Source organism: Ixodes scapularis, unplaced genomic scaffold, assembly GCF_016920785.2.
Source record: "Ixodes scapularis isolate PalLabHiFi unplaced genomic scaffold, ASM1692078v2 PGA_scaffold3__209_contigs__length_174095766, whole genome shotgun sequence".
Taxonomy (NCBI): Eukaryota; Metazoa; Arthropoda; class Arachnida; order Ixodida; family Ixodidae; genus Ixodes; species Ixodes scapularis.
The window spans coordinates 25,179,074-25,323,252 of record NW_024609868.1 but is presented as its reverse complement, the minus strand read 5'-3'; the positions used below and the strand labels follow the sequence as shown (position 1 = coordinate 25,323,252).

Here is a 144,179-nt window from a genome sequence, read left to right as displayed (position 1 = left end):
ATAGTTCGGCCTCGCTGAGCATCTATCTGGTCCTGGGTGGTCTTGGTTCCGGGCCAGAGCCACAGCAGATGGCGAGCATCCGCCGTAGCCACAAGGGCCGGGCGTTTGGAGCAAGTTCCCGGGTCGGTAGGTATGGGTTAAAATAGATATATATACCGCGTCTAAAGTAAGTGCGAGCGCAATATCTTGTGGCATTGTTGAAGAGGTGAAAAGTGCGGTTGCCTAGCTTTAAACGGGGCACAGGATGTGCGAGCACACTGCGCTTTCACCACATCGACCGTGTGTATGGCAGGCAAGCTCGAAGTGTCGGGCTCACTCTATTTTTCTTCATAGTAGTTTCTGCATCGATTGCGCTCATGGTTAGGCGGAGCAGGGCAACCGCCTATTGACGCTTTACACACGCGCCAGATTACAGCCGCCATGGCTGACCTTCTTTTGTCTTATGGAGATACCGAGCCACTGAAACGGGTGTTGACGAGCCTCCGGAAAGGCCAATGCTGGGTAGTAGGACGCGATAGAATTTAAGATGGCAATAACCTGGCCTGCTATGGTAATGATGAAGTAAAGAAAATTCAATAAGAGCAAACAAAAACTGAAGGTCAGTTATGGCGGCGCCCATGCACAACTGCTGCAAAGCGTCTATAGTACCAACATACTGACTACTACAAAAATCACTCGGTGAGCTTTTTGGTCAGAGGAAGTTTGACACAAGTTCGACCAATATTATCATCTTTTATTGTATATGAGGTGTAAAGATGAAAACTGCATCGTCCTGAAGAGTCCTCCTCACATCTAAACTGTTGTGTAAAAAAAATTAATTAAAAACATTCCAAGAGTTATTTTAGATTTGTGGCAACCGATCAGTTTAAATCAAAAAGGTTGAAAGTAATCTCCATTGTACTTTTAAAATGGCTCTGTTCACATTAGAGAGCTGAAGTCGTAATAACAAAGACGAAAAACAAAAGAAACCTGTCCACAAATAAGTTGAGTGCCGTACACGGTAGCGAATTGCTGCAGCCAGCTTGATAGTGCGAATCTACTTCGAACGTCGAATTTCACCCGGAGGCGTTCTGACTGCGTGCGTTGCCTAAAAAGTGTCTGTTTACAACGGCGGCGAAACGAAGGTGCCGCCGGGTTAATTTTAGTTAGCTGTTCGCCGCATATTCACACCATTAAATATACGCGGCATAAAAAAAAATGTTCCGCGCTTGGGTTGTCCCGCCCTAGAGAGTTCGTGCCCCAAGGGCATTCAGGCACAGCTCTCCCAAAAAGACCTCCCTTCCCGTCTCCACGTTTTTGCCCCGAAAACACTGCAAACAGGGCTGGGTTTGTGGCCCAGCGACACGAGACACCGCTACTGACTAATGGTGAATTCCGCTCGTAGATTTGGAGCGCTCCAAAAGCACCCCTTTTGGAGCGAGCATCGTCCGCTGGCAGATCCGGCTCCAGGGGTGCTATTCTGGTCGCAAACGGGTACCTTTCGAGTTGTGACGTATCGAGAAAGAAGGGGCGGAGCCTCAAACTAGAATGATTCTTGTTTGAGGCTCCGCCCCAACGTTCGGGTTCACGCACGCGGTCAGCTGGAATCTGACGATGCCCCACGTCGCGATGACGTGTCCACGCAGTTGGGGCGAAGAAATCCCCGCATTTCCCCCTGTTCTTTTTGTTCTCTTCTTTTTTTCCTCCGGGAATTAGAACGAGCGAATAACGGAGGAAAGGCTACCTTCCGGAAAATGGAAGGAAACAGAAAAAACTAACGTTATCCTTTTATAAAATACAAAAGATTATTTCAATAATTATGATGTAAAGTAAATTTAGCTAAGATATCTCAGCTTGTTTTCTCGAAGTCCTTTGCTACGGTCTTTGAAAACAAACATGGCGAAAACTGCGATAACGACCTTGTGGTGTTTGTGTCTCGTCTGCGTCGTTGCTTTCCCTGCCTCTGCACGATACGGATGGCATTACGAGAAAAAAAAATATTACGTGAAGCTGCGCTGCGACACCGATCATCCTTTGTGAAGCCGCCGTGAACATAAGCTGCAAATGAAATTTCCTGTTTGCCTGTGGAGGAGACTTCAAATGGATACAGAGCTGACGACGACTCTGTGGTAGTATATGACAAGTCATGAGATCGACGCAGAGTGCAACGGTTGTGAGCATTCTGTGGATGATGCAGGAAAGTTTCTTCGGGCAGTTTTAATAATGCTTTGCTCCTTTGCTCACTGCAGTGATTATGCCTGTATAGTCTCCATAAGCCATGCTCTTCTCTTTCGGCGCTGAAGAAATGCACGCGACGGCATAATCTCGGGCAGTCCTTTTTATTTATTTTTATTTGCAAAATAGCTCGTGCAAAAAAAAAAAAACGGCTTTTACGTTTTTGCACGTCCCTACATAGGTACCTCGCTTTCCCATTGGCTTCATTGCGCGTGACGATTCAACGCCTTTTGCCATGGAAACGTTCGTGAAACTAGAAAGCCTCTGTTTGCTGCTAACAGTCATTCTTCGAGTTCGGGTTGTGACGACAAAGTGACGTAAGAACAAGAATGCACGGGACTATTTGCATTGTTTTAACTCGACAACCGTACCCTTGGCGAGTTAAACTCGAAAGAACATGGCCGCGATGCTCGTCGGATCGACCGCGGCTGGGGTCTGACATGCGATCGGTCACTTGATCAACGCGCACACGAATACTTTCGTGCTGTTGGATGAGCCCATTCGGCGGCAGGACCGGGTCGAAGAGCACAGTGAGCTGGCGTTTAACGTCTCCAATATAACACTTGGCGAGATGCAAGACTTGGCTTCTATTTGTGCCGGTGTTATTAAGCATGAAAGTGGTGGTGTTGTTGTGGCTCGTACGCTAGCCTTGCTGAGATTATGAAAACGGTAATAGACCTTTATTCACCGTTGCCGTGCATTAAGATTCACAACCTCACCTTGACACAAAGGGAACCACGTTTCCGCGAGCACGGAGGCAGCAGCCAACGGTCTGAGAAAGAATTGTGCCGCCGCCACGACCGCCAGCGATCGCCCCAACGGCAAGAAAACAAACGACAAGCTCATTGAGGTTTGTGTAGTGCTGACTACTGATTCATCGGACGACAAAGGTGACTGATGTAAAACGCAACGTAAGTTTGCCAGCGTTTTGCAAAACCAATTCGTTTCGTTGAAAATTTAATTTATGGAATTCGTTAACGCCTTGAAAGTTTGACGGGGACCGCATTGTGAACGCAGGCTTCACACAAGTTTTTTCTACAGTGTGTGCTTTGGCTGCATGCATATAAAGACAAAAACACTGCCTATATGGTGCATAAAATAAAAGAAATTTCGTTTATCTTGATAATGTTGACTATCTATTGAGTGCTGTTGATAGTAGTGGCGTAGCTAGGAACTTCTAAGGGGGTAGGGATGGAGGGGGGTTGAGGTGGCTGGGATGTTCATGACTTGGGGTGCGGGGGGGATGGTGTCAGAATTTCTGTGTATATTCTAGGGCCCGCCGGATTTGGGGAGGGAAAGAGCGAAGCCCTATAAAGCCCCCCCCCCCCCCTCGCCTCCCCCCCCCCCCCCCCCCCCCCCTGGCTTTGCCACATAAGGGCAGCATCCTACATTCACAGGCTGCTATAAGCATGTGCATAGCCACTGAGGTCGTACCACAATGGCAAGATAGTTGCTGACATTCTTCACGTTACGTAGCAGTTCTTTCTTTAGTGCATATGCTCGCTTTTCCTTCACACATCTGCTCTGCCTCCGCTTGTCGTTTATGCTTGATGGTGATAAGCCAACAGTGCGTATTTGCTCTGCATCACAGACACATTTCAAAAATCCAGCTCACACTACTCTTTAATTTCAATGAATTACTGTCACTTTTGAAACGACAATCTATTTAATTGCTATAATAACCTTTACATTAAACACACTTGTGCTGAATGTAGGACAATTCTATTTTTATTGTTTTTCTTGGTCACGAAGATGACAACCATCCACAAGACACTGGCTAAATTTCTCGTCTACAGTGGGTAACAATGTTACCATACTCTGTCAGACTAAACTGCTGCTGTCTAGACAAGTAACGATTCATTTTAGGACAGACGTGTTCGTAGATTACTGCAGGGCATCGGAAAAGTGTTCATATGACTTTCCGATGACTAACTTGCAATTCCAGCAGCTTGGCGTGAAAAGGTAAAATATCTAATTGATACAACAACATGCCATCAGCAACCCATCCAGATTTTATTGCGTGATTGACAGTAGCTACAGACCGCAACAAATTGTCAACTGAAGACATAGGTTTTAAGCGTGCATCTTCGAAGCGGTAGAAACCCTGAAGTTTGAACGTCAACTTACCACCATGTTGGTAATGGCAAAATGGTGTTTGCGGCAAAGTGTTGGAGTCCTTCAGAATGGTGACGGTCTCCTTCAGACCGATGATGACGGTGACGAAGGTTTAGTTAGAGTCTAAGTTTAGTCAACGCACCCTACGACGTCGGTGTGCTTGTCATGGTGGCGACGAAAGCCTTCTCTCGCACATGCCTCAGCTGCCTCGGTCCGGGGTTTTGTCGACCTAACCGTCTCTTCCCAGCCGGTTGACAGCGATACTCACGACGGCCGTCACGGCTCTGATCACCATCCACTGGGCATTAGCTATGTGATCGTCGGGGGCAACCTCGCCCTTGTAGTTCCCCGTTGCGAAAAATCTCAGTGCGATTCACTTAGTAGCTGCTGCTCGACGGTCATCATCTCTCATCGTCGCCGTCTCTCGTTGTCACACTGCGATCACACGGTGCTTTTCGACAAGCGGTATTGTCGTCAGAAACAGTCGCCGTGCATCGCGAAGGCTACCGGGTGCTCGCGGAAAACCCGTCATTGTACGCGTTAATCGAGCCATCGTTCCGCAACAAGCATCGCCGCCATTTTCTACGCTCTAGAATCCTGCCCAAAGCTTGTTCCCCTTCGTGGAATAGAAACAGAAGTTAAAAGCACGAGCACATCACCCGAAACGATGCTTGCACGAACGTTGGCTTGCACTGCGCAAGCGCGCCTGCTCGACAGGGACGTTGAAAGTACGGAGCACGTTCTTGTAGCTCCTACACCCGCACTAGCTCGCACTCATAGTGAAACAGAGAGTAGGGTGTGTCGAGTAATACCGCAGTTAATCTAGTTACGCGACTTCCGCTATGTGCTACGTACGTCGGACGTAGTCATACGTCACTTTGTCGTCACGGTCCGAACTCGAAGAGCGACAGTTACGGCAAACGGTTGCTTTCGTGTTTCGCGAACGTTCCCATGGGAACCGCGTGGAATTATCCCGCGGGCTGTGGCCAATAGGAGCGCGCGGTTCGTAGGGGGGAGGAGTTTTCGAGAAACACGAACGTGACCGTTTGTGACCAGAATAGCAACCCAGTTTGTCATCTTCCATTCGTAGATTTGTGGCAGTGCTTGCTACGTGGACTGCCTCCAACTCGCCGAACTTGAACCGTGGGATTTCAGGAAGCTTGGCGGAAGTTGACAAAAGCGCGCTGCGCCTTTCCCTTTAAACTCGGCGGTGCGCTTGCGCGGCGAGGTTGCCGGACCGGCCGGCCCGTCGAGTTGCATGCATCTCTTGGGACGGGGACGTCTTTTTTGCAAGTTGTGAGGGCGCAGTCACGTGAAAACTGGGATCACGTGACCATCTACGTGCCATGCCCTCCCCCCCCCCCCCCCCCCCCTCCTTCCCCCCTCCGGTCGAAACTTTTCGTTTTTGTTTTGATCGTGTTCGTCCTCCTCTACGACGTTTCTCCCTCCCGGCTTCGCCTCCGTCAAACTTCAAAGCGTCAAAGCAGCCGTCGCAGTGGTAGCCGTTTCGTGGTATTGTTGTTTCTTCGTTTCGTTCTGTTCAGTTTCTGATAATAGTATCGGTATCGTGTTGACGTTTTGACGGAATCATCTGTTGCGTGCCTAAGAAGTTTTAGTCGTAGCTGGCAGTGGAAATGTCTCATTCAGCGTGTGTGTGATACTGGCCTGACAGTTGATACTTTAGGACGTGACACAGCCGGCGACGATGTTTTCAGCTCTTATACATAATTTCGGCACGCATCTCGCTAAAAATTTTGAATTTGCAACGAAGGAAAGTTGGATATCCCTCTGGCTTGCCTACACGTAACAAACGTAACTGCGTACACTACGTAACACAAACATGTTGGCACGCTTTTTGTGCCTCCATATCGTGCAAGCGCGTCTTCGTATGGTTGCAGTCTCGCTTTGCATCTGGCTACCGCCCTGTTTTTAACCGGGTTTCGCGAGTTCATTGTTTAGATTTTCTCTTCAGTTTGTGTATAACAAGCGAATTAACTGCGAAACGATCAGGATGTTAAATAAAAGGTTGTGAATGCAAACATAGTCTCCTTCATGTTTCTTGACCGGTGCGAATGAACGAAGGTTATACATATAATTAAACAGCGCTTGCCTGTTCTGTCTTCCTTTTCTGTCCCTCTCCTTGTGCGCTGTTTAATTATGTATAGCAACCACCAACTAGCCCAAGTATCCACCATTTTGAACGAAGGTTCTGGCGCGGTACTACGAGATACACGCATTTTCCGATCAACTGTGAATTCTATGACACAAGATTCAGCTAATTTGTCTACATAAAAACGTGAAATAAATCATGAAAAGCAACGGTGCCGCATTCTGCGATTTCGGGCACAACCAAGCAATACGTGCGGTCCGATAGCTGTGATGGTGCTTTTTTGGGGGCATTCTACATTACTTAAAATGTCATGAAAACTGTAGTCGAACTGCACATTTGTTTGCGGAAAGTGCGTGTTGAACCATAACGCCGCCAGCAAAATGCCGGAGAGGAGGACGAACACGATCAAAGCAAAAACAGGAACATTGGGCCATGGTGCGGGGTTGTGAGCTTGAACGCTTCTACCTCGCGTAGATCAGGGATGCAAAGCCGCGACTGGATCGTGGAAGATCGTAAGCGCTAATATAAGTGATCGTAATAAGAAAAAAAGTGAAAGCCGTTTACAAATCCCTGTAACGCCGAATTGGAGCGCAGCTCTTGAGGAGGAGGAGTGAAGGGTACTGAGGGGAGGGTAGACCCCTCCTCCTCCCCTCATTCTTTAATATGCTCCGGGGGGGCGGTCACGTGACCTCGGGGGGGGGGGGGTGTGTCACGTGACTTCGGGGAGGGGGGTCACGTGACCTCGGGGGGTCACGTGACCTCAGAGGGGTCACGTGGGGGTCACCTTGGGGTCACGTGACCTTGAGATGACCTTGGGGAGGAGACCACGTGACCTCGGCGGTCACGTGACCTCAGAGGGGTCACGTGACGGGGGTCACGTGACCCCTCTGAGGTCACGTGACGGGGGTCACGTGACCTTCAAAGGGTCACGTGGGGTCTTGGGGTCACGTGACCTTGAGATGACCTTGGGAGGGGTCACGTGACCTCGAGGGGTCACGTGACCTTGGCAGACGTGGGTCACGTGACCTTGAGATGACCTTGGGAGGGGTCACGTGACCTGGAGGGGTCACGTGACCTTGGGATGACCTTGGTTACGCCGACGGCGACGGCGACGGCGACGCCGCTCAAGCCGGGAACGGGCCCCTAAGAGCTGCGCTCTAAAAAGTGAAAGCCGTTTACAACATTCCAGTAACGCCGAATTAGAGCGCAGCTCTTGAGGAGGAGGAGGGAAGGGAACTGAGGGGAAGGTATACCCCTCCTCCCTCCTCTTCACGTCCTCATCCTGCCTGCTACTCCTTTCTCCGAGCGGAGTCGCCGTCGGCGTAACTGTGAGGTCACGTGACCCTCGTGACATCACGTGACGCTCGTGCCCTCACGGGGGTCACGTGACCTCACGGTTATGCCGACGGCAACGGCGACGGTGACGCCGCTCAAGCCGGAAACGGGAGCCCAAGGGCTGCGCTCTAAAACGAGGAAAGGAACGACAAGAAATCCGAAGGAGGCGGAGGCAAGGTCAGGCCTGTTCATTTTGCCGCCACTGATCATTTACCTTTTTACACTGCATGCCGCCGGCGTTTTCTCGTTCTATAAAGCAAGAACAGATTAGGCAACGATGGTTTGTTGCCTCTTTGTGTTTATTAAAGTCTTACCAGCAATCTGAACTCCACCGATGGCGATCGCTGGAGGCGGCCGAAGGGTGTGTGACGGAGACAAACGCGGACGCCTTTCTCGTTATTTGTGACGTAGGCTCCGTGGTACAGATACTTTCGTCCAGCTTGCGTCTCGTGTTATTTCTACTGCTAAACAGTATAAGAGTTGTGACTCGTCGTCGGAAAGCTCAGTCGGGTGTGGCGTTGGTCGGCTTGTCAATTTCTAGCAGCGGCCTTTTTGAACGGACGACCGTCTCGTGCGGATCGCTCCAAAAATGCGAGTCCGCCTTCCGCCCTTCGATTTGGAGCGGGTCCCACGAAGCGGAATTTTGCCTCCCTCGTGGATTTTGGAAAACGCTCCGGATCTACCAGTGGAATTCACCCTAAGCTCAACAGCGGAGCTCTGACCCGCGAACATAAGCGTGTACCCGGAAATTTACACGCTTCCGCCGAGCTTTGGACTCCCTCCCTTTCACACTTTCGCAAGATCCGGAAGCTTGAATTGAACCGATTTCACTGTAAGGTAGCGATAAATAAATTATAATTAGTTGCAGAAGAAAGTTGGAGAGGCGCCAATGTGTAATTATATATATATTTTTTTTTTCTGATAACAAAGACATGTCGCGATTATAGGTAAGTGAAAAGTCATGTTCTTACCTTCTTTGAAAGCGAGAACATTGCTTGACAGATGGCTAGAGTCACGCCCGCCTGTATATGTGTTGTATAATGCTAACGTGAATTTGTGCAAAAAAAAAAAAAAAAAAAAAGTTTGATTTTGATTTTGTGATAACCTCTGAACCATAAACGCGCAGAAGGCACGTGTACTTTTTTTAGCTCTGCATATTTCTTCGTAAATATTTGCAATGCTGGAGTTCTCTCAGAAAGCGGGCTTATCCCGGCTTACCAGGATGATCCAGACAAGACTTTATCAAGCTGTTTTAAACCAGATAGCCAACACTGCCGGCTATGCTGAGCTTGTTCATTGACGAAAACGGAACAAAATGCTTTAGTTAGAAAACTTTTTAGACTATGGTAAACCGAGCATGGGGTTTTTGGATAATCACGCAGCTCTGTAAAGAAATCTCCGTGCGTCAACTTCCTCGCATTACGTAAAGAGCTTCGCGAAGGAGACGAAGCCTAAAAAAAACATTTCTACCTAAATATGTAGTCTTTGTTGTGTGACAGAGCACAACTTGAGCACTTAGCAACGTCATGCTCAGTTTGAAAATGCATATAACAAATTTTTCTGATACAAAAACTGTTTACGGTCTTCCTTTGCCAGGATTTTTTTTTTTCAGCAAATTACAGGAAAAGTTTTTTTTTGTTTTTTTTTCTGAGAGCAGGATAGAAGATTTACAGACGCTCTTAAGGTAAGAAAGATAGAAAAATGAACAGAGAGAGAGAGATTTTGGTTATGGAGGTAATCCTGAAGGTGATAATTTTTTGTTAGCCAATGCCTGTCCTGACTTTGCAAACTTTATTTCTAGATAGATACGTCCTTTCGGCGGTGTCTTTCGCTTAGCCGCGTTCATGGATAACCGTTACTAACAATTCGCGTGCTCTACAGTAAATTAGTTGCACAGGCAATGCTGGGACGCAACCACGAGCGTACCCCGTACATCAACGCCCCTTTATCTCCATTATCGCGCGCGTGCGAAGGTGATACATCAGTGCCCAAGTCCTCCTTCATTAGGACCGGCGGGCGGTGCCGCACGCGCTCAGTCGCAGCGCACAAAGGAGCCTGCCCGATATCTCGCCGAGACACAACAGCGACACTGATTCTAAAGGATCGGCCCGGCGTCTCGTACCAGACAAAGAAGACATGCATACCTCCTCCGGATCCTCCTTCCCGGCCAAAGAAAGGAAAAGCGTGTCCCGATCCAAGGACCTCGTGGATTATGTAGCTCGCGCGCGGGGCGTCGGAGCGATCCATTAATAGCGAATCATTAGGGCCTAATCAGTCCTGTCTTTGCGCAGAGCCGGCCCCGGCTAAGCGCGGCCGGGCGCGCACGGCCCGCCTGTTTGCCCGACCGGCAGCGAACTCCTCTGAGGAAGCAGTCACCCGCGACGTTGGCCGGCCTGCAGCCCTTGCTCCCGGCTCAGACGCGCCGTTTATCGCACGCGATGGGCCGCTCCGAACGCTACGATTCAGCGTAGCCAATCCGGCCGAGCGAGCAGATGACGTGGCTGCACTCCTCCCGAAAGCCACGCGCCGTTCATAAAGCTTTCAACTGGCTCTGATGACCCGTACCGTTCGCTGCGGTCTACGATGTTGCAAAACGAAGCGTATGGAGCTTTGCGGGCAGGCCGGCGCGCTGGGCCGAGGCTCCCGTGGCCGGGAAAAAAGACCGCTTCTCCGTGCGCGCGCCTTTTTTTTTTTTTTTTTTTTTTTTTGTCGGAAGGAAGTGACGTCAAGCGTGTCGCTTCCGGTTACTTCAAATTTTTGTGTGTGTTTTAGGTTTGGGAGGAAAGCTTTTCGGGGGTTTCTCTATCCGCTTGTGGCTTGTGACGAAGAGGTCGCGGGACTGTAATTTCACGGAGAAGAGGCAGATTCACGAATGTCTATAAAAAGGACTTAAAAGATATTGCTATCAACAACTTTTGTATTTTTATTGGTATTGTATGACAATGCCTAAAAATATATATATATATGGATTTTTGCGCCCACGCCTCTAACAGAACACTGGTGCAAAACAACTCCGAGTAAACATTTGGAGATGGCGACTCACTGCAATTTAATATCGTGAACGTTTTGGCGGCCCAGTTTGCGAGAAATTAACTTTAAATGGATAATTTCTGGTGTGTTGTAATTAGCGTGCTTTACGATAGCGTCGAGAGAACAAAGCTAGGGGTATTCCTATTACTTTCTTGGAGTGTGCCTGTTTGTCAAAAAGGCGCTTTAGGAGTCCAAAATACCGAGAGCAAGAAAATGTTTATATTGTTTAATTTTACATCGCTCGTAGAGCGATTTGGCAACAGTCACCTGACTGTGAAGACACAATCAAGAGATTGTATTCAGACGGAGGGCTAAGGACCTCTAAAACTGCATACCGCAACTTTTCTTCTTTTTTTTTTTTATGACTGTGAAGGAAAATAACCAATGTCACTATTAGTATTTTAATATGCTGCAGAACGATTCTCCGGTAGCGGAGAGCGCGGTATAGCACAAGCTTTCAACATGGCATTACGAGCAGCCAAATCACTTTCCAAAACTGCAAGCTCGTCACTGTACGTTCATCCGAATGGCGGCTCGAGTCACGACTCGAGCTATCCGGATTTCCCCTCATCTTTCTCAAGTTGACGGCAATTCGCGGCAGTTTGCGGCGAATTTTTGTTTTTTGTTGTTCCACTTATTGCTTTGGCATTATTGACGAACATGTGTAATATGACTGCACACTTGTACGCGGTCCTCGAAAAATACTAATCGAAAACAAATAAAATTTACTCTTGGTTTAAAAAATATCCAATTAAATTACTCCATCACTTGAGAGGAAAAGTAATTGTCGTTACTTGAAAAAGTAACCGTTTCTTTTTCAATTACTTCAGATTTTTTCTCCTGGTATGAAGACGGCCCTTTCGTACTGTTTATTATTGGATTAAAATCACCGAATTACGCTACTTTTCTTCTTAATCCACCAATTTCGGTAAGCCATCCTTCCGTCAGAGACATGGTTCGAGGATTCCCTAGTAGGAAACTTGGAAAAACAAAGGGCGTCATTGGGGAAGCGGTTGAACAAATAGTGACGGCCACAGGTAATTCTTGTGCTTCCAAAAAGTAATAATATTAATCTCGTTATTACTCCCTAATACATGTATTCAACTGACTACGAAATTATTCGAAAAAGTTATAAATTAATAATAATTTGATTACCTGTAATGTCGTACAAGTCTATGTGCGCGACACAGTCAGTGCGAACACGACGTCGGCAAGAGCAAATTCAATTACACTCTATGTCACTGACAGGGTTAGAATGGCAGAGAAGTCACTCAGTTGTCCTCCCCGCCTCTAGCGCGAGCTCCCTACATTCGATGACACTTCGGCGTCTCGTCGCCGACTTCGAGCGAGCACGCGCAGCCAAAGCACGACGGAAGGCAAAGAGCGTGTGGCGTAAGTCGGACATCCGAAAGAGGCGCTCGGCCGTTTTTATCCTGTTATTAACTCACAAAGCCTGGCAGTTCGACGACGGAGCCATTGAGTGCCTGGTCACAGATTTGGAGCGCGAGCATCTGGTATCACAGAGCATCAAAGAGCCGTTTCTCGGGGAACCTGGACATCAGCGCACAGCTTTTGTAGCGGCGAGGACCTGAAACACACTAGTTCGCTCGGGAGACGAGGGTCTCGGCGTCTCGCCGCAGCGGGGCGTCAGTCACGTGGATATTCTCTCATTCGTTGTCTGTCGCTCCACTTTTTTTTCATTTCGGCGGTCGCTTCTTCTGGCTATCTGCCAGGGTCTGTCAGTATATAGTAGGCTGTGTAACTACGGTATCTTTTATCACATTTTTCTAGCTCGAGAAAAATATGGGACAGGCGCCGGTCTTTTGTTTGTGCCAACTTAGTCCCGCTCTGTATAAGCGTCTTTCTTACGTTCTCCTCTTCGGGTCACGGCCCTTGCCGTTTGATATGGACGAGTGCTGTGCCCTGCTACTTAAGGGGGCTTACTGTTGCGTTGTGGACTTTATGAACCGTGCATTAGCAATATTCCACCTCGCTGCCTAAAATGTCAGTTTGCAGTTGTAAGCTGATATGATACATCACAAAGCGCACGAGCCCAGAAATATTACCACCAAATTAAGGCGGTTGTTAAAAGCTGCGCTATTATACGCCTACAAATACTTTTTTTTTTGCGGGAGATTATTTATGATTGCGTTTAGGTTATATTTTCTAAGTAATCTGAAAACTAACAATAAATACTGCAAAGTTAATACATATAGCCTACAACGCCAAACTCGCACGAACCAACCGTATTTTCGTGAAAGCGGTGTACTTGATAAATGAGCCAGTGGAGGCGCATTCTGTAAGTTTCTTTTACGCAATGCTCCTCTGCATGAGGTGAAAGCGAAACAAAGTTAGAATACCCCATCAGAGTTCAAGCTATATCCCTAGGAGAATTACGACACACCGCCTACAGCATAACGGAATCGCCCACGCCACAGACTTTCACCCCAAATAACCCTAGGAGAAATTAACCCTAAGATAATTACGACATACCGCTTACTGCATAACGGAATCTCCAACGAAACAAACTTTGTTCCCGAATAAAAGAATGAATAACCCACTTGTCGGCCCGCACAAAGAGCAACAAACGTTCAAACGCTCCAGTAATTCGACTAAAGGCAGAAGAGGCGTCTACCGGTCCCAGTGGGACTTGGGGGAGCAACGCCGGTGATGCATTGATTTCTACCGAAGAGCTCCGCTCGACCGCCGAAACCACGCAGAGCGCAGACCCTAGGCCCGGGCAAACGCTAATGCGACTCCGGATGGGACGCATCGCAAGAGCGAACAATAAGAACGCACCGCGTATCGTCGGTGACACGTCGAAGACCTCGTGGGAAAAAGAGGCCCCTTGGGGAGAAGCGTTCTCGTCGTCGCTGTCAGGAACCAGCGAAGAGGCGAGATGCTTCAGCGCCTGCGTGCACGTGCCTGATTAGCTCAGCTTCCTTGTGATCGCACGCAGCCTCAAGACCCGTTCACACACTTGCGATTCCTTAAAATCGTGTGCCTTGAAAACTCTCAAAATCTCTTACCAGAAGAGAAAACACTGGCGCCACCTTTCGGAGAGCAGGTGAACACTTGACGGTTCTGTATATTGTCTTTTTCTTTCGCGCATCATTTTTTTTCTTTTCTTTTTTTTTTTTTTTTGGGGGGGGGGGGGGGGCTTGAAAAATATTTGTTTATGTTTTAAGCTTTTCAAACATGTTTAAATGTAAAAAACTTTATGTTTAAAAGCATGTTTTAAAGTTGATTAAGACTTTTCTCGAGGGCAGAACTTTCTCGGTACGTAGCGGGGCCCACGGCAGTAAAGCGAAGGCGAACCTCGTTGGTGTCCCACGATTCTACGCCCTCTCGTCGATGCTCTTCAACATCGCGATGGAGGCCCTATGTCACAAACTCGGGAAAAATTTCTAGGCTAGGCTTCACGATATACGCCCACGACGCATCAATCTGGATCAAAGGCGAAGACATTGAGAGGCAACAAGTCACACTCCAAGCAGGCCTTGACACGATCGAAGCTCATCTCCTCAAGGTCGGCCTCCAAGCATCCCCGGAGAAGACAAACTATGTCGTCGTAGCACCCAAACGACAGCGAGAAACGAAGATTGGTAACCAACTCAATCTCCTGGTCGCAGGCAAGATAATCCAACCCTCTACGACTGTCAGGATATCAAGCTTACCTTGGAGGAGACAGGAAAGGGGAACATATTGCCGCGCGCGCAGCTGGCCAAGTAGGCGGCGCGCGCGTGGCCTCAAGGCACACTACAGCACTGTGACTCTGCCCTCAATGCCATTAGAGAACCTGTAGCGCCAAAGGCTGTGCAACGGACGAGATTGCCACCCGAACGGTAAAGACACTAGTAGTCTCTCGAGTCTGCTACGGAGCCCGACCTGGTTCACCAAGGCACAGTATCAGAAACCGTAGTCGCTGAACAACCAAGCCATGAGGATTCCCACGGGCTTTCCTATGTTCACACCGCTCGGGAAAATGAGGGAGCACGCACAGATCAACTCACTTTATGATACCGTTGTTGCCGGCACAGTCGCACATGGCGAACGCCTCAAGCACTCCAAGCAAAGCCTTCCCGGCGTTCCCGATCGACTCCCTCCTTGGGAGGATCACATGGACATTACCGAAAATAAGCCGACTGCCCGAAAAGGTGACTTTCAGCAGCAGGCACGCATCGCAAAAAAGCACTCTAGAATGGTTGAAACCTGGACCGATGCCACTCACATCATAGCCGCATACACAGACACAGCCGCACAAGACTCCACGGTACCCCTGATAAGCGCGGCAATCTCCTTTCCGGCGTTCAACTCCTCGACCACGGCTGCACTAACAGCACAAACATCCACCGAAGCGGACGAACTAATCGCGATTTAACTAGCAATCAGAATTGCCCAGCTCAGAGATATCACTACCTCGCGAGCTCCGAGTCTTCTCGGACTCGCAGGACGCAGTCGCGGAGTGCAGAAAAGCAAGAAGCCCGATCCGCATAGTCCGAGCAATAAAAAAGTTAGCTCCTGCGAAAGGGATCGACCATAAAGTTTGCTGGATCCCGGCGCATGCAGGCATTCAGGGCAATGAAGAGGCACATCTGTTAGCCCTCGCGGGTCCTTTTCCTCTCTCCGAGAAGCTGCTGACATCCCTCCACACACACACGACCTTGGCTACGCCCCCGCCTGTGATCAGGATCAAGGCTGCCACAACTTTCAGGGATACGACCCGGAAGGAGAACGGGCCCAGATCGAGGACAAGTACCGAATTACACTATGGGATAAACTTCTCCCGAACGCTGACTTCCTTCTCCGGGGTTTTGGCAGACGAGCCAAGGTTCTCATTGCCATATTCGAACGAACACCACTCTCACGCCCGCTCGCATGGCGACATAGAGCAAAAGAACCAAGCCTGGAACCTGCTCAAGATATAACATGGGCAAAAATGCCGACACTCACCACATTTTGTGGGAGTGGCCCAAATCAAGTGATGCCAGCACCAAGCACCGACCCCCATATATCGGCTCCCTGGAAGGTTTTACTCACCCACCTGGGTCCGAGAACGGCCATACAGGAGCACTAAGCAGCCTCCTCGATTTTATATACGAAGCCAAGTTAGATATCTTCATTTGACCCTCCCCCCTTCGTTTGCGCCAGCGTCCAGACCGCGTAGTCACCAACGCTCTCCTTCTTCCCTTCCCCTGTACTATGGCCAATAAACGATTTCTGAACTGAACGGATGGATGGATGGATGTTGGATGGACGTTAATGGCTGTACCTCTTGTTATGGGCGGCAGCTTGCGCCACCTAGCCTATGTCTAAAAAGACAAACATTTCATTCCTCCCGCCCTTCTAAGCCAATTTTCTCCCCTATCTCCAGACAGTGTGAGACATCACCAGGATGACCTTTGGGGGATTGGAGAAAAGAAAACATCCCATCTGGATTCTTTCCCCCGGCGAGGGAGTCGCCAATTTTCCTCTGGTCAAACCTTGCCGGCGTTACCCCATCACCGGACCCACTGGGAGACAGGGTTGAGACTTTGCGCCGGAGCGAAGCTCGAGGGCGTCCCAATTTGTCTCTGTCCCGCCTTTCCCCAGCGATGCTAGTTAGTTGTGCAGCATTCAACTTCCCCTAGATAATTTAAACCAATCTCCTAATCGTCTCTTTGAGACTGTCCTCCTTTTCTCTCCCGTACCTCTATCGTCGCCAGCAAAACCCAAGGCCCCGGCCAAATCTGTTACCGCTTCAGGGAAGGCAGGGTGAAGCCCCGTGCAATTCAACATCAAGTGATCTAGTGTGCCGCTCTCATTATGACAGGCAGCACATAATATGCTTGTCTCCTGAAATTTAGCCCTATACGTCCTTGTCCTCAAAACTCTCGTTCTTGGCTCAAACAGTAAAAAACTTCCCAGTAAATTTTCAAAAAAAATTTTTTTTCCTTTCTTATGTCCTGTTTTTGTGCTTTGTACATTGTTAGAGACGATTTTTCCTGCATTCTTACCTCCTACATTTTTATTTCTGCCTCTTTCACTCTGTTTTTCATTGAAATAGTCTGCTCAGCCCCATCACTAGCGCGTAGGTATTTAAATAAAAGCTTTCTGGTTCGGTTTGTCCAGTTTGTGTTTAAACTTCTCAGGTATAAATACCTCTATACCTTCCGTGCCGATCGCGTATCATCCACTTCGGTCAACCTTTGTTCAATTTTTAACTCACTAATTGCGTCCCTGCTTTCAAAAGACGGCCAGCCCATGTCCCCTGTGCACCTTCATTTGGTGTATTTTCAGGTGTCTCCAGTGCCAATCTGCCTGCGCTTCTTTGCCAAATTTCTAATGCTGATTGGACCTCTGATTTTATAAACAGTACCCCATTGCCAAAAGACAGTTCTGCTGCAATCACTCCTTTCCATATACCTCTGACCACTTCATATCTATTATAGTTTCATAGTGACTTGAGCTTCATAATAGATGCATTTCATTTCTCGTTTCTAGTTATATTCTCGTCGTGTTCCTCTTGATATTTCCTTCCCTTATTCAGCCAGACTCACAGATATCTCCATATTCCTACATGATCTATCAGGCACGTAGCCAGGGGGGGGGGGGGGGGGGGGGCATGCTCCCCCCCCCCCCGAAATCTTCTATTTTGCTGGTACTTCCTCTCCCCCCTCCCCCTCATACAGCATTTTGTCATGGGCGGGCACCCCCCCCCCCCCTCCCCTTCCTCCCGAAAGAAAATCCTGGCTACGTGCCTGTGGTCTATTACAATGTCTTATATCCTGAGGGGGTCAATCTTTTCGTCGTCAAACACAATTACTCCCGACTTGTCACTACTAAAACTTATGTCCAAGGTGTCCCCTTCCTCTCCATATATTCCAGCTAGTTCCTGTAATGCATCCTGGTTATCTGCCATAAATACTATGTCGTCCGCATACATCAGTCCTGGTATTACCTGTACTAAATTGCTCTCTCCTTCCATATAACTCACATCAAAACCTAAGTTGCTCTGCTCTAATTCCTTTTCCATTCCACTGAAATACGTCATGAAGAGCAGAGGTGACAGTGGACAGCCCAGCCTGAGTCCTCTGTTTATTGCTGCGGGCTGTGTAGTTTCTGCTTCCCATGTTTTAACTATACCTTACTGTCTGCGTACATTCGCTGAAGAAACCTAACCAAATTTGCACCTGAGTTATACTCTACACTCTGGGGTCAGTGTACACAGCTGACCCCAAAGTTCTTCCTCGCTCACATTATCGTACGCTAGCTCTCATGGTCCAAAAAAGTTAACTATAAAAGAATTGGTTCTTCTTTGCTATATTCATAGTCTGGCGACGAATAAGTTATCTTCCAGGCTTTTTTATCTTCTCGAAATTCATTTTGGAGCTCACTCATCATTTGCATATCTTCTACCCATTCCTTCATTCCCGCCTTAGTGTCTACATAGCTAATATGTATATACCTGAAATTACCGTTATTGGGGTATATGCCTTAGATGTTGTCTTTGTTTCCTCTGCCTTTCTATATTAGTCTCATTTTACTTAGTTTCCAATCATTGGGTACCTCACCTCCCATAATAGTTTGAGTAATCCGATACCGTAAGTTAAATTTGCTTGTGTTTTCTAGTGTCTTTATGAGTTCCATGGCTATGCCGTCTGGGCCTGTTGTCTGGGCCTGTTGTCTGGGCCCGTTGTCTGGGCCTGTTGTCTGGGCCTGTAGTCTGGGCCTGTTGTCTGGGCCTGTTGTCTGGGTCTGTCGCTGTACCTGCTGGAACCTTACTTTCTGCCTTATCCCATTCTCTTGAGGTCGTCTCCATTGTTACACAATTTTGCTCCACCTCGACACTGCTGTTGTCAGTGCTATCCAATGTCCTCTGCTCACGCTGGAAGAAAGCCTCTTCGATTGTCCGCCTAATCTATTCTCGTGCCTGTTCCCCTCTACTCTTCTCTCCTACTGCGTGGTCAGTATGTATTGGAAATCCTCGGTTTTTCTCTCCTGGGCTTTCATGTGCCCCAAAAACTTTTTTTGCCGCGTTCCTATATATTTATTTATTTATTTTTTTTTTTATGAACTGAATTGAACAGTTCCGATGAGCGTGCATTGCGGCTTCCGTGCCGCGTGGTAAGGAGGGACCTCTCTGCCGGTCCCCTCCGCCTTTTTCACCGACTTAATCAGCCTCTGTTGCAATAGACCTATTGCTAAATTATCCAAGCATCAAGGAGAATGCAGGGAATAATGTTATAAGCATCGCATGCGCTTGCCTTTCTCGTGTAAAAGATTCGAAGTGAATAACCAAAATAAGGCGTTGTCGAACGCGCGTAGAAGTTACCATTTGCTTCAGGCTTTTGCTTTAGAAAAGTTAGTGCTGCAGACGCCAGCACGTGCGGCGCGTAGAATACCATTCCCAGCGTTCTCTTTGATCTTGGGTAATGCAGCAATAAGTCTATTCCGAAGATTGCAAACGCGCAGAAGATATCAGCGTTGCCAGAAACGCAGCATCGTCCAAGATGGCGGATTATACACTTTTTCGCGTTTCAAAAATACTTCTCTTATTGGAACAAAAATGGTGTATAAATAAAAGTGTTATTTTATTCTTCGTGTAAAATATTTAAGCATCTCCAAGCCTGTTTATAACTGGAGTTGGGTTGAAACGTCACCCGTAGCCCCATAGACCCAGAGCAAAATTTTGGAATTTAATGGCGCCCATAAACACGTAACCCCGGGCGAGCAGTTGAACACACTCTTACTTGAGGGTCTCTAGTGTTCTCGCGTCGTAAGAGACTTTAAATGCCGGTTCACAAAGTACAGTTTGCTTAAGTTGAGTTATTTTACGGAAGCTCACGTCTGTTTCCGTCAAGACTCACCGGTACATGTCTGCTTCGTATGAAACGTGGTAAGAAGTTGAAGGAGTAGCCCTGTACGCAACATTCAAGGCATGGATACTCTGGTGAGCCATAACGTAACGTAGGAAAACGTAAGCAAACGCTCCTGTGTGAACGGGTCTTAAGAGGTTTTAAGGCGCTCGGTTCAGAAGTCGCAAGTGTGTAAACTGGCCTTGAGGCGACAGCTCTTCACCGGCCTCTATAGATTAAGTTCCGCATCAAAATTTTTAGGCGACGATGTCAAGGCTTTAGCGTTGTTTTCTCACTGCTGTCAAAGACATTTTCAGGGGAGCGTGTGCTCCTTAGATCTCCGTTCCATTTAGAGCGCAAAGCGAAGGTGCGTGCTCACACAGTAGTGCAGGGCTGCAGCACAGTGAGGATTAAGACGGCAAGGCGTCTTCCGCTTTCGCCGAGGCTTCGTGCAAGCTCGAGCCAGGGATTATAATTAATTTTCCCCGAGCGGAGCGAAGCGAGGGGTGACCGCACGTAGACTCGCGTAGCCCTCTCTGTTTGCAAGCCTAGCTTGCAGCCCCCAAGCTAGCGTTGCCGCATTGCCATTGGCAGACGGCATTCATGTAACGTTTGTGTGTGCTTCTATTCAGCAGATACTTCGTTGCCATTGTGATGGTGACCACAGAGTACTGACTTTAAAGTGTGGAAAAAGACGGCGGTGCGGCGAGATCAGGTACGTGTTAAGGCTTTTCTGTCGGGATTTTCAATGGGTGGAAGGTGAACAAAAAGAGTTCGAAACAAGGACAACACACAGATAGATAATTTTCTCTACAGCTTAATATTTTGACGAGTCTTGAAACCAAAAGTATGTTGCTGTTTTTTTGTTTTGTTTTTATTTACTGGAAGATGGGGTTAAAGTGTTGAACGGAGAAATAAAAAAAAAAACCTCATTGTGATATATGGATATCGCAGTCAATTGGAGACTTCTAATAAGTGCACTTTCGATTGAAGGTGTTTCGAAACACGACTAGGTAAACACATAGTGAAAAACAAAATGTATCCTTGAGCCATTTTGGTATGACAAGAAACGACCTCATTAATCACTCAAAACTATTTTGAGGTCTCTCGAGATGGGGTGAGGTGATGCCAAAACCTTCGTGGATACGTTTTTTATGAATTGCGTTCAAGCTTTCCGTGAAGTACCTTTCTTTAGCCTTTGCCAACTTTTGCTTTATGTTTTGCATTTATACGAAATTAATTTTTTTTTTAGCACGAGTCGTTTAAAACAGTACTTAACAATGCACCTTGACCGAAGTCGCAAAAGATTCACGTCCGCTTTCCCATCAAACGGGTAAAAAAAGCTTTTTAAATTTCTCAGCATGCTTACATCATCAGCTCTACCAATGTTCCGTGCGCACCATTGGTGGTTATCTTCATTTTCTTCGCGGTATGACGTCATTTTACACTGCAGCACAAACTTATGATCTGAAAATTCACCATGAACGAATATTTTCTAACCTGGCGTGTGACTATAAAAAAAATCAGGTCAAGCCGGAATTTATTAGTCCCACCACGCATTGCGATTTTATTAAAAATGTGTACTAGTAACTTCCAATTGCAATGTCAAGAAGAGCCTCTAAGGTTTTTACATCATTTAGCCCCGCTTCGAGCGGATCCCATTTTATGTCAGGGAGATTAAAATATCCAGCAAAGATTTCACGTGAAGTAGCAGCGATGTTATTACGCAAATAATCCTAAACGAATTCCAGGAAACCTTCAGGGAATATCGGAGATCTGTACATCGCATAAAACATAAAAAAGATGTTATGAAATTTTTTTTAAAGTGGGTTTGTCATGTATATCGGGTATTTCAACGGGGTTAACGTTTTCCTTTTTCTTTTAAATAGCTGCACACAATTTTTATCGAATAATTTTATATTTGAAAAGGAGCAGTTATTTGTCATTTTTGGCCGTAGCCAGTATTCAGTGACTAAGCACATCCGGACCTTAGTGCATGAGCAAGTTTTCCCGATCTCAAACTTTGTTTACAAGGCTTCGTACGTTCTCACTGATCAGCTTTAATTTTTTAGCAATTTTCTGGCTGAAATTCGGGTATTTCATGGCGTCTAGCAAGCTTTCGTAAAAGGTCTAATTCTACGAGCCATTTCGTCATCCCATTTGTATGCTGCATCGTTGATTACAGTCTTATAGTGGAGAAGTTTTACGTGCACACATTTTGCTCTATTGGTTGCTGCGTTCTCCCGTACCTGATTCCGTCTTAGCGAGGTCAGCGAGCAAGCGTTTGGAACCGATATTTTGGTCCTTTTGGCTTGTTTTCAACTCCTGGAAACCTCTTATTTGTTATACTCATAAAACTTTATAACGACCGGCCTTGTCTTATTCCTTCCTTTTTTTTATTCGAATCCGTTGTGCTTACTTTGACTGCCCTGCGGTTTTCAAGAACGCCAACCAATACATCGCTTTTACATCCGTATCTGACTAATCAGGGCTCTCAGGAGTTCCAAACAGTATCAGGTTATTACGCCTGCATCTGTCTGCCAAATCGACTAGATCCGCGTATTGAGCCCTAATGCTAATGCTAATCTTTTATTATTTTTTACGGGTTCTTCCAGGCTGGATGTTTGCTCGCCGGTTATTTTTTACCTTTCCAACGTCTCGTCCAACTGGCCTATCCTTGAGTTCCCAGCTTCTATGACTGTGCATAAAAGCTGCTTTGATTTTCCTTGAACTGGTCTATATCCTTGTTTATCGTCTGTTGTCCCGTGAGTCATTGATGTCGAGGATGGGATCTTCCTTAATATCCCCGGACAACGAACGCCAACAGAGGCTATTTGCGGAATTCCGCGCAAACAGCGAAGAGTACTCCGGGGCGCGGCAGAACCGCAACAAACCTCTTGTCGCCTCTACGAGATTTGCAAAGGTTGTGTTTACTGACCTGATGGAAGGACACGATCGAGTTAGGCCACATGGCTCTTCTGGCTCCACTGCGCTCACTAAAGTTAGGCCAGCCTCCGCTTGAGTTGCCAGCTTGAAGTGCTAGCCCCTGCTCAGCACGGTGGGTGTTGGTTTCAATTTAGCCTCGGTCCCCCGTTCCCCTCGGAGATTACATCAAAACCCTTCCCGTGTCCTCTAAAAAAAATATAATAATAATAATTAGTATTATTTGTACCCTTTTCTTTTCTTTTCATTTTGCATATGCGGATCTTTCCTCTGAACATGAAGATGCATATTCCCACAGGCACTAGATAGCCGCCATTTGCACTTGCTCTCGCGCAAATAAAAGTTAAAGATACTTGATCACGTGAGCATGTTCTCTGGTGTTTCACCAAGGCATTACTGCGGTCAGCAAAAAGGTTACTATGCTGAGTGTAGCTGTGAGGACATACCGCGTCGCTGACTGTGCCGCGCTGTGATATCGGCAAGGAGCGCTAGAAATCGCTTTTGTTTTCCGGCGTTTAAATACAACACTAATTCAAGACGGGAAAAATGGGCGAAGCCTAACAAATTGGAAGCCTTTTATCTAACAGAAAGTGACGTCGCATATGTTCACAGGTTGTCTGCGAGGCATGATAACGTCCCTGGAATTATTATTCATTTAATAAGGCAACTAAACGGAAAAGCGTGGCTAAATAAAAAAAAATTATAATCTAAAGTACAGTTCGTTCTGTATTTTCATCCAGGAAAATTTGACCAGGCACGGTAGGGAACTTCTCAGGGCAGCAAAAAAGGGGTGAAAGAATAAGTCTACGGCTTTCCATAGTACACCAGTGGAAAACTGCTGGTTCGAAAAGTTGAAGGAGCACGAGCCATTCAAATCAGAAACAAAGACGACAATGGCCAGCTATAGACAACTAATCCTAATCGCTTGTTTTTTTTTTTTTTGTTGTTGTTGTTTTTTTTATTTTGAGCATAATAGTTTTAATGGCTGAAAAGTACCTTTTATCTCAAGCTGCTGTAGCTCCAGCTCAATTGGCATGCTGAGTTGAATCAATACAACCAGTTAATTAATCTTTTTTTTTACTTGAACCATAGATTAGCCACAGCAAAATATGATAATCTCAGACAGCAACACTGGAGCGAGGAAACAAAAAAAGACGGACAGACACGAAACTTCGAACACAGCTAAAGATTTATTTTTCAGAACACCCCATTAAATAGGCTTCCGCAAGAGGACACACGTTGCCCAAGGTCACACAACCGTGGCAGAAAAGACCAAGGAACAATAGACAAAAAGACCTCGGCGACCGACATGAGGACACTACCTTGTGGTCCTTTTGTTTGTTTTATTTTTCAGTAATAATGTTTTCAGGAAGAGGATATTGTAATGAACCTTTCATTTTATATTTGCCGGGATATCGTCACTTCTCGCTTTGTCGCGATAAAAAAAGAGGTGGCGTGCTACTACTTTTACACAATGATTACAAATGTGAACAAGTAATAGAATTCACATAGGTTACGGCTGATTTTGAGTGTTTGTGTTGGCGCTTTAGCGACTATATGTTTGCTGTGCTTTGTCGTTCACCATTTGGAACGGTGACCAATTTATTTGATTTCTCTTTTGACTTATTAAGTTTTATAGTAGAACGCAAGTATACTATTTTCCTTGGTGGAGATTATGACAATAATAGTTTTTTAGTTCAGCAGTCAATTCAAATGGTATTGAAGTTATTGCGACAAGATCAACAAGGGTCACATGCACAACATCTACATTTATTGATTTTTTGTTATCAATCACTATCAAACAACAATCCTCGCGAACACTATCATCACTGACATAAGTGTTTATTTACTCATATTCATGTTGATAAATAAAGCTCGGAACTTCTGGGAAATGCACACCGAAGATTTAAATTTAAAGATATAACAGACACTACGCTAGAAAGCTTTGGAAAGTATTAAGGTCCAGTTGACTAGAATGTGGTTTATTCTCATAGCGACGTCAATCTCGAGTATAACAAATTTTTAGAGATATTTTGAAGTTTTTATAACCTGTATTTTCTTTTCAAGACAGTAAATCAGTGTAAAAGGAAACGTAAGCCTTGGGTGACCAAGGAGCTTTTGAATGAAATAGACAGGAAGAACACTTTGTTCCAGCATTTCCTGAAACAAGAAACCCTGATGACCTAAAGGCATTTAAGACTTTTCGAAATAAATTGGTGAATTTACAGAGACATGCTAAGTTCAGTTATTACAAAGATATTAAAAAAAAAAAAAGATAACGAACAGGCAAGAATATTTTGAGAAAGAATAAAAACAGTAATTTGCTCACATAGAGGAAATCACATTTTAGAGGAAATTAATTTTGGAGGAGGTTTTATTTCTGGCTGTTTTCTTTTAAATGCTTGTAATTATTTTCTAGTCAACGTTGTAGATGGCACTGACGTGGTAGAAAATTAACTCGGTCCTTGTGGCTACATTAAACGCAATTTTACTGAGTCTATCTTTTTGTAAAACAAGCAGTCTTCGCAGTGCTCTTTTTTAATTGCAAAAGTCCCGATGTTAGCGGTTATAGGATTAACATAATCACGTATGCTCTTGTAATAATTATTCCAATATTAACGTATATATTCAACACTACGCCTTCTACTCGTGTCTTTCCGAAGAAAAAAAATGAAGGTTGCTAAAGTTTAATTTATATTCAAGGGTGGTGATAAAAATGTGTAGAAAAATTATAGACCAATTTCCTCATTAGCACGTTTCTTCTGAACGTCTCGAAAAAAATAAAGTACAGCCAACTTTTTTGTTATCTATAGAAAAGCATTTTCTACTCTCTGATTTAAAACATGGCATTCGGAAAATGCGCTCAATTGAATCAGCACTGCTAATGCAAAAGGAAGAAATTTTAAAATCGTTCGAGCATGAAGAGCTTATCTTAGGAGTCTACATTTACCTTTTCTAAAGCCTTCGATCTAATAACCATACCATACTGTTAAAAAAACTAAATCACTACGGAACTGGTGGATCCACGCTCAAGCTATTTTAATCATATCTGCAATATCGGGCGCAGTTAGTTAGCACAAGTTTTCGGCATATTTAGATAAGAAAAGCAATTGTAAGCAGTGAGAGAGTGCAGGCGAGCTGGTAATCAATCGTCATCTTGTAAACCCTGAGATGGGGAACAATAAACTTGTTGTGTTCGTCCGTTTTTTTTTTGTTTTTTTTTTATCGTTCCCCATCTCAGGGTTTACAAGATGAAGAAAAGCAACTGCGTAATTTCGATCAAGCAGGATGATCACATAGTTAATAACAACGAGGAAATACCGAACGTGTTTAACAAGTTTTTTTTTTTCGTTCGTGTATACGAACTACAATTCTCAGTTGTCATCGTACAGCGGTAAGAATATCACAATTCCAGAAGTTGTAGTGTCCAAAGCAGGAATTTTCCATTACCAGCCCCGGATCGACACCAAGAAGTCCTGCGGGCCCGATGAGATAGCAAACATTTTTCCCTGTAGATACGCTGAATGGTGCTCCGAATTTTTGTGTGTCATTTACCCTCTCGGTCTTTATGCTGGAGTGGTGCCCAGTGATTGGGAAAATGCCAGAGTTGTCCCAATTTACAAATCTGGCAGTGCCTCGGACAGTGTGCGAAATTGCAGGAGAATGTCGTTGTTACGTTCAAGTGGCAAAGGTATATCTAACATTGCTTATGTATCACCTCACGGTCTTTCTAGAAACTGACAGCTTCTTCCGCTGGGAGCAACGCGGTTTTAAGCGTGGCCTACCGACAGTCACGCAAACATTACATACAGTCCATGTAGTGGCGAAAATACTCGACGAACCAGTCAGGCAGACGTCATATTCTTGGGCTTCGCCAAGGCGTTTACCGCGCCTCCCACCCAAGCTCTTGCATACGTTGAAGCACATTCTTAAAAAAATGTAAACATAGTTAAATAGCTCGACTCTTATATTACTAATCGTACACAATGCGTAACCGTCAACGGTCGCCAATCGCAAATGGCAAACGTCATCTCCGGTGTACCGCAGGGGTCGGTGATCGGGCTTGTTGGTTTTAGAGCGCAGCTCTTGGGCGCCCGTTTCCGCTTGAGCGGCGTCGGCGTCGGCGCAATTTCGCGGTGCATTTTGGAAAACGTCCCAAAATGCAACGCGCGAGGCCGTCGTGACGTCACAAATGACGTCACGAGGGTCACCGGTGACGTCACGAGGGCGACGTTTTCGCATGGCGCCGAAGCGTCACCGCGGTGCATTATGGGACTCTTCCTATAATGCACCGCGTGGACGTTTCGGCACGGTGCCGTTTCCACACGATGACGTTTCGGCACCGCGCGGTGCATTATGGGAAACGTCCCATAATGCACCGCGATGACGTTTCGGCACAGTGACGTGACCCGTGGCCATGGTGACGTCACGAGTGACCTCACCAGAGGAGGAGAAAGGAGGAGAAGGGGAGGAGTAGTAGCAAGGAGGATGAGGAGGTGAGGAAGAGAGAGGAGGGGCATACCTTCCCCTCAGTACCCTAACCTCCTCCTCCTCAAGAGATGCGCTCTAATTCGGCGTTAACGGGTGTAGTAAACGTCTTTAATGTAAACGCTGATGATATTAAAATTTACAAAGAAATAGGGTTTTTAGATGATTTCGCTAGGCTCCAAGAAGATGCATGTTCTTTAGCTGGTGCTCAGACAATATTCTTCTCTTAAACCGCGCTAAAACTAAGTTTATGACATTTACTCGGAAGGCACAGAATACATTTTTCACATATAGTATTCATGGTGAACCCCTATCCTGGGTATGTACAATGAAAGATCTGGGAGCTATGTTCGATCCTAGCCTGCGATTCTCTAGTCACGTAACTTGCTCGTTAACTCGTCTCTACGCAAGCTGGACGTTGCCTCTCGCTTAACGAAGGACTTCAAGCATCCTTCTGCGTTTCTCACTTTGTATCGCTCGTTATGCATGGGCCAGATAGAATATGCCTCAGTTGTGTGGAATGGAATCTGTAAAATTAAATTATTGGAAATCGAATGAGTTCAGAAAAATATTATTTCCATCTTTGAACATCGCTACTTTATGACGAATGTTCATTGCTCAACTTTTGACGTAAACTTAGAACATGTTGACTTGCAAAGCCATCAACGGCGTTGGCAGAAGGCGGACCTATTGTCTTTGTTTGAAACGTTGCATGGTTCGATTAATTCACCAAGCCTCTTGTCAGAAGTATGCCTCAGGGTTCCACGTGCGTCTACTCGGAATCAATCATCAATTTATATTTCCAAAAGTTTGTCTTGTAAGCCCATTTATTAAATTGACTGGGTGTTACAACCAGTACTCTGAAAAACTCGATATTTTTAACTCGTGCTACAGGGTATTTACAATTTCTACTGAAGACCTGTCCGGAGGCTGAATAATGATTGTGCTTCACTTTAAGATTGATTTTAGAGAGCACAGACATTGTTTTCTCTGTGCTTGTGCTTCTGCTTCGTATATTATTCGTCTTGAGTGCCTCTCAAACTTGTTTTTACATTATCGCAATTTCCCATCATTTTAAACGATAACTAGAAAGTGTATTTTCTAATCATTCAACTCAGTGTATGTCGTGTATGATTATATGCAGTTACTGTATAACGCATTGCTCTTCTGTATTTTTGTGTTTTATGTATTCCTTTCCATCCAGTGTGTCTCTATCAAGACCGGAAAATTGTTCCTGGGCACTATAATAAACATTGATTGATTGATTACTATTATTATTATTATTATTACTATGCTGGCAGTCTAAAGATGAACATATCCGTTCAGCACGAAGCATAATCCGACCAGGCCGACGTTTCCGTAGCTCATGCGATCGTTCCTCGAGATAGGCTAAAAGGCGTATTATCTCATCCAAAACAAAAATAATCTGTATTGTGCGTTTGTTTAGACTGTGGGAAGTTCACCAGCCCCAATAGACCATTTGCTATATTATCCAAGAATAAAGGAGAATGCAGGGATTAGTGTTCCGTGCGCCACACGCGCACGCCTTCCCCGTACAAAAGATTCGAAGTAAATAACCAAAATAAAGCATTGACGAACGCGCGCGCAAGATGCCATTTCTTTTAGGTATTTGCTTTAGAAAAGTTACTACTGCTGAGGCCAGCACGTGCGGCACGTGGAACACCAATCCCTGCATTCTCCTTGATGCTTGGGTAATATAGCAATAGGTCTATTGGCCTCTGGTAGTTTTGCTGCCTAGCCGGCGCTGTAGCATTGCCAGCCTCATGTCTTGAACGTGCATCACGCAGTAGTGATACACGACCGCACGCCGGTAAGATGTTGATTCAGATCGAAACGGGCAGAGATGGGGATTGAAGCCAGTGTCCCTATATTCCCTTTCCCTTTAATATTGAGCATAACAGATATGGCAGAAGCTACAAGAGCGAGCTTAGGGCTTTCAGCATTGTTCAGGGCCACATGCTCGCGCTTGCAGCTTCGGCCTCGCTCGCACTTAAAGTGAAACGGTGTATTAGGGTGGAGATGCAACAGTTACGCCCTTAGCTGTACGTTTCAACTAAGGAGACAACAGACCGAATTTAATCGTTTGTTTTGCATAAGAGGTATCGAAGATGACGATTCGAAAACTGCTGCTCGTGCGACCGAAGTAGTGGTTAAAGCGAAGTCCTTGTGTCCAGACCGTGCTAGGCGAGGATCAATTCTTTGTTATTCTGTGTTAGTTAACATTGGGCTGTTTGGACAACAAGCTTGATAAAATGCCCCCTATTAGCGGCTAGATGTTTCGGTGGCGCGCTCGTTTGTTTACCTTTCGTGACGTCATTTCCTTGTGAAGAACAAGTTCAATGGTGTATGTAATGAGCATGGTGAAAGCCTGAAATCATAGCGCTCTCAAAGTAACACTGCCCACACCGTCAAAACTGAAGTTCTTCCATTCCTCTTATTTGCGTCGATTTGATATCTTTTGCTGACGTCATAGTTAACATTCGGCCAGTTGTGGTGGGCCGATCACAGCGACGCTTTCGATGGCCCCCGTCGCCAATAGTTCGATCTTCTATTTAATAGGTTCTGCTGCGCGAGCTTTCGGTCCACGTGCTCCGAACGTGCTAACACACTCGGCCATCGACCTCAACCCCCCCTCCCTTTTCCCCGTCCCCCCCCTCCCCCCCCCCCCCCCCCTTCCAGCGATATAGTACCAGAATTAGTACGCCATTCGCCAAACTGAATGAGCCTCATTTGGATCGCTCTCGCCGAAATCACGACCGGACTGGCGAGCGGCTGCGCTCTCCACTTTCGCGATCTTTTGCGTGTGAATATCCGGTCAGAGACGCTTTTCTGCAAATTATTACATTTAGCCGCCATAACGACCACCTTTACTTACATCAAAATGTCGTCATAAGATTAATTAAAGGGGCGGTGCAACGATTTGTGTACTTTGCGCGAATACCGTTTAGAACGAATCCCTGAGGTTTATGACCAATGGAACACGTGTTCGTTTTTCTCCCCACGCAATAAAAGTCGCTGAAAGAAATGTAGAAAAACGAGCTGCATTCAACCCCTCAACTTGCAGCCAGAACAAGCGGCCACGTGATCTGGAGCCGAATGCATACCGCCAATGTTTATTCTAGCCACGTCCTGGGGTTGGCAAAGTACAGGACATGGGCTGAGTTCCAGACACTGTAAAGCGTGTTTCACATGCAGCGGTTTTGGCCCTAGAGCGGCGCGATTCCTGCCGTCGCGGCGCTCGTGCTGCTCAACCGCTGGTGCTGGCCAGAGCGCCGCGACGGCAGAAATCGCGCCGCTCTAGGGCCAAAACCGCTGCATGTGAAACACGCTTAAGGGTTCGGCTATTGTCGTCATTGCCGCGATTGCACACAAGCCACTACTCGAATGCTTGTCGAGCTATTGATCATCACGAGCCCAAATTGCGTGCTCACGCAATGCTCGGGTTCAATCTATGAGCCGAATTCAAATACCACCACTAAGAGACTATGGACTAGGCCGACACTGCGATCCCCCAGCTAAGTCATCAAGCTTTGCGAAGGGGAGGCTTCAAGAAAACGTTCGCTTTTTTCCGCGGAATTACACCGTAACAAAGAGGTTTTTTCGAGGATGTCATTTGGCCGTGCGAGTATACTTGGTCCCACGAGTGCCAGTAAACTCGCGTAAAGTGAAAAAGTATATATATATTCCACTTGAATATCGTTGCACCGAACCCTTTACTGCCCCCGTTTTTTTATATATATATATGTATTTTTTAAGTTAAAAGCTATTTTTATAGAGCAAGGATAAACTTCCCCGAGGAAAGGTGCAGCTAAAGTTAATATGAAAATTGCTTACTTAAGCTACTTCTCGAATGTGTATTCTTTTTTATGACCAGGTTTACTTGTCACGCTATGACGCTCAGTTAAAAACCGCAAAATCATACATCTGAAAAAAAAAAAGCTTATCGTGGAGCGGGGTAGCAACCGAAGGTCAGCAATCACACATTTATAGACGACCCCGTTTAACGCACCAATATCAAATAAATTTATTTGAGAAGTCTTTGCAATTTTTTTTTATTGCGGCGAGACGAGGCGTCGAGTATTCAAAGTCCTCTTCCCGATCGCGGATTGTCACTCGGATAACGAAAAATCATGAGCCTTTATTCGTACCTTTATTAAATTTTTAATAAAGGTACGAACGCATTTATTGTCTTGATCTGTGGTCATCGATCATGTGCAAGTAGTCACCGACAACACTTGCAGAGCACAAGTCCGCTTAACAGAATCCCGCACATTGCCGATGTTGGTCAAATCGTTGTCGAACCACAGCCGATCACACACCCTACAACTACGCCCAAACTGTCTGTCCAGAAAGTCTCCTTTGAATTTGGCGTATGCTCCATTAAAGTTGCCCAACTTAGGACAACTTTAATCTCTGTAATGCGTTTTCTGTAATGCGTTTTCCGCCCCGCAATCTTCATTGGTGGCGTTTGCCGCCCGCCACCGCCGCTGACATTCTCGTTGCCGTTCCCGCCGTTGCTCCTCGTAGGCGAGTTGCTCTTTGGGTGTCCGGACTATACGCGGCTTCCCCATTACGAGAGAAGAGAAGTGAAATTGCAAATGGAGAACGGCAACTTGTCTTTCTGGTTTTTCATATACATCCGCGTGGACGACTATCGCCGCCCCGAGGAGCCGGAGGAAACGAGCCACGCGCGACGGGACCGCCATCTCGGGAGAGCGGAAAGAAACTAGGCACGCGAGCTCTTGGAGCGACGACAAAGAGAGGGCGCTGCAAGTTTTTGTTGAGGTACATGAAAAGTACAAGGAAACCTTCCAAAGCGTCGTCCGTGCGTTTAGAATATGCAAAATCATTTACATTGACTTACAGAAGCCTGCTGGTGGACGACACAAACACTCGACCGAAGCTCGGGACATCTCCGCCACGGTGTCCCATTCCGTCCCGAAGGGGACGCATTCCTCCCGCGTGGCGGAGCCACGGGTATTTCCCCATCGGCTAATAGTGGTAACTTTCTCTTTGGCGATGAGGTTTCTCAAAAGCACAGGAGGGTAGCTACACATCCAGGTGTCCCGCAAAAAATAAAAATAACACATTTATCCTTGAAATGTATATTTTTAATGTCGGAATAGCGTGCAACGAGCATAATTCCAGCTTACAAATTGTTGCTTAGTGACACGGATCTATAGGAAAAAGACTTCCATATATTATATTTTATACGAACTTCCGGTACAGCTATGATGCTCCAAGAAATGGATATATCTTTTAATCACTCTCAGGAATAAAAAGGAACCAAACGACCATTTCCAAGCGCGTGCTTGTAATCATTATCCGATGGAATGGTCCCTCGTTACTGTACCACAGCGCTGCTGCGTGCTTCTAGCTCGTTAGCAACGCTCGACCATCATCGTGTTGTTTGTCCGTAGTAAACGCTCTTGTAGATATCTCACAATGCCCAACAACGAAATGCCCCAGCTGCAGTAATTCTCAAAAAAGTTTAACACTCTCTTCATTAGCCACCGTATGCAGGTATCTTCAACACTAAATAGTAGCTACGACACGCAAGGATGCAATCCTCACCCTGCCCAGTTGGAGAATGATGCCTTTAGACACGCGCGCATCGTTCTATTCAGTAATATTTAGCGACGTTCCCTGTTGTTGCCAAGTTTCGTGGAAGCAAGTATCGGGTCCATTTGATCTTTCAGCAAGAGTTTATCTCCTTCTTTTCCGCTTGGTGTTGCACTCTAAAAATGCCGTGCGAGTTCAGTTTCCTGCAGAACACGGAGACAGCGAATCAGGTTGAAGTTCCATTCCCACTTCGCCCGTTTCGGTCCGGATAAGCATCGTACCGGTTTGCGACCGTCTGTCACTACTGGGTGATGCACGTTAAAAACTCCAGGCTATGAGTGAATACTGCTCTGGCTGAATTTCTCCTCTACAGCAGAAATAACGGACTCCCGTCGTAGCTAAGGAGCTTCCCGCTCTCTAAAAACAAACATAACACAATTACTGATCACGACGAAGAACACAAGAATTGCAGCGAATGACGAAGCTTAAAATAAAATTTGGATAGAAAAAGTGCTGTGTGCGCAGGGATACAGAGCGTGTAGTTTGATTTGTTCGCCGTCCTTGTGCACACAGCATTCGTTTTTAAACCGAATCGTACACTGAGCTTTATAAATTGATGATATATTTGTATTGTTCCCGGATTGGCTGTTCTTATCTTATGCGGGAAAGTGAACTCCCACGCGTTTCTTTAGTGTAGCAGCGAAACAAAACAAAAAAGAATTCAGAGTCACTAGGAAGGGGCGCGCGCTTAAAAAGCATGCTTTAAAGGCACCGGGACGTGGAACACGGTAACGGTATGCTAAAAGTCCCTATGGTGGAATTTTAGTAGATCGTTTTCAAAGGCTCACAACCATTACGTTCACGCGCTGCAGAGCATGCGTCGAAGTGAAGAGCTCCCCCTATACAAATAGCGTGGCCTAAAAACACGATCTACAGGGTGTCACAAAAGAAAATTTACACGGTCTTTTTTACCTCAAAAATAAACTAGGCATCGCCGAACGCTCATTCTTCGCCCTAAGGTAGAGCTAGAGGTCACAACCAGGAGCCAAAGTTTCATCCCGATCCGATAACTTAATTAAAAGTTATAAGTGATTTTCTGAAAATTTCAATGGGGAAAATGGAGCCCAGTTTTGCCCGTTTTCGGTTTCTGGTGCCATAGAGCCCCATGTGTTCGAAAACTCCGTCGGCCGTCATTTTCACATTGAAATTTTCAGAAAATCATTTATAACTTTTTATTAAGTTAAGTCATCGGATCGGGCTGGAAATTTTGGCATCTGGTTGTGACCTCTAGCTCTACCTTTGGGCGGAGAATGAGCGTTCGGCGATGCCTAGTTTATTTTTGACGTAAAAAAGACCCTGTAAATTTTTTTGCGACACCCTGTACTAAAACTCTCTATAAGACACTTTTAGTAGACCGTATTCTAGAACTACGTTTTGCTAGCGGAAGCTCGATCCGTCTCTTTGAAGCATGGATTGAGCACGCGCCCGCTGGACTCGCTCTCCGCAGGATACGATCTACGAAAACTCTCTCACGCCGCATTCGCACTGGCGACTCAACCGCATCCGCAAGGCGGTTGCGAACGCGGTTGCTTTAAGATGCAATTGGCGACGTGCGCGACCGAAAGCGTCGCTGTGGTCGGCCTTCTACGGTTGGCCGAACGCTGACTATGACGTTAGAAAAGGATTTATCATCGACTGAAATAAGAGGAATGAAAGAACTTTAATTTTGACGGTGTTGGCAGTGTTCCTTTGAGAGTGCAATGATTTCAAGCTTAATTCCACCCAGCCATTTATAAACACCATCGAACTTGTTCTTTGCAAGGTAATGAAGTCACAAGGGGGAACCGTAGGAGGGCACCACTAAAACATCTCGCCGCTAATACAAATTTATGCGCAGTTTATGGTGAAAACGAGCGGATCGGCTTCGCGGCTGCAATTCGAACACCGCTGTGAATGCGACCTTGTAAGTCATAGCCACCGTGGTCATAACTTATTTTCCTCAAGCGGAGCGGAGCGAAGCTAGGAGTGATTGCGTGTAGCGCGGAATGTTTCGAAGCCTGTACTTTAAAAAAGCCCGTGCGCCTACTTTCCCGCACAACACTTGGAGAGCTAATCACCGCCACTTACGGAGGCAGCTCAGCGAATGACGATGCCGAAATATATGCTTCAACCTAAAAACGCAGTCTCAGTTGTGACATTAAATAATGCAAGCGTGACGTTTTGCATTGCTTAATGTCACAACTCAGACTACGTTTTTCGGTCTAAACATATGTTTCGGCATCGTCATTCGCTGAGCAGCCTCCGTAAGTTGTGGTGATTGGCTCTCCGAGTGTTGTGCGGGAAAGTAGACGCACGGCCTCTTTTACCGCTCATTCACACTGGGAGCGGATCCGCGTTCGCGAAGCGGTTGCGAACGCGGTTGTATAAAGATCCAGTGCAATTGCACGCGCACTCGATGACATCAAGTGCGTGTGCAATTGTACTGGATCTTTATACAACCGCGTTCGCAACCGCTTTGCGAACGCGGATCCGCTTCCAGTGTGAATGAGCGGTTAGAGTGTATAGCTTGGAGCTCCAAGTTTGAGTTTCCGCGTTGGCTAGCAGACGCTATTCGGCAAACTGCGTCAGCTGTCGGTGGCTCCAGACTCTGCGCTCGCGTGTTCGTCCATTTAGCAGACGCTTTGTCGACATGGTGACGGTGACCGTAGCAGAAATTTATTATGTGGAAGGAGACGGCGGTGTGGCAAGGTCAGGTGCGTGATTCGGCTTTTTCCCCGAGTTTTCCAATCGGCAGAACGTAAACAAAAAAACGATCGAGATAAGGGCCCAAACAACGACAGTGACTACTTTTCCCCATCGTCTAATATTTCGACGACTCCGCCCTTTTAGGAAGCCGGGTTTGTTTCCTTGAGCGTGGGTTCAAATTTTTAAACTGCCCACTCTCTTCGTAAAATATCTGGCACATGCGAGCATGCTCACGCGCCATAAACTGCCAAGAGAGACAGTGCGGGCGGAATCTAATTACGGCGAGTGCTGGACGTAAAATCTCCGAGTTTCTAGCTATCAACTGTTAAACCCTGCCTTCTCACCACAAGGAAACATGCATCTTCTTATACAAGGGCGGCACACACCGAGGGGATGCGATAGCGACGCCATCACGAATGTCTGCTGCTCGTCGACGCGCGTCTTCCATTACGAGTACACAAGGCTCGTGTGTCACGCTCGGTCGAAGCGAGACAGCAGACACCGGTTTACCATCACCCTGAGTGGATTCAGCTCGCCAAGCCACGCGATGGGCCGTCTGGGGCGTCTCGTGATTTTTGCCGGAGGTCGGGTACGACAATAACACCAACAAGACAAAGGTGTTTATGCCTTGCCCCCATCACCCGGCGGTGCCTCCTGCGTTGCGTCTGTGCATCTTGCGGCGTCTCACAATTAGTGGGACGCTAGCCACTGATCTCTGTTTGCAATAGGCGGGATCGCAGATCGAGAGACCGTCGGTGACACCACCGGCGGCCATTGCTTGACACTGGGCAATACACACGAGTCTGTGGGGAAAAACACCAAAAGGTAGGCGTATGTAAGCGTCTACGCGGTGCTGGAAGGCGAGTATTTTATATTGTACTGCGATCATTATATCGGGTGCTTGGAGATTGAATCGGCATTCGTCAAGCGTTTAAATGCCGATTTAAAAAAAAAAAGGAGGAAAAAAATGTCAAGCGTGCCGGAGCACTACTGATAGTGCCGGCGTCCCTTCCGTCAGTCGCTAAATAAATGACAAGTTAAACGAATGAACGACAAGCTCCGAGTTTTAGTTCTTCACAGAAGCCCCCCTGCGGTTCAAAGCAAGATTCAGCACCAGAAGTATATTAAGTGCAAGCGCTCGAAACGATGCGAATGTTCCGAGTAAATGACTTCCAACTTATCGTCTGCTAAGCTCCGATGACTTCAGGATCACGGACGGCTCCAGATTGACCCTCGGCAACCCTTGCCTCATTGTATGACATCACAGTTTACATCTCAAAACATTTATTTAAAAAACAAATATTGGCTTTCTAGCGTTTCTGATGTTTGCGCCCATAGTATTAACTGTCATTCCCGGAAAACACAATAAAAGTTGTAACAAATCGCAGTTTTCCCTGTTTCTCCCAAGGAGTCCCATGCAATAGCTGTTGTCGAGCGATGGCTGCCGGCGGTGCCGTTCGACCCCAGCAAGGCAAGCCTCGATCCGCGATCCAGCCTACTACAATGCGGAGCGCAAGTTCGTCTGCTCCTTGCACAGGGTTTGCGATGATGTCAAAACGCCGAGCTTTTATTGACTGATTAAAAAAAAAACAGTGGGTGGATCTCCAGGAACCTAGCATTGGGGTCTACCCACTACCCTTTCAATCAAAGCCAATCAGAGCTTGGATTCGTTGTGACGTCAGCGCAACTCCTGCGGAAGACGCAGACGGCTTGCTCTCCGCGTAGAGAACAGTGACGCGAGCACGTGGCGACAGCAAGACGGATGCGTCTCGTTGCGGCGACTCGCCTTGAGTTTAATACCCGTGCCACACGGACAACTCGAATGCCATTTACAACGAATGACATTTGTGTGATCGGCGAATCAGCTCGCAATCTATCGCGCGTGGAACGCGCGACGCCCGGAGTGTCGCGCGCTGATTGGCCGTCCGCTCAAATATCATTCGTTGTAAATGACATTCGAGTTGCCCGTGTGGCACGGGTATAACAATGTTTGCCGCCTGGGACTTGTCGGGGATCCAGCGACGATAACGTCATACACAGGCCTTGCCTTCTAGGTAGTATCGGCTACGATCATGTCTCCTAAACTATCCACGGTTTAAGAACATGTGGAGTCTTCAGCATTCTCCCGGAAAACGCCCACGAGCTCACTCTCTGAAAGATGCTGCAATCCGATTCTATTCGAACGTTTAAATATATATATTTTTTTAAATTTTAGTCATACTTTGGGGCCACTTCTTCTGGCATTCTAGACGTGAAAACCTCGCGGTCACACTTGCGGCCACAGTACTTGCGCGAGAGCGCAAGTAATGAAAGCGACATGGAAGAACGTTTGTGGTATTGAGGAACTCTGGAGGTATTCACTGGACGCCATATTTGAGGGCGATGTTTAGAGCGCATACTCAGAACGAGCTAACATTAATAGCCTGCTAAGACCGGCAACCTTGATGGTGCTAAAAGCTCGCCTTAAAAGGACTGCGGAAGCTCGCCGTCAGCACGCGCTCAGCAGCAGCGCACACGGATATGGCCGCCAGTGAATACTCCTTATTAGCGGCGAGATGTTTGGTGGCGCCTTCCTATGGTTTCCTCTCGTGACGTCATTAGCTTGCAAACAACAAGTTCAATGGTGTTTGTGAATAGCAAGGTAGAAGCTTGAAATCATTGCGCTTTTAAAGCAACACTACCAACGCCGTCAAAATTAAAGGTCTTCCATTCCTCTTATTTCCGTCGATGATAAATCCTTTCCTGACGTCATAGTCAGCATTCGGCCAATCGGGGAAGGCCGACCACAGCGACGTTTTCGATCGCGCACGTCGCCAATAGACAATCGCAAGCATGGCGCCTCACTGGTGCCTCATGCGTGCAAGCATGTGCAGCGTGCGCGTAGACGTAGCTTTGGCAGGCTTGTTATTGCATGCACTTGCCCGCACGACCAGAGACTTGGCGGCGGCCAGATACCCTGTTTTCAATCATCTTATTCACTGGCAGTTATAGCCAGAGCCGTATATGTAAAGAGTTTGGCCAATAACGAGGCGCCATTGGCCGAAAACGGACTGGGCGTGTTCCAGGGCGTCTTCAGAAATTCAAATGTGACCAACCAGAAGCCGAAAATGATACCCTGGCGGTGGTCGCGAGAAACAAACCTGATAAGTGCATCAGAGTGACTCTCGGTGACTGAAAATATGGTACACGCGATATTTCAATCACGCTCATCCAAAATGATGGTGGAAGAGTGCGACTAGCGGAACGGTCGACGTAATCCTTACGCCAAGCGCCGAGAATCTGCCGTGCGAGCGGTCACACTCTGTCCGAGCAAAAGAGAGTTGAGCGACGCATTGGTTTCTTACATCTTTCTGCATGATCATGATCGAAACTTCACGTGCACTCTATTTTCAACCACGAAGAGTTACTACACTTCACTCTTACGGGCGTATTAAAACCATATACGTACATAAACTTTGATTAGAACTGTTTCTCGCTACCACAGCTAGGGGATTCTTTTCGGCTTCTGGTTGGTCAAAGGAGCATGCAAGCCCTCTTTTCGAGTCTGGCGCACGCCCTGGCTCTTCCCGCGCCTCCCATTGACCAAGCTCTCTATATACACGGCACTAGGGTGCCTTCATGTGCGCTTTGCTTAGGGTGGAGACATCTGGCCATTTTGTCTCACACTTTTATTTTTATTTTTTGTTCAGAAGCGCGTGAAGGAACGTGTCCCTGCACGCGCTCGTGGCGCTGACTGTGCTACGGCGACATTTTGTTTTCGTCGATTTCTTTGTATTTTACCCGTGAGCGCGTGCTGTCGGCATCGGGTACTACAAAGGGTGGCATCACCCTTAACAGAAGGACATTGAGGCACCCTACACGGCACTGGTTATAGCTATGCGCTCTGCAGTCAAGCGCGTGGTCACAGAAAGCTTTCGCCAGATTCATTTCTCGCCGTCGCGGATGCTGTTCATGGCAAACAATAATTCGTTTTTCTCATAGCTCGTGCTGATGACCGCGTTGGCGGCCATAGCTGTGTGCGCGACCGCTGAACGCGTGCTGATGGCGAGCTTCCAAAGTTCTTTTGCAGCGTGCATTTCACACCATGAATCAAGGTTGCCGGTCTTAGCAGCCTATTAATGTGAGCTCATTCTGAGCGTGCGCTCTAAACAATGCCTACAAATATGGCGTCCACTGAATACCGCCTAAAGACCGCTTTTGTTTGCTCTCGTCCAGCCACCTGGCATACATACGCGGTATGGGCGACGAAAAAAAAGAAACATTTCAACTTGCACATAACCAAAAAGTAGAGGTGAAGCGAAACGAGAATGAGTGACGATTACACTTATATTCTGAATGTCTTCTATTGGCGTCGCGACGGCAAAGCTATATTTTCGCCCATACCGGAAGTGACGACATTCAACGGTGACGCCACTGTGGAAAAGCTGTACAGACGATTGCAAGCTGGGCGACTGGCCGCCGCCATATCTCTACTCGTGCGGGCATGCACGTGCGACTGCAAGCTTGGCAAAGCTACGTCCACGCGCGCGTTGCACGTGCTTGCGCGCATGGGGCACTAGTCAGGGCACCATGCTTGCAATTGTCTCGTTGGGCGTAATATCTAAGTGCGCTGTTCCTTGTGCATGCTCAGAGCGAGCTTACGTCTACATTACACTAAGACCGGCAATCTTGATGGCGTGAAATGCCCATTGCAACATAACTGTAAAAAATTGCCGTCGGCACGCGGCTCAGCAGCCGCGCACTCAGCTATGACAGCCAGTGAATAGACGGATCTCATCGAGCGTTTGGCGCATGCATGAGACCGTCATAACTTTATATCACAGGAGGCAGGCGGCAGTGCACGAGACGACTCGTGCCGTTTCGTGCTCTGCACGTGCAGAGCTTCAGCGTGGTTGTAGCACGTGCAGATGAACAAAAGTTCCCTCCATGCATTGCGGTAGCGGTTGTGTCGTAAAACTTTAGACATACAGGCTTGTAAGAACGGTTTCTGGACGATTTTCAGCGCGAGTTTTTGAACCTGCTTTCGCAGCTTCCTCTTTATACCACGAGGCGCTGGGGACATTAAATTCAACTGAGGAGGTTGGCGAGCGAATCTGCCGCCACAACTCCAGAAAAGAAAATCACTATGGCTATGCTACGAAACCTCCCAGACAACACGAAAGAACAACTCCTAGACATGATCAACCAGATCTGGGAAACTGGCAAGCTTCCCCAGCAGTGGAAGCATTCCCTCGTCATTCCAATTCCCAAGCCGGGCAAAGACAAAGGTGCACTCTCCAGCTACAGGCCAATCTCTCTAACGTCATGCACATGCAAGTTGATGGAACGAATGGTACTTGCAAGAATCGTATGGCATCTGGAATCTACGGACGCCTTCCACCCCGCCCAGACAGGGTTTCGACCGAGTCTCGGAACGCAAGAAAGCCTCGCCCTCATATCGGCTGACGTAATACGAAACATCAACCCCAACCGCGCAACCATCAGAACAATTGTGGCGATTGATGTCAAGAAAGCTTTTGACTCGGTCCCACACGCATCAGTCATCAACGAAGCCCGAAGACTCGGCATAGTCGGAAGGCCGCTGAACTTTGTCAAGAATTTCCTTGAAGGGAGAACGTTCTCGGTACGCTGCGGCTCGCACGACAGCGAACCGAGAGTGAACCGAGTCGGAGTCCCACAAGGCTCCGTGCTGTCACCAACGCTCTTTAATATCGCGATGGCAGCCCTGCCTCACGAACTTGCAAAGATCCCCAACTTGGGCTTCACCGTGTACGCGGATGACGTCTCGATATGGACCAAGAACGACGACATTGCAAGACAGCAAGACACTCTACAAGCGGGCCTAGATACAATCGAAGCCCACCTATGCAGGGTGAAAATGCAAGCCTCTCCGGAGAAAACCAACTACACCGTAATCGCACCGAAAAGACACCGTCTCGCCAAGATTGCAGAACAACTAAACCTCGTTCTTGCAGGCAAGCGAATCGAGCCATCCACGTCTGTCAAGATATTAGGGATCACTATTGAGGAGACCGGTAAGGCAGACATCTGGCTCCAGGACACACTTAAACATTGCAACTCTGCCCTTAATGCCATTCGGCGCATCTGTAGCGCAAGGGGTGGAGCGTCAGAAGAAATTGCCAGAAGAATGGTTAAAGCTTTAGTAGTTTCGCGTGTCTGCTACGAGGCTCGACACTACTGGCTGACCAAGGCGCAATGGCAGAAGCTCGAAGCTCTGAACAACCAAGCAAAAAGAATAATCACGGGCCTGCACAAGTTCTGCCCCCTGGGCAAGCTGAACGAACACGCTCAGATTAACTCCCTACACGAAACCGTTGTTGCCCGCACGGTCGCACACGGGGAGAGACTTAAGCACACACGACAAGGGAGAAGGATCCTGGAACTCCTATTAAGATGTACCGGAGACCTACCCAAGCTACCACAGGAACTCCCGCCATGGGAAGATCACGCAGAAATCACAGACAACAAGCCAAGCACGCGGAAGGGCGACAAAAAGCAACAAGACCGCCTCGCTAGGGCACATATCAAGATGACTGAGGCGTGGGAAGAAGGAACGAACGGGATCGTGGCTGCATACACGGACACTGCTTCGATAGACGGCCCAGTCACTCTAAAGACCGCGGCTGTTATCTTTCCAACACTAGGCACAAGCGCAACCAAGAACCTTCCAGCCCGCACCTCGGTGAAAGGGGGAGAACTTGCAGCAGTCCGCCTTGCCCTCGAGACGGCCCTTGCATTACCTGAACCACCACCAGAGCATATCCGGATATTTACGGACTCTCAGGAAGTGGTAAAAGAATGCAGAAAATCAAGAAGCCCTAGCGTAGACGTGCGTAATATCAAGAAACTCGCCTCACTGCTACTAGCAAGAGGCACGACTACGAGAATAGCCTGGGTTCCAGCACACGCAGGAATACCCGGCAACAAAGAGGTGCATCGACTCGCCCGCGCGTCCCTTCTCGCTCCCCGTGAACGAGACGATACACCTTCACTGCAAGACCACGACCACGGCTACGCTCCCGTCCGCGATCGGGCACCGGCTAGTCGAGCACGAGAGGAAGACTGCAACGATGGAGGGTACGATCCAGGAGAGGAACGTGCCCAAATCAAGCAAGAATACCAATCAACACTCTGGGAGAAACTTCCCCCAACACCAAACCCTCCTCTGCCAACAGGGTTTGGAAGAAGGGCCAAGGTCCTCCTGACCAGGATCAGAACAGACACAACATTAACACCAGCGCGCATAGCATCTTGGAGCCGCGGGAAGAGATCCGGCACCTGCACCAAGTGCAATATGGGTGCCAAGGCGGACACTTTTCACTTGTTGTGGGAATGCCCCAAATACAAGATCACCAGGTCGAAGCACCGACCGAGTAACGTCGCCTCTCTGGAAGGTTGGACACACCCGCCAGGCGAAGAGGACAACAAGAGAAGCATCCTGCGAAGTCTCATAGATTTCATCTACGAGGCGAACCTGGATATCTTTATTTAGCCTAGTTTAATATTTTCTTTTTTTGCCAGCGTCCAGACCTCGCAGCCGCCGACGCACTCCCCCATCCCTTACCCTTATTTTATGGCCAATAAACGCTTTCTGAACTGGGCTAACAACTGACTTTTCTTTTTCCTCCTCTACGAGCCCCACATGAGAGAAATATTCTCTTTTCATCTTCTTTTTCCTTCCTACTTCACCGAATATTTTACCCCCGAAGGAACTTTTTTTTTTCTTTCCCGTATAGCCCGAGAGAAGGTACACTAACGCAGTCATGTCCCTTCTCCTCAATGGCAAGAACCTTCAGGATTTCACGTCCCAGTTTTGTCTTGTTCCTTGCCACAATATTTACGTCGTAGAACCGTGCTGAACATTGACACGCGCGACAATAGATTGGGATATGTCCTCCTGCTGACAGGTTTTTCACTGATGTGGCGTGCTACCTCGTATGATCATTGACGCATCGGGCGGTTCGTCCAATGTAACTTCGGCCGCATGTCAGCGGAATGTGGTACACAATCTCCTTCTCACAAAGTGCGCTTTGAAAGTTGTGCGCTGTGGCACACACCCTCTCTGTGTTGCTTTGCTCCAGGTTAACCCTGCGACACATGGAAGAGGCTTTGTTCTCGGAGCCGAACACATCACCTGAACGCCTTGCCGTCCAGCAACCTTTTCTAACTTGTGGGTCATCCGGTGAACATAGGGCGCTACCGTTACCACATGTGGGATCTCTTTCTTTTCCTTTATAGTTTTATCCGCGCACCCAAATCCGTGCTTGATAGTCCTGGATATCCTAAATCGCTACTAGGAGCGATTTTGGATATCCAGCTTCCTGTAGTCTAGAGACTTGAGTTTTAAAACTTCGCTCGACTTCATGCTGACAAATGTTTTTTAGGACGGATGGAAGTGCTGTGGTGACTACACCGTTCAGGTGCTGTGTTTGGCTCCGAACAAAACCTCTTCCATGTGTCGCAGGGGTAACCAGGAGCGAAGCAACAATGAGAGGGTGTGTAACACAGCGCACAAGTTTCAAAACGCCGTGTATGCTGGGCGTTTCCGCTGACATGCGGCCGAAGTCACATTGGACAAACCGGCCGATGCGTCAACGATCGGACAAGGGAGTACACTACATCATTGGAAATCCTGTCAGCAGGAGGAGATTTGCCAAACCATTGTCGTGCGCGTCAATGTTCAGCACCGTTCTACGACGTAAAAATCGTGGCAAGGAACAGGACAAAACTGGGACGTGAAATCCGGAAGGCCCTAGCCATTGAGGAAAACGGCAATGACTACGTTAGTGCACCTCCTTTCGCGCTGCAGTAGAAAGAAAAAAAAAAAACATTTGTGTGATCGGCGAATCAGCTCGCAATCTGTCGCGCGTTGAACGCGCCACGCCCGGAGTGTCACGCTCTCATTGGCCGTCCGCTCAAACGCCATTCGTTGTAAATGCCCATGCGGCACGGGTGTGTACGGTCTTTGTGTGCATGTTTACCCTAGTTCAGCTAGCCTTACCTGCGGTATGAACCAACGAGCTCCAGCTTAAGCCCGCCACAGCTCTCTGTTCTAGCCGATAGGTGCTGTCGATTTCGATGTAGTCGCTACTAGTACCCTATATAGTTTTCGTTTAATTTCCAAGAAACTTTGACCCCGAGTATAGTCTATATTTTTGGAGAACGTCCTTTTCATTAAAAAGGACTTTGTAAAGGCGCGCATGATCGAATGTTTCACCACAGTTTTCGGTTAGTACGCAATCGAGCCGCTTTCTTAATTCTATATTTCAACCGTTTCATCGTTGAGCTGTACAAGAAAGGTTACCAAGAAAAAATAGATACAAGACAGCAAATAATCTTGAAGTGGATAAAATTAGCAGATTCCGACCGGGTCAATCACATGTTCCAACGTACCGTAGATTCCAGACCATAGTATGCGAAATATACGAGTTTAAAGCTTTATATTTTTCGCGGAGTATCTATAGGAGCGAAATATACTAGGATATTTTTTTTTTATATAGTTTATTACGAAGAGACGCATTTGAATGACAGAGCTTTAACAGGATGGATAGCCTGGGCTAGTTTGTACATATTCATAATATAAACAACGCGACTGACAAGGGCGAAGAAAGACTGAGCGATATGAGCGCTGACAGAGCATGCCGAGATTTATGAATGACATAGGCGTCTTTGTTAGCTAATAAAGCAAACATTTCTCTAGGTGTCTATTGAATAGGACGTTTTCCGTGTGGTTTACGCGCCAAGTGTGTCTATGCGCGAGGTCCCAACTAAAGAAAAAGCTTTTATTTTTCAAGCAAAATTTCCTTTTACGGAATATACACGGAAATTCCTGTACTTGATTTTTTTTTTATATATATATATAAACTTTGAAGGGGAGAAATTTAAGCGGAACTCTACAAAGGTTGTAATCCTTGGTATCGCAGCTCGGTTTTATTTTGTCTAGCCTAAGATAATATTGCATGCGAGTGCGGATACCTGAACAAATAAAAGCAAGTTCGACGTCGTGATGTTTATGAAGTGCGAGGCCAATCAGCTGATAAGGTTCTGAAATATTGTTCCAAAGCTGTAAAGAAATATTTTTGGTCAGCGGCTGCTGACCCGGGGACTTTAAGATGCAGATTATGGCCTGTGGGGGTCAAATGCATCATCAAAGAATGTTATAATGCCTCGAAAAAAGCATCCGTACATGGTGACTTTAGCGAGGTTGTCACATCATTAGAAAGTTGTTAAACAGGTAGCTATCATACCATATATTATTTTGGCGACATATTGGTATGTTCTACATTCGATTTCATATGAACAGTAAAAGATTACACAAGATCTTTAGCGGATCGGCAAATTTGTTGGCAGGTCAGCGGGACATGCCAACTCTCAGATTTCCTGAAGTCAAACTAATCGAGAACTGTTATTTGCCCCACAAATATAATTCATTTTACAATTGGATCATTTTATCATCAAGGACTGCGCCGCTACGTTTGTACAGACTGGAAAAAAAATAAAAGAAACTGCAGACCAGTGATTCTGTGGCTCTATATGTCGGTAGCAGGAGATCGTTTTCACCTACACAATTTAACATCTTACAAATAATATTGTAACGAGCAAAAAGAAAATACAGTGAGCACTCAACACGTTCATCTGGGCCTGGGAGTCCTGTTCCTTTTTTGTACTTCAACTATCGGACCTTCATAGAACATAAGGAACATGCTTAGCTTGACATGTTAACACTAGCAAAGTATCGCTGGATTTCTCTTTCTTACAATCGATAGTTTGTCATTAAAACTCGGTGGTGGAAAGGGCTTATTTGGGGCACAAATCTATAGGCGGTTAACTTTTATTTCTGCCAGTATTCTGTCGAAGAAAAAAAAAACGCAACGATGTTGTGTTAGCAATAATCTTGTAGTTGCTCAGTGTACGTCATAGCGTTGGTCAGCAACGTCCCTACTGAACTTGGCGATGAGAGTTGTACGACTCAGAACACGCTTAAAGTCGCATTTCATGACGAAGCCACACAAAAGTAGACCAAATGAAATAGTAGGTGCTGACACAGGGCCAGGTCGGTCCGCCATATTTTGGCTACACTGGTTCACGCTACAGTTGACAGACTTGACCAGTGCAGTATGTCCACTAACCTGGGACCTTTCACTCACATCGCGCAATAGTCATTAAACGACCGCATGCTGGTACGATGCTCATCTAGATCAACATGGGCACGGGCGAGTTTTGAACGCTACGGAACCTAGAGATTTTGGATTTTGCAGCCTCAGAGTGCTCCGAGCCGCAGTTTACTCGCCACAAGCCATGCCGCACTTCCGACAAAATAATAACACTCATTAATTTCAACGTTCCAGCGTCGGCGCCAAGTCCACATCCTTATAATAATTAAAAAAAAATGTATAGCTGTAGATTAGACTTCGAAATAATTTAATAATATAAACTTACATAAGTCTGAACGAATACAAAAAGAGCAAAAAACAAAAACCAGAGAAGAAAGTCTATAAACAGACACTTAAATCCGCTCAACAACCGTGCGCTATACACTCTAAAACAAATCTGGTCTTAAAATATCTCTTACCCGGTTCTTCGGCTTGTCCATATTTTGCACCCTAAAAAGTTATTTTAAGAACCCCCTAAAAGGGTTCTTCGAGAAAAACCTATAACAGGTTGTTTTAAGCTCGTTTCTTTATGCGAAAGAGTTCTTCGTCGCCCAGTTTCCTTTCTCGTGCGCCAGGGGGCGATAATTCTTGAGGCGAATCCGTTCTTCACGAACTGAAAGTGTTCTTGGGGCGCCAAAAAAATCTTCAAAGAACGGATTTTTTTTTTCTTTTTAGAGTGTAGATTGACATGATTGGAGTATTACCAAGACTCTCACCCTTTTTAACAAGATTTCAGCAGAAAGGTAAAAGCTTCCGGAATGGACATCAAATCAGTAAGACACCAACTTCAAAAAGGAGCCAAGCTTTTAGCATTTTCAGCGCTCCGCCAAAATATGCTCTTTCTTGAGGATTCCCTCTAAGCACACCATACAATTTTGGGTGAGTACCTGTCGAATAAATCAAAGTAAAAAAAAAAAGAACACGAAATAAAATAAAGAAACTTAAAACCAAAGAGTGAAAGCGTAATAAAACCAATTCAAAATCGCGTAGCTCTTCCATTATACGCTGGCGCCACGAGAAACCGCAAAACGGCTTTTGTGAGCTCGACGCGCACAAGAGAGTGCAAAAAAGTCGCTAAAAAAGCGAACAACTTTAGTTAGAGGAAATGTTGCTTTTCAATTCGCTTGAGTTAGAAGTTTCGTCGTTCTGCTTCACCGCAATGAAGAAAAGGTACAATAATATAAGTTCAGGTACTGTACATTTCTCCCAAGTACTTGTCCTTTCTATGCGAGTTGTCGTTGTTTTTAAGCTCGGAGAAGATGCGGAGCTTGGGTCGAGATACGTCAGCGAGAAAAGGAAAAAAACGCACGCAGAAAAATTAAAAAGAAAAATAAATAAAAGTGCTCGAGAGAAAAATCGAGTTAAGGAGTTACGTAGGAACGCGAAACCAGATACGAACAAAGAAATCAAGTTTCGATTAGTACTTCTTTTTTACCGAAAGTTGTATAACGATAAAGTAAGACAAATAAAATTCAGAAACATCACAAAAAAAGGTTATGTGGCAAAAAAAACAAAAAAAAAACAAAAAAAAACAGGATGTTAGACAATGTAAGTTTAACTTCAATTGGGTTCCAATGCCGGCAATCGAAAGCACGTGGAGCAAGAGACAGGTTCGAAATATGACGTCCAGCAAAAGTTCAGTTAAAAATCACAATGCAAGCCCCATCAATACAAATATACAACCAAGTCGGGTCACAACTTCATAAGCGGTTCCGATTCGCGAGCAGGCAAACCTTCCTTTCCCGCCCCCCTTCCGCCCCCTTTCCCCCCACCCCAGCCAATCCCAACAAAGATTACTTACTCAGCGAAGCTCACGCAGCGTACGGAGATCCGAGAGGCAGTCCACCCAACGAGCCGAACTTCGAGTCGCACTCTGAAAACACCGCACACGCTGGGCTCCAACTTTTCCCACAACGTTTTCTCGGGGTTGCGCTCCGGACCGCCGGCGTCCCGTTCCGAGCTACCGCGTCCGCCGACGCACAGAGCATCCTTTGCGCTCCGGGAGTCGCGACTCTCCGCTCGCGGCTCGCCGCGATCGACCCGATTGGCTGACAACTCGTGACGTCACTCCGCGCCTTCATCCGTGGCGGCGCTCCGCGCGGGTCCTCATTGGCGGATGGCTCGATTACGTCACCTCATTCTTTTTTTTTTCCTCTGCATCTATCTTCTTTTTTTTCCTTTTTTGTAGGAATTTGGATGTTACGGAAAGCTGTGCCAGTGGCGAAGAACAAAGCAGCGGTCGAGTTCCGACAGCAACCGAATATCTGTGCGTGGACACGGCGTGCGCGTCGAAATCCGAGATTAGGCAAGCGGGCGTGAATGTCTGAAAGCGTTCAACGCTTCGCCGGACAAACAATTGTGGGCGCCACGGTTCCGCCAGCCGTGACCGGCGCTCGAGTGTCGACACAACGGCGAAGTGCACATGTCGTTCTTACATTTCCCTCGCCCACTACAGGGTCAATATCATCGCTAGTACACTAGAAATAAACTTAGGATTTCACTCGTGTGAAAAAGCAAAAGAAAGTTGGACGGTATACGGCGTGCAAGTTGGTCTCCTTCCTGCGCACCTCTTCCGATTGTTTCCCTCCCGACTGCAAGCAATGGTGGCGCGAGCTTTGCTGCATCGTCATCCCACGTTATCTACGAGTTCTGTCTATTGCACTTTGATCGCCGTGCCACCCTTCGCATTCCGATGCGCCCAAGACGCATTTTAGAACACTTGCTCGCCGCATATCGGGCATACTGGAAACATCTGAAATGCACTTGGAATATATTATTTAGCGTATTTCTAGTTGTGCGCCCTGCACGTACAGGAACGCGTCGTACATCATTTAATGTACGTTGATAGTATATTCAGATTTATTTAAGATGTACTTTTCGAGTCACTTTTTCCTCCTAAAAGTACGAGAGTGAAAATATTTGTAGCGTATTACTTTTTGTCAAGGAATATTCAGCTCGAATACAAGTTGCCTATTACCACAGTCGTTTCTTTCTGCTTTCTATGCGGTGCTTCATTTCCCAAACCAAAATGCTGTAGACCGTTTAAAAAAATACTGTTCTTGAGCCTAAGTTAAGTTGGCGGTAACCAGGCATAGAGTTGTTTTATTGATCAAAAGGGCGAACCTCATTCGAGTGTTAAATATTCAAATAATAAAAATAATACATTCACCTCCATTTACTCGCCCTATACTATCCCAAGTGACCGCTCAGCGGTGTTGTACGGAAATGCGTTCCAAGGAACGGCGTTCCTGGAACGCGTTCTATTTAGGAGGAACGAAGCAACGCCGCCGTTCCTTTTTGCATCGGTGGAACTGGAACGGGAACTCGTTACCATTTTACTGGAACGAAAAAAGGAACGGAATTCCTTTTCTTTGTCCTGTGGTAATTTTTAATTTATTTTCTAGGGGGAAATTAAAAGAGTACAAAATTAATATATTTACGAAGCGCAGGGTCTCGCTAACTTTTGGTTACTTATCTTAGGGTTCATTTTGTGTGGCCCTCGCTTGGTAACAGTCGGGTGCAGGAGAGCTAGCGGACATTGATTCTTCTTTTAGTGCCAGAGACGGTGGTAGAAAAACCAAAACGTTTTGTAGAAGGAAAATACACAGAAGGGGGGACGTTTCATGCTCAGCTACTTTCTATGCTTCCACGAACCCACATACAATCAGAAATTTAAGGCCAACTACAGCCATAACTGAACTTCCACAAAAACACCTACACTTACAAAAAAAAAAAAGAAACAGGTTACCAGATATCGCACGCACCCTTGTATCCCAAACATTGGTCACTAAAAAGATACTCAAACATTAACCTTCATTCCTTCTTCCCTCGTCCCCTACCTTGAAATTGAGCAGCGAATCCAACATTCACGAAGGACTTGTAGATTTCAAGACTGTCCTTCCAATAGCCGTACCCTCTTCTTGACATGCTCGTCTTGTGGACAGCAACACCGAGAAGCAACTCTTGTTAAGTTGGAACAAGAGATTTTGTTAGATTGAAACGTGTAAGGTTGCTGTAAAACGCTCGTGCAATGTGAGAGAACAGTACATTTGGCTCGCCTGAATAGAAGAAATTAAGAAAAATAAAACTTTGCTCGATCTAATTAAATATGGTAATCAGCAAAATACCAATGTAACGTATATGTAACGATTCGTTCCATTTTGTAACTGCAACGGGAACGAGTTAATTTTTTACATACGAAACTTGTAACGAAGACGCGTTCCAAAAATCAAAAGGAACGCGGAACAAAAAACAAGCTTTCGTTCCTTTTTTTTTTTTTTGGAACGTGTGCAACATCCCCGGTCAGGCAGGGGCCACCCTGTATAGTTCTACGCTCACAGCACACAAAAGTTTGCGCAGCTCTAATCTTATATCCCGCGGTCACACAGAAATTTCCGAAGAACCTTCGAGTCTCCGACTAATGTGTTTACCGCATCAAAAAAAGAAAAAGTGTTTTTTTTATTATTGTATAATGACGTCATAGAAGTGTCACACTGCCGCCGGCCGCGATCCTGGCGATGTCACGGCAGCGGTGGTGGGTGGGACCATGGCCTCCTCTATAATGACAAAGCCTGGCGGATCGCCACGAGACGCGGCCGCCGAAACTGAAAAGGTAGAGCGCGGCAGACAACGGATATGAGGAGAGTCATGTAACGGGCGCCCCGCTGCGGCGAGACGCCGAAACACACTCCTCCCGAGTGGTGAAATGTCCGCTCGTGCTCCTCGCGTTCCTCGCGCTACCGCTTTTTTTCTAGTCGGGTTTGAAAACCATGTTTCGGGTCCTCGCCGCTGCAAAAGCTGTGCGCTGAAAACCAGGTTCCCCGAGAAATGCTCTCCGCTGCCAGATCCTCGCGCTCCAAATCTGGAACCGGGCACCCTGTGGCTCCGTCGTCGGAACTACAAGGCTTCTCGCGCCTCTTCCGTTTAAGTGTGCACTCTCTCCTGCTTCTCGAGTCTCGACAGATCCACGTGTGCTTCGGAGGGCAGGAGGTGGGTGGGGCACTGCGATGACAGTCGCGCTCGCGTTCTCTCGTGTTTTTTTTTCATAATTTTTGCTTTTAACGCCAGGTTTGCGACATTAGACAACATTACAATCCGGCTTTCCTGACGTCATGTGTTGCTACCTCGGCACCACTTTCGACGCATTGGGCGGATCTGTACGCCAAACACACCAGTCCGAGACGCCTTCCAGGCAGGCGTACATGTATACTTTAGCTATTCATGCACTATAGTATATACCTCCGTTTATTTCTGCACTCGTGGTACGTCGATTCGGGTTCAGGTTATTTTTATGCTCCACGGAAACCAGGCCAAGAAACGCGGGGCGTTTCCTGTTATGTATACACTTTCTGCTTCGGGATTGATTCTTCGGTGCTCGGCAAATCTAGGCTAATCCAGCAATCTCATTGACAGTGGAGTGATAAGAAAATGCTGGGGAATTGCCACGGCCTCTCTTTCTACATCATGTACACTAAAGTCGGGGTCACACTGCTCATATATCGTACAAAAGACAGTCAGTATATAGATTCGAGCGCGGGTCACCGTGACATCCGTGCTTCCAATGCCGCATGGTAATGAGTTCAAGGAGGGCACTTGGCACGCGGCATTCGAACCACAGATATTAAGGTGACCCCTGTTTGCAGACTACCTTTTGTAGCATGTAAAAACAGTCTGACCCCACCCTAACGCTTCAATCCCACTTTGTACAGGCCGCGAGAATTGGTTTCTCAACGTGTCGCGCTGGAATTGACTACAGAGGTGCGGCTAGGTGGTGCACGCATAAAAGGAAAATATCTACGGCTAAACTTACCTCGCTAAAGAAAAAAAAAGAGAAGAATCTGTTTCGGGTAATCTATGCAGATGATGCTTGTTGACTTGGAGCTACTGCCGACAGATGGCGTATGCATCGAAAAACTTTCGCTAGATCGTCTGGTATCGAAACCCGAATCGGCGTACTCCGCGCGCCCTCGATGCTTACGCCATCTGTCTGCAGCGTCTCCAATAACTTAACACAGATGCTCCCATATATGGAGAAGATAAACCAAGTAAAACATACAGCTAATGACACGGTGAGAAAAAGCAGCGGGAGGATATCGAGAAAACAGAAGCCCATGGTACGATAAGGAAGTAAAGGAAGAAATAGGAAAAATAAGGGAATGGAACCGACATCGCAGGTCGGCCCAGAAGAGAGGAGACTCACAGAGGCCATTTTGACCATCTGTGGTAATGCTACGAGGAACAGAGAGACCGAGTAAAAACGCTGGTGGCAGCAAAAATTGAGGGCTGCCACAAACACACCGAGGAGAATTTCAAAACACGCATGACTATCTGGACGAACATAAAAAAGCTGTGGTAGCGAAATAAAAAAAAAAAACTGAAGGAAAATGTGTGGTGCACCTAGCAAGACATTTGTAGAATAATATGCAGTAGGGAGAACCCTATGAAAAACCATGGCAGTTCCAGCCGTCACATATGCAAATGATGCGAGAGTTATCGGGCCAACTTATTAACTAACTTCTCGACCGACATCAAACTGAAATTGGAAGGTGGCTCCTGGGGGTCAATTTCTGCACTGCTAATGCAGCAATAATGGGAAAGATGGAGCGGTCAACCCATGAAGGCAGGGAGGAGAAATCCACGATGTACTACCTGGGGCGATTGGCGTTCCAGTCAAGTGAAAGGTACGCCAAACGAATCTACCAGCATATTAGATATCGGGGAATCAGGACGGGGTGTATCAGAAAAATTGTGGCCATAGATTCAAAATTCAGTGCGAACACACAACGACTCTAGTGAGAAACAGTAGGCCAGCGCGACCAGATCAGAGATCCCGGCAAAAGGAACGCATCTTTGGCAAGAGGCTATGAGCAGGAAGCAGTCGCTCGCCAGATATCGGAAGCACAAGAACGCACCGGCTCTCTACCACCAGTCCCGGGGAGACAGAGTAAGTGCCCTTCTCTTCCATGCGCGAACTGGCGCCCTGCTGACAGAGAAGAAGAGACAGCAGTTCTTCGGCGAAGGTGCGACATGCAGGCTTTGTGGCCTCAAGGACGAGGATTTAGAGCACATCTTCTCCAGATGCCCGCTCTTGCAACACAGCGATACGTTAAAAAGAAACCTTGATGAAGTCCTTGGGACTTCCTAAAATACCGAGTACTTGTTTGGAAACGACCAGCAAGTGCAGCCGCCTCAATAGCAGGAAGCGGAAGTGGGAGAGGCGGCGAAGTACCACCTCACAAGATGGAAAATCGTTCGCGGGAGTTCAGTCAGCTGGGCCGGCAGGGCTTTTAAAAACAGCCAGAACAGAGACAGGGAAGGTCTGACTGGACACTGGACCGAGGTCAAGCCCTTCCTCTCTCCCTTCCCCTCATCGGATGTGAAGTGCGTGTGTGTGTGTGTGACACTTTTTTTGTTTACTTTTACTATTTCTTTAGCAGCGCCTGCGAAGCTCTCTTGAAAACGACCGCCCTGATCTAAAAGGGTTCTGGTGCAGCTGAATACTGAATAAAGAATACTGAAGTCAACGAGCACCGTCTGCGTCGCCCGGGAAATGACACTATAGATTGCGCGAAACAGAATATTTTGTTTTATTTCTTCTCAGCGCGATACGTTGAGGAACCGATTTTTGCTGACCGCCCAAAGTGGGATCGAAGCGCTAACTTGTACATGCTGTATAACTGTCAGGTACCAAAGACTTCGATTCACTTATTCTCCAATAGGATGACGCGAATGCATTTGAGCGCACAAAACATTAGGAAATGTGGTAAGTATGGAGAACAGAAAGGGGTCCCTTAGGGTATAGCAAAAAACGCTGCAGAGGAGAGTCAGGCTTGAACGGCACCGCGTCGCCACGGAGCGAGTGTGTCGAAGATTCGCTTCTGTTTCTGACAAACGCCGTGAGATGGCACAGCATGACAGGAGCTCGAGAGACCGTACTCGCCCATACATTTTCGAGAGAGCCCCAACCCGATAGTGCCCCGCCGGGAGATGGGCAAAGAAACCCGAGTGGAATTCCGATATTTTTACTGGCTTAGTTCCGACACCTCTCTCTTCTTGCACTTCGTAGAAAACGCAACGTCGCCCTTTTCGAGTATCTCATCTCCCAATAATAACCCATATTTTACCGATGATGTCGCAATCCGGAACGTGATGCCGCCGTAAATTTCAATTTATGACTCAGAGTGTCATACCGAGATTACTCTATGCCGTGACATTTGAGCTTAAAATTACACCGTCTCCAATTCTGACTTTCTTTTTTTTATTATATGCAATTCAGGCAGTGCAATCTAGCCGCGCCCGTTTTCTTCCCACCCTGCGACATAACTTAAATTCATGTAGTTTTTTTTTTTTTTTTGTTATATATATATACTTTTTTTTTTCTTTTTTTTTGGGGGGGGGGGGAGGGGGGGGGGGGCATTTTGCTGCCTCCAGCGAGTCCTAAATTATTTTGATTCAGCTTTTCGGCATAAACACGGCACCAGCGTTGGGTGAGTACATTTATTTCGAAGAAACATCCTTCCTGCACTCCCAGCCGTATCAACCAGCTGGGACACAAATTGTCAATAAAGAAATAAGAGCAAATTAATTTAAGTAGTTAATTTATTTTTTTGTATAATTTTTAAATCATAGTTCGTACGTAAGACTGAAGGTAATTTTAATTCATTTTTTTACAACTAAACAAATGTTCGTCCGCCAACTTCCCGAAGAGCATTCGTAAAGTCGATCACAATAATTGACAAGACCGCAAATAATTTTAGACCTAAAAGTAAAGTCTACGATGGTTGGTTAATTGGTTGGTTGGTTGTATTGTTTGCCAGATGTGACATTTGCCTCACTCACGGTGGGCACGTTTCACGGGCCTGGGTTATTGTAGGTTGATGAGGGTGAATGCGGGGAAAGGGAAGGGAAAATATGGTGATGAAGGGGTCCGGGGATGACGAGGGAAGCGTTAGCAAAATAATGACTAAACACGTTAAGCGGGCGAAAATAATAAAAAAAAAATGATTAGAGCCATTAAGACGAACTGTGACATATGTTTAAACAATGCTGTACACGACAGAACCCCATAGCGCGCACCAGCAAGCACAAAATAAATAATGAAAGTACTTATATCGACCTAACTATACTTCGCTTCACCCCAAGTGCGAGCGAAGGCAAAGCTAGAAGCGCGAGCACGAAAGCTCCGCGCGCTCAGGCTTTGCTCGAGCACGCGAGCTGGGGAGAAGCGCTAAAAGCGCTGGTCTCGCGCTCTCAGCCCCGGCCCCGCCCGCAGATAAGGCGAAACGAAGTATAGGCTACCGTTCTAAAGTTTCTTACACGTCACAGTCACAGTCTTGAGAGTAGTTCGCACGCGCCCAAAAAACAAAACACAAATTTTCTCAGCCGTATGCACGTGGAAGTTGGTCCCTTCGGAAATAATGTAGCTTCGAGCGTGAAAGGAATGTCCAGACCTCTCAGGCAGTTCAAGAATTCAATTCGTTCGGATGCGTAGTGTTCGCACTTAAAAAATATGTGTTCAATTGTCTCTTGTTGGTCAGCTTATTGGCAATTAGGGATGGCCGCTTTTCCGATCCGGTACAAATTAACGTTTGTATAAGCGGAATCTGATCTAAGACGGTGAAGAAGGGAAGCAAACTTGCGTGTTAAGCCCCGCGTACATGCCAGGGGAGGCGGGTCATGCGCTGCAATTCTTGAAACCGGATGTCTATGCTGTATCCAGGATTGGATTGCTATTTTTGAGTCAGTCTGGGTAGGAAGCTGTAAAGTAGCAGTAGGTAGGATAGAGCGTTGGAAGCCAGTTGGTCCGCCTTTTCATTGCCAAGAAGGCCGACGTGTGAAGGTATCCATTGCACTCGGGAAACAAGTAGACGTCCCAAGTTAAATATCTCACGAGTCATGTTGGCATTAACGCCTCGGCCACTTCGAATGCTTCGCACTGCACACTGGGAGTCCGTTGAGAGCAGCCAGTTTTCTGGTGGCCTTTTCAAGATATAAACAAGAGCTGCGTGAATTCCACAAAGCTCGGCCGTAGTCGAGGAAACAGCGTGATCAAGCCGTCCTGACCAAGAATGGTGTTCTGATGGGATATGGTATGCCGCAGACGCGGAATCGTTAATAAGATTCAAGGGCCGCCCACACTAGCGAGAAAACGCGCGTGGCATGCCGATCGCGGGAGAGAGAGAGAGAGAATAAACTTTATAAAAGCTTCATAAGATCCAGAACGTGGGTTCTTTCTCCTACGGCCGGCGTGGTGCCTCCCCTGCAGAGTGGCCGGACGGACTGGGCCGGACGGCGACTTGCTCGGCTCTTGTGACCGCAGCGAGTTGAATAACGCAGTCGGAGCTGAGCAGCAGGGTCGTCCACTGAGTGTCTGGTTGTGTAAAATATCCTGTGAGGGAAGACGGTGGGGGATCGGCCGGGCAGGACCAAAATATATGTTCGATCGTGGCCTTGTTGTATTCGTCGGCGTCCTTTGTTGGATCATAGCACTTGGTGCATCGGGCCTTGTATAGATCCGGGAGGTGGTGTCTGAGTGTCGCGGGGTTAGGAAGAGTATTCTTCTGAAGTTGTCGCCATAATACTTGTTGGCGTCTGTTGAGTGACTTATGTGGTGGCGGGTATATCTGGCGCTGTAATCTGTAGTGTTGTGTAATGTCATGAAAACCACGAAGCGGTTCCTTATGCCATGGGAGATCTCTCGGCTCGTTAGCGATCGGAATGGCCACGCCGACCGCCCCGCATGTCCCGGCCCGCCGAGTCGCATCTCGGGCCGCGGCGTGGGCCGCCTCGTTACCACCGACCCCCTGATGAGCCGGAGACCAGATTAATGTGATTGGGTGTGTGACTGGAGGGATGATGGATGATTTCAATGTTAGGAGCTTTGTTGCCGATCGAGAGACGCGACCTGAGCTGAAGCCGAGAATGGCCGTCTTGGAGTCACAGATTATGGTGCGTAACGACTCGGACGCGTGGTTGAGGGCCAGGCCGATTGCAGCTTCCTCCGCTCTGGTGGGAGAATCCTCCTTGACTGAGGCCATCACTAGAATGCGCCCCGTCCCATCCACCACGGCCAGGGCATAGCGGTCCCGGTGTTCGCTGTAGTTAGCCGCGTCTACGAAGTATACGTCGGGACGCCCCGCGTACAACTTGTGAAGGGCCTCCGCTCGGGCTTTGCGGCGTTGAATATGGAAAGTCGGGTTCATGTTCCTGGGTAAAGGCCCGTTCACACTCTTGCGACCTCTTAAACCTGGGTTCCTTAAAACTTCTTAAACCAGAGAACACACTGGCGCCATCTATTGGGAAGCAGTGTAAACTCGGCGGTCCGCAATATTTTTTTTTTATTTCTCGCGCATTATCATTTCTTTTTTGGCTCAAAAAACTTTTGTCAATGTTATAAACGAGTCTTTCTGTGGGTATTACGCACATTTGACCTCGGAAATCCCACAAAACCTTCGCTCTTGTGAAATGCAGTTCCAGGGTCACCGCATAGATGGCTCCACAATGCCAGAGTGTTCCCTCATTCTAAAAACATTTAAGAAGTTTTAAGAGATCTCGTCTCTCTCAGTCGTACTCGGTCGCAAGAGTGTGAACGGGCCTTAAGGGTGGGATCCTGAGCCGAGATCTAATTTCGGTTGGTATCGGCACGATTAGAGACGCGGTATTTAGAGGTGGGGTTATGCCGAGCCTTTCGAGAACAGCTCGTCCGGTTCTGGTGCCCGCCAGGCGTAGCATCTGAGCAGAGCGGTGCGCCTCAAGCAGCTCGTCTATTGTGTTGTGTAGTCCTAAAGCCATGAGGCGGACAGTTGGTGTTTGGGGGGACAGGCCCAGTGCCGATTTGTACGCCGACCGGAGAAGCAGATCGCATTTGTTCCTGTCGGTCTTTCTTAATAGTAGATAAGGTAAGGAGTATAGGAAGCGGGACTCCACGAAAGCCTTGATGAGTCTCGCAATGTCTGCTTCCTTTCCTCCTCCGCGCCTGTTGGATATGCGTCTGATGAGTCTAACAGTCTGGTGGGTGATCGAGTGTAATTTTAGCATTACGTCCGTGTTTGGTTTGAAGCAATGAAAGAGTAAGCCCAGTATTCTGATGGTTCTGACCCCCGGTATGGGTTGGTCGCCTACCCTCAGGTCCAGTCGCTGTACTGAGCCTTCTGTGTCAGTGAGACGTGCGCTCTCGTCCTTGATCAGCTGTTCCGATTTAAGCGGAGAGATGTCGAGCCCTAAATTCGCGACATATTCATATGTGACGTCTATGGCTGTCTGAAGCGTCTCCTCCATGTCCGCGTCACTGCCCTTGTTGGTCCACAGCGTGATGTCGTCTGCGTAAATAGAGTGACCAAGTCTGGGTATAGTGGCCAGCATACTCGGGAGGTACAGCATGGCTATGTTGAATAGCATAGGGGACAGGACCGCTCCTTGCGGAGTGCCTCTGTCCCCTGTGAGTATGGGGTCTGACGTGTATCCCGCGAATGAAATTTCTATCGTACGGTTTTCGAGGAACGACTGCACGTACGCGAAAAAGCGTTGGCCCAGCCCCAAATTATTTATGTTGGATAGGACTGCCGTGTGCCGTATGTTGTCAAAGGCTCTGTGCAAGTCAAGCCCCACCACAACCCTTTTGTTTCGGCGCGGCTCGATTATCTCCGACTGGAGTTGGAGAAGGATGTCTTGCGTCGAGAGGTGTTGACGGAAGCCAAACATGGAGTCAGGGAACAAGCCCTGATCCTCCATGTAGTCCCGAAGACGATTGAGCACTACGTGCTCCATCACCTTGCCGACGCAGGACGTCAGCGAAATGGGTCTCAAATTATCGACGTTGAGAGGTTTACCAGTTTTGGGTATAAAAACCGATCGCGGGAAGTAACAAAAAGTCCCCGTAGCACAGTCAGCGCCACGAGCGCGTGCAGAGACACGCCCTTTATCTTCCCGCTCAACCGATTTATCGGCGCGCCGCGCGCGTTTTCTCGCTAGTGTGGGCGGCCCTTAACAGAGCCATCAGGGAATATGATCTTAAATGAAGCGTGGCGGGACGCCAGGACGTCTTCCGTCAAGGCGCGGCTGACCAGCGAGGAATGCTGTGATTTTCCATGAAAGCCAGGGATGTCATCATATACGGTGAATGGATGCTCACTCCACGGTGAATCGGCTGGAGAACGCTGAACAGCTGGTGTAGATCCGAGCGCTTCTATCAAAGTGTTGCAGTGTCTGCCATAATGAAAACAATGCCGCCGTTGGATATCCTCGTAAAGAGAACCACCGCTGCTCGACTGGGCGAGTCGAACCAGATGGCGAAGAGCCCGTTCCTTAGCGTGCAAAGATACTGGCATTTCCTGGGCCTCAATCCACGTTGCCTCTATTAGAGAGTAAGAGGGGAGTCCTAGGGCCATCCTTAGTCCAGCGCGATGACGTCGTTCCAGCTGATCCCACAGAGAGCGAGTAGGGGGCAAGTACGGCGCGACATAAAGAATCCGAGACAGGTTCAGCGCTCGATGCACGTTAGTTAGGGCTCGAGGAGTTGGTCCCCAATCAAGGCCACGAAGCCTACGAATAAGAGAGGTTGTCATCGTGCTTTGCCGTACAAGAGTAGTTACGTGGCGACGAAAGCAGAGCCGCGAGTCGAGATCAACGCCCAGATAACGGTAGTTTCGCACAGGTGGCAATCGGATCCCAAATAAAGTTAAACGTGGAAACCCGTGGCGAAGAGGACGGCGGGAACATGCGAGCACAGCCGTCTTTTCTGCCGAGATGGAGAGGCCGAGGTCTTTCAGCATGTTTACAACTCGTTTAAGGCAGGTTTGCATAAAAGGGCGAAGTATATGGCGATCGGAATGGACAAATGTCGTCAGCATAAATTATCATACCACTAGGATCAGGTGATGAGTCCATGCACAGTGGTAGCGTTGCCATTACGATGTTGAAGAGTGTCGGGCTTAGACAGCTACCTTGAGGTAGTCCCCGCAGCAGTGGGCGAAGAGCACCTTGAAACGTTCCCAGGCGGACACTGATAGTCCTGCCGTTCAGGAAGTCTTCGAAATATCTTAACATCCTTCCCGTTACGCCAAGATGTCTCAAGCACGCAAGAACAACATCATGGGGAACAGAGTCAAATGCGCGTTCCACGTCTAAAAATACTGCCAAGCCTGTATGTCCCTGGGAACGGGCGTCTTCCAATGCTGACGTGAGAGTCGCAATGCAGTCAGCGGTACAACGTTCGCTTCTGAATCCTGCGAGCTCAGGGGGAAGAGCTTCAGTATCGTCGAGGAACCACTGAAGGCGTGTAAGGACCAGGCGCTCTAAAAACTTGCCAACGCATGATGTCAAAGATATCGGGCGATAGGATGACAACTCCGAGGAGGGCTTGCCGCGTTTTAAAAGGGGTGTTATTAATGCGTGTTTCCATTCTTGAGGGATCACACCCGAAGACCAAACTGAATTTAGACGTTCGAGTAAGGAGCTGCGTGACTGATAGCTGAGATTTCGTAATGCTTGATATGTTATGTGATCAGGCCCGGGAGCGCTGTGACGCTTGCATCTTCGTAAGAGCAGCTTCCAGTTCTGACATGGTGAGGGGGTGGTCCAGATTCTGCGGACTTCGCGATGGGCCAGTCAGCGATAGGGGCCGCGATGACCTTATAGAGCGTGGAGCAACGACAAAGCGTATCGCAAATTCATCGGCAAGTTGACATAACGCCAAGCCAGTTTTTAAACTAAGAGCAACGAATACGTCTCGAGGTGTCGGAGATCCTTTCATACCTCTGAGCACTTTATAGATATTCGGCTTCGGTGTACATGGGGTCAGCGACGAGCAGAAATGGCGAAATTGTCTGCGACGAAGTACTCGAGTGTGCCGGCGTAAGGCTGACGTTATACGGCGACACTCCACCCAATCGGCGATCTTGCCAGAGCGGAGCGCACGGCGCTGGGCACGACGGCGAGCTGCCCGAAGACGAAGAAATTTCAAGTCCGGGCTAGGTTGCGATACTCTGAGTGTGATTTTTGTTGTAGATTGGACGAGGCAGCTTGGAAGGGCTTTTAGGATATCCTGTGACGGATCGAGAGACAGAAGACTTTTCCGGAACAGGTCCCAATTGGTTACATGGTACAGACGACGCGGCAAGCGGCCCACCCTGGGTATACTCATCAAAATTGGGAGATGATCGCTTCCGCGCGTGTCCACGTCCAGCGACCAATATACGTCAAGATCGGGCGAGGCGAAACTAAGGTCGAGGACGCTAGGCTTCCCGCGATGGCCGAAAAATGTTGGAGAGCCATCATTTAAGAGCACCAAGTTTGTAGATTCAATGGCGTCTGCAAGGGATGTGCCCCGCGGCGTCGTGCGTTCACTACCCCACAGAGGGTGATGCGCGTTAAAGTCTCCACATAAAAGCAGAGAACCGGGAAACTGTCGACGTAAAATTTGAATGCTCTTCGCATCGAAGCGACCCGCAGGAGATATATACACGGATACAATAGTCATCCTAAAAGAACCAAATATGACAGTGCAAGCCGCGAACTCTGCTGTTTCGGTACACAGATGTGACACATCTTCTGCAGCTTGTTGAATGGTGGAGTGAACAAAAACCGATGCTCGCGACAGGCTGTTCGGGTCAGATATGGCACTTCCATAATGAACATATGGCTGAATTCGAGATCCAGGTGGGAGCCGGCCTTCCGAGATTGCAAGTATAGGCACTGGCATATTGCAACTCAGGTAGTTTAGAGGCGATGCTGCGGGCGTTCCATTGTAAAATAGAGGGACAGACTGCCATATAGATAATGCTAAGCATGATAAGGACCTTCATCGCAGGAAGCTTTCGATTAAAGGTTCTATCAGTCCAATTAAATGCAGTAACTTGTCTGCCCATGAGTACTTTATGAATGGTAAAAATTCTTGTACTGCAATGAATACCTGGCGAACGATGTTAGAGAACGAAGAGGAGCCGGAGAAGATTTGAGGAGGACGGGAATCTGCGGTTTTCGGTGCGGTGTCTGGGAGTTCCTGTGCAGGCTTTGGTGAAGGCCGCATTTGCACCTGAGGAGCCGACGTTCTAGAGCTGCTGCACAGTACGTCCTTGAAGCTTCGTTTCTCGTTTTCGTTGACGGTGGACACGGGGATCGACGTGGTACCTGGTTCGATGTTTTCTACGATCTCAAAATGTGCATGACGTGAACACGTGAAACGACAAGCCCAGTGTCATTGCGCAGACTTCAACTCTTAGGACTGAAACATGTTTGCAGTTTCGTCAATCTCCGACGCTCCTCTCATCATTGCAGTGATTGCATGTTCAATATTTCCGAGGCAAAGTAGAGGGACGGGAATTTATAAGCGCATAGCATAAGTAACAGCAAGCTTTCAACTAAACTTACAACTATTTTTTTTTTTTAATTTATCGCGCTTGTTGGAGGTCAGTTCTGTGGAGTCACTGAAGTAATATGAATAGTAACGAACTATCTTATGGGCACGCCAAATTGAATTTTTGATAACTACCTTTGGCGAATAAAGTAATTGTCATTAAATTACTTTTCCGAAGGTGAAAACACCGAAATTGCTCAGGTTAGATTATCCTTTTTATGAAATCCTCGTAGGTTACTTAGAGGGGCAATAATGACAATTTTGAAGAACTAATCCACGACTTATACAAGCGTTGGCCGCCCTCCAAAAAAAATGATGACCTAGTTCTAACTTGAAATAAAGCTTGCCTGTTCTACAAATCCCTTAGACATCAACGTTACGCGCGGCCGCTTAGGTGCCGAAACCGCTGCAAAACAAGTTTCGCGTGATTTACAAGGTGACGTCATCTTTGACTTGTCAGGCGATTGGTCAAAGTCGAAAACGCTCTTTCATTTTCGTTTTCTTTTCTTCCTTTTTTTTTTTTTTTTTGTACGTGTGAGCAGGCAAAAAATCTTGCTCTAATGTTAAATAGCAACGATTGGTGGGAAATGAGCGACCGAGCGTGTTGATGCAATTAACGCACCACGTACGTTGAGCAAATGATCGTGCTGCAGAACCCAGGGACCCCGGGCTCAATCCCAATTTCTGCCCGTTTCGATCAGGATGACCATCGTACAGGCGTACGGTTGTGGGTAGCTATATACTGTCTGATGCACCTTCAAGTCCTCAAACTAGCACTCGTACCGCAGTTGCTAAATTGCTCATCTAGAGCAGAAACTGTAATAAAATAGAAAGTTGGGCTAGTTTGTTTTGGTTGTACATAATCTATCCGGTGTGTCTCTTCCCTTTATGCCCTTTTGCGCTGTGTATTTTTCATTATGTACAGCAGAAACACCAGACGTCCATATGGGACTGACTAACGTCAGGATCTCAAAACATGAAAACAACATAACTACAAGAATTAAAAAAAAATGAAAGGTGTATATTTTTTGTCTGTAATGTTTTATAAACTCAAAATAAATTAGTATATAATCAAAAGCGATTCCCGTGTTGGTCTTCGCGTCCGTCACTGCTGCGTCTTGGAGCTATGAAAGACTGGTCACACTGCCAATACAAAAGAGTCTGCACATATTGGCTGACCGGGCCTGTCTCTTCCCTGTATGACAGTCATCTTAGATTGGTCATCATAGAGCAACTGCTTTTAGAAATTATACAAATGTATGAATTAAAACATGCTTCAAAAATGGTTGGGGCCTGTTCCCAGATAATTCCTTCATTGCCCTTGCCTTTGCATGATGTACGAGCAATCTGACCCCAGCTCGACAAAGCGCCGAAGAAGAGGCAGTCCCGGGAGTCTTTCCTGGTTCGCAGCCACAGACGGCTCTGAGCTGGCTAGCGCAGAACCGCGGTCGGAATTCGGGGCGCCCTCGTAAACGCGGCATCCCGGAATCGGCGCGTCCTTATAGCAAGCAGCACCTCCTGTTCCGTCGGCTCCGGGTCACTGAGCGGGAGCTCGAAGTCGTTTGCGAGCGCGGCCTTTTCGTCCATCTCCGTTTTCTCGACGTCGATGCCGACAACAGAAGACAACAAATGAGGCCTCCTTCTCAAGGTGCGCCGCCATTAGCTGGTGCCTGTTTGTAAGGATAAAGCACCTTGATGCGTTTGCGTCTGTCTTACGGGTAAGCGGCAAATGGGTTAACGCACGAGACGCTTCTCCCGTGCGGCCCTTGCAAGCAAATAGCGGTGCGGATGAAAAATGCCCTCAACGCGAGCTCTCCCCCATCGATAACACCTCGGCGGCTCGTTAACGAAAGCGCAATGAAAGTCCGCGAGCGCGTGCTTGGCGGGGGAGCTTCTACCAACGTTCTTAGATATATCTCGGTTCTTCTCTGTCGTCCGCACGCGAGCAGGTACGGGCGGATATGGCGGATAGAGATACTAGCGCCACCAGCGGTATCGCTGGCATCGAAGCACCGTTTTCGAACGACGTTCGTTTTCCATAAACTTTTCCGCAAACTTAATGTTCACCCCCCCCCCCCCCCCCCCCACCAAAAAAAAAAAAAAGATTTATTTTTTACCGCAGGCAATATGCACCCAACGTTCCACCGGTTCCGCCGATACTGTCCATATGAGCTGGACATGTGATACAGAGTCCTTTTTGATAGCGTAGAAAATGCCACTATAAGCGGACGTGCAATGAAAATTGAGCCATTCGTTAGGCACTATATAGGAAGCTTGAAAACTGACCTTGATCTAGTAACGTTAGCTTCTATTGCATTCTTAACCTGTCACCGATGCTTAGCGTGGAGATGTTTCGGTGGCGACCTCTTTTGGTTTCTGTTTGTGGTGTCATGACCAGAATTCGCCCAATAACAGTATCTCTTAGAAGATAAGGCTTGTTCACCCCCTCCGCCCCCCTTCCCTTAAACCCAAAACGTCATCAGCAGAGGATCCATGCAGCGTCTTCTACCTTGCGTCAGCACTGTCGACAGCGCGTGTTGCAGCATCTCACAACGTCTGCGACGTTAGCACGCGGGGAGGCCACGACGGACGCGTCTTTGTCGTTTGGGACAAGTCGATTATCAAAAAAAAAAAAAAAAACTAAGGACAGACAAGGGGCTGACTTACAACTGAATTTTAATAGGAAAAACACAAAGGCCGCGAAACATCCGAAGAATCCACTAACACCCACGTCAACACACACCACGCTCCCACTAGCCGAGATTCTATGTATTTCCTTCTGATGCAGGGCCACAGAGGGCGCGCTGACACAGGTGCCTTCTTCCCTACATCGGTTGTTCGGATTGCTCGGGTGTTTCACAACCTTCCTTATTTTTCCCTATTAAACTTCAGTTGTAAGTCAGCACCCCCTCTACTGGTCCGTTGTGTTTCTTTTTTTCCTTTTTTTTTGCGCTGTTTTTTACGGGTCAAGGAACCGTTAACATGAATGTCACGCGCAGACTTTATCTTCTTGGTGCTAATGGTTTGCCTCACCCTAAAGTCACGTACTGTGATTTGGGCAGTGCTGGGGTTCTTTAAGTACATTATACGTGAAGTGCTACTTCAAGTAAGATTAGAAAACGTGTACTTTACTTGAAGTATAATCTCTGAGTTTGTACCTGAATTTTACTTAAAGTAGTTTTTTTCTTTTTTTACTTCCCGAAGGAAGTACAACTCCCAACCTCAAAGCACATTTTCCAATTTTTTTTTTTTAAATTTCTATCACAAAATGATGATTCGTCCACTCTAAAGCAATAAGGAGTTGATATTCTACTTTCAGCAGACACGCGAGCAGACGACGCATCACTCGCTTTGGAGCGATGCGTCATATTGTTCTAATGGCGTATATCGTAAATGGCATAACTAGCGTATCGCCATGTGAAAACTCGCTATCGTCTCTCGAGACGTCATCTGGTCCTTTCAATGAGCAAAGTAATGGCGGCTGTAAGACGGATGCAAATAAGTGTGTTATAAGTGGATTCTGTAAAATAGTTCTTCAGCGAGGGTACAAGAATTGCCCTGTGGCCACATGACTTTATCCACTATTCGCCGCCATTTCCGCAAATAGCGTACGCACCACCGATTACGCCTAAGACAATGCATACCAGTAAAAAAAATGGCCATGAATCAATTTTCGTACCTTTGTTGAATACTACTCAGAATCACTCCCTAACGTTTATAAGCGAATAAACTTGCCTTAGTTTTTCTTTCTAAGCAATGACACTCGTACATCCCCCTCAACTTGGAGCCAGAACAAGTGGCCACTTGGCCTGGTGCCTATTTTATGGGGAATAACGTAACAGCGCGCAACAAGAGAAATACTCGCAAACACAGACACACGAAAAAAAAAAACACTCACTCGGCGCTGTTACATTATTCAACATGAACTACCAACTCGCCCAGTCAGCAGTAATTATCAGCCTATTTTACGCCACCAACGCTAATTATAACCACGCGCTCGCGTTGGCAAATTAGAAAACGCGTGCTGAGCTCCTGTCATTGATAGAGTTCGTCTATTCTCATCACCGCTATTCCGCAGTGGTTGTGCACGAGCACACGATTATCCTTGGAGGCATTGACTGTTACGAATCGAAGTTCTCGTGTTCGATCTATGAGCCGTGCTCTTGTCGTCAGGCGGTTGGTTTTGATGCCACAATTACGTCCGAAGACAAGGCTGAAAGAAATAATCCTCTTTTATCCGCGCAATTTCGCCGCGACCAAGAAGCTTTCGGATCAGTGGTGGTTCATGCGAGTATACTTGGGCCAGACTAACACCAGCACGCTTCTGTAAATTCATGAACATTCCCCCACCCGATATCGTTCACTCTACTTTACCCAAAACTGGATTCGGACTGCTTATCATCAATTGCAAGTAACACGTTCAATAATGTCTACAAAAAAAAAAAAAAAAAAAAAAAAAAAAAAAACGTGGTGCACGTTTGAAGTTATCGCGTCCTTAAGGGATACTGAACCGAAATTTCGAGCTCACAAAGCAAGGTTGTACGGATAGGCGGGACACTGCAAAACCCAACAACATCGCTCTACAGTGATATCTCTAACGGATCCCCGTATTTTTGGAAAAGAAGTGCGCCAATGAACACGGCCGACGGGACCGACGAGACAAGCACGTCACGATTCTCATTCCCTCTCCTCCTCTACGTCCTGTCGAGCTGGTGAACCAAAGCGAGGAGGAGAGAAGCAAGATCGCTTCCCCTCATTCTCATATTTTCCAGAAGGACAATGACGTCATAGGCCTCGCCCCCTTGAACGTACCCTTCTTTTCCAAAAGTACGGCCATCCTTTTGAGATATCGATGTATGAGCGATGTTTCGTAGTTTGTAGCGTCCCGTTCAACACTTCTGCGGCCTTATTTTACAAAATCCGAATTTCGGTTCAGTATCCCTTTAAATCAACACCGTCAAAGCTGCAGGGTCAGTGTGGCATAACTCTTATTTCCGTCGATAAAAGCATTTAAAGGGGTACTCCGGCGACTTCTTCATGGTCCCTGATTTGCCTGAAAATTTGCTAAACATACAAACGCCACATCGCTTTAATAGTATCCCAAATATTAGGTCAAAATATGTTTTTGCCAAGTTGTTAAATTTATGATTTTGGACATTACCGCGTTTTTCAAACTGAAAGCCTCTCTGGCAAGAACGAAATGAAGAAATTGTTCCCCGCCGATTGCTAACATTTTCATGTTATCAAATTAATGCGTTGGAAGCTCGCTTCAACACCCGCGCACCAGAACGGAACAGGTGTACGGCATTGCCTATTTTCTAGAGTGCTTGCTCGACTGGCAAGTCTGCCTGCCGCTGACGTCACGGCACTGAAATGTTCGGGTACATTGGAATGTTGGTTCTTGCAACCTTTCAATTTGCCGATTTCACAGAAACAGCATACCGCAAAGGGTAAACGTCGGGGATTAAAAAAAATTATAGTTAGTTGGGGTAGCTTAAACAAATCGCCTGGGCACCCTTAACACCTTTCACGCGATCATAACGTTACACCTTTAGCTAAAGAAACTTTATTACCTGCAGCGAATCACTTCGTGATTCTCCGCGCCTGGCATGTGCTGGCGACCGAAGTGCGCAGTTTGATTTGCTGATTGCAGCGGGACCTATGTTATAGGTACCTTTGTGCTGCCAGTGTGAATGGTGTATGGACGCTTTACGCACGCGCCCGATTACAATCGTCATTGCTGACCTTTTCTCGTCTTACCGAGATGCCGAGCCACTGAAATAGGCATTGACGTGACTCCACAAAGGCCAATGCTGAGGAGAAGGAGACAATAAAATATAAAATGGCAATAACCTGGCCTGCTATGGTAATGATAAAGTGAAGTAAACGCAATAAGAGGAAAGAAAAAGTGGAGGTCGGTTATAGCGGCGCCCATTCAGAGTTGCTGCAAAGCGTCAATAACTCGCTTCGATAGACCTTCTGCTAAATTACCAAAGTACCAAGGAGCATGCTACGAGTGTAGTTACACGCGCTGCACTACGTGCTGGTGTCTGCGGTAGTAACTTTTCTGTAGCAAAAGCCTGCAACAAATGTCATCTTGCACGCCCGTTCGTCAACGCAATATTTTGGTTATTTACTTCGAACCTTTTATACGACAAAGGCGAGCGCGTGCGGCGCGTAGACTTACATTCCCAGGACTCTCTCCGATGCTTGGGTGCACTTGGTAATAGGTCTATCGTGTGACTCTACCGAAAAAATCTGATGTATCCATTCGTTAAAAAAAAGAAACGCTTTCTCACTCATTCATTTATTTACCCCCTTCTCCAAGCCCTTCTCCTCCCGTGATCGATGGCTGAGAGCTGAGGGTTGCGAGCACGTCCCCGTCTAATCACTCAAAATTAAGCCCACTAAGACGTCATAGAGTGATCGATTGGCCAATCGCGGGAAGCGAAGAAAAGCTGACCACAGCCACGCTTTCGGTCAAAGCTGTGGGGAAACCAGCGGGTTTCTGCGGTCAGACGACGGTCGTCTTGTCTCGAGGAGTGTACTTTCTCGGCGGTTTCGTTTCGTTGGTTTGGCCAGGGCACGGTGGGCCAGGGAAAGGTGGGACACAAGGGGGAGGTGTATGCGATCGCGGGTGCGAGAGCGGCTTCCCGTTTCCTGCCCGCCGCGTGCACTGTGCACGAAAAGACGACAGCAGCGCTAGGTGCGAAAGCTGTGCGAAAGGTGCTGCCATTGCGGAACTTCAAACGCTGCGGGGTGCTCGTTGGAACGTACGCGAACGCTGGCTGGAACGGTGGAACGGGGACCCGAGCCTTTGAAGACCCCTAGGCGCATGCAGTTGCGTTTGAGTGCTTTTGAGCGCGTTGGAGTGCGGTGCGGCTGCGTGAAACCAGGACATTCCTGCTTCTTACGTCGCGTGCCAAGCTACTCCTTCAATCAAATTGGCAACGTCAAACGGCAACCACGCTCAAGCTCGAACAGACAAGCTGTCAATTGTGGCAGACGCGTTCGTCTTGGCGTCGCCGCGTACTGACTGGCGCTCGTTGTGAGGAGCTGCAAGACGCGCTGGCAGCGATGCTGAGGCTAACTAAGAGGAGCAGCGTGCGTCTATACTTCTGATGACGTTCGAAGGTGAAACGTGCAAGTCTTCTAGGTCACTCTCACTCGCTGGGCGTAGCGCGTGATCGTCATACCTCTCCCGTCTATTAGCGACGAGATGTTTTGCTGGCTCCCTCTTAACACACAACTTAAGAGGGGGCGCACCTCAGAGCCCCATAGAGAATACATGAGGTTTTTCACCAAATTAAAAAACTTCTCACATAATAAAGGCTGCGCGGATCTTCTTGAAAATTTCGGCTTTAAAGACATTGAGTCATCATCGAGACACTAAGCGCAACAAATGTTTCATCATAAATTTAATTATATTCTTTAAAAAATCATGAAAATGGTCGAAATTGGCTAATTCGGCACTCTTGCGTTCGGAGCGAATTTACAAAATTATATAAATTCAAACATAAGAGGTATTGCGCTTAGTGTCTTCTAAATTTGTTACGGAATCGAATAATATTCAAATTATTCGTGTAAGTCGATTTGTTCCGTAACTACAGCAAATATAAAGAACCAAGGTGTCGGTGCTTGTTTTCGTCGTTTTTAAGGTACCTCTCTCTCCCGTGCGGTGGCGCTCGCTGTCTCCTCGTACTGAGTTGCGGTGAGCGGACGTGTTTCCTGGTTCTCCTCGAGCATCCGAAGCTAAGTGCCAGTTTTTCTTCTTTTCTCTCTCTTTTTTTGAGAGTTGATTGGAAGTGACTATGCGGTAGCAGTATTAGGTTTGAACAGCAGCAGTTAACGTTAGTTTCGCAAAGTAGGCTCTGTTTGAATTTTTGGCGGGAAGGGACGGTTTGTTCCCGCTCTAGACATGGGTCTAGATTTGGGTCGGCATGACAAGGGTGGGGACGAGTTGGTGCAGTGCGAGGGGTGTGGGAGGTGGTGTTACCTGGAGGAGACGGGTTTCGGGAGCCTGGAGGTGGCGGCGGAGGTGAGTTTCGAGTGTCGGCTTTGTGTGAAGCTTCAGCAGGTAACTGGGGAATGGGAGGGTAGAGTTCGGGAGATTGAGGCCCAGCTTAAGGCAGAAGGAGAGAAGCGGGTGGGTCTCGAGGCCCAGGTAGAGGAGCTGACTAGGCAGCTTAATCATGAGAGGGAGCAGCGGGTCGGCCTCGAGAAGCAGGCGGAAGAGCTGGGGGAAGTATGGAAGGCGGGTTTAGAGGAGCGTAAGAGGGAGTGTGACAGTAGGGTAGAGCGCCTGGAAGGGGTAATTCGAGCGAGTGAGAGTAGCGAGGGAAGAAAGGAGGAAGTGTCAGTTCTAGCGGGACGAACCACCAGTCTGCAGGCTGGGATCCCTGGTGGTCGGGAGTCCGGCCTGTTGGCAGGCGGGCTCGACGACGCTGGAGAGCTGATTGAACCTCAGCTCAATGGTGCCTTCGAGCAGCAGGCGTCGGGCAGTCAGGTGACAGGAGATAAGTCGCAGGACAAAGGCGCGCAGGCACCAGGGGGATCTAGGGTACTGGTAGTGGGGAGCTCTAACGTAGCACGGGTTAGGAGGGGTGTACATAACAGGGTGAAGGGAGACCAGAGGGTAACCGTAGAGGTCCAGCCAGGGAAGTGTATGGTGGATGCTATGACCGCAGCACGTGAGGGGGTGTGGGATAACCGGGAGGGAAGGAACCTAGTAATAGTTCATGCGGGGCTTAATGATGTGCTGAAGGGTAGGAGCCAGAACCTCGGAAAGCAGCTAAACGTGGGAATACGTAAGCTGAGGGACGTGTCTGAGAATGTGCATGTGGTTGTGTGCACCATTCCAGAAGTTCGGGGGCAGTCCGGGTTAACGGAGAGGAGGGTTGTCGAAGCCAACGGAGTAATTAAGGGTATGAGTCGACAGCTTCGGTACGACGTAATGGAAGTAAACAGAGAGGTGTACGAGGCTGGCTCCCGCCCTTTTGCAGATGGCATTCACTACAGTGAGGCCACGGGTTACAGGGTGGGGGATAGGATGGGCCGCACGGTGACTGCTTTTTTGGGGGGACCGAGGGCCCTGGGGGCACTGAAGTAATTGAAAACCCAACGAAGTCAGGAGAGGCACCCAGGGTTAAAAAGAGGAGAAAACGTAAGAACAGGTATAAAAAAACAGCACAATCAGACATTGGATATATTAACATGCAGGGTGGTAGAAATAGGTTAAAATGGGAAGAGGTAGAGGAGCAACTAAGAAAGGAGGATTTAATGGTGTATGGGTTTGTGGAAACACATCTCAGAGACATGGAGCAGCCACCTTGCAACCCTGACTATGTGTGGGAAGAATGCAACAGAATGGAGGGAACGAGGAAGGGAGGTGGAATTGGAGCATTTATTAAGAAGAATATGAACTTTCAAAGGATCAGAAAGGAGTGCGCCGAACATTTGTGGCTGAAAGGAAAAGTCGCTGGGGAATCAACAGTCCTTGGAGTGGTTTACTTATGGACAGGGACAGGTGCTAAAGAGGAAAACAGAAAAATGATTGATTGCATATCAAGAGACATTAGTGAACTAGGGGAAGGCTCCGAAATAATTATTATGGGAGACATGAATGCCCATATTGAGGGTCTGGATGGGTATACGGACTCAACTGGAAGCATATTACTAGAACTGGTGGAAAAACATGACTTAGTTTTATGTAATACCAGTCAGAAGTGTGACGGGCACATAACTTGGGAAACTGGCAATCTGCATTCAACTATAGATTACGTACTCATGTCACACAAAATATATGGTAAGTTACAAGTAATGAAAATAGATGAAGAAGGTTCCAAAAGTCTTGGTAGTGATCACAAACGTATTAAGCTGAATTTTGCCAGAGAAGTAAATCCTGAAACTAGACAACATAATTCAAAGCAAACTTTCTGCAGCGACAAAGAGTTGGAAATAGTTGTTGAAAGAATAGAGGCAGCAGTTTCAGGGCACCGGCATACAGATTGGACCTATGAGAGCCTAACTAGGCTTTTTGCTCTAGAACTAGACAAAGTTAAGAGTAAACGAAAGGGGAAGCAAGGACATAGACCAAAAAGCTGGTGGGACGAAGAAGTGAAGCAAGCGATACAAAAACGTCAGGAAGCCTCTAGAGAACACAGGTATTCCAAGCGTAGTGGGGAGTCCGAAACGGAAGTAAAAAGAAAATGGGACAATTTTATAACATGTCGCCGAGAGGCATCCAGTTTGATCAATGCGAAAATTCAGAGAAAGGGTGAGGAATGGATGAGTAATGTAAGTAAGAAAGATAGAAACGCTGCCAAGAAGTTTTGGGAGCACTTGAACTCACTCGGTGAAACAACGCAAGCTAGACAGAGGTTCATACTCTCGCATCAGGGAGATCAATTAGAGGGAGATGATGCGATACAATATATAGGAGCAGTGATGGAGGAGAAATTTCGGGAACGGTTACATGTGGAAGATAGGAGAACCGAAGGAAGTAGCAGTCCAGTTTGTGACATCGCGGATTTTGGACAAAGAGAATGGGAAAAGGCGGAACGAAGAGTCCCTAGTGGCACGTCGACAGGCACAGATGGTATCCCTATCAAGCTGGTGAAGAATTTGGGTCCTAAATCTAAGGCAAAACTAAGGGAGGTAGTGAGTACCATGATAACAAAAGGAAATATTCCAGATGAATGGAGGCTTAGTAGGATGAGTATGATATATAAGGGAAAGGGAGATAAGTCTGATATTAGGAATTATCGTCCTATAACCGTGACAGCGGTTATTTACAGGTTGGTAATGCAGATTATAAAGAACAGACTGGAGGAATGGGTAGATTGCGAGGGCATACTGGGCGAATTACAGAACGGGTTTCGAAAACAAAGAAGGTTGGAGGACAATTTATTTTCTCTAACACAGTGTATAGAAATAGCGCAAAAAGAAAACAGACAGCTCTGGCTGGCATTTCTGGATATCAAGGGTGCCTATGACAATGTGAACCAAAGAAACCTGTGGGACATAATGGAGAACTTAAACCTAGATGAAGGACTAACAGCACTATTAAGGAACATTTACAAAGATAACAAGGTGATTATAACATGGGAAGGAAAGGCGACAGGGAAAATAGAGATAAGACGAGGCCTTAGGCAGGGGTGCCCGTTATCGCCTTTGCTGTTTATGTTGTATCTGAGAGGATTGGAGGATAGACTAGAGAAGAGTGGGCTTGGGTTCAACCTTTCTTACAGTAAGCTAGGCCAAAAAATTCAGCAATCCTTACCGGGATTGATGTATGCGGATGATATTGTACTAATGGCTAACAACAGGACAGAGTTGCAGGAATTAATGAGCATCTGTGGTAGGGAAGGAGAGGAATTAGGTTTAGAATTCAGTAGCGAAAAATCGGCAGTCATGATTTTTAACGAGGATGAAGTTGAGAGGCTGAAGATACAGAATATTACAGTTGAGAGAGCTAGTAAATACAAGTATCTAGGAGTATGGATATGTGATGGTGCAGAATATCTCAGAGACCATGAAAAGTATATAATAGGTAAGGGCAACAGAAATGCAGCTGTAATGAAAAATAGAGCACTTTGGAATTACAACAGGTATGAGGTGGTGAGAGAGATTTGGAAAGGGGTCATGGTGCCTGGCTTGACTTTTGGAAACGCAGTGCTATGCATGAAATCCGAAGTGCATGCGAGACTAGAAATAAAACAGCGCGGAGTAGGTAGACTGGCTTTGGGGGCACATTGCAAAACGCCAAACCAGGGAGTACAAGGAGACATGGGATGGGCATCATTTGAGAGCAGGGAAGCGGTGAGCAAGGTAGAATTTGAGGATAGGTTGAGGCAAATGGACGGGGAGCAATGGGCACGAAAGGTTTTCAGCTATTTATACATGAGGAGTGTAGACACAAAGTGGAGACAGCGCACTAGGAAATTAAGAGGAAAGTTTTTGGGCTATAGCGAAGATACGGAAGAGCAAGTCTCAGTTAAGAAGAAAGTTAAGGCCACAGAAAGAGATTGGTGGCTAGAAGGAATGCAGACAAAGACGGCTCTGGAAAGCTATAGATTAAACAAAAGAGTTATTGCCAAAGAAAGCATTTATGACAATTCTAGGGGAAGCTCATTGCTGTTTGAGGCAAGAACGGGTGTTCTGCGAACCAGAACATACAGAGTGAAGTACCAGGAAATTGATACAGTGTGCACTGCTTGTGGAGAGGAGGACGAGACGGCTGAGCACTTGATACTCTACTGTAAAGGGCTTCACCCTATGCCTACCGAAGACAACATAGATTTAATAAAGTCATTGGGTTTTAGAGACAGCGAAGGGAGAGTGGATTTCAAGACTGTAGAGATTACCAAGCAAAGATTAAGTGAATGGTGGCAGAAATCGAGAGAAAACTAGGTATTTTCTTATCCACTGATGGCAAGGGGGTTTCATAGCCTCACTTTCTTTGCACTGCGGAGTGAATATAGATTTCACATTTAAATATTCTAAGCTTAAATGGTAAAACAAAATGGCTAGGTGGCGTAAGCTACCGCCCGATCCAAAGGGCTCAGCCGTATTCATCCATCCATCCATCCATGCGAAATCGTCCGTTCGGAGATCGGCCGGATCGGCACTGTGCGAGGTGTTCTTCCGCGGCCGTATTCCGCGCCCGTATCCTGTTTCATTCTGCACGCCGAGGCGTCAGTGTGCGTGTCTCGCTTTCCTGGTTCTCGCTGGGTAGGTCTCCGTGTTTTCGCAAGTGGCAAATTCACCTTGGAGCTATGGGTCGAAGACAACCGTCCTGTGGCAAGCGGACCGCGAGGTGTTCCACAACCTCGCGGTCCGTCAACGCGTTGTGCTTGTTTCTACTTTTTTTTTTCTTTTAAAAACTGGCTTTTTTTTTTACGCAAAGTTTTATTTTATCGTTATCCTTCACACAAACGTCCTTCAGCCTTGGGGTCGTGGAAATCGGGGATGAAGCGTGCACAGAGTAGATCGTTGTTTGCTTCCTTTTTATTTTTCACGGACGTCCTGTGACCTCCGTACGGTTCGTGGTCACCCCAATCTAACGCGGGGAAAAACGCGTCGCCTGCTCTGTAGTCGGGGTATTCCTAGGGGAGGGTGATAACTCGCTGTTCTTCTGGAAATTCACATATCACCCAAAAAGGTGACATGGGGAATGATTACGGTATGTTTTTTCCGGTGTTTATTTTTGAGCGAAAATCGGTGCATGTTTTTCGGTGCTTATTTTTTAATCACCAGTGTATTATGGGTTGAACGTCTTGTAATGACGCTAAAAAGCGTTGATAACCAAAGAAAAATGCGATTGGACAAGAACATTTCAAATTTCCAATTCTATTCACATATCCATTACGCTCTTCTCGTGGGAGCATCTATCCTGACGAAAAATGCCTAAGTCATTGAGCTGTGAACGCATACTCAGTGTACAATCTTTCGGCCTAGAGAGGCATTGCGCACGCTCGAACGCGCTTTACAGCCCAGTAGACGAAGTTGGTGGCACCCAGAAGGCGAGTTTTTGAATGGTCTGTAGTAGGCAAAAGAAACAAATAACAATCAACGCATATCAGCTCTTCAAGCGAAGAGGCGCGTTTCTAAGGTCAATGGTTCCGGACGGCACTAATGTTGTTGGCGTTGTCGTAAGGTGACGTCAGTTCATACGAACTGACGTCATCTTACGTGATCACGTGACACAAACACGTCATCTTACATGATCTCGTTACACGAAATGACGTGATCTTACGTGATCACGCTGCACGAAATGACGCCATCTTACGTGACCACGTAACGCGTCATCTTGTAAGTCAACCTCTCCCCACAGCAGCGCGCTCCGCGCTTTCCGGGCCCGTGCAGTGCTGTAGTCGAAAGCAAGCTCCCTATGGCAAGTGAAAGCTTTTGAAATCTCACAATGAGAATACTCGCAAGCGACCGTCTGTGGAAGCTTCGCACGTTGAGGTTTTTGTTGAGATCGAGCCATCGTGTTCCAGTAACTATAGTTGAAGTTATCGTTCAATAAAGCCCTAAAAAATATGAATGTAGTTGGTGTAGACATCAGGATCTAATCAAAAATGCGGTTTGACGTCGTTTAATTAACGTGTATATAGAAGTGTAATAAAAAATGAGTTATTTGTGCATAGATGTTTAAAAAAGTGTTTATTATTCGACACAGGACTTTGGGAGAAGGATGTGTTCAGATTTTTCTTCATGAGCGCAAATATACCTGACGCAATAAATAGTGACGATTTCATCGTCCCAGTGGTGAGCAGGTGATTTCTTGCTCGAAACAATGATGCCATTTCATAAACCAAGTTCTGTGACATATGCTTTTCCAATGCCTGGTCACTATTTTGTAAACCTTTCAGTCCAAACGAGTATACTTCTGTTTGTTTTTGTTAGCTTAGGAGGGGGTCACAGAGCCTATCTTTTTGTCTTCCTCTAGGACAGACGTACAGAGTTATACCGCAACACGCATCTGTGGAGCACACAGAGCTATCGCTCTCCTGTTGGCGGTACAGTAGCAGACGACACAACGCAGCTCCGTAGTCTATCGAGGGCACGGCTAGCCGCGGCCCGTAGCGCGACCGTTCAGACTAGGGAAATGGTTTTGAAGAACCGAGAAATGGTATCTTGTGTACAATAATCACATGTCGTTAGTATACTAGTGTTCTACTTGCTAAGCCAAATAAATATTTGCAGCTTGTGAGAATATATTTGCGTGACGATTTACCGTTCACACTCCTGACGGATGTTAGCGAATCCTTCATGTTCGTGGCTCGCAGTTATCGGTACCCCCTCGGAGTGACTTCACCATATATATTTTTTTCTTGCTTGCAGGACATCATAAAAATCACAAACACGCGAGAAAAAAAAAATCTTATGAGTACGCGTGATTTTGAGCTTCGCAGCTCTAAAGATGCCCGGTAAATGTCGTCCAGCTTGGGAAGAAACTAATCCTTTTTGTTGGAGTTTGACTATCGTATGCTGGCAGCTCGTTTACGGTCTGTTTTGTCTATACTCCGTTTCACCGTAATTTGGCAACCCTCAGTCAGAGCTGCTGTGAGGGAATCACAGTCGCGGAGCAAAGCACGTGACAGCTACTTTTAGGAGCTGTACTATGGCACCTGCAGCGCGTCTCCGACTGGTGTGTTTAGCGTCTTATGCTGGCCATACATCAAAAGTGGTTCCGAAGTGCAGCAAATGACGTCACAGAAGACGGAGTGTCACGCTGTTGCATCTCGCGATCCTGGCAATTCATCGTAGAAATGCTGGCGAAAACCACGAGGGAACACGAGTGTCGCTGTCGTCATGGCGTCCCAACGAAAAGCAATTATACAATTTCGATGTTTTTGTAATTCGGTAATTTAAATTACTGTATACAATTTTTAAGAAAGTAAAGACATCATAACCAAATAGGAACTTCCGTGCTAAAACATGCAGTGCGAAGTGAAGACAACTACTATCTTTTTTTTTTTCTTGATGTCCACAAAAAAAAAAGGCTATGCAGCATCGATCCTACCGTTTTTTTTTTTGTTGTTTTTTTTTCGCACATTATGTGATGTCCTCTAACACGAAAGTACCGACGTAAAAGCGCTGTAGAGACGATATAAAAACAAAAATTTAAGTGAATCGAGCTTTGTAGTGGAACGGAAAAAAATAAATAATTAACGACTTTTTACGGTAAACACTTCACCTCTAAGTAGAACTTCAAAAAAGTGACGGTTACGCGCTTTCATGCCCATTTCGACAAAGTTGGTAGAACGATGTATTGCATCTTGTGAATAGACATGTGGAGCAGCATGTTTATGTTAGAGGCATTGTGTGTAATCGCTGCGCAGTACCTGCCAAAAGACGATATTATTTGGGCACAGTCTCAACCGTTTCCGTCTGTGTGTGCTACGAATACAGCAACTCTTTTCGTAGAAGAAGTGATGAGGAGATGGCGTGCCCTTGATGATACGATTGTGATTATGAAATAAAATTTTTAATCAGCCAATAATTGCGACCTGTCCGGTCACCTGGAACCCCGACAACAACTATCGTTCTCTGGAAAGTTCATTCTAATATTTACACGTTTTGTGGAGTTCATCGAGCGAATAAGAATGTCCCAACAATGAGCTAAACCTACACGAGTTCCCGAATCCAACATGGCGCTTTTGAATTTTAGCGCCTTAGATAGTTCTGCGAACAGTGTATACTTCTGTGCAAATATTCGTCTAACAGTTTTGCAACGTTGGAAAGCATCGGAATGATTCAGAATCACTGCGGAGTTGATACTCGGGAAGATAAGACGGGCACTTGGGAGAAACGGACCGTGGCATTTGAGACAGGGGCACAACCGGGGGACAAACGTGCTACAATCGCATACCCTTCCAAGGTCATCGCTTGGGCGACCGCGCGCGCGCCCAAGAAACCTTTCTTTTCTTTTTTTTAGGGGTGGTAGTGGTGGGGGGGGGGGGGGGGGGGGGGGGGGAGGAGAGGGGAGTGGTGTAGGCGCTGATTGTCTTCCTCCTTTGTGGCTTTTGACAGACGCACAACGAGACTGGCAGAACAAGCGCATGGTTCATTTCTTTCGATGGAGGCGTTCTGTCTGTGTATGCGAACATGATTTTTTCCCCTTTTAGTAGTTAGTTGTTCTTGCCTTGACTCGGGTCCCAGTGGGTGCGTTGTCGTTGTATGCCCACTATTTTTTTTTTTTTAAATTTATGGTAGTCATGGGGTATCAAGGTAGACAAAAAGAAAAAAAAAAATGAAATAGCGCCTCGACAAAAAAAAAAAAAAAAAACTTGTTGCGATCAGGAACGTTTTCAAAGCGATTTTAGGAGCCTGCAGTGTTACCACAGGTGCAGGATTGAGAGCGTAACCCACGCACTTGAAGAGAAGGGGAAGCTCTCGTCTTATTGGAACTCTCTTTTATGGGTTTCCACGTCGCGATTGTCCTTCAAAATCAACTGTCATTTATTTCTCGTTCGTGGCTTCCAAGTACTGGAAGCCACGACTCGAGCCACAATAGTTTTGCGAAATCAAGGTTTCGCTGAAATGGATAACTCTCACGTACAGTTCGACGCGCAATACCTTTGCCGTATTGACTCGCGAGAGATGCCCCCAACACGGCTGAGTATGGCGGTTCTCCAGACCTAACATCTAAATTTTGTTGCCTTACCTGTTACTATTTCGCGCCCATTTTGAGCCATATCAAAATGAAAGCGCATGATGAAATAAAAATGACACTCGTTTTCCGCTCGATGGAAATTTCACGCCAGCTCGCTGTCTTTGCTGGTACCTTGAGCGTTTACCAGCAATGCGGAGAGTTAAAAAAAAAAAAAACACGTACGATGGCATCCCTTGCACACTGATTACTTCTACAACACTGAGCCACCTCGTATCCTTTTGTTTTTCTTTCATGCTACTAATTTCTTTGTGGGCGGCATTACGGCTGTTACGACGCTAAGTCTGACTGCCATTCGAATTTGAACTTAGGCTCAGATCAGGGACGAACCAGTTTAAATCGGGAAAATATAATTAACACTGTAGCAAAGTAAATCTATCATATCGATCGGAAATACGATTTAGCACATTCCATCTGAACACATATTGTGCACAGCGAATGCAATAGCGAGTCAGCGTGCAAAACGCCGCCACACTGAGCTACCATAACATGTCAGCGATTTTTGCATAGCACCGAGCACGGAAAAGAGAAAACAGTTATTCATTCACATAAACGAAGCAAATTTATTTAAAGCCCGGACACTCCGTACGTCCAATCTAGCTAAGGTTATCAATAGACTCGACCATGTCATTTGTCGAAACGGATAAAAGACGTTGGCAAAAATGATTAGACTGAATAAGTGAATCTAACGCACGTATTTTACCAACCAACGGTCGCGCGCCTTCAATACTCTTTCCAATTGTCATTGCGCACCTTGGACACACTTTGGGGAGCAATGCATATTTACATCGCCGCCCGAGGTCTCCATTGAACGTGTAGTGCTGACCCAAATAAAATGCTAACCTGACTCTTAATCGCTCACCGCAAAGGACGATTTCGAACAGGCGGTACTGTAGGTCACTTGAGATAAAAAAAAAAAAAAGAAAAACAAGCTATAGAAACGAGCGTCGTAAAAAAGGGGACCGGCATTTTTATTCCTACCTCCGAACAGAAACGAGCGCCACCCACTGCATCACACAGCGCAGAGGCCGGACTCGGCCACCGCGAGACGCGCGTACAAACCAAGCGCGCGCGAGGGAAGGAGAAACTTCCTCCGCCGGGAGAACACGGCACATTTCGGGATCTATTTCACGCAGCGGATAACGCGGGCCTTTTCACACCTCGATACTGGCGCCATCTAGAAGTTGCGCGTTCAACCACGTTTCGAGCCGCGCGCCATCTGGTGGCTGAAACGGACGATAAATAGAGGTACCGCGCCCTCTTAACATCATACAAAAGACAGTCTGAATACAGGTTGTAACGCGAGTCACCGCGACATATCCGTGCTTCGAATGCCACATGGCAATGTGCTCGACGACAATACGTGGCAGGCGGCATTCGAACCACGGATATTGCGGTGACTCGTGTTTGCAGACTGTCGTTTGTATGAGGTATGAGCAGTCTGACCCCGGCTTTGTGGAACCCATCTGTGACGTCACGACCTGGGTCGTTGATTGCCGGCGAGAAATTCGACGGTGCGCGTAAAAAGCAGGCTGAAGCCTTGGTCGAAGTTGACAGCCTGACATCGTTGTTATTAACGTGAAACGTTCTTTGGCTAGTGGCTCCGGATTTCGTGAAGCCGCATTTTGTGAAGCTGTGGGCTGTGACGTCCCATAGTGCAACGCGCGCAGCGTTGCACTATGCGACGTCACAGACCTGACACCGATTCAGGTTCGCCGCTAAATTTAGCGGAGAAATTGACGCCACGTGACCTATACGTCAATTTAGTGTCTCCTCTAAAATTAGCGGAAAACATTAACATCACGTCACCTACACATCAATTTAGTTTACCCGCTAAATTTAGCGGGTAAATGGATGTCCCGTGTCCTGATGTCACGTGATGCTAGAACGGTTCGTGTATGCAACACAATAGACCAACAATCTGCCATAACTTTTTTTTTTTTTCATATAATGAAAATATAATTTGGTGTCACAGCGTTTCGCCAATCCTGGAAGGTCCGACCAGAGCAACGTTTGAGTTGTACCATCTCCAGCGTGAGCTCCCTATTGTCGATAACGCTTCGACGTCCCATGAAACAGGGAACACATGAGCGACGAAAACGGCCGCCGCGTGCCAGTTTCCGTGGCAACTTCCAGTGCGCGTTCTGGGCTGTTGCTACGAGAAACAAAGTACGGCGTCCGCTTTTGCCGCTCATGTGTTCTCTGCTTAAGCCCCGGGCGTGCAGACGTAGCCAAATCACGAGCACGGTGCCTGAAACGCCTTTCCGACCGGTGTGTTTAGCGTCGTACGCTCCGAGAAACTAAATGCTCTATTATACGCCGACGTTGGGCGCAGCGAACGTAGCGTAAAGCAGGACGCAGGTCTTTGATTGGCCAGTGAGCAGGAACTCGATATCTGCGACCAATCAGTATCTCTGTGCTCTGCGCTATACGCGGCGTTTGCTGCGCTCGACATCGGAGTATAGCAGAGTCTTAAAGGCTCCGTTATACTCCGACGTAACGCCTGCGCGCGTGCGAGCGCGTCACAGCGACGTCACGTCGGCGAAAACCCGACGCTCTATACTCCGGCGTCGTGGCGTAACCGACGCGACCGATGGCGTTCGACGCAGCCTGACCGCCTCGACGCCAAAATGGAGCATGCGGGATTCCGCGCCGGCCGGGCCGGCGACGCCGGACCAGGATGCATCACGCGCTGGCTCCCGGCAGGCGTCGCGCGGGAAGCGCGGCGAATGCGAGCAATGGCAGACGACAGGAGCACCACTCCGTGTGGCGTCATGTTTGAAGAATCGGACTCGGTCGGGCCGAGAAGCTCATTGAGGGAACTCGTTCTCACCCGTGTGTCTACGACACGAGGAAGCTTGAGTACCGTAGACCGTGCGCTTGTCAAAGATGTACAGTATGTACATTGACCGCCTACGCTTGCGGCGCAGGTGGTGCACCAACAGTGCAAGCGCGAGTTTTCGTCGTGCAAGGTACGTCCACGCCATCGCTCGAACTTGGCGCTCAAGAAGCGCGAGCATTCTCGTCTGCTATTCGAAACGAAAAGGAACCGGAAGTGGAGCACTCTCACAGGAAACGAGCCTTCAGTCAGATTCTGCGCATGCGCCAAGCCGGCGGCCCACCGACGCACAGCCGCGGGAGTCGCCAGGGCCGCCGGAGTATAAAGAGGGCGAATTTTGGACGCGCGCGGCGTGACTGACGTGACGCAGCCGACTTCGGCCAGCGTTCGCTTGCGCGCGCGTTACGTCGGAGTATAACAGAGCCTTTAAGGGAGAGACGAGAGAGCGTGGGGACCTCAGAACGCCGAGTTCTGATTGGAATGATTAGTGGGTAGACCTAAAGCTATAGCTGCCTTTGTCCTCACTGCATTCGTCGAACACGAACTGCAGTACCGGGTTAGCATTTTCTTGAGGCCATACGGGGCCCGTGCTTTGTCCGCTGGTGCAGGTATTGCCACTTGTACAATCTTTGCCTCTTTTTGGCATTGGGCGGCAACGAACGCGGCGGAAGTAGCCGCGAGCCATTTTTCTCAATTTTGCGACGCCACAGAAATTAGTCGAGAAACACTATCAAGAAACCTATACTGTGATAGACTGCGACCAAACCGGGAACCTCATGCTAACGCGACTGCTAGTTTACCTCGAACAATGTCTCTCAATCAACGGTCTCACGCGAATACAATGGCCGAAAGAGAACTTAGCGCGCCGGCAATCTCGGAAGCCTTGACCCGAAACCCATTACTTCACGTGTGCAAAAGGCACCTCAATATCCAATGCACTCTTTCGTGTGTGTGTGTGTGTGTGTGTGTGTGTGTGTGTGTGTGTGTGTGTGTGTGTGTGGTGTGTGTTTGCGTGCGCGCGTGTGCGTGCGTGCGTGTGTGTGTGCGTGTGTGCGTGTGTGTGTGTGTGCGTGCGTGTGTGTGCGTGTGCGTGCGTGCGTGGGTGTGCGTGTGTGTGTGTGTGTGCGTGTGTGTGTGTGTGTTTTAATACAGAATTGCATTTTTAGAATAGGTAACTCTGATCACGGCCGGACTAGAAGCGCGCGCTCTCTTCCTCTTCTTAGGGCCTTTGCAATTGGGGCAATCGCCACCTCCCGCCGCCATTCGCGGGAGGCGCTGTCACCTCACCCCTGGGCTACCCTTTGCCGTTTGCACAGAGCACGTCTGACAGTGTATCTCAGCGCTGTCGCAACTTGCGGCCGAGATTTTTATAGCCTTTGACACCTGATCCTTATGTTTAGACCCTCAGCCACTATCTAATGCGCTTCTGTTGAGCCCAAACCGGTGAATATTTGACGCACATCTCCGAGAGATTCGGGAGTAAAAAGTAGTGAGTAGAGACAGCGAATGCAATTGCGGAAAAACTATACTCGTCTTTACATCCAAGACTTCTGTTGCAACTCAAGAACCAGGAGGAGACTGATCCCTTCTACGTGGAGGAACTTTGAATGACAAATAATTCGGGCACCCTCGTGAAATGTAAGCAGGCCCAATCTATCTATTGCCGTGGTCTGCATCATCATTTCATAGGCCGCACATGAAGTCGGTCAGCTGCTCTAGACGAGGGTGTAGTAGTCTGTACAATTTTCGCGCAGTGCATATTACAGCCTGAAGTGCTTCCTCGAGGGCTTGTGCACATATCCAGCTGATTTTTCGTTTCTGTCCGTGACCGTCTTTGCATAATGAATCAGAATTATTTTGAGGAACCTGTTGCAAATTAAACCTGCCAAGCGCTTTGAGTGACTGTTGTCAATGTCCTCCGGGCCACTTAGGATTGGCGTGTCTTCAAGATAGGGTGCAATGAGTAGTTGCAGAACTTCGTTCACATTTGTACGTTGAAAGTGCTTAACAGCGTATAAAAAAAAGAAAGAGAAACAACGTTGTCCAGAAGTGCGAGGAACTTAGGATTTGGATAATGAGGTCCGCTTTTATCCTGGTCTTACAATAAGACGAACAGAGGATCACCTCTGTTACTCGTGATCAACAGCATAACACAGGTGGTGCACCCAAACTCACTAATGAGTTTCACCAGATAGCCACCGACGGACACCATACCAGAGTATGTCATGGATGGAGATGGAGCGCAAGGCTTTTTCACTTTTTTCAGGTCAGTGGTAACCAAGTCGGGCACAGCCGCCGCCAACTGCTCAGAATCAGTGTCTGACATCCGTATTTGCTTAGAAGGAGCCTTTTCTTTGACAATGTGATCAAGGGTTGCTGTGACAGCCCTTGCATGACTTAAATCGGAGCGAAGTTCAACAAACCGTTGCCAAAACAACAACCTACCAAGCTCGAACACCAGGCCAAAGCAGCTCGAAGGAACTCTTCGAGTGGGGTGAAGTGGGGTGAGGTGGTTGCGCCCCTGGCGGCAAGCAAGTGAACCACATACGGTGAAAAAATGCCATTGACTCCCGGGCGATTGCAAAGGCCATAAGAAGAGAAAGAGAGCGCGCGCTTCCAGTCCGGCCGTGCTCTAATAATGAATTCAAAAGTTAAGCTTTCCACAACCGAAGAGAGGTTGCGGGCTACCAGACTAGAGTGCCTTCATACACACGCGCGCTTTTGCTTGAGTGGTGACATCTCAGCCATTTTCCCGCCCAATCGTTTCTTCATGCATTTTGAAGCGCGCCTAATCTGGTGTCACTCAGCTCGAGCGCGTAGCTTTGGCTAATGCATAGACGCCATTTTACCGCCCAAGTCAAGCACCGAGTGCGCGAGAGCGTCACGCGCTGGCACATTCAGGGCAACAATGGATGTCTTCACCCTTAAACAGACAGACATGTAGGCACCCTATACCAGACACTTGCGCCACGAACCTAGCGGGCCACATAAGGCAATCGTGAAAAATAAAAATAAAAAAGGAAAGACGTTTGCAACTCCCTGCAATGCCGAATTAAAGTGCAGCTTCTGAGGAGGAGGAGAGGATGGCACGGAGGGGAGGGTATGCCCCTCTTCGCCTCCCCTCCTCCCCTCCTGCTTTCCTCTCATTTAATGGGAAATTTCCGCTACATTTCTTGCAAAATTCAGTGGAAAATATTTTCCGCTAAATATAGCGTCAAAATTTTTCCGCTAAAAACAGAAAGAAAATTCCCCGTTAATTGGGGCAGAAACAGTTCACCGCTAAATTTAGCGGGGAAATATTTTCGCTAATATTAGCGGGAAATGCTTTCCGCCACATTTACCGAAAGAATTTCCTTCTCCTCCTCTTCCTCCTCTCCCCTCGTGACGTCACATGTAACGTCATTATGGGAAATGTTCCAAAATGCAACGCGCGGTTACGCCGTCGCCCATGGCGACGGCGACGGCGACGCCGCTCAAGCCAAAAACGGGCGCCTAAGAGCTGCGTTCTAAAAAAAGAAAAGAGGCGGCAGAGAGAACTCCGAGACCTATGGAGGAGTTTTCACAGCTGTAAAATCTTCTAAAACAAACACACACAAAAAAAGTAAACGGAATAAAAGGAGAATGTAGCGACTCTAGACACGGCGCCGCGTGCCTGGATGGCTGAAACTGGAGTTACTGATTATTGCGTTTGTCACAAAACGAATTTCTGCATATGATGGTTTAATCGATCGAGTCCAATAAACTGCAAACGTCCTTAAGTACGGCGTCGCGTGCCTGGAAGGCTGAAACTGGAGTTACCGTTTATTGCGTTTGTCACAAAACGAATTTCTGCATATGATGGTTTAATCCAGTGGTTCTCAAATGGGGGTCCACGAAGGCATTCTAGGGATCCGCGAAACCCTGCGTCATCAATCAAGCCCGGCAATAAAAGCTGCCTTTTCTTAGATTAAGAAGAAACGCTAGCAATTTTCGGAGAGTTTTCTCGTATATATGTCAATAAGAAAAGTCTGCTTCACCCCAGCGTTTAGTTAAATCTATTTATTAGATAACTATCATAATTATCCCTTTACCTTTTCCTTCCTGTCACCACGAACGGGGTCCTCCATCATCTGCGCCGATCCACATTGGCTCCGCAAAACATCGATGGTTGAGAACCATTGATTTAATTGATCGAGTCAAATAAACTGCAAACCTCCTTAAGTACTTCATGAGTTATGCACTAAAAACATATATAGCAGTTCGTTCAAACATTTTAGGCTGCGATTATCATTCAGGAATAGAATTTATCGTACTTAGCTTATTCGTGAACGTGTAAAGCGCAGGAAAGTGTTCCTTGTGCGCTGCATTCTGGTTTTATGGAGCAAAGAGTAAAGTTTTTTTTCGCGCTGAAGGGCTTAGGTTTAAAAACTGGATATTAGATTTATTTTTGCGGCTGCTACGAATTTGCCATTTCTAATGGCCACCAAACTGCACTAGTTAAAAAGGTAATAGATGCGTTCTCTTAACTAGTTGGCTAATTAGTGTGTTTCTCTTTTTGCTATCGCCAACGTCCGCCTTGGTTGTCAGTTTGTTCGCAGAAATAGTTTCTTCTCTGCTCACCAATTGTATTGTCTCGAATTTATAAAAGTTAAAATAGTGAAAAGTAGTTACAGTATTTCAGATTGGAGTAGTCGAAGCAAGAGTCGTCCGTAATTTCGTGCAACTCTGACCGCTTCCCCCGACCGAAGTGCATGCCAACCTCCGCCGCTAGCTGTTGAAGACTGCGGTGCACAGAATTTTTTTTCGGAAAAGGTTCATTATCTTCCTTCCAAGAAACCAGTTTCGCGGAACAATTTTTTATAGAATGTAATGAATTTCACTCATACACGCACGCGTACTTGCACACACACACAAGTAAATAGGCACACACGCACGCACACGCACACGCGCTCACACGCACACACATAAACACGCGCGCGAACACACGCAAGCATACACAAACGAACAAACACGCACGCAAGGAGACAGAGTCGCAATGCTCACGCAAAGGCAGCCCACCAGCTGTTCGGAGGGCTCTTCGTGAAACCATATGATGATCCCTCTGGCATTTGCAGCAGACGTCGTCGCACTTTCGAAGACACGCTGCCGCCGAGAAAATGAAACTCCGCGTCGTATGCTCGACTGGGAAACTGTCGGATCGCCCGATCCCGCAAGAAAAATGGAAGTTCGCCGTAAAGAATACATGCGGGTGAATATGCAGAAGCTTCTCGGAAATGCAACCACCATCTGCGACCGTTGGCATTCAAAAGAACGCAGGGCATCCCACGCAATGGAAACAATATTCAAATCCCTCACATAAACGACGGACCCTCCTTTTCAAACGGCGTTCAATGGACCACCAAAATGATATTAGGTTCGGATCTTTCTTACTCTATATCACTTAGTGATGCGCAAGAGTACTAGCAAATGAGGGTTGGCAACCGAAAACAAAATTGTTTGGTGCGTACTTTGGGAAATAAAGCGATGGCTTCATTTGAAATTGCCAGACTTTGGGGAAAAGGGGGAGAGGGGGGGGGGGGGGGGGCTAAGGGGGGGGGGGGGGGGGATCGGCGTTTGCTTTTGGTGGGAACAGGCGGAACTGCGTCACCGTTTCCAAAGTAGAACTATTTGATTCCACGAGCAGGGAGTCCGAGAACAGAGCTCCCGAGTTTGAATCGAGTCATGAAACACCGGAATGCCGCCTTGATGGCTCCGAGGCAAAGCTACAGTGTACTAGAATACCAGCGCGACTCGGCAATGGAAACTTGTTAGGCTGCGCGTGTAGACAACAATCGCGGCGCTGCAGTCGACAGGACAGCAGAAATTCGCTGAAGTCCGCACGTGCCGCCGCATGCCCCTGCACGCGGTGCACGCGCAAACCCACCCCCATACTGACCCTACTGTCGATGCGCCGGTGTGGACACCTATCACGGTCTACACCACGCGCCTCACGCGAGCCGCTCCGGTCCCAACACTATCCCGCATTCTAGTACACTGTAGCAAAGCACCGGCCTATTAGCGATGTGCGCGACCAAAAGCGTCGCTGCGGTCAGCTTTCCACGATTGGCCAAACCATGGGCATATGAGCATTGTCAGACTGCCAACTTTGACGGTGTTAGTTCCGGTTGCGATGGTTCCTAGCTTCCACTGTGCTTTTTAAACACACCATCGAACTTGTCGTCGCACCCGATGGTAAGCAACGTTATTAGATTACCTCAGTTGTGGAACTCCCGCGAAGGGGGGTACCCCCACTCACTCACTCACTCCAATTCGCCAAGCGTCGATCGAAGCGCCATCTATATTTTCGTTTCATAACGATGCATTGCCAAAAGCTCAGCTGAAGCGCCAAATGGCGATCACAACGCCGCCATTTATCCTGCAGCGGTCACTCAAGGAACTGCACGTGACACCTATTTTGGCTTCAATCGGCCATTTCGGAGCCGAAACAGATACAATGGAAACAGGGATGCCACCCCCGTCTCCCCAGCGGGCGCACCACGAGTTTGCCCCGAAGTTAAGATGAGCCTAGGTCGGGACGCGGTACCTGAAATTGCCGCTGAGGCATGGTTGTATGAAAACAATATCATTTGTACGCAAAACTTTGCAAACTAAAGATTTTAGAAAACATCACGCGCCCCCCATTTTGTACTAAACTCCAATAAAAGTTGCTACAAAAAGGGTTTTTTCCCGTTGGTTTTTACGTTTCTAGTAACGTTGAAACGTACGTATCCTGATTCAGTTACCAAAGCAGCCGTCTGGCGGCCCGTCGAGCGACGCTTAGCGAGTCGTGGTAAGTGAGGGGGGTACTGTTCGTGCATGCGGCGCCTATGAGCAGTGTAATAACGTTGATGGTAAGCAGCCAGAATAACAACTGGTGACGTCGCGGCGAGGCAAATCCCAGTTGCGACGTCACGGATAAAAACCATTAGAGTGCGCCACCGAAATATCTCGGCGCTAATAGGATCCCCAGGTGGCGGGTTCGAATCCTGACCGAGGTGCCCACAATCTGGCGGAAGTTTATTGCGGGGAGGGCGCTGTGCAACCGAGCTTTCAGTTGCACGTGTAAAGGTCCCCAGGTGAGCGAAATTAATCCTCAGTCCCCTGCTGGGGCGTGCCCGATGCCCGTCTTTGGTTTAGCACATAAAAAAAAAAAAAAAAAAAAAAATCCAAATGACGATCACCGGACGTGCGCGTGGCCCTTTTAGTGGATAGAGTGACTCGAGTTATGACTTCGTGTCGCTACGTTCTGGGGTTGGCAAAGCACAGGACACGCGCTCAGTTTCACACGTTGTTATGGTTGGGCTATTATCGTCATTGCAGCGATTGGACACGGACCAGACGCTAACGCTTGTCCAGCTACTGGTTATCACGAGCCAAAATCAAGTGCCCACACAATTCTTAGTTGAAGTGAACTGCAAAAGGGGTAGTGAGCTCAGCCCCGAGCGCTCGCAGGTGCCGCACTTCGTGTCGACAGCACGAGAGGGCGCCAATAAAACATGGGCTGTAGTAGCGCATGCTTCGCTTTGCATTTGCTGCGCTACCGACGTTGTTGTGCGCGCACCAGCTCGGAGCACGTGGAGCGAAAGCTCGCGCAGCAGAACCCAGGGATCCTGGGTTCTGCATCTGGATGAGCATCGCGTACGGGCTTGCGGTCGTGTACCACTGCTGCGTGGTACACGTTAAAGACCCCAGACTAGCGCTTGTACCGCACTGGCTACATTGCTCATCTACAACTCAGACACCAGGCGCCCACTGAGGCAGACTAAGTTCCGGCTGTTTAAACATACACACACCAATTTTTTGTTCGTTGTCGTCGTGGTCGTCGTCGTTGTCGTCGTTGTAGTCGATTCGGCATTACACTTCATTCGACATAAGCGAAAAAAAAACACCGGAAAAAATCCGAGCGGGAAAGCCAGTTTACGCTATTAAACTACTAAGTCAAACCAGCTCACCGAAGACCCTCGGAGAGCCCGTATTCTCAAGCCCATGCTACCGCAGCGCCGCCGCGTACATTCAGGACCTTTCCAAGCTCGCAGCTTCACAGCATATGTATGGCGCACATCGGCGCCTGAATTCATTACCCCTCCTTTAGTTATTGTAGCTCGGGTCCAATCTATGAGCCGCATTCAAATATCGTCACCAGGGGATACTGCGACCTCCTAGCTACGTACTCAAGTTTTGCGAAGGAGGGATTGAAAGAAAACGCTCTCCCTTGTCCTTGAAATTACACCGCAACAAAGGAGTTTCTTGGTCAGTTGCGCCGCGTGCGAGTATTCGCAACCCCAGCACGTCGCTCGCCCTCTCGCGGAGTAACGAAGAATCAGAGGAGCGGGAAAGGCGGACGAGACGGTGGCAGGGATTCTCGGCTTTGGTGCTGGTGTTACCGGATCATGCAGTTTTAACAACAACAAAAAAAAAAAAGAAAGCGAATGCGTTAAGATAGGAACTGTTTTATTTCGCTCCGTAATTAACCTGCTCACTTTCTTAACGCACGTCAACATCTCGTCACCTTTGATACTCTCCTGCCCTGACAGTTTCGTATTTCAAGCCAAACAAATTATTTTGAGTACACTGACCACCGTCAGCGAGCAGGCGCGCGGAAAATCCTGGAGAATCTATCCCCGTCTCTTACCCCAACTCGCGGCTACCGCTCCGCCATCTATAGGGCATTAGAGTTGCGAATACTTGCGTCCCACTGGTGCTAAAGTCACAGGATCCTGGGAAAGTAGCGCCATTGAATTCCCTGCCTGCTATCCGGACACAAACCAATACATAATATACAAACAACCAAAGATGTAAGCTTGTTTCGCCGGTAAGTGGATAGCAAACTTTCGGTATACAATAAGCGCCTCTATAAAGCTACCCGTCACTAGCGAATTTAGATTGGCTCACAAAAAATTGAGAGGTCAAGAAGAAATCACTTATTTCCAGAGCCAAAATGGCGACAGAAAAAAAAAAAAAAAGAGTATATTCTTACACGCTTTGTCACATATACTACACGCCAAAACTTCAGTTCGACGTAAAGCGCACTGACGTTGAAACAACCGTGCCAACTTTCACGAGCGGCTTTATTATATCCGAGTGGTATAACTTATTAAAACAGCTAATGTGCGTGCTACTGACTACAAAAAAAAAAAAAAAAAAAACTAATAACTGGGGTGTTTCTTGCCCTGCAGCAAAAATTCGATGTTTATTTTTCCTGTAGTCTTTGATAGGTATTATAGCTGTTTAATAAGCTATATCGCACCGTTATCAAGCCATCTGTTCGACTATAGTGCGCTGTAGGTCGAACTGAAGTTTTGGGGTGCATTATACGGGACAAAAGGGTGTAGGAATGTACCCTTCTTTTCTGAGAGTCTAAAGTTAAAAAATATGCCCAGCGAATATCGTTCCACAACCCCTTTAAAGGGGCACGGAAATGAAATGTTAGCTCTTATCTTTTTGTTTAGCTAGAAACAACATTGTGTCAGGCCCTTAAAAACACCAACCTCCCGCTTGTAAACGCACGAAAACTAATTTAAAAACGAATAAAATGGTTTCTCGATCAATTCCACCTGGTGCTTGGGAGGCCGCTGTAGTTATGACGTTGAATGGCTCCCGCTCCTGCGCCATTAACGAAAGTACAGCGGAAACGTATAGACAACTCGGGCTTAAACGGAATCGTGAAGCTTGGCGAAGAAATCCACAGTGCTTTCCTAACGTGCATTCCACACCATCAAAATCGCCGTTCTTAGCATAAGTTAGGTAGCAGCTTGATCTGAGGATGCGGTGACCCGTGCCAGGCCAACCCACCCCCTTCCCAGCCCTTCCGATAAGCTGTGAATAACCCGCTCAAATATGGCGCCTAGTGAATACCTTTTAAGTTATATACACCATTCCAATATTTACCAGTCCGAGCGTGCGCCTCAGCCGAGCGTGCGAACTCCTCAACCCAGCACGCGCATGGTCGTCGCTTCAGATAGCGAGCAAATCACGCGCCATACGCGGGAACACTGAAAATGAAACCGGCCAGTTTCATTTTCAATTTCGAACGCGAATCGTGGGTTAAAGTTCCCCCATGTGGCGGGTTCGAATCCCGGCCGAGGTGCCCGCAATCTGTCGGAGGCTTATTGCGGAGAAGGCGCCGTGTAACTGAGCTTTCGGTTGCGCGTCAAAAAATCCCCAGGTGGTCCAAATTAATCCTCAGTCCTCCGCCGGGGCGTGCCAGATGCCCGTCGTTGGTTTGGCCCGTAAAACTTCCAAATTTGATTGATTGGGTTAAAGTTAACTATCGTCCCTAGAAGGGGGAATTCTAGGTCACGTGACTGGGAGAGCAGGGGCGCCGAGGGAGAAGCAGCACCTATAGAAGCAAAATGGCCGCGACGTCGCTTAATGAGGGCTAATAGTTCTGCTTGGTTCTGCTGAACATTCATTTCGATCCGGCTGTTATATTAACGACGCACCATCACCCTATTAGCACGTCAAGCAAAGCGGTAGTTCAGAGGGACTACTAAACTAACTGACGGCAGCATTCCGCGAACGCATCACTCTTCAGCAGTCCGGGATCCAAGACATACATGACGTACCGTTATGTATGTCTTGGAGGAAATGTTTCTTACTTATATACCATAAGCCTTGCAAGTGTTTTTATGGTGAGTAAAAAAATGTTTTGCGAACGAGTGTTGGTATATGTTTATACTAACACGTTTAATTTGTAACACTATGCACGCCAACCCGTGAGCAGTGATTACTTTTCGGAGAAAGGGGGTTATCCTCGATAAAGTCTTCGTTCCGGTAAACAGCTGGGACATGTACTGTTTCTTTGTTCGCAGTGCGCCGACAGTATGCCGACAGCATCGAGGTTTCTACATATCCCTGGTGGCCAGCAATTCAACGGTGACGAGAAGCTTAGCTTCTCGTCACCGGTGGATCGGTTGGGCAAACGGAAGAGACGGCAAACAGTTGAGATCAGCAGGAATCGCAGAAGCGTGCGTCGCAAGCACGGTGTAAGAGACCTCCGCGGACGAATGTCGTGACGTCAACAACCCGGGAAACTCCGCCCCCGCGTGCACCGCGTGCACCTGTGGCGGATTTCTCCTAAAGGGGTATCCACACGAAGGAGAACTCCGCGGACGGATGCCGTGACGTCAACAACCCGGGAAACTCCGTCCCCGGCTCCGCCGCGTGCACCTGCGGAGCTTTCGTGCTGACAGCACGAAGCCTCCGCGCCTCCGCCACGGAGGAGAACGGGAGAACGACGCCGCGAGGCGTCAAAAAGGGATGACGTATGTCTCACGTGATGCGCGCTCCGCGGAGGAAAGGGGCGGATTTCTCCTTCGTGTGGATACCCCATAAGGAGAACTTAGCGGACGGATGTCGTGACGTCAACATCCCAAGAAACTCCGTCCCCGGCTCCGCCGCGTGCACCTGCGGAGCTTTCGTGCTGACAGCACGAAGCCTCCGCGCCTCCGCCACGGAGGAGAACGCGCCGCGAGGCGTCAAAAAGGGATGACGTATGTCTCACGTGATGCGCGCTCCGCGGAGGAAAGGGGCGGATTTCTCCTTCGTGTGGATACCTCTTCACGGCGTTGCTGAACGCGCGGCGCGAGGAATCAGATAGTGTTCGTTCGACGGGCATCCGAAAGGCTGCACAATTCTGCTGCCACCGTGCCCACGGCTGACAGTGTCGCCGGCGGCCAAACGGCAAAACTGTGTGAGGGCGAAAAAACTTATCTCGTTGCCATGACACCCCAGTACACCGTGGTCTTTCTGCACGTGCGACAACTTCGCTGGAGCTCTGCGCGTGAGGTACATGAGGCGGCACGAGCCGTCTTGTACGTGCCCACGGGTCGACGAGTCACCTGCTGGCACCTCTTGAAACCATAGTGAGGGAGAGTGAAGAGTGAACTTTATCGGGCACGTCGCGAGGAGCGCGCTGTCCTCACCTGAAGAGTATTATCTTACACCGTGGTCGCAATGAACAAAAACGAGACTACAGCATCGGCGTTGCCTGAATGGAAGGCACACGGGAAAGTTATGCGTTGTTCATGGCGAAACATATCGGAGGAAATGTTTCTTACATTTTCGAATATTCGTCGAAAAAACTCTAGCATTGTAGCTAAATTTTCTTCGTACCATCTGAAGCAAATAAATTTGTCTTCAAGTACAACATTACTGTATTTTGATTTAAAATACCATACTGTACTCTGTTTCACCTTATGATGTACCGCAGGAAAGGCTACGAGCGCGAGCTCCTTGCTTTGGGGCACATCTCGGCGGCACAAGCTCTCGTGCATTAAGGGCAGCAGGCAAGCCTACGAGCTCACGCATCTAGCCTTCGCTGCGGTACAACATAAGGTGAAACGGAGTATAGACGCTTTGCAGCAGCTGTGCATGGACGCCGCCATAACTGACCTTCAGTTTTTGTTTCCTCTTATTTCGTTTATTTCACTTCATCATTACCATAGCAGGCCAGGTTATTACCATATTAGACTCAACTGTGTCCTTTTCTGAAGCATCGGCCTTTGTAGAGAATCGTCAAGTACCGTTTCAGTTGCTCGGCATCTCGGTAAGACAAGAGAAGGTCAGCAATGGCGGCTGTAATTTGGCGCGTGTGTAAAGCGTCTATAGATCGATAACAACCAGCGGAAAAAGAGGATAAACAAAATGGCTGGCTTGTTTCACCGATAGAGGACGCATCTTACTGCCCTATCAAAAATAATTATTGTTGTTCTATATCCAGCCGTTTATTACAGTACCTAGGCACTTCTTCCTTCCTAGGCACCGTGGTTTACCAAAATTGGTTTACCATCGCTTCTCTGGCAGCTACGCTGCCAGAGTAGCGACACGACGCAAAATTATCCAGATGCACGACGTCAGAAGCCCCGCTAGTGATCGACATTTTGGGCCTGGGAGGTTGCCATAGTAACCGTACCGCTAGCGACGCCGGGCGGCAACTTTTTTAGTCTAGTTGATATCTCCATTCGTTCATTGAAAAGTGGTAAACGACGCTTGGCATGGCGGTACGGCGCGGGCCTCTGGAAGAACGGTGCCTGTTTTTTTCTGGAAGGTGAGACGATTTGCAGCCCGGGGACGGTCGGGCGACGAGAGCTGCTAGGAATAGGTATCGTAAGTGCACGACAAGGCGAGTGGTTTTCCGCACCGACGGGATGGCGGCCGCTTTGTGGGACGTACGTACCGTCCTTGTACTTTCCGACTTCGCTCCGATGGAACAAAATACGATTACGCCGGTCACGACAGGACGATTGCCTCGGGACATGACTGCTGCTCGACTGCGCCATAGTCAGAGAATGTGTGCTTAGCATCATACTTCTTCAATACCCAGTCATCCATTCAAGATGAGATTGTCTCACCCACTGATCTCTATGACAATTGCTGGATCGCGCTTCCCCGCTTGTTCGCTGCAGCGCAAGTGAAGCCACCGGGCTTCACTCGCTTGGGATACGATTTGCCGTTTTTGCTAGCCTTTGCTGCGGTTTTCCAGCGTGCTGACGACACGTTTTCTACTCGTTCGTCGTCATTCGCCGAAGAAGTTTTTTGAAGACTCTGTGTATTGTTGAGACTTTCCGTTGTGAACACGTGGAAAATTTTACGAAAGTGCAGTGTCGCAGGAAAAAGGCACAACGCGTCGAAAGGAAGGGCTGGCGGCGTGTTCAAAGCATCCTTGGCACGCCGAAGTGCCGTGTCTCTGTGCCTTCGCACGCTTGGACCGACCAAGAACCGACGCCGTGTGTATGTGTTCAGCGAGTGCAATGTGCGTGAAGCTGTTCGTGCCTCTGGATCAGCGTCTTTTCCCCTCGCGGTTTAGGAACGAGCTTAATCCAGCGTCCACTAGCGACGGGAGATGGGGAGAAGGTACGTCTTTTTTTCGTTCTTAGACGATTTACACAATACCGTGCACAACAGCTCCTCATCACTGATCAGTGCTGGCTTATTATCAACCTACGCGACTCGCCTAATTGTAATTGGTCAACAGATTGCACACGACCATATCGGCCGCGCTTCAAAGATTTTCATTCTCGCCGTCTTGTACATTTGCTTTCGAAAACCCCCCTGGCTCCACGTACAACGTTGCCCTATTCGTGCTCCCACGGAATCTATTAGAGTAGATTTGGGACATAGCCATGGTTAATATAGTACATAAGAATACGTACAGATCTCCTCCTTTTATTGATAGCAACTCACCGGAACAGCTGGACGATCCAGAACTCCGTGGCCGATATATATAAATGATCTAAAGGCATCTACGCGCGACACACGTTCAGAACTTTGGCGCGGCGTCAATTCTTGACCGGTATCCAAGCGTGCGAAGGCACAAAGATGCATCACTCGGCGTGCCAAGGAAGCTTTGATCACGCCGCGACACCGGCGACACGTTTTCAACGAGTTGTACCTTTTGATACGGCTTCACGCACATTGCACTCGGTAAACACATTCACACGGCGTCGGTTCTTGGTCGGTATCCAAGCGCGCGAAGGCACAGAGACACGGCACTTCGGCGTGTTAAGGATGCTTTGAACACGCCGCCAGCCCTTCCTTTCGACGCGTTGTGCCTTTTTCCTGCGACACTGCACTTTCGTAAAATTTTCCACGTGTTCACAACGGAAAGTCTCAAGAATACACAGAGTCTTCAAAAAACTTCTTCGGCGAATGACGACGAACGAGTAGAAAACGTGTCGTCAGCACGCTGGAAAACCGCAGCAAAGGCTAGCAAAAACGGCAAATCGTATCCCAAGCGAGTGACGCCCGGTGGCTTCACTTGCGGGAGCGGCAAGCGCGATCCAGCAATTGTCATTGAGATCAGTGGTCTCACCGACTGGCGAGGAGCGACGTCGACGACGGCCTCAAACTCGTTTGGGCGATGAACAGCCGACGGGGTTCAACCAAGGACAGAATGGTGGTCTCCAGAGGATTGTTAACGCCATTAAAAGAGACGGACGCCGGCTATGAGGCTTTCTTGCAGACAGGCCAAGTGGTCGTCAGGAAGTTTACCGGCATGCAAAAAGTCAATATATTTATCTAGTGTAGCCCACATATCCGTGTTAAGGGGGCCATGAAATGATTTTTTAACTTCTTCTTGCTTAGCTGTAATCCTCAACTCAAAAGCGAGCGGTGAAATCACGCGGTCGTGACATGCTAGGGCACCGGTGCGATGACCTCAAGCTTCCACCGTTTTTTTTCAAGCACACCATAAAACTTGGCATTCGCAAGTGATAAGTTCTGTCAGTCCATTCATTGGTCACCAACGCGAATTCAAATAGTCGTCGACAAATTGTTTGTTAACAAGCGCATACGCCCGAGTTACGCAGTTCTCGTGTCCAATGCGTGAGTTGGGGTCGGCTGACATCATTTTGGCCTTTGTGGTCATTGCAAAGAGGTTATGTAGAACCATATACCATACACACATGATGATGACATCATAGCACATTGACATTAAAAGGACAAAACGGGCCCAGTGACAGAAAATAAGTACTACACTCGTAAGAAATAAATATTTCTGTAAGTTGTTAATTACAAAGACAAACACACCTCTGAGCATCTAAGTTTAATAGTATGTATTGATGCATTGTTATATAGCAAGACATTTCATACACGTCCCTTGAGAAAATGCCAACTTGTCACTTGAAGAAAATAAACCCGAAAACACCGCAATCAAAAGCAAGCTATTGCAAAAAAAGCATGTTATATCAAAATCTCCAGAACTGCCGATTCGTAAAATCGTCGATTAGTACAAAATGTTGGAGATCGCAGGAGCTTCCTCGCTAAGAGTTGCTGTGATTATTCGACCCAGTGCTGAAACAACTTCCCCTACGCCCTGCACGCGACGTATGCCTTTCGTTTCGATTCTCAGAAATTCAAACTTTCAAAGGAAACTAGAAAAATGCGAAAATGTTATCCTAAAAGTTATATCGTAACATCGTTGATTGGTACAAAAAAAAAAAAAAAAAAGGTCGAATTTCCACGTGGTGAATGATGTTGATTGGGGCGAAGCTGTGGTGGTGCTGATGATACTGATTTTATTGTTCATAGGTAGTGCTGATGGTGCTGATCTTTTTTTTTATTGCTCATAGGTAGTGCTGAGTTCCGGGTTGCGTTTCGACTTCATTATTACTGCTTTACGGTTGGTGAAATGCAGAGCCAGTGGTTCTTCTAGCGGATCAGCTTGGATCCGCTAGAAGCCGTGGGGACGCATCTCCACCACTTAAGTCAAAGGTCCATGTCAGAAAGAGAATGTGTGGTATGGAACGGGGTTGGTTATATACGCATTTGAGTGTTTGACCGCAACGCCCTATCGTCTATAAACGTTGAGCCACTGCATGCAAAGTTTAACGCAATTATATACGATTAGAATGCAATGAAATGCAAAGGTGCAAGCGAGCTGGACAAGAATGATGAAAATAATCCCTGGAGAAGGGGAAGAGGGACAAAGGACAAACATAAATCTCCAAACACAGCTAGGTGACTGGTGCGCGACCGAAAAAATCCGCCTGGTCCGGGTATCAAAGCAGGGACCTCCCCCTTACAGGTGGAGCGCTCTACCAACTGAGCTAAGCAGAGGTTAGACGTCAGTAGAGCAAACGGGTTTTATCAGCTGCCCCCAGTCTAACACCAACAAAGGTGAAGCTTGCAATTTAAGGTTATGATTAGAATGCAATTAAATGCAAAGGTGCAAGCGAGCTGCACAAGAATGATGAAAATAATCCCTGGAGAAGGGGAAGAGGGACAAAGGACAAACACAAATCTCCAAACACAGCTAGGTGACTGGTGAGCGACCGAAAAAATCCGCCTGGTCCGGGTATCGAACCAGGGACCTCTCCCTTACAGGTGGAGCGCTCTACCAACTGAGCTAAGCAGAGGCTAGACGTCAGTAGAGCAAACGGGTTTTATCAGCTGCCACCAGTCTAACACCAACAAAGGTGAAGCTTGCAATTTAAGGTTATGATTAGAATGCAATTAAATGCAAAGGTGCAAGCGAGCTGCACAAGAATGATGAAAATAATCCCTGGAGAAGGGGAAGAGGGACAAAGGACAAACACAAATCTCCAAACACAGCTAGGTGACTGGTGAGCGACCGAAAAAATCCGCCTGGTCCGGGTATCGAACCAGGGACCTCTCCCTTACAGGTGGAGCGCTCTACCAACTGAGCTAAGCAGAGGCTAGACGTCAGTAGAGCAAACGGGTTTTATCAGCTGCCACCAGTCTAACACCAACAAAGGTGAAGCTTGCAATTTAAGGTTATGATTAGAATGCAATTAAATGCAAAGGTGCAAGCGAGCTGCACAAGAATGATGAAAATAATCCCTGGAGAAGGGGAAGAGGGACAAAGGACAAACACAAATCTCCAAACACAGCTAGGTGACTGGTGAGCGACCGAAAAAATCCGCCTGGTCCGGGTATCGAACCAGGGACCTCTCCCTTACAGGTGGAGCGCTCTACCAACTGAGCTAAGCAGAGGCTAGACGTCAGTAGAGCAAACGGGTTTTATCAGCTGCCACCAGTCTAACACCAACAAAGGTGAAGCTTGCAATTTAAGGTTATGATTAGAATGCAATTAAATGCAAAGGTGCAAGCGAGCTGCACAAGAATGATGAAAATAATCCCTGGCGAAGGGGAAGAGGGACAAAGGACAAACACAAATCTCCAAACACAGCTAGGTGACTGGTGAGCGACCGAAAAAATCCGCCTGGTCCGGGTATCGAACCAGGGACCTCTCCCTTACAGGTGGAGCGCTCTACCAACTGAGCTAAGCAGAGGTTAGACGTCAGTAGAGCAAACGGGTTTTATCAGCTGCCACCAGTCTAACACCAACAAAGGTGAAGCTTGCAATTTAAGGTTATGATTAGAATGCAATTAAATGCAAAGGTGCAAGCGAGCTGCACAAGAATGATGAAAATAATCATTGGAGAAGGGGAAGAGGGACAAAGGACAAACACAAATCTCCAAACACAGCTAGGTGACTGGTGAGCGACTGAAAAAGTCCGCCTGGTCCGGGTATCGAACCAGGGACCTCTCCATTACAGGTGGAGCGCTCTACCAACTGAGCTAAGCAGAGGTTAGACGTCAGTAGAGCAAACGGGTTTTATCAGCTGCCACCAGTCTAACACCAACAAAGGTGAAGCTTGCAATTTAAGGTTATGATTAGAATGCAATTAAATGCAAAGGTGCAAGCGAGCTGAACAAGAATGATGAAAATAATCCCTGGAGAAGGGGAAGAGGGACAGAGGACAAACACAAATCTCCAAACACAGCTAAGCGACTGGAGCGCGACCGAAAAAATCCGCCTGGTCCGGGAATCCGCCTGGTCCGGACCAGGCGGATTTTTTCGGTCGCGCACCAGTCACCTAGCTGTGTTTGTCCTTTGTCCCTCTTCCCCTTCTCCAGGGATTATTTTCATTATATACGCATTTGACCACAGCGCTCTCTCCTGTATAGACGTTGAGCGGCTACATGCAACGTTTTGATCCATGACAGAAACCCCAGCTCTTGAGTAACTACCACATCTTAGATCTCCCTACTCGTCCCGCAGTCGTGAAATCCATTGGGGTATCCCTGCACAGGTTCGAATCCTGTCGACTGCGCATACACTTTTGTCTTTTTATGTGAGCGCGGACGCCGGCCGGCCGGCCGGACGGACGGACGGACGGACAAGTCTAGACCCTAAGGAGCTTCGCCCCTAAAAAGTAAACATCGCAGGAGCTTCCTCGCTAAAAGTTTCTTTGACTATGCGGTTACCTGGGGCTCAAGCAACTTCCCCGAGGCCCGGCATGCGACGCATAGATTTCGCATTGATTCTCAGATACTCCAACGCTGAAACTAAGCTAAGAGTATGCGAAAACTGCGTGCTAAAATCCTTATCGATCTTCGAACTCATCCGGGAATCCAAGCACCGCTACGGCGATATGACTGATGCTGTCGCACAGGTACGACAGCATCAGTCATCTAGAGCGATTTTGCACAAAAAGGGTATAAAGTATCATCTTTTCATATCTTCACGTTATACCTACATCAGAGAGCACGAAGAAGCCTGAAATCGTCGGCAAGCTGCGGCACATCACGACTCCGCCACCGAACAGTCACGGATCCACCATCTCTGGGCGCTACCACCTTACCGGTGACATCACGGCTCTTGCGAGGTCACGTGACAAGTAGTCACTCGGTTGCTATGGAAACCGAGCCAGTTCAGCCCGAGAGCGAACACAAGCGTCGCTGCGGTCGCCGCGCCCGGATTGGGTGAGGTGTACCGTGACGTCAGGGGGAGTATACTCTGCTCCGCGATCTCGCATCGGCTCGCTTCCCAGCACCGGTTTCCTGGTATGGCGTTGTGTGCCGCAAGCTCTTCGAGGAGCTGGACTTCGTTTACCCGGTGTACAAGACGTTGAGTTAGGCCGATATTGACGTGCTTCCGTACATTTGATAAGCCTGTTTGTCCCTTTTAACTTTAAAATTGGGTTAAAAATCCCGAAAGCTATCGGCGGAGGCAATTCCGCCGATGAACCTCCCCGTCCGTCCACACGACACAAGGCAATCTTGCGAGGGGTCGGTGAAGCGGTGGCGCGAGTGTTTCAGACTCTGGAATTCTGTTCCTTGCACGTTTATGATTTAAGACGATATTACATCCCGCTTTCAAGGCATTTGAAGTGGCATTTATATCATGAGCCTTTGGGTGGTCGGCAAATTAGCTCGCGACCCTGACTCTGCGCTGCCACTCTGCATGCGCTGGTTCGCAGATGTTTTAAAGGACCTGCGTCTGATGATCTTGAAAGTGCTCGTGGAACAGGGTTGTTCTCAATAAATTTAGCTTCTTCGTGAATTAATTATATAGTTCACACACGCATGCAGGCATATTTCTTAGAAGCTGCACAATTACTGGAAATTAGTTTGTATGGTAGCAGCAAAAACGGCCGAATTGCCCCCAGTTGTCTGTATGATATGTATTGAACTGCCAAACTATGCACGGCATGTATTGAACTGCCAAACTATGCACGACAATAGTGCCGTAATATGCAATGTTTATACTTTTTCCTGACATTCTTTATTCCAGCCTTTGGTATTCCGAAAATACACCGTTTAGTCTGAATTGTCATTTCCAATTAAAAGAAACACTGCTGCAGGTACCCAAAAGCTTCCTCAGCCTCCAAACTCCCTAGAGCTGGACTCTCTGACATCAGAGGCAAACAGGAGTAAAAGCAAGCATTCGAACGTCTGTCCAGTGGTAGATGCAGCACTAGCAGCAGAAAATGTGGAACCTGTGAAGGGCGACAGTCTGCGTGAGAAAAGCTTCTGGTATTTTAGCTTCAGGACAATTCGATTTAAGTAAAATTTCAATTTTAAGGGCTAATAACGAGCTAGACACCTTCGCTTACGTTTGTTATACATTACTTGAGAGTTGATATAAACAAGTCCACAGATACCACCCGTGTAGTCCATTGAAATACTATCCGAATCCAGCAAAGGTCAAATGCGAGCAATGTATACAATAAATGTTCCTTGTTTTTTTTTGTTTTTTTTACTTTGCCCTTGCACTTGGGCAGTCTTACTTGTAATTCTCTCTTCGTGGCCCAGACTGTATTTAACATGTTGCTCGAGCAGCGTGCAACTTTTCTGCTTCGGCGATCTTGTTTAAAAACAGAGATACAAAAAAAAATAATATGCATATCCTGCCAATTCATTCAGACCGTCAGCAGCATTTAATGTGCAAAATGTAAATCTATAGCGATGCTGCTGCAATTGTGGCCATATTTCGTTATTTTCATATACCAGCTGCGATTCATGCGTTGCCTGCCCTGTCAACCATGCTTAAAATGTTGGTTGAAGTTTCGCCTGTAGCTACAGGCCATACCTCAATAAAGGCTCATATAAAAATTTACACTTCCTACGAAAAACACGCCGAAAAAAATTGAATAGAAACGAGCGCGCCGTCAGCTAGCGTCGTCACAGCCTCCACAGGGCGAGCGGGCCGAGTCGGGGAAAAATTCTCTCCTCGCCGTGACGTCACCCCGGTTCGCCGTAAGGGGGCGCCACGCGAACTTCTCGGGGCTAATAATGCCGATAGTGACCAATCGCGGTGAGAAGCGGCACAGGGAAACGCGTGGCGCTACTCTGGCAGCTACGGTGCCATATAGAGTGGCTCTAGCCAGGAGCCCTGCAGCTTCTCGGTTCATACTCTCCGCAACTAGTGCGTCGAAGTGGTTGTATTCGAAAGATAATATAAAGCTTAACAGCTTCGCGGAATGACATTTTGAGAATTTGCCTTCATTATTGTTCTACAAATTCTTTAATTCCGAGAAAAAAAGCCCATTATTCTAGCTTCTTTACCCTTAAGGCTGAACTCCATGGAACGAATTATGTGACGAATAACTGGCGAACGCCGCCCGACGGCACGCTCATTTTGCGCTCGACGTAGCAGCCGCTGTGTTGATTCCACGCGCAGAGCAAAAGACGCCGGCCAAAATGCGTCGGTTATTCGCAGCAGATTCGTCCCATGGAGTTCACCCTTTAAAGCGTCCCAGAAATAAAATTAAAAGATAAATAAAAAATGCATTACCACGTTGCAGTGTGAACAGTATTTGGGAATCTATATCTGCTAATAAAATTGTCGTTACGAAATGAATCGAAGAAGTTTGCGCTTCGGTGAAATCAAAAATTTCTCCACTAAACACGATTTTTGGACTCTACAAAGTGGCTTCATCCCTCGATCGTGCTCGCTAAAAAACTATGGAGGAAGGTACCAGCCAAGTCTAAGAATCTGAGAGCGCCGCTGTGCCTTCTCGAAAGAAGAAAAGTTTGAGTAAACGAAGAAATACTGCAGTGCCTGGAGATATAGACTTACTATGGACAAATACTATTTCGTGAAGTGCCGTCATGTTCCATCTGTTCGAGTTTGAGAACTCGCGCTTGTGTTACACCTTTTGTTTTGGACTGACTTTGATAAAAAGCGCAAATGAAGTTATTAAAGCAGTCCCATGTTCTGATGACGTGCATAACATCTAAGGCGAAGATCTAGGGTTTCATTCGTCACTTTGAATCTCCCGGTACGTCTTCCCCTCGCCAGATTTGCTTCGGCCACAGTTTTGGCCCGATAAAATAATTTATTGTGAAACGCACGCTCGGCGCAAAGGCTATGCGTAGGGCAAGTTTGTCTGCTTCTTGCGCAGGGGTTGCAGTGACGTCAGAACGACGCCGAGCTTTGATTGGCTTTGGTTGAATGGAAAGTGGACAGACCTTCAAGTCTACCCACTATTTTTTTTCAATCAGCCAATAAGAGCTCGTCGTTCTGACATCATCGCAACCCTTGTGCAAGAAGCAGACAAACTTGTGCTCCGGATATATTTCTCTTAGTAAAAATGGAAGTGATGCAGAAAACAACGAATATTTATTAATGTATAATTATTTGGGTGAGCGAGGGAAATTTCAGCAGAAATGGGGAAATTGCAGGCGTCCGCTAGGGACATTTTGACTTTGCGTGTTGGCAGCCGTGAATCGCACCACGACGCTGCGTCGTCGGGCACTGCAGCTTCCGCTAATCTTTTTTTGCCTTACAAGTGACGTCGCAACTACGAAATCGCAAGTAATGCCTGATTCACATGGTGCAATTTTACTGGCTATTTCGCAGTTGCGACGTCGCTTGTGCGGAATAAAAAGCGTGGTAGAAGCTGCGGTGCTTAACATCGCAACTGCGAAATCGCAAGCAACATCGCGCTATGTGAATCGGACTTAAAATCTCAACATATGAATCAGGTTTTGGGACCGAATCAAATTGTGCGATTCTGCTTGCGAAGTCGCCGCAACGACGTCGGGTATTGCAGCTTCCCCAAGACTTGTGATGCCGCACGAGCGATGTCGCAAATCCGAAATCGCAAGTAAAGTTGCACCACGCCAATTAGCTTCAGGAGGCATGTGAATAATTAGCACACAGCCGGGTGGACACACCCACTTTTTCGTTGTTGAGGCGACAGCGAAAATAAATGGTACTAAGGCATTCAGCACAGATTGGCACCACAGAGAAGACAACCTATCTCAGACTTTGACCACTTTTATGACGTCCCATTCATCGTACCAGCCACTGCCGTCGGCAAACAAATTTATGGTGGCCTTCTAAACGTCGCAAGCATCATACTAAGCCAAACATAAACAAGAAAAAAAAAGAGCAAGAGGAAAGAAAAGCACACAGTCGGCACACGTGTAAGACAAGCCAAGAAAATCCTGTTAATAAAGAGGGTGGCCGGGGATCGAGCGCAGCCCCCTCAGCCGGCTGCCTCGGCGCTCCAACCTATAAATTATGAGACTACAAGAAAAAAAAAAAAACTATCTTTGCTCGCTCACCGCAAGACGGGCTATTTCTAGGTTGCGGCATTGCGTTGGATGTCTTTATGTGAAACAACCAGGAGGGGTCCCTTCGAGTGCAAGTTTATAGTACCAGCCACACGGAAGTTTCTTTTTTTTTTTTCATACTATAGAGTCACGAGATAAATTACGTTTCGGAATAGCGAGGCTTTAGTCGTTATAGCTCTGAAGATCAGGGTAACCTGTGATCTGAAGCTTCATTTGAAATCGCAGGAAACGGTTTTCGGTCAGTTTGGGTACAGAGCTACAGAATGTAGCCTGAGCTTCCGGACAACGCGTCTATAGAGCTAAGAAATGTAACCTTTTTGTGTCGTAACGATCGTTAGTTGCACCCGCTCTGCACTAGGCATTAATAATAATAATAATAATAATGTTACTTGTATGTTTATACAGCCGGAAGTTAGTCAGAGTCACTGGGGGTCTGGTGTCTCAGCTGTGGATGCGAAATTTAGCCTGTGCAGTACAGCCGCCATGGGGTCCCTGACGGGCATCACGCAGTAGTGTTACGCGACTGCACCCTCGTCCAGATTGAAACGGGCCCCGGGGGGGAGGGGGGGGGGGGGGGGGGGACGGAGGCACACTCACGTGGAAATCGGAGAAATAGATAGTTCCGATACTCTGAAGCTCCGGTCGTGCAGCTCATACATTACACAAACGACAAGGTGTTTGCTCAAACATGATGACAGAATGCATCACAGCATCAAGCATCTTTGCCTCGTGCATATGTACGTATGCTTCGAATACACAGGCAGATTTTGCATGGCCAATGTGATGTCCCACGAGGAAAAGATAAAGACAGTGTGTGCAGGCTGGCTTTTGTATTACATATTAGCATTGCGACCGCGGCTCTCTAGCGTTGCTTATGTAGTGAGTTCTTCTACATGTACAATTTGGCACACCGGTGTCAGGGACTTGGTCAGGTCGGAACAACCGGAATACACGAAATGAAAGCCACAATGCGGAAAAGCAGACAGCGCCTGCCAAACTTGCAGTCATTGGATGTATTTATGTACTTAATATACTTTGGGATTTAGCATTCTTAGTGTTTTTTGGGGATTCAAACTAAGGAAAACGAAGCATAGTCGGAATCTGAATCGTACGTGGTCGAGCTGGGTGCAACTAAACTTCAACTACAGATAAGCCCTAATAACATAGACTGAGCACACCGTATCAGTCCGTTTCGGGCATGTAAAAATGAGCCAACAATTGAATAATTTCGTTTTCGTAAACACGAAGAAGGCGATCTTGGGTTCGAGCTCAAAACTCACAAAAAACAGTGGCTTTGCAATGAGTGAGGACTGTCCCCGACCCGTCCAGGTGTCCCGACGGAGACTATTTGAATTTGCCAAAACGCGAGATGCTCGTTACAAACTTCGCGTAGACAATTGTTGTACATTGGAGACAAGTGCTTCATCTGTAACGAGGATTTAGACAGAACGGTTAAAATTAAAAAAAAAAAAAATAGCAACCCAGGAGCTTTGTTCCCCGACCAAGTCGTGTACGACAGGTGCATTTCAGTGCGAGCTCCCATTTAAATTACTTTACTGTCCCGCTTTTCCCAAACACTTCGCACTTCATTATTCTTACAAATATTAGAGATGTACGTTCCAAATTAGACAAAATGCATTTATCAACTGAATCGGTAAATGATGACATAGTGTTTCTAACGGAGACTTGACTACGTCCAGAAATATAAGTTTTGAAAAGTATTCCAAAAAGCATGAATCTTGTATTGTTTGGGTGTGATTCTTATCGCCACCAAAAACACAGTATCTTGTAATCAAGTAGGAGTACAGTCATGGTTAAAAATGGTTTGGGTGATTGTCTCATCATGTTCACATCAGGGCTTATTAGAACTTTGCTATAAACCTCCAGATTATTCGCATGATTTTGTTACGAAACTTTATGACGCACTTTCCGAAGGGTTTCCTAAAGCTAATATGAGACTTGTTGGTGATTTCAATTATTCATACTTTGACTGGCTTTCTTTATTGTTACGATGCTACGTCGCGTGCGTTCATTGACCATGTTTAACGTTCAACTTAGTTAAAATAATAAATCTACTAACCAGGATTTTAGTTTTTTCTTGCAGCGCCCTTGATCTATTTTTATCGTCGAATCGCAGCAACAACTGCATTTCGTACTTTCCGGGGCTGAGTGACCACTTATTTATAGCGTTCCAAAAGCACCCATTTCGGAGCGCGCATATTCCACTCGCAGATCTGACTCAAGTTGGTTGTCTTCCACTCGCGATTTGTGGCAACGCAAGCTCCATGGAGCACTTCCGACCGCACCGCAACCCAGTGGCACCCTCAACTTCTGGATATCTCCCCGGAAGGCGACAGCCGCCCGCCACTGGGCATGCGCGTCGCGGGCCTAGCATGTCCGGTCCCGTCCGGTCGGTCGGTTGTTCACGCGGGTGATGACGGGCAGTGCGTGCGGTGTGTGCATTGCATCTCGTGCGCTGCTACCTTGCACAGTTCAGGGGCGCATAGGCGGGACTGGAGCGTGGTAATTCGTAAGGGCTCACATCTGCAATCTCAAGAGGAAGAACGAGGAAGAGCTGGACAGAAAATCCCAGAAGGAAGCAGACGCAAGGTTAGGCGTGTTCATATTGCCGCAACTGAGCGCTTAGATTGGTACACTGCATGCCGCCATGTCTTTTTGCGCAATAAAGCAAGAACAGACTAGGAAACAACCCTACAAGTGATGGTTTGCTTCCTCTGTGTGTATATTCATGTCTCGTCAACGATCTGAGCTCTGCGGCTGGCAATCGACATAGACCCCGTGACTCGGCGCTTGACCTGTGTCGGTTATTTCTTCTTCTGCTGGCGAACAGCAACAGTACTGGTTGGTCGTCGCAGATTTAATTCAGCTCGTTAAATTCGAGCTCAGGAAAATTCTAGCTGCGGCAATTTTGAACGACAAACCGTCTCCGGCGAGTCGCTCCAAAAATGAGACTCCATCTTCCACTCGTCGATGTAGAGTGGGTGCCACGAAGCGATTTTTCTCCTCCCTCGCAGATTTTGGAAACCGATCCGAATCTACAATGGAATTTCCATTAGTAATACATTTTTCGCTGGAACCTCGTACAACCCGAAAATCTGCATACGATCATACATCATGGATTATAACAAAGCAAACTATCAAACAAGAAACGAGGGCTTAGGATCGTTTTACTGTTCGCTTATGTCTAGTTTGGACCAATACTTATATCATAAGACCCGGGTCCGCTTTCAAAATTTAATGTGTTCCCTTTGCAATTCCTGCGTATTACGAGTAAGGGTTCGATTAGATGACGTGGCTCTAGCCTGCGCTGCACAGCTTTTCCGCACCAGAAAAGGTGAACGTCTTCGAAATCGCGGAGCAGAAAGCTGGAAAGATGTCGGTCCTTTTGCGTCACCCTCGATTTACGAAATCGAGGGTGCTTGATTTAGCCGAGCACGTTCTCTTATCACCGACATTAGTGCGGCAATATTAGAGCTTTTGGGACTGCCACAAGATGACCCTGACTTTTGAAAAGGGTCTGTTACCACGAAATATATACTAATAAGTTGCTAGCCAAGCTTGAATATTCATTTATTTGTAAACGCTGTTGACAGATCCACGCAACATACATATACTTCGGCATCACCATAGTGCACATCGGATACGAACTTTTAGAGGTTTTAAGTTTTATGTAAATAGAAAGTTGGTTGAAGGCCGACGCATCGATAGGCATTTCGCTGAAAACGTAAGGGCTCATTGAACGATAGCGATACGTTAGGAGGTCAAGAATTTTATCTCGTTGTATAAATACGATTTTACTCCGCTCACAGCTGCCACCGGTATTATGGCTGGGGCCGATGCCACAAGCACGAAAGCTCCAGGTCACTACTTTGAAGCGTCCTTCCGCAGAACGACTGCGAGCGCTAAAAATGCATGTCCCCACGCCAAAAGCGTGGGCTCGCTTGCGCTTGTAGCTTTGGCCGCAGCCTCAGCTGAAAGGGCGATTCGCAGACTTGCGTCGAGTCCGACCGAGGGCAATCTGGCTTCGGAAATAAACACAGTTCGCGGAAAGCTCGTGTTACGCTTTTATTTACTGCTCCTCACGTCCCATACACGAGACGTAGAGTCCTCGTTAAGCCTTATTGAGCTCGATTTGCTCGATTCGGAGCCGCCATTATGAGATGCAGGCGACGGAGGAACTTTGGCTCCCCTGCTTCATGGACGAAGGTTTCTCCCTTCCGAAAGGAACATAGGTTACAAGACTGTTCCTCCCCTTAGGGAGGACTATCCATGCCCTTTTTTCTAAGAACGTGGGACTCAAGGATACTCGCACGCAACGCCAATGGAAAGGAAACTCTTTTGTTGCGGTATAATTTCAAGGACAAAAGCGAGCGTTTTCATTCAATCTCTTCTTCCGAAACTTGATTACGTAACTGGTGAATCGCAGTATTCTCCAGTGACGATATTTGAATGCGGCTCATGGATTGGAACCGAGCATTGCGTGGGCACTCGGTTTGGGCTCGTGATAATCGATAGCTTGAGGAGCCTTGGGGTGGCGGCCCGTGTCCAATCGCTGCGACGACTACAAAAGCCGACTTACTTCGGGGATGAGTTGAGCTAGTTGGTTATAATAATCTTTAATAATAATCTTTATTTTGGGGTGCCCAAAAACAACCACATTGGTCTTCTTATTGGTGCACCAACACAACAAGCAAAATGAGCAAGCAAGTACATAGGCTCTAAACATTTACTAAAAAGATAAAACATCCAAGACAAACATGATGCTAAGGGCTAGAATAATATCATTTAAATCGCGATGGTACATATAAATTGATGCAGATATATCAAGGTGGGGTGGAGCGAAGGTATTATATAATGACTGAATCCGTAAGAGAGGTGAGGTGTTATATAGCGAGCGAACATCAAAACAAACAAAGTGTCTAGTTACTCGGAATGGAATATGAAAGTTCGCTTTTGCAATGAGTTGAGCCGAATCAACAGCGCCATTCGCAACCTTGTGTAGAAAAATTAAATCACGAACAGTCCTCCTTTTAGACAGTAGAGAAAGAGATAACATATTCATTATATATTCATACCTATAATAAAAGCGCCGCTCAAAGTATCTAGCATAAACAATCCAGACAACTCTTTTCTGAACATTTTCTATGCTCATAGCCTGTGTGTTACAAATCGAGATGATATGATACATTACGGGTGGAACCAGTTGAACAACGAAGGAAGGAGAAGCAGAAAAGACAACCACTCGTCTTTTCTGCTTCTCCTTCCTTCATTGTTCGGCTGGTTCCACCCGTAATGTACAAAAACCGAATCACAACAATCCCTGGAACATAGCGGTTGTCCTCTGCCTTGCCAACCCCAGCGCGTGGCTATGATCAACATTGGCGGAATATAATCGGCTCCAGATCACATGTCCGCTTGTTCTGGGTGCGAGTTGAGGGGGTGAACACAGCTCGCTTTTGTTTCATTTTGTCTGCGAGTTCGATTGCGTGTGGTGATAAACGAACGGGTATGTCGCAGGCCATTACCGTTAGGGGTCTGCTCTAAGCGGTATTTGCGCAAAGTACAAAAATCGTTGCATCGCTCCTTTAAGCTGAGACTAGAAGCTCCGCCTTCAGCGACGCGAGCTTTCTGCCCTTGCTGATAGTACACGGGTGTGAACGCGCAGGCACACACAACCAAAGCACTGCGGAAGCCAGCGAGCTCGCGCTGAATGCAGAGATGCTCTCGCATCGTTTTGCGATATGCAAAAAATAAATTTTATTGTTTGTTTGGCAATGTATTTTAATTACTCTTGGAAAGGATGCAGGACAGTTGGTAGGACGCTAGTGTGCGCATTCTTGTCACCGTCCTGCAAAGGGACGAGAAAGGGGTAAGAAAGAGATAGTATAGTAGAGGATGTGAGAGGTACAAAAAAGTTTCAGAAGTGCAGTGTCCATACGTAATAAAACAATCAATAGAACCGCCAACCCTTCAACGTCAAGCCACTGGAAAGGTAGTATGATCGTGATTTATCTTCATCCCAGAGGAAGAGGTCAGCTGTGCCGATGCCGTGGCATGTGCCCTCTAGGTGTCCTGCGGCAACGCAGTTTTCTTGAGGTTCGGAAGTCCGGCAGGAGGGTGTGACAATGACTAAGTCGTGTGCTGAGAATCTTGTCTTTCGTGCTTGACGTGTTTATATGGTGCTGCGCTTTCGTTTCTGTTCGGCCTTTGGCCTTTCGTCTCACTACAGGAGGCTTAGTAGCACTACAGGAGGTTTAGTAAGCCAGTGACCCCTAAGAAAGTAATAAAGTGCCTCAGAGCCCTGTCGTTGTTTGCTCTGAGTCCTCTTGGCCGTAGCATTTCTTCCTCAGTGTTGCAAGGTAATCCGAGGGCGGTGTACCTTGCACGGAGCTCTGTTCTTTGGTCATCCAGCCTCGTGCAGTGCGCCAGGAGGTGTGCTGCGTCCGCCGGTACACTGCATTCTTCACAGTTGGGGTCGATGTGCCTCCTGAGGCGGTGCAGCCAAACCGGGGTGAATGCGCTTCCCGTCCTGAGACGGTACAGCACGGCGACCGTCACCCTGTCTAAGCCACATGGGATCCTGGTTGGGCGTTTCCCCGACGCGATGCCTGGGTCTGGGTGCAGGCTGGTTATCTTCCTCCGTATAAGGAGCTTGGCGTCTGCAAAGCGAGTAACCGCGGATGTGGGCATGTGAGGTCCTTGTGTGCTTGTGATGCAAGCTGGTCGGCAATTTCGTTTCCAGAGATGCCGCAGTGACTAGGTAACCACTGGAATGCCAGTGTGTGTACTAGTTGCTTGAGTCTTATGGCATTATTCGCCACGACCAGCGCAAGTGGAGGAGCACGGTGAAGGCTCCCGAGCAGCGCAAGTGCAGCCTGGGAGTCGCTGAGGATGACCCACCTTCTTGTTGCGGTTTTCTTTGCGATAATGCCGCGCACAGCCAGGCCAATCGCGGCTAGCTCAGCCGTCGTCGATGAGACGTGAAACAAGAGTTTCTCCGTGAGCCAGGTCACTTCTGTTTGGAAGTACGCGGCCGCGGTGGCCGTCTTGTCGGTAGGGTATACAGAGCCATCGGTGAAGAAGAAGCTCTCTTCCTTTTCACGCAAAGTAGCAAACCAGCACTCACAAGCAGGTTGACCTCTTTGCTTTCCTGTAAATAAACCAACGAGGTATAGGGCATTAGAGTGATAAACTGGCAGCTGAAAGTGACCCCCAATTGACCGCCGCCATGTTGTACAATTTTGACCACTAGACACGTGACCAGGCCAAATCTATGACGTAACCAGACCAAATCTCTGGCGTCAACGAAAAGATGGCAGCGCCCAGTGCGTGTCGGAAGCGTTGTGGGCGTTGATCGGAGTGTGTGGATTTCGTGAGCGGAATTCGGTTTTTGAGGGTTTTGTGTGCTCTCCCGCGTAGGAATAACGTGAAGTACGAGGGAATGAGGCTTTTCTTTTTTATTTAATTCAGAGTAAGCCAGATTCGGTCCCGTGCTTCTCGTACGGGCTCGGATCACTACCTCGGACATCGCTCGGTCGTTCGAGTTTAATTAAAATATCCGCAATCGTTAACCACGGGAGCTCTTCCATAATCGCTGAGTCGAAGGATACGTCGAACCCATCCGGAACGCGGAGTCTAAAGGTATGTAGGACGTAACCAGAACGCGGAGTTCTAACGGTACGGCGGACGTGCCCGGGCAATTTTCTTAGCTCGACCGTCAAGATTCGCATTTGAAGCAGCGAGTGAAGTGTTGAAATCTCCGAACTGCTCGGTGCTGAGCTAACTACGGACCACTTCACTATGTGATCCGTAGTGACGTGAAAAAGACCGACGGCGGTCACTCCGGGGGGACGGCGGCTCCCGACCGCCTGCCGGGTGCCTTCTGTGAAGGGGCGACAGTCGTGTAAGCAGTACTGTACCAGCTTCTCTTATAGTTATGTTGTTCTCGAGCAGCTTCCCGATCACTAAACCCCGCAAACGCGTGCCGAAATTTCAAAAGGTGTCTGCCAACCTGGAAAGCCTTGAACTCCCAGGGAATTTCGGATCATCTGGGGAAGTCAGGGAATCATTCAAAAAGTGGGCTGAATAAGGGAAGACGACTAGTGAAAGCGGCATGGCGGTTGCTCGTCGGCACGGCCATGCTGAATGACATTGCCGAAATGTCATCCTTCGACTCAAAAACTCAAGGAATTTGATCAAAATAGTCAGGGAAAAACTTGAAAAAGTCGGGGAATTCGAAATCAGTAGTTTGTTAGACACAATGTTTGATTTTCTTGGCACTCCACGCGTTTTTACACACGACAGGCACACGCCCGTGTATCACACGGCAGCCAGGCCAAGCGGCTGCCAGCCACTTGTGCAAGGTCGATAAGACGCAAGCGTGGAACGCTTTCGGACTGCTGTAAATACACCAGCGGGAGCGTCCGGCCGCAGTCCGACTGCCCACGCTAGGACACCCGACACAGACTCCGCGTCCTGGGTACGTCTGACGTATCTTTAGATTTTGCATCCTAGGTACGTCAGACCTATCTTTAGACACAGCGCCTGATAGTAGTAGTGAATAGGGTCACGTTCAGTGCGCAAGTCACTTTATTACACTCGGAGAGCGGAATTCCATTCCCGTTGCGCAGGTAGTTCCCGAGCTAGGCATGCATTTGAAGACTATGTTTCACTCTTTCATAAAGCAAGCTTTGCGGGACCCCTCCGCCCTTGTGCACCCATTCGCAGGTCGTGTCGCCTTTCCTCATGTAACTCCCGCAGGTTCAGTGAGTTGCCGAGCCACTGCAGCCCTGGCGTCGCTCGGTACATACAAGAGGCGGCTCACGTCGGTCGTCCAGCAGCGTACTGGAGGGACGCAAAGCTAGCAGCCTCCTTGGTGCACGCAAGACGAGGCTGAGCAGAGCTCCAAGCTCTTCTGACGCACATGTGCACTCCAATGAGACCGGTGTCGCACCCCAATTCCTAGAGATGTGGTCGCACTGGCAGTCTTGTTGGTCCCTGGGGGCCGTCGAGGAGTGCCAGAAAGCAAAATTCCATCCTTCTTGCGCAGGTAGTTCCCCAGCTAGTCACTTCCTTGACGACCTCGCACCCTCTCTGGAAGCACGCTTCGGGATGCTCTTGTGCACCCATTTGCAGGTCGTGTCGCCTTTGCTCACGTAACTCCCGCAGGTCCAGCGAGTTGCCGAGCCGCTGTAGCCCCGGCGTCGCTGGTCGTGCATCCTGGTCCTGGTCGTGCATCAACCACCGCTGCCCATTTCCACTGAGTGCTTGGGTGTGGTAGCTTGACGTGCTTTCGCAGAAAGCTGTATGCCTTTGCCGAGTAAAAATGGAGCGTGAGGGCAAACTTGCGCACATCCTCTGTACATGCATTTTTGTTGCGCCTGACTCTTTTTAAGACGAGGTTGCGCATTGTGTTGGTGAATGCATTGTCAAGTATGTCAACTGCTGGCTTAGGAAGTCGTTTCCTCAGTTCACGGAGCAGCGTGTTCAGCTTCCTACATCCTGGCCGTCTTCCGATTGATCTTCTTCTTTGCCTGTTTCAACAGTTTCCTCGCCTTCTGCAGCTTTTGCCTACTCGTGGCCAGGACCCTGTGCAGTCGTGGTGACACAGCTGCGTACGAGTGGTCACCGAAGGAAGTGTTGCGTCGCTTGAACACAGCTTCAGGGGGAGTCTCTGACGTCGTAGCCTGAGAGGGGGAAGTAACCAGCTTTACATTGCTTCCAGAACCAGCATGGGCCTCTCCTGGGGTTGGCTGATCAGTCGTCGATCCAGGCTGCCTCTCTGGAGGGTGAGACCTGTCAGCAGAACAACGAGCGGTGACACTCAAGACTGCCTGTATTCCACAAAACTGTGTGCCAGGGCATGCATTCTTGGCAGGTTATACTGTGCAGTGTGATATGTGACCACACCTTTTATGCGTTGGCCAGAACTGGCACTGACCCACAAAAAGGGGGTGCTGGGAGTTCTGGCGTATGAATAGGGTTCCATGTTTTGGGTGTTTTTTAATTTGTGAGTATTACCTGGCTCAGTGAGCAAAAGAAGAGCCGTGATCAAAGGGTGCAGCCAAAAGCTGTAACCAGGGCTTAAAGTCTGGGGGCTCTCAGGGGGTCTCGGACCACCCACTGAGTTTAACGGATGGGCTGGGACCCTCCTCCACGGCCCCTGCATTGGTGAAATCAAAATCATATCTTGCAATAAAATAGCTTGTTTTCAGGGATGTGACATTTGGGGATTAGCAATATGAGGGTTGCAGGTGCGGCGGGGACATAGCCAGCAGTCGGTTTTATTTCATGTGCATCTAATACATTTCGTCAGAACCCCCCCCCCCCCCCTCATCCCCCCGCCCTCCTCCCTTCTTGTAGGGACCCCCCTCAACTTACGGGAGACTTCAAGCACTGGCTGTAACCAAAAGTTGTGTCCAAATGCCGTGACCAATGCGACGCAATCTAAGGAAAAAGAAAATAATAGAAAAACAAACAGCTGTGCTCACGTTATCATTTTCGTCATGTGACTTAATTATTAATCACGTGATCGAACAAAAAATAAACCTAGAAATAAATTATCCCCTGCCCGGTTTCGAACCTAGGCTCTCATGATCGCAAAACTAGTGTGCTATTCATTGGGTCAACCTTGCTCATTGACGTCAATATAACTCGGCCAAAGGTAATGCTCACGCATTCTCACATCATGAAAGAAAGCTGATGGCTCTCGTAGTTTTATTTTTTTAAAAATGGGGGTGGTTTTTTGATGCTTATTTGTTCTCTCGAATTTTGAGCTTATCAGTGTCTTTTTTTGATATCGACTAAAACTCGGAGTGTCACGGTACTTATGTGGTAAAAGCAAATGCATATCTGTGGCGTTTCTAGGAGACACAACATGATATGCACTACTCATTGCTAAATGGAGCACATAAAAACAATTTCCAAAGAAAAAGAGCAGCCTCGCAGACAGTTCAGTGCGGTCGGTGTTGTGGTTCAACAAAAGTACAGACGTTTATCAAGGTTCCCTGCCGTGGAAAGTGCAATTTCTCTTCAAAGCGAGCTCAATTCGGGTTCTTTCGGTTTTTGCAGATTTCAAGAAAAATCGTTTGGAGGTCATATTTTTATGTATATCAGTATATACTGAAAACACGTAACCCACTTATGATTGAATGATTGTAAAAAGCATACAGCATGCCATGGAATTATTATAATGGTGGTGGTTGAAAGTGTTGCAAAGAACCTGAATGTTTTACTCGAACCTATCAACTTGATCCCAAAGATGCCACTTTTCTAGTGATTCGTTGACCACCACTTTCAGATACAAGAGACACACCTTTGCAAGTTGTGCAACTAGTCGCCCGAAGTACCTGAAAACTGGAGCTTGTTACTCCCCCCTCTCAGGCTACGACGTCAGAGACTCCCCCTGAAGCTGTGTTCAAGCGACGCAACACTTCCTTCGGTGACCACTCGTACGCAGCTGTGTCACCACGACTGCACAGGGTCCTGGCCACGAGTAGGCAAAAGCTGCAGAAGGCGAGGAAACTGTTGAAACAGGCAAAGAAGAAGATCAATCGGAAGACGGCCAGGATGTAGGAAGCTGAACACGCTGCTCCGTGAACTGAGGAAACGACTTCCTAAGCCAGCAGTTGACATACTTGACAATGCATTCACCAACACAATGCGCAACCTAGTCTTAAAAAGAGTCAGGCGCAACAAAAATGCATGTACAGAGGATGTGCGCAAGTTTGCCCTCACGCTCCATTTTTACTCGGCAAAGGCATACAGCTTTCTGCGAAAGCACGTCAAGCTACCACACCCAAGCACTCAGCGGAAATGGGCAGCGGTGGTTGATGCACGACCAGGACCAGGATGCACGACCAGCGACGCCGGGGCTACAGCGGCTCGGCAACTCGCTGGACCTGCGGGAGTTACGTGAGCAAAGGCGACACGACCTGCAAATGGGTGCACAAGAGCATCCCGAAGCTTGCTTCCAGAGAGGGTGCGAGGTCGTCAAGGAAGTGACTAGCTGGGGAACTACCTGCGCAAGAAGGATGGAATTTTGCTTTCTGGCACTCCTCGACGGCCCCCAGGGACCAACAAGACTGCCAGTGCGACCACATCTCTAGGAATTGGGGTGCGACACCGGTCTCATTGGAGTGCACATGTGCGTCAGAAGAGCTTGGAGCTCTGCTCAGCCTCGTCTTGCGTGCACCAAGGAGGCTGCTAGCTTTGCGTCCCTCCAGTACGCTGCTGGACGACCGACGTGAGCCGCCTCTTGTATGTACCGAGCGACGCCAGGGCTGCAGTGGCTCGGCAACTCACTGAACCTGCGGGAGTTACATGAGGAAAGGCGACACGACCTGCGAATGGGTGCACAAGGGCGGAGGGGTCCCGCAAAGCTTGCTTTATGAAAGAGTGAAACATAGTCTTCAAATGCATGCCTAGCTCGGGAACTACCTGCGCAACGGGAATGGAATTCCGCTCTCCGAGTGTAATAAAGTGACTTGCGCACTGAACGTGACCCTATTCACTACTATTATCAGGCGCTGTGTCTAAAGATAGGTCTGACGTACCTAGGATGCAAAATCTAAAGATACGTCAGACGTACCCAGGACGCGGAGTCTGTGTCGGGTGTCCTAGCGTGGGCGGTCGGACTGCGGCCGGACGCTCCCGCTGGTGTATTTACAGCAGTCCGAAAGCGTTCCACGCTTGCGTCTTATCGACCTTGCACAAGTGGCTGGCAGCCGCTTGGCCTGGCTGCCGTGTGATACACGGGCGTGTGCCTGTCGTGTGTAAAAACGCGTGGAGTGCCAAGAAAATCAAACATTGTGTCTAACAAACTACTGATTTCGAATTCCCCGACTTTTTCAAGTTTTTCCCTGACTATTTTGATCAAATTCCTTGAGTTTTTTGAGTCGAAGGATGACATTTCGGCAATGTCATTCAGCATGGCCGTGCCGACGAGCAACCGCCATGCCGCTTTCACTAGTCGTCTTCCCTTATTTAGCCCACTTTTCGAATGATTCCCTGACTTCCCCAGATGATCCGAAATTCCCTGGGAGTTTAAGCTTTCCAGGTTGGCAGACACCTTTTGAAATTTTGGCACGCGTTTGCGGGGTTTAGTGATCGGGAAGCTGCTCGAGAACAACATAACTATAAGAGAAGCTGGTACAGTACTGCTTACACGACTGTCGCCCCTTCACAGAAGGCACCCGGCAGGCGGTCGGGAGCCGCCGTCCCCCCGGAGTGACCGCCGTCGGTCTTTTTCACGTCACTACGGATCATATAGTGAAGTGGTCCGTAGTTAGCTCAGCACCGAGCAGTTCGGAGATTTCAACACTTCACTCGCTGCTTCAAATGCGAATCTTGACGGTCGAGCTAAGAAAATTGCCCGAGCACGTCCGCCGTACCGTTAGAACTCCGCGTTCTGGTTACGTCCTACATACCTTTAGACTCCGCGTTCCGGATGGGTTCGACGTATCCTTCGACTCAGCGATTATGGAAGAGCTCCCGTGGTTAACGATTGCGGATATTTTAATTAAACTCGAACGACCGAGCGATGTCCGAGGTAGTGATCCGAGCCCGTACGAGAAGCACGGGACCGAATCTGGCTTACTCTGAATTAAATAAAAAAGAAAAGCCTCATTCCCTCGTACTTCACGTTATTCCTACGCGGGAGAGCACACAAAACCCTCAAAAACCGAATTCCGCTCACGAAATCCACACACTCCGATCAACGCCCACAACGCTTCCGACACGCACTGGGCGCTGCCATCTTTTCGTTGACGCCAGAGATTTGGTCTGGTTACGTCATAGATTTGGCCTGGTCACGTGTCTAGTGGTCAAAATTGTACAACATGGCGGCGGCCAATCGGGGGTCACTTTTGCCTGATGAACGGTATACTAGTTTATCACTCTAAGGCCCTCTACCTCGTTGAAATAAACATACCTCTCTCTCTCGGTGAAGATGCGCGTCCAGCCTGCCGCTCGAGGTGGTGTTCGGCGAGCTGCCGTGCAGTCGTAATCGCTGCAGTTTTCTTGCTCCGCAGGTCCTCGATGTGGAGATCGACGAGGAGCGGGTCAGGTTCTTCGTGCCCTGTTTGGAGCTTGGGGATGATAGGTGGTGGGCCCGCGATGTCCACAAATGTGGCTGCTTGTCTGCCAATTTCCGAATCTTCCCGTGCCGCGAATAAATTTTATTTGCTTGAAGAGCGCCTTTCAAGGCCTGTTTACACAGACACCGCAGCTCTACCTCCGTGTTATTAGTCAGCGCTGGAAATAGCGCTCTCCTACCTTGTTGACGCAGCTACACAGCTCTTTTTTGGATACTAAGTGAGGGCAAATGGCACCAAACTCCTTTATTAGAGACGTCACAGCCATGCCAAGCATGAACGTAGGTATTCCCGGCGCTGCGGGTGACGCAGCTCGAACGAGACGCAGAAATCAATTTGGTAGCTGTCTAACATTGCGGCAGCTGCAGTTTTTGAAACGCTGTTTTCGAAACGCTCTTTTTATTTTGAACGCTGGTGCAAGTACGGTAAAAAAGAAGCCTTGCATGGCAGTTATAAATATCTTCATTTGTCGGTTTGAGTCTATTTCATGAAAGCATTTAGCAATAATGGCACTTAAAGAGAGTGGGCACCCCGGGCTCCTCTGTCCCCACCAATTTTCTAGAAGAATTATGGAAATTAATTTAACTCAAATAATCTCATCACTACTTACGAAACGAGAAGGCTGATTCGGGGCACCCAGGTCCCGCACGAAACACTGGCTCGCGCATTTGCTCTTAGCCCCGGACCGGCATTCACTAAACCGAATTTCCTCCGGAATCTGAAGAGTTCGGAGTGCCGCGCTCAGGTTCCACTCTAAAAACACTCTCGTTTCTATATTTTGTTTTTGTATTTTTTTTGTAGTGCATTTTATACGAAGTAGACCCGCAAAACACGTTTAAAAAAAGATTTTTTTGTTGCTTTATTGAGTTTTAAAAGCAGGAGAACCCAAGGAAAAGCACATTCTTGTCGCCACAAAGCAAGGAAGAGAGAAATTTGTTCGGCACGTAATTGGCCCCCAAAGACACCATCCGCCTTTCTTGAACTGCGAACCTGAAACAGGCTCATTGTCACTTTTCTTTCGCTTTCCTCGGTCATTTCCTTTGTTCGTTTCCTACCTTCACTTTGAATCCCATTTTGGGTCTCCTCACTATAGAGAAGCGAGTCCAACGCAGGCTGTACTCTCGTTTCTCTTTTTGTCCACCCAGCGTAGTCCTTGGATGCTGCTGACTCCAAACAAGATTAGACGAGTGGCCGTTTCTTTTTTTCTTTTTTTTCTCTTCGTTTCTCTTTTTCTACTCGACGTGGTCTCCCGTTTATTTTTCCCGTAGTCTTACAAACATACACGCAAACACACGCACAGATACACACACACGCACACACATGGCACCACTCGAGGCGTTTCTTGGCCAATTCAGTGGCCCGCAAGCCCAACAACTGGGGCACCACGCCTCAGCAGCAGAAGAAAGGCGCGCTAAAAAGCTGCTCGGCCGGAACAAATCCAATATATGAGTCTTTTTTTATTTGCTTCTTGCTTTTTTTTCTTAGTATTGTTGCTCTTTTTATATCGGTACCCCTCTCTGTTCGTGTCACTACGTGTAGGACAATAGAACGGACGCGCAGGCTCTCTCGGGAGCCCTTGGATGAGCGCAATCGGGCAGACGCGGTACAATTGTTTCTTGTTTCTTTTTTTGTTTTGTTTTCTTCTTGGCAAGAGGTTGTTTATGTATGCACAGTGTTGACTGGCTTGCTCGAGATTATGTATATACCGGAATGCTAAACCATCATATCCGATGGGAATACACAGCCCGCCAACGCGCCGCTCTATAAACACCTGAGGGGTGCGGCGTGCTTGGACTCACGACACGCCTGCCTTTGCTGCGTTCCTTGAATTCTTCGTGATGGTTTGTGCAGAGCATTCAGAGTGGCGAGCGCCTTTGCCTTGCGAAGACGGGAAGACGAGGAAGACTGATGAGATGCAGCGTTTTGGTGTCGAGGTTGTTCTAAACTTAATTTATACTCGAGAAACGTGGTAGATTGGGATTCTTGTAAGCAGAAAACGCGCTGGAAAACAGTGCACAGAATAAAGCGAACAAGGAAAGGGGAACACACGCCGAGCGTGTGTGCCGTGCGTGTTTCATTTCTCTTGTCCCGGCAATTCTGTGCTCTGTTTCTCACTCTGTCTTCATTTGTTCTGACTGTCGTATATGAAAAATGTTCGTGTTTACGAGCTAAAGAAACCACGAAGCGTGTTTCTTTCTTTGGTTAGGTCTAACATTTGTTAAGCATAATTCCTGGTACTCACAATATACGATGCGTACGTTCCTATCGAGATTTAAGTGCTAGTTATTCGAGAAACCATCGAAGAAAGGGACTTAGTGTTAATGCCCTCAACTGGTAATCGGAACAACCTAGAATTATTTTCTTTTCGCCGACTTACGCTGCTAACGTTAGTAACAGCGAAGCGCTCGGATGACAATGCTCGTAAAGTACCTCGGTAAAATTCACGCTTCGCGTTTCTTAGAACAGTTTCCACACACACCGCACAACAGTGGCTGTCGATACGACAGCCACTCTTGTGCGAATGCGCCAGACACATGTCACAAGCGAATGCTCCGACGCCATTGTTAGGACCGCCAATGTTAGTGCTGCGCCGCCATTGATTTGATTCCAACAGTCGCACGAGGCACGGGCCTCGTGCCTTGGTGCATATGGCGAGCCTGGCAAGCCTGCCAGATCAGCCAACGATCAGCGCCAGAATCCGGGGGAGAGTGAAAAAGTGAGACAGGCATAGGGTGCCTACATGTCTGTCTGTCTCAGGGTGAAGACATCCATTGTTGCCCTGAATGTGCCAGCGCGTGACGCTCTCGCGCACTCGGTGCATGACTTGGGCGGTAAAATAGCGTCTATGGATTAGCCAAAGCTACGCGCTCGTGCTGACTGATACCGGATTGCGCGCACTTCAAAATGCATAAAAAAAACGATTGGGCGGAAAAATGGCTGAGATGTCACCACTCACGCAAAAGGCAACACACTGAGCGCCGGAACGGCGGTTTTGAGAAACGGCCTCCATGCGCCGTGACCGTATGGTCACGTGTCATCGCGAGCATGGCCTCGTGCGCTGGTTGCGCTCCTCAGGCCGTTGAATTCGCGCGGTAGAGGCTATTACTGAAGGGCACTTGGTGGCGCTCGCAACCAAACCAAACAATATAGAAAAATTGGCGCGAATTATCATCATCATCATTATCGTCGGTCTACGGAACTGAGGTATGGGGAGGTGTGCCGAACAGAAAATCGATACCACTTGTTCATGCCACTTGTCCATGACGCCGGTGGCACCGGTACCCTGCGCCTGGTGCCGTCGAGCGGCGCACGATGCCACCACGCGTATGAGACGCTCTCGTGCCCCGCGCGCTCGCGAACAACACTTGAAACCAGAGCCGTATAGACGCTTTGCAGCATCTGTGCATGGACGCCGCCATAACTGACCTTCAGTTTTTGTTTACTCTTATTTCGTTTATTTCACTTCATCATTACCATAGCAGGCCAGGTTATTGCCATATTAGATTCAACTGTGTCCTTTTCTAAAGCATCGGCCTTTGTAGAGGATCTTCAACTACCGTTTCAGCTGCTCGGCATCTCGGTAAGACAAGAGAAGGTCAGCAATGGCGGCTGTAATTTGGCGCGTGTGTAAAGCGTCTATATGTAGAGAGTTTGGCCATTCTAACAGGGGGTAGAAGCTGAGCTAGTTGGTGGTACATATTACAACGGTTAAACCAGCTGAACTACGAAAATAGGGTCGCTTGTTTTTACTCCTTTCTCCCTATTTTCGTAGTTCAGCTGGTGTAACCGTTGTAATTTGGCCGTTCGTTGGGAAGTATAGGAGGCAAATGAGGAGGGGTCCATTGGCCGAAAGCGGGCTGGGCGTGTTCCAGGGCTCCTTCAGAAATTCGAATGTGACCAACCAGAAGCCGGAAATAATACCCTGGTGGTGGTCGCGAGAAACAAACCTGATAACTGCATCGGAGGAACTCTCGGTGAGTAAAAATAAGGTACACGTGATGTTTCAATCACGCTCATCCAAAATGATGGTGCAAGAGTGCGACTAACGGAACGATCGATATAATCCGTACGCCAAACGCCGAGGCCCGGGAATCTGCCGTCCGAGCGGTCACAATCTGTCCGAGGAAAACAGAGTTGAGCGGCGCATTCGTTTCTTACATTTTTCTGCATGATCATAATCAAAACAACATGTGCACCCTATTTTCGAACACAAAGAGTTACTACACTTGACTCTTACGCGCTTATTAATACCATGTACGAACATATACCTTTGATCAGAACTGTTTCTCGCTAACACCGCTGGGGATTCTTTTCGGCTTCTGGTTGGTCAAGAGCGCATGCCAAGCCCTCTTTCCGAGTGTGGCGCACGCCCTGGCACTGCCCGCGCCTCCCCTTGACCATACTCTCTCTATACACGGCTCTGCTTGAAACGCTTCATGCCACGTCCCTTCGAGCAGAAATGCACCGATATTGCAGTGTTCTCTAGAACACTGTACCGGTATCTGAGGCCCCTTCATGTTTTAAAAGTAGCTCAAGGTGCCTCGGTGCAAGAGGCACGTGCAACATGCAGCCCTTGGGATGATCATGGCGGCACAGCGCAGCACTGAGCTACATTTCAGACGCCGTGTGCTTCCCAGAAGTGGCGCGCGGCACGTGTCTCAAGCATTTCCACAACAATGAATGGAGCCACTTTTCCTATGATAGGCTACGTTTACATGAATGCGATCGTAGTGCATCGAATCGAGCAGGGACCAATGACACGCAGCCTGTCTTCTTACTTCTTCCTCTTCCACCCAACTGCTACCAATCAAAATCGTGAAATCTCGACTCGATGCGCTACGGTCGCATCCATGTAAATGCAGCCATTGAGGGGCTTCACCGGTGTCCTGGCTACAGCGCCACGTTTTCGTCATAGAACGGCGGAACATGGAACTACCCAAGTATACGGAGCGATCGGTACACGTATACCCCTATTAGAGAGTTTTAGCTTACAGTGTACCGGGCGACCGCCGGGGTTACCGCGACCGCGACCATCGAGCCGGTACCGGACCGAGAGCGTAGCGGGTAAAGAACGTTTTAGCATACCGTAACCGCGCCTGACCGCGCCTATGGAAGTTTCTTCTTTCTCCAACGGCTGGAAAAAGTCATGATGATGATAGTGAATACCGGCGTGGTTCGTTTTTAAAGCGGTACATTTATTTGGACAAATGCCGCATAAAAAGCCACTTTTAAAAAATATTTTCCTCATGACGAGTAGTTATAGTGGTACTTCCTTGGTATACGACCAAGTAACTAATTTGTCAGCTAAGCTGTTGGATACTGGTCGCGCCTCAAGCCAAACGGGGATTTGAACCCAGTGCTCTGAGTTCTGCAGCGCGAGCTTTCGCTACACGTGCTCCGAGCTGTGGTGCGTTAGCCCACTCGGCCACCGTTCTCCCACGAATGCAAGCAAACAGCATCATCCTGTACGCTGCTTGTTTGCATTCGCAGCTCCATTGCCATCAGCACCAGTCTCTAATGTCGGCTAGGTGGCTCAGGTTGCCGCCCGAAACAAGGGGCATAGCAGTTACCATCCATCTATTCAACCGGCCTGTCCGGCGGCCATGGAAGCCCGGATTTTTGCTATAAACCTCGGGTAGGCGAAAGCCTTTATAGGCAAACCAGAGCCGCTTCACTTGCCCTTTCCCATGTTATGTGGTGCGACGATTGTTTCTAGACGCCTCCCCCGCCATTCCAAAACAGTAAGTGATTAGTCTACGCCGGCCGTCGGAGCCGATGCCCGGCAGTCGCCATTGACGGTAAACGCGGTAAACCGAGTAGCGTGGCATAATTGGCGCATGCGCAGTTCTGCAGTGACGGTCGCGGTAACCCCCCGGTCGCCCGGTAGGCGGTAAGCTAATACTCTCTATTAGCGGCGAGATGTTTCGGTGGCGCCATCATTTGGTTACCTTTCGTGACGTCATTACCTTGTGAACAACAAGTTCAATGGTTTGTAATGAGCAGGTGGAAGCCTGAAATCATACCGCTCTCAAAGCAACACTGCTAACACGGTCGAAATTGAACTTCTTCCTAGTGATAGGGATTTATTTCGTCTCAAAAGAGCCGCGGTGCCACAGTCCAACGATGATGAGATGGTATTGCACAATGATTTTTCTAAAAGAAATGGTGATGATAGCTTAAACGGAGCTTGTGGGGACGAGGGTGAGGGACTGATATTTTACGGTTGAAGAGGGTTAAGAGCGTTAGGCTTGCAGCGGTTTTCGCGACGGTTGTCTTCGTGGGGCTGCCATGGGGTGCTGACTTCTAACAAGCCGGTCTTGAGCGCTTGGAGGGGGCTCTCTGTATGCCCGACTTTTAGATCAGCCGCCCGAATTTCCGGTGACGCAGGGAGTCCAGCACTCCCATGGTGGGGAGGGAAGGAGGTGGCTTCAGCGGTTGGCGCCGGTGTTGGCCGGGCGGCACACTTCGCGAAAGCGGGCTCTGAAGTATCCCTGTTTGCGGTCGAGCTTGTAACCGAGCAGCGTGACCACCTTGTTGATCGAAGACATGGTGTGTGCACTGGTTTGACTGGCTCTCTCAGTGTGCTGAAAAACATCTCTTACGCCCAGCTGGCTTCGTCTTTCTCCGATCTTGCACTCTGAGGTATCATCCAGCGAAACAGCGCAAAGACCGGAGCGGCGAATAAAAATGAGGAATAAACAAAGATCTACTTACCTTTCTCTATCATTATGATAAGAACGAAGATGCAAACTTCATGCATACAGGCTTCGTACAGGAAAGTTAGCTGGGCGTACGACGGGCTTCTTTTTTTTTTTTTTTTTTTCATTTTTAGACAGCTAGCCGAACCGGCGGCCCTCACCACATCTTCGGGGGTTATTTATCGAGGATTATTTATCAAGGTTTATCGGTATTTACCGAAAACACAGAACCCTACTTATAAGTTACAACGTAATGTAAGAAAACGTAAGCAAACTTTCCTGTGTAAATGGGTCTTAAGTCGATTTCCGTTACTGTACTGATTGGCCGCGAGCCCGTTAGCAAACGAATTGATTGCTACCGAGCCCAAACCGACCAGCGATGCCTGTTCGCCATAAGCCCCACTCGTCTGGAATGAGCGTGATTGATGAGCCCGGCACACTTTGATATAAATCGTATCAGCAAGCTTTCCCGGAGGAAAACTATTGTGGGGCGTATAATCCGTCTCCGGTGAGTTTGGGGAAGGAACAAAGTCCCAACGGAAGCATCGCGCCCGCGAAATATAATAGAAAAAAGAATGTACGTTACACCATAGCCTCCTCTATTAGCCCCGAGAAGTTCGGGTGGCGCCCCCTTACGACGAACCGGGGTGACGTCACGGCGAGGAGAGAATTTTTACCCGACTCGGCCCGCTCGCCCTGTGGAGGCTGTGACGACGGTATAGCTGACGGCGCGCTCGTTTCTATTTAATTGTTCTGGCGTGTTTTTCGTTGAAGTGTAAATTTTTTATGTGCCTTTATGGAGGTATGGCCTGTAGCTACAGGCGAAACTTCAACCAACATTTTAAGCATGGTTGACAGTTCAGGCAACGCATGAATCGCAGCTGGTATATGAAAATAAAGAAATATGGCCACAATTGCAGGAGCATCACTATAGATTTACATCTCGCACAATAAATGCTGGTGATGGTTTGAATGAATTGGCCGGTTTTGTATATTATTTTTTTTTTGTATCTCTGTTTTTAAACAAGATCGCCGAAGCAGAAAAACTGCATGCTCTTCGAGCAACATGTTAAATACAGCCTGGGCCATGAAGAGAGAATTATAAGTAAGACAGCCCAAGTGCAGGGGCAAAGTGAAAAAACAAGGAACATTTATTATATACATTGCTCGCATTTGACCTTTGCTGGATTCGGATAGTATTTCAATGGACTACACGGGTGGTATCTGTGGACTTGTTTATATCAACCCTCAAGTAATGCATTACAAACGTAAGCGAAGGTGTCTAGCTCGTTATTAGCCCCTTAAGCCCTAAAATTGAAATTTTACTTAAATCGAATTGTCCTGAAGCTAAAATACCTGAAGCTTTTCTCCCGCAGACTGTCGCCCTTCACAGGTTCCACATTTTCTGCTGATAGTGCTGCATCTACCACTGAACAGACGTTCGAATGCTTGCTTTTACTCCTGTTTTCCTCTGATGTCAGAGAGTCCAGCTCTAGGGTAGGGAGTTCGGAGGCTGAGGAAGCTTTTGGGGACCTGCAGGAGTGCCCCTTTTAATTGGAAATGACAATTCAGACTAAACGGTGTATTTTCGGAATACCCAAGGCTGGAATAAAGAATGTCAGGAAAAAGTTTAAAAATTCCATATTACGGCACTATTGCCGTGCATAGTTTGGCCAATACATATACAGACAACTGGGGGCAATTCGGCCGTTTTTGCTGCTACCATACAAACTAATTTCCAGTAATTGTGCAGCTTCTAAAAAATATGCCTGCATGCGTGTGTAAACTATATAATTAATTCACGAAGAAGCTACGTTTATTTAAAACAACCCTGTTCCAAGATCACTTTCAAGATCATCAGACGCAGGGCCTTTAAAACATCTGCGAGAGAGCGCATACACAGTGGCAGCACAGAGTCAGGGTCGCGAGCTAATTTGCCGACCATCCAAAGGCCCATGATGTAAATGCCACTTCAAATGCCTTGAAAGCGGGATGTAATATCGTCTTAAATCGTGAACATGCAAGGAACAGAATTCCAGCGTTTGAAACACTCGCGCCACCGCTTCACCGACCCCTCGCAAGATTGCCTTGTGTCGTGTGGACGGACGGGGAGGTTCATCGGCGGAATTGCCTCCGCCGATAGCTTTCGGGATTTTTAACCCAATTTTAAAAATAAAAGGGGCAAGCAGGCTTATAAAAAGTACGGAAGCACGTCAATATCGGCCTAACTCAACGTCTTGTATATCGGGTAAACGAAGTCCAGCTCCTCGAAGAGCTTGCGGCACACAACGCCAAACCAGGAAACCGGTGCTGGGAGCGAGCCGATGCGAGATCGTGGAGCAAAGTCCTCCCCCTGACGTCACGGTACACCTCACCCAATCCGGGCGCGGCGACCGCAGCGACGCTTGTGTTCGCTCTCGGGGCTAATACGGAGAAAGCCTGGCACATCGACGACGGAGCCATAGGGCGCGCGGCCGCAGGAAAAAGGAGAGGAGGAGCGCGCCGAACGGTGACCAATATGGTAGCGCAGAGCAGAAAGGGCAGACCTAGACAGCGAGCGCTTGGGTCATGAGCGGCCGCTCCCCGAACCACGCTTGTTTTTGTGTTTTCGTCACCGTCGTTTTCGTACTCCGGGAGAAACGGGCGCGGCGATTCGAAAGGGCGCAGCATGGAGAATAGAAGGGTAGGAGAGGGCATGACGTCAGCCGCGCAACCTCCACAAGCCATGCTCCCTTGACGCCTCGCCTCTTTCTCATTTTCCCCCTTACTCTCCTCACTTACCATGCCAACGTGACCACATCACGTGACCGTAGCTAGCCTTCGTCTTGCTATGGGGTACTAGAATACACCACAGTCTAGCCTTCGATCTGATAAGACCTACCGGACGGAGCGCGCGCAAGCTTGCAAAGAGTCCTCCTACAATCAACCATCCATCTCACACGTGACATGTCACGCGCACCAATCGCCAGAGAGATCTGCGGTCACGCTGGGCACAAAATCGTTTAAACTTTTTATGACTAGGCTTCACCAATATTGCAACGTGCCCCCTCCTAGTACTTCTAACCTCCATGGGGCGCAGGGAAAAACGGGAAAGGGTGGACGTTGAGTTTCTCCTCTCCACGATAGCGACAAGAAAAGAGAGAGAGAAAAAAAAGAGATCGTTTCTGCGTTTGGCCGCTCGCTCTTTTGTGGCGCTAGCAGGCAAGGTTCTCTCCGCTCCCGTTTCTCCGCCCCTCCTTTCCCATTTACAGCGGCCGTTTTTTCTCACGACGCGCCAGGCTTTCTCCGTATAGAGGAGGCTATGGTTACACATTTTTTCATATCGTGACGTTACATATTTTAGAGCGCAGCTCTTAGGGGCCCGTTTCCAGCCTGAGCGGCGTCGCCGTTGGCGTCGGCGTCGCCGTCGCCGTCGGCGTCGGCGTCGCCGTCGCCGTCGGCGTCGGCGTCGGCGTAACCGCGCCCCTCCCTCTCCTCCTCCTCCCTCTCCTTCTCCCCCTCCTCCTCCCCTCCTCCTCCTCCCCCTTCTCCTCCTCCCCTCCTCCTCCCCCCCTCTTCCTCCTCCCCCTCCTCCTCCTCCCCCTCCTTCTCCTCCTCCTCCCCTCATTGTCCGGCTTGAGCGGCAAGGAGGAAAGCAGTACGAAGGTGAAGGAGGGGGGGAGGAGAGACGAGGAGGCGGAGGCGAGGGGAGGGGAGGAGCTTGAAGGACGAGGAGGTGGTAAAGGAGAGGGAGGGGGAGCAGGAGGGGAGGAGGACTAGCAGGCATGATCACGAGGGAGGAGGAGGAATATACCCTCCACTCCTCCTCCTCAAGAGCTGCGCTCCAATTCGGCGTTACAGGAAGTTGTAAACGGCTTTCACTTTTTTTCTTCGAAACTCGCCCGCCCCCTCGTCCCTTGTGCTAGAGGTGGTTAGTCCAAAGATACTCCGGTTTTATTTTCTAATTTGAGCAGCAAATATCAGGTTTCTGTACCCTTGTCCTCATGTGGCAGTTTTAATGCATCCCACTACGCTGTATCGGGTTGACTCAATACACCTCGAAGGCTGGAACACGTTCTGAAAAACCAACCAAGCAATTCCAGCGTGCGAATATCGTTTCATATCATTATTAAGACAAAGAAATTTGCTCATTGAGAGTCTGAAACATTATTTAAGTGTAACGCATACTTCCGATTTCTGCACCATATATGTTCACGCGTCATTCTAAAAAAAAATCAACTTTTTCAAATGGACGTCGCCTTGGTATTTAAAAAAAAAAAAAACGCATACACCTAACAGTTTTAAAATGCATTTCAGTCACGCCACCTTGTTTAGCGACTTCCCTCACCCCTTCAACCAGCAGCAAAAAAGAAAAAAAAAAAAGAAAAACGAAGGTAAACAAAAATTCTACAAGACATGATATATCCAACTGCAAACCGTGGAGCCTGCAAACATTCAACCCAGAAGCTTCATTTAGAGACGACCAGCCAAATGGGAAAAAAATATATTACCGATAGGGATCGTCTGATTGGGTTTTAATTCAACGTATAATATATAAAATAGGGATATATATATATAAGCGATAAGGGCAATGGGATCACTAATGTAATACTGGTGTCCATAATTTTGTTTAAGGCCAAACCCATCACGGTTGCCCTGAGGACTGCGGCGTTCTTCATTACGTAAACTACTGTCCTTCGAGAGGTCGTCGTGTCCAAAGGATAGCGTCGTTTTTCCCGAACTACAAAAACGGGTCTGGAACAGTTACTAAACCGTTATGAAGACTAGAAAAAAATCCAATTATATAATTCTTTTTGTTTCGAGAAGTGTAAGGACTAGACAATATTTATTTTTGTTTCCAAGAAAGCTTTTTGGTTTTTGTCTTCTCAGTACACCTTCTAAAACAAAAACTATAACTTGTTTTTAATAAATAAAAAGAAGAAAGAGGTGCTTTTAAATTTATTTTTTAAATGCACTGCTCTTGTTTTTTCTCGATGTTTCAGACAGCGAAAAATAAGTTACTGCAGAATTACGAGGGTCCTTTGTCTGGAGTGTATTAACAGCGCTTTAGTCTGAAGATTTATTTACCGAGGTAACGGGAATATCTAGTTTGCGCTATACTCCGTTCACCCTTAAGCTGAGACTTTCTGCTCTCGCTAACACAGGTTTGAACACGCAGGCACGCGCAACCAGAGCACTGCTGCGCCTTCAGCTCGTGCTGAAGTTTAAGGAAGGGTGGACGAAGTATAGCTTGAGATTTTGAGTACATTCTGGGCGATGTTCTAACTTAGCATTCGTTTTGCAAAGTCAACTTATTGAAGCGAAAAAATGTATTAAACTGAGCTTCCGAAGAAGGTCGTGTTTTGAACGCTCAGACACACCTGGTGCCCATGGATTTCCTTTCGCTATAACCTCGACCCCGGACTCCGAAATATTAACGAAGTAGGTCATACGTATTTATATATAAAACAAATCTGTAGAAAAAAAATAAAAGAAAAATACTACTGCTGGATAAAAACGACCCTTCGAGTGTCAGAAAAACCTTGCTAGCCGGAATATTTTCTTGCCCTGCGGACGTCCCTCTTAGTTCTTTTTCTTATATTGTTTGCGAGTTGTTGCACGCACTCCTTTTTTACGAGTCTCTGAAATTTGTCTAAGATTTTTTGTTTAAGTATTTCTTTTCAAAACTGTTTGACCCGAAATAGTAACTGCAGCCGAAATAGGAATTCCAACATGTCCCCCAAAACCAGTAATTAAAAATTAATTATGACCTTTCAGTTAACCAACATACTATGGAACATTCCCGTGCGTTAAACGTAAAACATAAAACAAATAAGCGACAAATCGCCCAAAAATGGAATAATGTCGTTTACACTATTATCTATCGAACCGAGTGTGAAAACATTTCTTTTCTTGAAAAAATAGTGTAGACTATTCGATACAGTTACGATTTTCGAGCGTTTTTTTTTTTTTTTCGGTTAGGATTTTTCCACTATATATCAGCTCAAGATAAAAAAAATACACGTAAACACGTAAACACACGCACGAGAGTTTTAACTAGAAGAAATAGCGGCAACGCAGGATGGGGAAATGACCACAGTGTAGAGTGAACGAATAAGGGGAGATAAACACTGCAAGTATCCAGTACAAATCTGGCTAAATTTCTCATCCCCTGCTGGGAGACTCGTCGCCTGTTGAGTCAGACTAAGTTCTAGGCTGTATAAGCATACACACCACCTTTTTTTTTTTTTTTTTACATTTTTCATGACGTTGTGTGACGTACCTTTCGTAGCATTTTGCGTGAAGCCCCTTTCGTACACCTTTTTGATGAAAGCGAATAAAAAGAAATAGTATGCTTTCGCCACGCGTAACCTGCGTTCGGAGTAGCGTGCTATTTACGCAATCCCGGGATGAAAGTGCGTCTGCTGACGGAAAGATTAGGGTCAGCAACGCCCTACCGTTTTTACGCTGTCAACGACAGTAATTACGAACACGCTCTCTTCCATAAAAACACTTTGTGCGAACCATATGTCTCACCCAGAAAAATAATTTTTAAAAAATAACCCTAATTTGTTCGTGGGAAGGGCCCAAGCTGTCCGCCAGAAGGTTGCTGAGGTTCGGAATCCCGCTGAAGAGAGCCTAGATTCGAGAGTGACTCGAACCACGGACAGAGTTCGCAATTAATGACGGAGTGAGTAGATCTGCGAATGCGTCACTTTGTCGGACGGCGAGGGGGAAAGCGGTTGAGGGGCAGAGGGGACCTCCTCGTAGCTTGTAATGCGAACGGGGCCCACAAACCACGTGACCCCGAAAAAGCAATGGGAGAAACACTCTGTATTCTAGGCACCCTATCCCGCTGCATCCTAAAAAGGAGGATTTTTACCTCTCGGAGATTTGACGTACTTGCCGCTGCCTGACGAGTTTTTCCGCGTGATACATTCTCGAGTGGACGGCAGACATAATCCTAAGAACAACAAAAGCATCAATAATTTGAAGATCGTATATAATTGTTTGTTTTTTTAAGTCTGCCATAGTTAACGAGTGAAGTAGGCTGCACAAATTAATCTATGACGTTATAATTGTTCGTCTCGGAACGAGCTGGCTTTATTAAAACAGACGTCGAGGATTTATAGCGATCGCTATGAACGCGAGTTAATTTATGGAATTTTAAGTTCTCAACTCTTTTGCCCAGTGATTACTCTGCTTGATATTAAGGAAAAGTTCGGTGAGTTATTGGTATTAATTATGATGCTCGTTTCGTTACTTCTTTTTTCTTCTTACAGCCGGTTTGGGAATTTATGTTTAGTGGTGAAATATAATGTCCGCCATTACGGCCCAGACATTGTTGCTAAATTGGTTGAATGAGTATTACAGACGCAGAGTATAGTTAGTTTCGCACAAAATGCGAAGACCTGCCGTTCAGTCCAGTTCATTAAAAAAGGGACCATGAAATAAATTTTGGGCTGGCATTTTAAAATGGACCATAAAACTCATCACCTGCACGTAGAAATCTAGACTTTTCGTTAGAGGTGTATTTCACTGATGGGATTTACCTTGTAAAATTACAAGACAGCTCCTTTTCCGTACAAAACAGGGCCGAAATACTTGCCAGGGTCAATGGCAAACGGCGACGCAGAGACGACCGAGCCGACTGGGGCGCTTTTATCGTACGTATTGATAGATGACGCTGGCCTCGGAAGCAGCGTCGGAAGGTGTAGCCGACCAGCGAAAGAAAGCAGACGACACGCAGACGAAATTCGACGGCAGCAAGAGCCGTCGTTATGCAACCACGTTGCTTTTATTTTTGTTACTTCAAGTTTTGCTATCACTGACCGTAATTGTTTTTAAATAAATGGTACATTACAAAAATATTATATTCAATTTATAGACTACGGTCGTCGCGAGCAGTCTTGATATTCTTAAAATGTAGTGCCATCTACCAATACGTGTCCCCAAGCGGACCCGCCACTCGTGTCGGTCGTCTTCATCGCCGTCCGCCTTTGGACCTGGCAAATTTTGCTTTTATATTTTTTTTATAAAAGGGAGCTATGCCTTGTAACTTTACATGATAAAACCCACCTGTGAAATACACCTTTGATTAAAAGTTAAGATTGTTACGTGCAGGCACCGATTTTGGCGGCCCATTTTAGATCGATACTCGGCATTTTAGAGACCCTATAGACCATTGCAAGCATGGCGACTTACCGCCGCCATGTCTTTGCTCGTACGAACAAGCCCGTGCAATTGCAAGATTGCCAAAGCTATGCTCACGCGCAGGCTGCACATGCTTGCACGCGGTAATCGGAAAAAAATCTCACCGGACAAAAGCTCACCGGACAGAAGCTCACTGGACAAAAGCTCATAGGAGAAAAGCTCACCCGTTTTTTCACAGACCCAAAGAAACGATCACCTCTTCTTTTCTTTTTTGCTACCCGAGCGAAACACGGGCTGGGATAAAGCGCGGACGCGATGGACATTGCACCATTTTTACGAGAATTGGCATCCCATCCCATACAAAGGTTTCGACAGATAGGCCATAACAGGAAGAGGAGCAACGATTTCGGACCGAAATTTAGGTCACTGAAACTTAATGGAGCTGATAAGATAAAGCATGCTTGACTCAAGGTATGCAGAAGCACCTTGTGCCACGCCCAACAAACTTCGTGATCCGAAGTTTTTTAACCCGAAGAGTGACCGAAGAAACGAAGTAACTCTTTGGCGATCTCGCTTTTTCATTGGGCTTATGTCACGCTGAGCGTGCACATAAAGGTTAGGCACAATTTCTCTTCATTACGAATGCATGGGTTTTCTTGGGGTTCAGGGTAATATTTTAAATAAATGGCTAGGAACATTAAATTATTTCCGTCATTGAGCGTCGTAAATGTACTTGAAATCAAGGATTATCTCAGGGCGTTGTGAAAAGAAAACTGAAGCAAAACTGTTATATACAAACCATTGAGTTTCGAATGTTTAAAAATATTTTGAAGGAACGGGGTTCGGCCTTTTGGACAAGTACAAAACAGATGACCAATTTAGAAAGATGTGCGAGATTTTGGATAGGCTGGCCACAGTTTGTGCCCGAACGACTAACCTACACCAGGGAAATGCCTACCGGTGACATCAACGACCTGCTGGACTACTTTGATTGCACGCATGTCAACGGCCCCTTCCATTATGCTCCTGATCCTTCTGCGGCGGCACCCAGAGCGAATTATTCCCTTTGCTTGATTGTGTGCCGACGACGACCGCAGTTTCCCCCCGGAACGGTGGAATATGTACGACGCCACTCTTCAAGATAAAGACCGGAAGAACAACATATGCGAAGGAATGAATCATGGAGTTATTATAATGTACGCTAGAGGTTCAACTGGCGCTAGTGTGCTGCTGCAAATTGAAGCAGACAGCAACCAGTCGGAAATTGGCTTCCCGTAATGCATTTCTATGGGAAAAAACGAGTGCATTTTCTCGCTGCGCTCGAGTATGAGAGCAAGTATCACGAATATTTCGTACGTACTATGCACATTGAAACATTTCTCAGTCACGCGGACGAAATTATTGGTCAGTTACGGCGTTTTTATTTGGTATTCGTGGCATGGGAAGCTGAGCTAAAACCACTTCGTACATATATTTATGTGCACTGTCGGACACTCTTAGCGCGAACACGGCGTCGGCGCTTTCTAGCATGGGGGATATGCGTGTTAAACGAACGAAGGACATGTGGAAAACCAAGAGACGAGAACTACGCAGTAACACTGGATAAGTAACTCCTTGCGTATGCAGGCGATCAAAATAAATTGAAAGCCACGTAATATAGTCCGATTTGCAATAAATAAGTACTGCTTTATTCTTTCTGCTCATGAATATGTGCGAAGATGCATGTTCTGGGTTCAAATCCTCAACTGCACGCTCCGAATTTTCGAAAATAGGAAGAAGTCACAGATCAGGTGTCCGATAAAAACTGCCCGACATAGGAAATAATAATAATTAAAAAAAACAGACCTTTCGTAGCCCAAACACTTTATTTTTTCATTCGAATGTTTTTTAACCGATCGTAAAGATGCACGACGGAGTCATTTTCATAGAGTGATGGGACGGGCATATTAAGTGCCACCGGAATGCTGGCGAACCTTGAACACTATCTACATTCCTTTCGACCGTTGGTTTGCATAGAATCGTCACTCGTTTTTACATACCTGCCATGGAACAGAGGTTTGGGCCTGAAATAGAGCGAAGCTTAATTAACATCGTTCAGTGGTAAAAACAAATGCTGTAACTAAAACAGTTACACCTTTTCAATGTTAATCAGGGTGCATACTATTCGGTACAACCCAAATAACAAATGTTATTCATGTTATTTTCCGGCGAAAAGACAAAATTCACACGCGTTTTCCCATAGGAATGCACAGGAGCACCGCAAAAGTAGACTGGTTGCTGTCTGCTTCAATTTGCCTCCCGAAAGTCGCATAGACACTAGCGCCAGTTGAACCTCTAGCGTACATTATAATAACTCTATGGAATGAATACCGGGTTCCAGAAGTTTGTCGGCCACGCCCATCCAGGCGTCTGGAGGCTGATTGAATGCCTACAGGGAAATCAGGCGCTCGTTTGCCACGGCATTTACACGAGCCCGGAGAGGTGAACCCCCATAGAAGCGGGTGCGGCAAACCCCTCTGCGCTTGCAGAATTGTTTGAAAAATATTTTCGAGGGGTTCCAGGTACACCTAGAACTACCAAGACTTCTAGAGCTAGTAGAAGACTTCATTAGCTTCTAACTAATCAATAAATAAGCTTGTTTCTACTATAATCAACAAACCATGCGTCTGTCAGATTTAATTTATCATTGCATTTTAGTGTCGCATTCGTGCACCTAAGTTTTCCGCACTCGTGTTAAGACCAACATGAAATTTTCTCCTGGTGAGTTTTTGTCCGGGTCTGAGAAAAAATGGGTGAGCTTTTGTCTGGAATTCCTTGCACGCATGGGGCACCATACGTGCAATTTTGAGCTGGGATAAATTATTTTAAATGAAGCCTTTTCTAACTGCATAACGTTTATACCAAACAAAAGAGGGTATAAAGTCGAAAGCCAGCTTTTCGGTACGGACAAGTGAAAATATAGCGGACTATTTCCTACCTCCTTTCCTTTGAAAGCTCTCCGCCTTTTCACTAATAGAGAGTTTTAGTAGATCGTTCTCATGACTCCGATAATACCCGATATTCCGCCATCGCCTCCCTCGCGCATGTATAGTATCGTTATCGGGGCTATCGGAGCTATCGGAACGATCTACAAAAACTCTCTAATGATACATCCGCGGTACTCAGAGAACGTCAGCGGTACCAAAATGGCGTCAGCTAAACCCAGCTCACGCACTGGGCACGAGAACTTCGTCACTCGGACATATGCGCTCGTCAACAAATATTCAGATTCGCGTTCTTGGCCAATGAGTTCCATGACGGAACTTACCATCACTTGATCCCTTGCGAATAACTAGGGGATCGGTGGCCGAGAGTGCGAGCGCGCGTGCCGAACGTGCAAGACGTTCGAAACATGAGCTCCGTGGAAGCGTCTGCAACGGCCCTTGCTGGCCGCGGTTCTAATCACTCCGGTGAATCGACGAACGATGACTATAAGATTGTTTTACCACAGATGCCTACAGGAATTACTAGTGAAACATCGGTGCTTCTGCATTGCGATTTGAAAGGGCGCCCCGTACCGTATCCAGGATTTTCGACAAGAGATGGCCAGGTGCGGCGTACTCGGCGACATCGCAGCACTCGGTGCGTACCAAATGAATCATGTTTGGATGGCTACCCTCCGAACGGCAGAAGCAAAGAGACGACTCGTGGACGCCAAAGAACTGCAGGTGAAGGGTCTTCGGTGCCTCGTCGTGGATCCCAGCATCACGGAGTTACGGCTTCGTCTCCACTGGATCCCGTATGATGTGCAGGACGACGTTGTGCGTAAGGAATTGGAGCCGTATGGCAAGGTCCTGGAAGTGAGCCGGGAGAAGTGGAATGTTGAAGGCTTCCAAGGGATCGAATCAACGACCAGGTGTGCGCGGATGACACTGAACGAAGGCGGCACGGCCGATACCATGCCACACCAGCTTCGGATCCAAGGTGGTAACGTACTTGTTGTGATCCCTGGTCGGGCGCCCTTGTGCTTTCGCTGTAAGCGCACAGGTCATATTCGACGAGAATGCAGGGCGCCGAAGTGCTCGGAGTGTTTTCGCTTCGGGCATTATGGCACCGAGTGTGTCAGGTCGTACGCCAGGGTGGCCAGCGCGGCCGGGACGGCCGAGACCAATGACCACGCCATGGATGCCGAGGAAGCGGAGCGTACTATCCAGGGCTTGGCGCCAGAAGTTTCAACCCCTGCCAAAGAACGCAAGAGTGAAGGAAACAGCTCCTTGGAGGCAGCCAGAGAGAACGGAGGTCAACCGGAAGGCGCACCTCCCAGCGGTGCCGACGTGAAACCCTCTGATGCCGGAGCAGACAAGGAATCGAACGACGCAAGCACCAACGGACCTTCAGATATGGACGACACCAGCGAGTCAACTAAGCGAGCCTTCGATGACGATACGGCAGCAGGAAACGGAGCACGCCAACTACACCCCTGGATGGAACGCACGAAGAAGGGGCGTTACCAGCCCGCGCCCAACGATCCTAAAGAGGAACGCCGGCGCAGGGAAAGCAAGTAAGGCGTTCTTTGCCTGGTTCCCTGGTGTTCAAGATTGCTGCATCAAGACAACTTCGACCCTGACTGCTTAGGTTTTTAGTGTCTGCACCGAAGCACAGCGCATGATTTGTGAGTCCCAATCAGCCATTACAGTTGCAACGCTGAATGTTCGTGGTTTATGCACTAGGAAAAAGCAGTACCAAATACAGCGATTATTGTCGAAAGAGCAACCCGATTTCTTGGCGTTGCAAGAAACTAAATTGGCTGAGGCGGAACAGGTAGACGAAGCAGTCAGACCTTTCATGCCTAACTACGAAATCTGTGTGACGCATGCAGTTGGTCATTCGGCAGGGTGCTTCCTGCTTCTGAAGAAGTCGGTACCGTTGTCGCAGTTATGCGTTACTACGGACACTGAAGGACGTTTCATTATGTGTGATTTTGTGCTAACGTCAAATCAATTCAGGCTTATTTGCATTTATGCCCCAAATGTGACCACTGACCGCGTTTTATTTTTTGGCGGTTTACGTCGGTATCTTGATTGCGATAGAGCTCTAGTCCTTGTGGGTGACTTTAATTGTGTTGTACGACAGTTGGATAGATCGCCAATAAGACGGAACGCTGATAAGAGTGAACTACTTTTGGGCGAAATGTTGGAGGATTATGACCTGATTGATGGGGGCACTGTAAAAAACGCGAAGAAGGAAATGCGCTTTACCCATTTTCAAGCGTCGTCCAGTGCGCGTTTGGACAGGGTGTATGTTTCTGCCCCTCTAGCAGAACATTTAGGAAAGTACCGTGTCACTCCAGTCTTTTTCTCAGACCACAGTCTGGTTATCGCGACGATAGGCGACAGAGCACCTGAAAAGAAAAAGTTTAATTGGAACCTATGGAAACTAAACATAAAGCTTCTGAAAGACAACGTCTTTCTAAAAAACGCAGAACAGTTTTTGAAAGATACTTTTAAAGAGCCGGGAGGGGACATTTTCGAGAAATGGGAACTGGCAAAACAAGAAATTAAGGCAATCGCCATTGAGAGGTCGTCAATTCTTTCGTACAACGCCCGTTGTGAGGAACGCAGTTTAAATAAGGACTTGATAGAGCTATGTAAAGCAGAGTGCGAAAGACCCGGTAATGGGGTAAAAGACGTGGAGTATGTCAGAGAAAAATTAGATCAGCTCCACCGCGAGCGCTATCGTGATGCAGTAGTGCGCGCCCGTGCAGAAAAATACACAATGGGCGAGCAGCCCACTAAGCGTGCCTTGGCAGACGAGAAGCGTTACGCACTTCGGAACGAAATAACCGAAATTGAATTCAAGCAAATGATTACTACGGATCCCGAGAAAATAGCACAGGCCTTCCTCGAGCATTACGCACAGCTTTTTGCTAACAAAGCGCAAGGGTGTCATAGGGACATTTATGCCCAGCTTTTAGAAAAACTGCCAAGGCTATCGAATGATGAACGCGAAGAGCTTGAGCAAGAAATTACGATCCAAGAAGTGGAGCGCGCAATCGACGACCTGCCGAACTCTAAGACGCCGGGACCGGATGGATTGGGCGCAGAATTTTACAAGAACTTTAAGAGCCTAATAGCTAGTGTTTTTTTGAACGTCATTCATACTGCCTATGAAAGAGAATGTTTGCCCTTTTCGTTTTCTCGTGCCTACACTGTCCTGATACCGAAATCTGATGACCCCGTGAAACTGCGCAGCGTCACCGGTTATCGCCCAATAACGCTATGCAATACCGATTACAAGATCTTCGCGAAAATTCTGGCCCGTCGCCTTGAAGGTGTCGCATGTGAGATAATAAGCGAGCATCAAACGTGTGGGATACAGGGGAGGACTATCTTGACAAATGTGCATGTGGCTCGTAGCGTCCTGGAGGCCTGCAGTGACAGAACCACGCAGGTTGCAGTGCTACAGATAGATCTAGATAAGGCATTCGACCGTGTTAGCCATGATGTACTCTTTGATGTTTTGGGTCATGTCAATGTTGGTGACGCCATCCTAAAAGGTGTAAAGATGGCCTATAAGGACTGTACAACAAGGCTTATAGTGAACAAAGAGCTCAGTTCTGTTATTAACGTACGAGAGTCGGTACGACAAGGTTGCCCTATGTCTCCCCTTTTGTTTGATTTGTATTTAGAGCTTTTCTGTTTAAGCGTAAAAAATAGTCAACGTGTCCGAGGTTTCCAATTTTATAATGCAGAAGTAAAAATAATGAGTTACGCCGATGACGTTGCTGTTTTTTGTAGGGACAAAGAAAGCGTTACCGAAGTCATAACTTTGGCTAAAAGGTTTTGCCACGCTACTGGTGCTGTTATAAACTGGGAAAAGTGCCGTGGTTTCTGGCATGGTGCTTGGGCCACTACACCCTCAGAATTCGAGGGTGTATGCTGGGACACAGTGCCGTGCAAGTACCTCGGGGTGCCATTGCAAAGTTTCCGGAATAGCCAAACGTACTGGTCGGGTGTCGCTATCGACCTGGACAGGCGTGCTTCTCGTTGGAAGCAACGCGAGCTGTCCATTTTTGCCCGAGCGACTGTTTGTAACGTTTTTCTGATTGCGAAGCTCTGGTATGTTCTTCAGGTCATCCATTGTGCGCGAACTAATGTTCAAAAATTTCATCGAATTTTCGCCACGTTTATTTGGAACTCGAAGTATGAGCCGATGAGACGAGACAATCTTTTTCATCGAGTTTGTAACGGTGGCGTGGGGCTTTCCCACCTTTTTGTCAAGCAGCTCGTGTCACGCTTCTTTTTTTTTTGAGAGACCAAGAGCACCCGTTCATTCGCACACTGATCCAAACAAAAGTGTCAATGAAAACGACGACGAAGTGATCTGGTGGAAAGACGCTGATTGTTCTACTCCGGCTAATTCCGGCAAATATAAAAGATTACAAGCTCAAGAAAGCCACCTAGATCAACCCTTGACGACTCTACGATGCCTGTGACTGGCCCGGGTCCAGATGTGGCTGAATGTGAAATGAACGACAACCAGATGGAAGATTTGACGGCCTCATCGAGCGCCGCTTCATCCTGCGCAGAAATGTCTGGTAAGCTTGAAGACTCATCGGAAGCCTTCCAATTTCCAAAGCGCCGCAAGAGGCCAAGTACCGCCATCAGCTCCGTATCATCTGGCGCGACCATAATCACAACAGCACCGCTTCAGCCTACCCTCACCGTGATTCTGAAGCCCACAGATCCCGACAAGTCACTTGCGAAGATCAATCCTCTAAAGATCTCCGAAAAACTCGAAATGACCGCACCAGATGGCGTCATTCTTGTTAGACCAAATCGAAGACTTAACCTTCTTGCAATTGATTGCAGAAACACAGAATCAACGAAAGCTCTACTTAAACTTGAAAGCATCGGAGGAATACCTGTGCAAGCCTACGCACCGCACTCACGTGAAGCAGCCAAGGGAGTAATCTACGGAGTGCAGGAAGACATCAGTGACGTGCAGCTAGAATCTTCAGTTCGGGCTACAGCTCCAGTTCTCTGCCTTCGGCGTCTTGGGAAGTCAGAGGTTGTGAAACTAGTATTCAGCACTAACACCCTACCTGCCTACGTCACCATCGGGTACACGAGGTACAACGTTGAGCCCTTCATTGAAAAGCCTCGACAGTGCCCGAACTGCAGTTCGTATGGTCATATCCGCGGCACCTGCTTGAAAACAAGTCGCTGCAGTCGCTGCGGTGGAGCTCACGACAGGAGCAAGTGCGACACAGAAGACCCTAGATGTATAAACTGCGGAAAAAAACACGAATCAACATCTCGTCAGTGCCCCAAATTCAAGCTTGAACAAAACATATACCAGTACAAGAATTACGCTGGAGTGGACTACAAGTCCGCAAGATCAGCCATACTCTCCTCAAATGAAAAAGTGGAGGCAAACCCACCTGACACAACTGAACGTAGGCACCATCAAAACCACGTTGCTAATAACTCAACAGAAGTGGCCGGCACATCCTCTGTTAAGGGTAAATACCAATTGAGAAAAAGTAACACAGAAACGACAGGTCGTAGTACTTCAGATGACAAATCAAACACGTCTAACACACCAACATATAAACTCAATGACGCTAAGGAGTTTCCAATCCTTCCCCATCGGGAGCCTCAAGATAATATTAATTCCAGAGACCAAACTAGAACATCGCGAGAGAAGTATCCAACGAGTCCCTTTCCCCCGAGCTTGGGGCCCACACTGAACAATGTAGCCACGTTTATTCGTAGCATTCTTCTCACTTGGCACTCTCCTATAGCAACAGCTTTAATAACACTTCTTGATTACATCCTTCCGCTCATTCAGCTATGGTGTCAATAAGTACACGTCAATCACACGCCTCCGCCGACATTATCACACAGTAGGCCCATGCAGTCCATTGAAAGATTACGTAGTCGAGCAGCTATCTTTCAGTG

The 144,179-nt window shown here is 47.6% G+C and overlaps 2 protein-coding genes across 2 annotated transcripts; both read left to right on the top strand.

Moving 5' to 3' along the window:
• Positions 1-41,278: 41,278 nt before the first annotated feature.
• LOC120841271 lies at positions 41,279-42,981 on the top strand. Its single transcript, XM_040212125.2, has one exon. It carries the CDS (start codon positions 41,279-41,281, stop codon positions 42,911-42,913), a length of 1,635 nt encoding a protein of 544 aa, XP_040068059.1. The 3' UTR covers positions 42,914-42,981.
• Positions 42,982-53,171: 10,190 nt separating this feature from the next.
• Positions 53,172-140,033, top strand: LOC115311774. The gene is made up of 2 exons (XM_040212126.3): positions 53,172-53,254; positions 139,034-140,033. Exons 1-2 carry the CDS (start codon positions 53,172-53,174, stop codon positions 139,779-139,781), a joined length of 831 nt encoding a protein of 276 aa, XP_040068060.1. The 3' UTR covers positions 139,782-140,033.
• The last annotated feature ends 4,146 nt before the right edge of the window (positions 140,034-144,179 follow it).

What these genes read in the sequence shown, in the direction of transcription:
- LOC115311774 (XM_040212126.3), top strand. Translation starts at nt 53,172, where the DNA reads ATGGAGCGGTCAACCCATGAAGGCAGGGAGGAGAAATCCACGATGTAC. An exon ending in GCGTTCCAGTCAAGTGAAAG is followed by an intron (nt 53,255 to 139,033) that starts GTACGCCAAACG and finishes TGTGCAGGACGA; the next exon opens with CGTTGTGCGTAAGGAATTGG.
- LOC120841271 (XM_040212125.2), top strand. Translation starts at nt 41,279, where the DNA reads ATGCAAGCCTCTCCGGAGAAAACCAACTACACCGTAATCGCACCGAAA.